Genomic DNA, 144,179 nt, shown 5'->3' on the forward strand with positions numbered 1-144,179 from the left:
TTTCAAGATTTTTGTATTTTAATTTGCAGTGGTGAGGCTGGCAAGACAGCTGAAATTTGATGTAGACAGATTGAGAGATGAAATGATTGAGTTCCAGATAAGACAGCAAAGATACCCCCAAAGAAGGGAAGATAGACAGATTGTGGGGAGTTGTGTGAAAGCAAGCAAGATTTAAGCACTTGTCATCATTAATGAAGGCACTTCTTTGCATCCTTCACAGCAGTGAGAGAAATTTCACCATGGTTAGGAAGATTGTGACTGAGAACAGGATGAACCTGCATAACTCTACTGTCATGCAAAACTAACTACCTTGAACCAGCTCACACATATTGTCCTTCAGCTTCCAAGTCTGAAACCTATGCTTATAACCAGAGCCTCAAGGGCAGAGAAAATGTTTGAATTCGATGGCTATGGATTATACTCGGTAATAAAAGTTTTAATTTTTTTTTTCTGTTTTCACAGTTATCATTTTAAACTTTTTTTTTTTCCATAAAGTAAACATTATTTGAAAATAAAATAAAACTGCTCTTTTAATGGCAGCATAAACCTATTCATTCAAGTTTTTGGACACTGTGCAATATCTCCTTTATTTTGATAACATAATGTTTACATGTATGACCATGTGTATTTTAATTTTTACTGAAATTATAAAAACATGATTACTTTTCTATATATTATATTTTTAAACAACATGTGAATGTTTTATTCTATTTATTTGGATTACCTGTAAAATAATAGGATTTTAAATCAAATGTAAACAAGAAGCTGTGGTGACGTCACCAGTAAATTATGAGAAAGAGTACCATCGAAGGTTCGAACCTTTGAAATAAACAGAAAAACAATCATCGTGTTGGGGTTTAAAGCCATGTGCAAATTTATGTCTGTATGTGCCGCGTAATCATGCCATGCACGATTTAAGCTAAAAACGGTAAGAGATTTAAAAATGAACTAATTTTGACACTCAGCAAACTTGAGGGAAATATATGTATAGTGTCTCAGTCACACACGTAGGGCTGCTTGTTTGAATGAACCTGGAAACAAATTAAAACAAATGTGCAATGTATCGCCTCTTGCGATGCTCCACTACATCTACATGGGAAATTTGCTGGACCTGTATCCTAACCTTAGTATTATTGACTTGCGGCTGCTTTTGACTTGAAGTTGAAGTTGTCACATGGTATGTAGTGGGCAGTATGGCAGTTGAATAAACAAGGAAGTAAAGATTAAAATTGTGTTTTAAAGGGGGCTCCCGAGTGGCGCATCCAGCAAAGGTGCTCTGCGGCATCGACTGAATGTCACCGGTTTAAGTCTGGGCTACCCCACAGTCGACCATGGACAGGAGCTCCCAGGAGGCGGCGCCCAATCGGCTGAGCGTTGCCGGGGGCAGGGGCAAGGATGTCCTCGTGCACCAGCGACCCCTGCAGCCTAGCCGGGCGCCTACGGGCTTGCCTGTGAGCTGCATTGTCCTTCGACGCTGCAGCCCCTGGGTGGCTGGATGGTGAATTCACAGTGTGTAAAGAAGCAGTTGGCTGACGGCACATGCTTCAGAGGACAACATGTGTTCATCTTAGCCCTCCCGAGTCATCACAGAGGCGGTAGCAGTGAGCTGAGTCCAAATAATAATTGGGCATTTCAAACTGGGAGAAAATAACAAAAATAATTGGCAAGGACTAAATTAAAAAAACAAACAAAACAGGGGTATTTAAAGGGGTAATGATGTGTGATATGTCATGTTTCAAATGCCTGCACTGGTATTTCATGTAATTGCTTTTAATGTATGCTTGTTTTTATCTAAATACATTTTGTACCATGTATTGCTTGTTTTTGTTTACTTTCTCTGGTGGATGCTCCTTTGCTCTCTTACCAGAAAGTATTATAGTATACTATAGTACTTTATAGTAAGCCTATAGGACATCATATTTGTACTTTAGTACTGTAGTAATCTCAGTTCCCACAGGCAGGCACATCACACACAGCGTGGCAATCCACACACAGGCAGATGACGGGCACGAACCTGGGACCTCTCGCACTCCAGCATAGCACTGTTACCGCTATACAAAAGACCCGGCTCCTTTGCAAGGAGAGTATATCAGGCTTATGTCTTTGTATGTGATTACGTCACCTACCAGCCCTGCTGCTGCCTTCCCCCGTGCACGCTACGGAACTTTATAGTAATACTGTATTATAATAGGACATCACAGTAGTACTATAGTATATTTTAGTACTTTGTATTAATACTGTAAGTCATAGCATTTTGTAGTAGTATTTTAAGTACCACCTGTACTTTAATGCACTTCTTAAGTGTTTTTGGGTTACCTGCAAACACCTCTGCATATATAAAAATCCTTCACACGCTGTAGCAAGTTCACAATCACCAACTGCAGCACACTTACTGGTCAGAATGTTTACATGTATGAAGAAACATATGCATAATTGCTGCTGGTATTGCATTTAGATTCAAGTTTTACCTTGACCAAGGGCAGTATGTCAACAAGTCTCCCTTTTTCTAACTGACCTGTATGACTGATTCTCCTGGTGGCTCTAGTGTAGTTCACAGAATTACACAAAGTGTGACTAACAACAAAGAGGGCAAAATATTCACTCATTGTATTTACTAAGATTGCATTGGAAGCATGTTCTACAGCTAGTTGATGAATGACAGACATGCCACTGTTAAACCACTTCCCAGGGGCATAACTTTATGACCGGTGATAGTTGGATCCAGTTTAAAATCTGGAAGTATCCTATTGAATGCTCTAAGGATATTCACAGAGGCCTTATACATACACTTTTCTGCTTTCCAAGGTAATAATAAGATATGCACAGCAACAGGGACATACAGTACTAAATAAATGAAGTACTCTGTTGTTACCTTCACAACGAAATGCAGGCTTACACCATGCTGGACCCCAATCTCTGCAACTATCTGATGGGCATGGATTTTCAGATGCTTTCCAAAATGTTCTTTGCTGTAAGGAACGAGGTGTATGAGTTATTTCAGATGGAAGTTTAACGTTTACGAACACATTGTCTAATTTCCGCATATATCTACTTAAAAAATAAGGTTCTGATGAGCTAGAAGGATCAAACCAAAGATTAACTAACTGCTGTACAACCTAGAGCAAAACACAGTGCATGTAATCAAGAATTATTTAAAAGTTTGGAATGAACATGTAAGGATTTTTGCATATGTATTGCCCTGGCCATGTAGGGAGTGCCTGGCTTTTCATAATTCAGAGTGCAGCTGTAACCTCGGGACAGATAACACTTTTGTTTTCTTTTAAATTGTTTATGCTTAATAAGCTGTTTGGAGCCTATATACAAACCATTTACTTTTGTTAAAAGTGACATACTATAGCTTTAGGTAAGTGTCACAGAACTATAATAATATACTATTGGAACACGTAGGCTTTTTCTGATAAACACGCACCTTGTGTGGGGCAGTGTACAGATTGTTCTAGTTAAATTGTATAAGCCCTGATTGTTTCATCAGCCTTTGTTCCTTTTCTATTATACTACGGTTACTTATGCTTCCCATTTAAATGGTAAAAAGTCATTGAAACTGTCTGTAAATACTGTGTGATTCTCCTGTGTTTAATGTAAGCTCTGAATCAGCGCAGGGTTAATGAAGTCTTAAAATTAAGCTGTACATGGCTGGTACACATCAGCAGTCTTGTTGATCGACCTTGTGATGCGTGGGTATAGCATTTTGCTGCCTTCGAGAATTGAGCAAAGCTCATATCATTGTTCTTAAATGCAACTTTTTGTTATCAGAGTTTCTGCCGATGTTGGTAAAGTGAAGAAGAAATGCAAATGTAACTTTTATTGTTCTTTGTTTCATGCTAGGGAAATAAGACCAAATTTAGTAAAGGAAATTGCGTACGCTAGCTGTACATCTGTGCTGTACGAAGTAACTTTTTTGGTCAGGTCGGGTCAGCTCAGCTCAGCAACTAACGTCTACACTGATGCCGGCTCAGAAACTAACATCTCTGTGCCATGCCAGCTCAGGAAAAAAAAAAAAAACATCTGATGCCACGAAAGCTCAGCTTGGCTCAGAAGTAATTAACATCTACACTGATGCCAGCTCAGAACACCATGAACTAAGCCCTGTTTGTGAGATCACTGATGTATCAACTTTGATTTGCTTTGTTCCTGCTTGCATTTTGATTCCTGAATTAATTAAAAAAAAAACAGTTTACTTTACCTGAAGAAGATTAATTATTTTTAAGAAGAAATCAAACCTCTTGCAAACATCAAACCACTAGGCCCCCGTAATTCCAACAAAATAAAAAAGTCAATCTTCAAAATGATGCATGAAAGTATTTGGTAACTCAGGAAGGCAGATTAACATGTGTTACGCACATGTAGTCACCTTATTAGAAAGTAAATCCTTGTTTAGAAAACAAATGTATTGGCAATTTTTTTTTCTTTAAGGCAGCTGCGCACAAGCTTTGTTTTTTTGTTTTTTGGATGCAAGGATAAGGAAGTACATGCAACCATCAGGACAAAACCGATTAAATGAAGATTAACTGCTTGCAAGGAGTGTCACATTATTAATAAATTAATAAACAAAGTTCTGAACACAATTTTTCACGAAAAATCTATTTTTCAGAGTTTTCTTTTATTTGTAATAAACCAGTAGGGCAAGCAATACTTTACTGTGTACTGCACAGTACAATAGTAATTTAATTGTAGCCCAGCACTAGTAATTGCAATACAGTACAATAGTACTTTATTACTATAGTATTCTCATTTTACTTTAATACTATAGTATTTTTTTTATAGTAATACAGTCAGCAAGTTACCCAGACACATGTCAGTCACGTTTTACTGGCTGCTGTGTATTAAGAATAAAATCAATCTCCATATATATATATATATATATATATATATATATATATATATATATATATATATATATATATATATATATATATATATATAATATATATGTATGTCACACATTTGTTCTGATAGGTTTTTAAATTTTAATTAAAAAGACTTTCTGTCAAAAGACTAGTTTCTGATAGGAGAAGTTACATCTGTTAAATTACAATTTATAGGCATTTCCGTAAAAGCGCGCCCTTGGTTTTTTTTTTTTTTGTGTTTTTTTTTTTTTTTTTAATTATTTCTAATGCCAAATCAGTCTGTCTTTAGTGTGCAGCTACACGACGCTTCCTCCAGTTTCACCTGACGAAAATGGAGCCCAAAAAAAAGTGAACGAGACAAGTTAGGGTAACGTAACAGTTAATCATTAAACAGTTTTAGATATTATGATCCATTTTTTTTTTATTTTTATCTGTGATCTTTTGTTGTTTTTGTCCATTTTCATTTACAAGTGAACTGTAACATAAGGACTTATCGAGCACTATACTCTGCAATTTTGAATACTGACTTTGGATACTGTTTTAATTCTGGAAACTTTTTTTTTTTTTAAAATCTTTTGGTTTTGCTAAATTTCATTGTCTTTTACGTTTTATGCAGTGGATAACATTTACATTTCATTTTGCTGTTAGGCCATTAATGGGAAATTTTACATACTGCTACAATACGTACCAGATTTAAAGGTATATACTGTATTACAGTTAACGTGTTGTCTCCAGTTTTGTTAAGTGATATTTTTAGAATCATATCGTTCTGAATTAAAATCCCAGACAGCAATTTTTAGTTTTAGTGTACTATTTCTGTTAAAAAATATAGTACTGTATCAACAAAACAAATACAGTACATTTGAGTGGAAGCCTACTTATTTAAAACAGTTCTTTCAGATATGGATTTTTTACTGTCCGTTTTGCCGGGAACCCTGAAAGATACAAGGGTTGGAACGGTCCAAAATGAAATAATCATATATGCGTCACATGCGTTTAACTGTCACTGAAGTCAAAGTTTTATAGGGTCGGATATGCGAGTGCTGCCTGTAATATAGTACTCTTTGTTTGTGAGGGCTATAATGTTTACCCGATTTAAATTAACCGTTACAACCTCCCCCGCCCCTTTCTCGCATATTCCACAATAATTGCCGCTGTGAAAGCACAAAAGGTTAATTTTTAACCTTCTCTGGGAGTGTGTTTTTTTGCGATTTGGGTGGTAAAATGCAATACATTGTTGTTGTTCCTCTGTTTGAATGATATCATAGTATTACTGGTAAGAATAGGGAATAGGGGCTCTGCAACCAAACTTTGTGTGCGGCCACCACAGGACAGGGCTGTTGCTAGGTAACATCCATTACTTCGGGAATTGAAGTTGGCCATAGAGTTTTAGTCTGCGTAATCGGCACGTGGATTGCAGCAGTTCGGCAACATTCAAAATGACCTTTTCAAATTGGTACAGAAGGAAAGTCGATTTTAAAAATTCTTCAAGCCGTAAATACAGCACAGTGCGCACCAACTTCAATCGAAATGATTTAAACATGTCTTCTGCATTGGAGGACTGCATCTTGTCACTTTCTAAGCAAGCAAAACCCCATCTTAAAATGGAAGTCCCAAAACGCTTCCTATTGTTCTCGACAATAACACAGGCATCCCCCTCATCTTTAATCTTCATTCTCTGACTGACTAGTAAATGTAACTATTGGCATCCATTTGTCACATATAATGCTGACCCGCCATCCAAAAATAAGATACGTTTTATACAGAACACATTTTCACTTGTAGCTGGAATCGTTACACTGCTGTAAAACAATATGTAAAACATTCCTTTCAAATTGTGTTCTGTGCAATTAAAAGTGAACTCAATTGCAAATAACTAAAGTCACTATTTGGGCTTCAAAATAAATATTTATAATGGCTCTTGTACCAAATGTCATTGTGATGGATTGCAATTCAGGCAGCCATTTTGTCAAACTTTCATTGTTACTTAAAAAGCCTATGACTTGGAATTTGACTTTTACCAAAAACATAAAAAAATGATATTAACAGGTCCCACTTGAAAATATAATCACAGTAGTTTTATGTCTAATTACGTTACAATGAATCAAATAATACCTGATCTCCATGACCTGGTTCGGGGCCAGGAGACTGTGATACTGTGACAGAGGGAGATACCCGCAGGCTCCTTGCATCTGCCAGTATGGTTGACAGCGACAGTGAAAGTGAGGGTAGCCTAATTTTATCCGTTTGAGACACCTTATGAATGTGAATCATGGAGTGATGGAACTGGTGTAGAGAGAGAAAACGGGGATTGTCTCCCATATTGATTTGAGCCGTATGCCTCAGAAGGGTCAAACTCAGAGAGAGACTCCAACAACACCAACGCGGACGACCGGAGGGACAGCAGATGTCAATGCTACATTGAAAGGGTATAACACTACGATTTGCAGTAAATAAATAAATGATGGATTCTCCCTGAATGTTTATTAAATATTATTTCAATACCATGTGTTTTTCTTAATTTTTTTAAATGAACTATTGCTTCTTAATGCTGAATTTCACGGACATTGTGGCATTGACATACTAAAATCTCTTGAGCTACGTTGCTAAGTAATCAGTTTAGAAACTGAAACTGAAACTGCCGCACAAATGTATCCTTGCTTTCATTATCAAGCGCACGTTTACTTGGTTGCTTATCAGTTATTAAATAATGGTTGTTCCAACACAGCAACTTCCATTGCTTCATCCTGACACCATTCTGAAGTACCATCTTCCTCTGTTTTAGTCGACAGAATTGAGTCCATAACCTGAATGGAAATGTGTATTGTTTCACTATTTTTGTATCAACTCAAAATTAAAGTGAAGTTTCACTTTCTTAAACCGCATCAGTAACGCCACAGACACGGCAGTTTGCTTCTGTGTAAAGATCCTTTGAATCTCAGGACAGTCCCCAGTGATGTAACTCTACTGCTGATTTCACTAACATGTGAAACTCTACATCATTATATAGCACATTGTGCTTATAAAGACCATGTGCTTGCACTGTATTTTTTTCTGAAAAAACTAAAACTAAAAACAAATTACTAGTAATATACCAGTAGTGTTTAAAGCAAATCTTACCCGAGACTTCTCCTGTTTCTCAAATCCCTTTCTTTGGCGTTTCCCTTGGGGCCCCACATCAATGCCAGCAGCTTGTTGTTTTTTCAGAATGGTTAGAACCGTGTTTGGTTTTAAAATATGCCTTCTTTTTACATCCAGGCCCATCTCTGCCATCATCATCGGTCTTTCTTCAAAACTATCTGGCGTGAAATGCACTCTGCATATGAAGGTGTAAACCAGTTTGACACATACCACTTTGCTGTAGTTTGAACTTTTTGTTCTATATGCTCTGCATTTTTGTGTCTTTTGGAAAACAGTCAATACTAATATTCTTTTGTTCATTTGACTCGAGGAGGGGTGACGACTGAGGATGTCGTAAAATGGACACCATACATATCCCTCAATTAAGCAGTTAAATGCTTAATCTGGGAATACGTTCTTCATTGCTGCAAATTTCTCGCAATTCAACAGCTCAAGGAATTGCAGCTTGTCCAGGCTTGCATATCGATGATGAATCGGAAGTATCAAATTATGTCTTGGAACTCACTGTGCCGTAGGCAACTCTTTCTTCTGAGTGTGTCAGCTGGGTCTTCTGTCAATTTGACTGCTTTTTTGTACAATGCATTACTTAATTTTCTCCTCTAGAATGAAGCAGATTTTCGATTCTGTTTTTGCAGAACACGACATCCATAGCCTTTTGATGAACGATTTGTATCTGTATCAGAAAAAACCTGGTTGAACGTGAAAAGCAGGAACATGAATTTGAAATCTTGGAGAGTTCGAATGAACCCACTTGCACCTCTGATGATGGTATCATCATCCATGCCCTCCCCGTTGACAATGCGTGAGTCTCAACCAGTTTGTCACAATTATTGTGACATTTTTTGGCAGTCGAGGTCAACCATTGTTTTACAACAAAGCTACCCCTTTGGTGGATTTGAAAAAAGATGACGTGGATCCTCCTAGTGTTGAAAGAATACCCTGACCTGTGGAATGCATTTTGCTCCTTGGTTTAACACAAGGTTTAGACGATGTGTGTAGCAGTGTATAACAGCACTTGGAGCCACTTCTCGTACTTTGGCCCTGTAGCCCGTTTAATTCAGAAGCCATCACTGCAGCCACTTCATACGTTTGTGCAAAAAGTTTCTCTACCATTGTTGTGCTAATAAGGTTGAAAACTGACTGCGCATCTCGCCCACTGGTTACGTAAAAAAAAAAAAAAATTCAAAATTCTCTTGCATATTTCCCCATAATTCCACATACCGCACCTATTATAGAAAGCTGAGAATGTCAATTGATTCATCTATCTGCCATGCAAAAAAAGGGCAGTATTCACTTCCTTTTTTTTATCTCTTCAAGCAAGGATAATGAGATAGAAGAAATCAAATCATTTTGAATTGTTTTTGACATTCCTGTACAATACTGCTCAATATGAGTGGCAAGCAATTCATCATAGCAAGCTATTACCCCTGTGAGCTCCAGTTAGTTCCCCTTGTTTAAAGAATCCACCATCTCGCCGTGCCCTCTCAACGATAATTCCTGATGTCCCAAGAAAGTTGTTGCATCTATTAGACGTTTTAAAGCAGCCCTGTTCCTCCGCACGGTTTTGTTGTGTTTTGCTACTTGAATCCGTGCAAAGAAGCATTCATAGATGCAGCTACTTGTCCCCTGTTTCTTTCACCTTATTTACCCTGGGTTCTCGATGTTTTGTGCCATAATATTATTATTATTATTATTATTATTATTATTATATTATTATATGCAAAAATATCTAGTCCTGTGGTGTGACGCGTTTCTTTCCTTGTGTCTAAATTACTAAATTCCACTTTATGCTGTGATCGTGTCTCTTCCATGTTGGCTAGCGCTGCTTATTCGTTTTCTCATCTCGAAATTGCTGAGCATCCTGATGCCAGTGTAAACAACTTCTTAAAGGGAATGCTACCTACTCACAATTGGGCATCAGATTTCACCTTCCACTCAGTGATTGGTGTAGAGCAAAGACATTGAGTTGGATTGTGCTTGCCTCTGTGCAGTTCTGTTAATTAATTTCTGAAGCCCTATTGGTGCAACACATTGGTCCATTTTTATATATAATATTATAAATGTTACAAAGCTGTGAGAAACAACATACATTGCTTCTTGCTTGTTTGTTAACATTATCACTCTTGTCCACTTTTTGTTTTCCTATTGAAATAATGTAGATATTTAGTTTGTAGAGAAGGCAAGTTTTCAAAGAGGCTCTTTTTCTACTTGAGTGAATGGGAATGCTTCCTGAGGGAACTTGGCATGGGCATCTAAGTCAGTAACCCCTCATGTTCTTCAGTAAGTGGCATGGGATCTGTGCCTAATGGAAAGCAGATGGGTGTTTGTTTGTATACCCAATCCTACTGTTGGCACCTCCTGTAGCACAAGTGGCCCAGACACCTTGCTGTTGTCAGATGGCACAATCTCCCAACAGCATCCAAGCCCAACCTTTCTTTGCACAGTGTAAGGATAAAACAGCACAGTATGAAAATGTAGAATGTACCATCCAGAGACTTAATCACTGCCCTGATAACAAACAAATCATCAAGAATGCAGCCGTTCAAGCTTGCTTTGGCACACTCGTTTAAATATTTGAACTGTGCTGCAAAACAAGTTGCAATTGAAATGACAGCCACCTACAACGTGTCACCTAATTTTTGACAATTAATAGAACATTGCTAAATCCTTTTCACCTGTCAAGGGAAGTGAGAATTTTTCTAAACATGTAAAATCTAAACAATGCAAAATGTTTTCTCACACTATACAATTCGCTCCTCACTGTTAACCTTCACATCTTTATGAATAAGGTTAAACTCATTACCAAAAATTGAAGCAAGACCGCCACACCGACCTGTAGGGCGTGCTTTCCGATGAAATGAGAAACCAGCTGGACAAGCCTCTGCAAGTGGTATATTATCATCTTGTTAACAAAGTATCAACTAGCATAGATAATATCTTTTTAAACCAGTTCTAACTGATTTCAGTTTTGAACATAGCTTTGTTATCTTTATGGTGTCAGACACATGCACACACACACCCCACACTCTGTTGAGGCAACTGCCGAGTGACTTGTGTGCACTAATTTCTACTATGAGTGAACACTTAAATGTATACCTATCAGTACCACCTACATTCCCCACTTGTACCTGGCCTGACGAATACCTGAGGACACAACAAGGTATACCTAGGAAAGATTTTCCGGTAGCTTCTTATGACTATCTTAGGTCGACCAGGTGCATAACCAATTCTTACCCATCCATCAAAGACATACATTCTAATGGGCAACCAAATCAAATTCATTGTCAGTCAAGCTGACTGTTATAGCACAGTGTTGCCATCTCCTTCTTCCCTTTACTTCCTAACAGGCGCGCCTTGTGTCCGTACTCATTGACAAGGCCCTGGTAAATGAATACGTATATCCTCACTAGCACATCTGTATTGGTGCCTACCATCCGACAATAATGCCTGACCCAGCTGGCACCTCATCTGAGGGTGAGTTGCTTGTGGTGACTGGCCACCAAACAACGTTAAACCAACAACAATGATTACAATAGACAATTGAATTACAATCATCATTTTGAATGACGCCTCCCATTTGGCTCCTGTATATAACAACTGTTCTTCTGTAGCACTATTGCATAGTTTTGTTTTCGGCTGCTTTTTGCACCATTACCCAGATCTTTTGGTCTGCATGATTACTGTGTAATTTTTGTATCCCCATAACCTGCATGCACATAGATTGATTTCTTATCATTACCCTCCTTGTACCCAATATTTAGTTGCCATGGCGATAAAGCACCACGTTTAACCATAATAATGAATAACTTGTAAAATGTGTACTGTCTTAATGGTCACTAGGGTGCATTTACCAGATTCTGTGTGATTGTCCCCATTTATATTATATTACCAGTTCTATTATGCATCATGCAGATCAGAATCTTTTAAAAACTAGAGCAAAAACTACAAAAATTATCACTGTATGTTGAACAAGTACTACAATTGTATGTGTGTGCCTAACCATCTGTTTGTAACACATTGGGAGGCAGCAGTTCCTTTATACAGTTACACAATACCCACAGATGTAATCATTTTGTATAGCACACTTCTATTGCCAACCCATTGTTACAAATAACATTACCATTAATTTCTCTACATTTATTTTAGACATTCAACACTACATTAATCATTCAAATTTCACATTGTCTGCAAAAATGTCCACAGTAGGTGACAATTTTATCCCATTGTCAGGCAATGGGTCTTCAGCAGAACATCAGTCTTCAATGGCCCTGTTGTCTGAGAGTGAACAGTTCTGTTCAGCTGTTCCTGCTGCCAGCTTGATGCCGTTCAGGTCCTGGTAGTTGAATCACCATCAGAATCAGCAACATCTTCATTTCTCAGAACCAACTGGAAGACCACCAAGTGCAGTATGAATTATTTTGTTAACATCTGATTTCACTTGGACTTCAATAGGTTCCTTTACCGCTTTAAACACCAGAATCTTATCAATGTTGTCTTGGGTTTTTTTTTCAGAGCCTGTCCACCCCATATTGTAAACATAGTATAAAATATCAGTTACAAAATGGACCTGATGTGTGTGGTTAGCAGCATTCCTTTTTCTGCAATGGAGAAAAAGTTAGACAGCTGCTCGTGCAGTGGCTTGTTTCCCCTTTAAAAGTTTATTAAATTCACAAAACCTCTACTGTCAGTGAGTGCTGCGTCCCTTTTATCAGTCACAGATAGGATACATTTATTTCTCTGTTGGTAAAACATCTCCCTCATTGCTGACAATATCAAGCAATCAATCAATATGTATTTTATATAGCGCCTTTCATAGTGGACCACCATCACAAAGCGCTTTACAAGATAATGAGAAACAATGCATAATACATTAAATACAGTTAAATACAGGGCATAGTACATTACATACAAACAGTAAAAAACAATGCATACATTAAATACACGCAAAATACATTAAATACAAGACTAGGATGTGAATTCTAAACATTGTGGATGAGTGTGTAATACAGAATCATACGAATAAGATGGAGTGAAAAAACTGAAATTGCAATTTAGACAGCAGCTAATAACAGATATCAGGCTTGAAGAGCATTGAAAGCAAGAGAGAACAAGTGGGTCTTGAGAGTTGATTTGAAGCAAGCGACTGTGGGAGCTACACGCACTAAAGCTGGGAGAGAGTTCCAGAGAGTCTGGGCCATGAAGCTAAAAGAGCGCTCTCCAATTGTGGTGCACTTTTGCTTGGGTATAACAAGCAATGCAGTCAGAGCTTGTGTGCAGGGACTTAGCTGGTCAGCAGGTTGGAGAAATACTCTGGACCTGTGTGATGGAGGGCCTTGTAGGCAAGCAGGAGAATTTTGAAAGTAATCCTGAACTTTACAGGTAGCCAGTGCAGCTGGGCAAGACAGGGGTAATGTGATCATGTTTTTGACATCTGGTAAGGATCCTAGCAGCGGCATTTTGAATGAGCTGCAATCGGTTTATGGAGCGTGACCAAAGACCACCATAGAGAGTCTTTCAGTAGTCGAGTCCAGAGGAGGAGAGGTTACTTTCCAGAAGTACACCAAGGCTTTTCTTGAGTTGAGTTTTCAATCCTAGTAGAAGAATTACAGATTTGTTTGTGTTGACCTGAAGAAAATTGGCAGACATCCAGGCCTCGATGTGTTGGACACAAGCTGAGAACCGGACCATGGCAGAGACATCTAGGGTCTAGGGTTTAAGTAGAGCTGGGTGTCATCTGCATAGGAGTGAAACGTGAGGCTATGTTGGTGGATGAGGTGACCCAAGGGAAGTATGTAGATGTTGAAGAGAAGAGGCCCAAGAACAGACCCATGAGGGACACCTCAAGTGACCAGGGTTGCGTCAGCACTGCTTCCATCATAGAAAACACACTGCATGCGTCCAGATAGGTAAGAGGACAGCCAGGAGAGACAGGTTCCAGAGATCCCAGCATACTTCTTTTGTGATCAAATTTTTATTTGAGAAATCAAAATATAAAAGAACATTCCCATTCTCCCCCCATGCCCCCATCCCCCTTTCCCCAGGTGGCAAACCCCCAAAACCCCACCCCACATCACAACACATAGGACCCTGAGAGTCTGTATCAGATATTAACAACCAATGGCTAATTGATCAGCAATTTAATGGCATCTGCTGCTGCTCCCCAAGCCTGTACAGTGCCTGTACAAATCCGCCTTTGTTGTAGTGATCCCAGCATAATTCTGAAGGTGGTCAAGAAGAATGCTATGATCTATGATCTCAAAAGCAGCAGTTAGGTCCAGGAGGACAAGGACAGAGGGAGCAGCAGCAGCATCAGCATTAAGCAAGAGTTTACAATCCAGAGCAGAGCAGTTTCAGAACTGTGATGCGGCCGGAGGACAGACTGCAGAGATTTAAACAGATTGTTATCTGTGAGATGTTTCGTTAGCTGGCTAATGAATTCCTTGTGGGAAGACTCCCAAAGTATATCAAAATTAAAAGTAGAAAAGTGTGTTTAAAAAGAAAATGATTCAAAAGTTCATGTTTCTCAGTAGCCCATTCAGAAATAAAAGTACTGCTGCAGTTACTAACAGCATGCAATTTAACAGATCAACTAAAATACTGCAGCCATAATGGCTCATTCATTTGCTCTTTCAATTCGTCACATTTATCAGTCCAAACTTTAATTTCTGCGCATTGTTGGCATGATTTTTCTCAGCATAAAAGTGCATGCATAGGCACTCAACAGCTTGCCTTTCTCATTAATTTTCTTTTCTAAATTGTAATTGGGTGTCAGCATTAAGTGCTGCATCAGAAAGATTCTTTTGTTTTCCCTCTAAGATGTGTAACACTGTCTTGTAACCGGTTATTTTGTTGTTTAGTCTTGCATGCATTCTCTTGACATAAAGTTAACTATTTACTGCACTTTGTGACTTGTCTGCAAGCCCAGCAGTGTGGTAGCTACTTTATAAATATCTTCAAAATATACAAATTGGCAAAATATACTGCTCCTATTTTACTAGGTTCTCTATATCCTAATTCAATGGTTCCAAAACTTTACCCAGCTCGGTAGGTAGCCGACAGATAGGCTCACCTCATAAGGGAATCCTGCCAGAGACCCAAGTTTTTGCATCGATGAGGGTGAGACCCAGCCTCGACAGATGCTCTGTCACAATTTCTGTGTGGGCCACTCCTCCTTCCTGGGACTGGGAACAGATCAAGCAGTCATCCAGGTAATTCATCATCCTGATCCCTTGCAGCCACAAAGGAGCTAGGATGGCATCCATGATTAAATGCAGCTGAGTTTCTGATTTCAGGGACGTGGCAAGCCAGCTTCCAGCAATAAAATTGCAGGGGGACGACAGAGAGAGAGAGAGAGAGAGAGAGAGAGAGAGAGAGACAGACACACACACACATACACTGAGTGTACAAAACATTAGGAACACCTTCCTAATATTGAGTTGCACCCCCTTTTGCCCTCAGAACAGCCTCAATTCTTCGGGGCATGGACTCCACAAGGTGTTGAAACCGTTCCACAGGGATGTTGGCCCATGTTGACTGCAATGCTTCCCACAGTTGTGTCAAGTTGGCTGGTAGTGGATCTCTACTCCGAATAACTTGTTCCATCTCATCCCACAGATACTCAATTGGATTGAGATCTGGTGACTGGGCAGGCCACTGCAGTAAGCTGAATTCACTGTCATCTTCATGGAACCATTCCTGGACAATCCTAGCCTTGTGGCATGGGGCATTATCCTGCTGAAAAAATCCATTAGCAGATGGATACACTGCTGCCATGAAGGGATGCACCTGATTAGCAATGATGTTCTATCCTGTGGCATTCAAACGTTGCTCCACTTTTACCAAGGGGCCCAATGTGTGCCATGAAAACACACCCCACACCATCACACCACCACCAGCCTGCAAGGTTGACACGTGGCATGATGGATGCATGTACTCATGTGGTTTTCTCTATACCCTAGTCCTCCCATCAGCATGAAACAGCAGGAACCGGGATTCATCAGACCAGGCAATGTTTTTCCAATCCTCCAGTGTCCAGTGTTTTTGTTCCTTAGCCCACTGTAACTGCAGTTTCTTGTATTTTGCTGAAAGAAGTGGAACTCCGTTAGGTCATCAGCTGCCATACCCCATTCGTGTCAAGGTATGACGAGTTGTGCATTCTTTTATGGGTCTTTTGGCACCAATGTTGTACTAGACGGTCAGTTGACTAACTGTAGCCTGTCTGTTGCTCTGCACAATTCGTATCAGCCTCCTTTGGCCTCTTTCATCAATGAGCCATTTTCGACCACTTGTCCTTTGGGTGGTGGACCATCCTTGATACACATGGGAAACTGCTGAGCATGAAAAACGCAGCAGCGTTGCAGTTTTTGACACACTCAAACCGGCGCACCTGGCACCTACTACCATACCCCGTTCAAAGGCACTTAAATCTTTTGTCTTGCCCAATTACCCTCTGAATGGCACACATACACAATCCATGTCTCAATTATGTCAAGGCTTAAAAATCCTTGTTTAACCTGTCTCCCATTCATCTACGCTGATTGAAGTGGATTTAACAGGTTACATCAATAAGGAATGATAGCTTTCACCTGGATTCACCTCGTCAGTCTATTTCATGGAAAGAGCAGGTGTTCCTAATGTTTTGTACACTCAGTGTGTGTGTGTGTGTGTGTGTATATATATATATATATATATATATATATATATATATATATATATATATATATATAATATTTTCATGAATGGTCTCCTACTCTTATCAGCGAAGTAACATATATGCAAAACAGCTGTGCGATATTTCCCTCGCTGATTAATAAATACAAACAACAAGATAAAGGTATGGTTGAACAAGAATAACAGCAGCAGACCTTAGTCATCTTCGATGAAATATTCAGTTTGGCCACAAGGTGGAGCTGTAATACCGGACATGTGGTGTAGAACGTTTCGTGCCATCTAGCAAATTTGGTATTTAATAAAAGCAGCAATCAAGTCAGTCTCATTGGCCATGTTAACCAGGATAGTATTTTAGAATGAAAGAGTAAGACAGTACTGTGTATGGATACCTGCCTAAGGGCCCAATATTAATTCATCATTTTGTGACCACTTTATTACGTTGTGTGGTATTTATACTTGCTTTCATTTATTTATTTTTTTGTATTATTGTGAACGTGTATTGTTTTATCCGATGCTAGAATTCTTTGCAGTTGTCGTCAACTTCCCGTGAGTCATAGGTGAATGCCGTCTGCACATAGACAGGTCAGTAGTTTACTGGTAAATTTGCCATACAGATACTATTAGCAAGCCATGAGGCTATTTTCTAAAAGGAATTGTACCACGTGACATGGCAAGTGATTGACATCTGTGTTTACTGTACAAATCACATGATAGCGTTCCTTTTCAGAGAATTGTCTCATGGTGTGTTTTTAGTTCCTGCACTGTAGTTCAAACAACATTTGCAAATGCTGAATAATTCTATACAGTAGTTGTCAGTAACAAAATGTATTTGAAAATGAACAATATACAAATATAGAAAACAAGTAACATTTTTGTATTATTATTTGTTTATTTAGCAGACACCTTTATCCAAGGTGACCTACAGAGACTAGGGTCTGTGAACTACACATCAGCTGCAGAGTCACTTACAACAACATCTCACCTGAAAAATGGAGCACAAGGAGATTAGATGACTTGTTCACGGTCACACACTGAGTCAGGGGCTGGAGGGGTAGTGGATCCTATGTTGTTTGTAGAAAAAAAAGGGAAAGCCTTCAATGAGAAAACCTTGTATCTACAGTTAAACACACTTAGAACTTTAAAGCTTGTCAAACAGGAAACACAGGAAATAAAGTGGTACGGAACAGAAAAGCCAGAGTGCTTGTTATGTTTTTCTTTTTTAATCTCTCTTCCTGCAGTGATTTGGAGGACAGATCTCAAACCCTAGTGCACTAGAGCAGACATTTTGAAAAGAGCTTTGAAAACAAAAAGAAAACTGACAGGTATGTTATTTAAACAGTTGTAGCAACACATGGGGACGTGTAATGCTATCTTTCTCAGAACCCCACCACTTACTCAAAGTGCTTTTGTTTTATTTATAAAGATTGTTGGTTAAACTTTCAGAAATTGTGTATTTTGAGCTATGTCATTATTATTGGTTAATGTTCACTAAATACTTGTATTTAACATGTGTTCTTGAATGATCTTATATTAAACATTGGGTGCCAGCACTTTTGTCTGTGATATTGAAGTCTGTGCTGGAATCGGGGGTTACAGAGATGCTGATACATGCATTCATAACCTCTCATCTTGATCACTGTAATTCTTTGTTTGTTTTGTATACCTGCCACTCAACTTAGAAGCCCTCAGCTTGTCCAGAATGAAACTGCCAGACTGCGCTCTCATACTTCTCTTTCTCAACATATTATTCCGGCCTTAGGTCCTTACATTGGTTACAGAATTGATTGTAAAGTGGCTGTAATAACTTCTAAGGTCCTTCATGGGTTAAGGCCATCCTATCTCCAAGAACTACTAACTCTGTATGTTCCTATTCGCTCCTTGAGATCAGAAAATGCAGTTTTCCAAAAGATTGTGTTAAATCAGTTGGAGGCAGAGGCTTTTGCTGTTGTGCTCCTTGTTTGTGAAACTCTTTTTCGATTGACATGAGGCAGGTTGAAACATTTGATTCTTTTAAGTCTAAATTGAAAAATATTTTTTGTAATGTGCTTTTATTGAAGTGGTTGTAGCTAGACTGTATTGTACACGTGAACGTTCTTGTTTTGTTTTTAATGGTGTCCTGCACTCTGGGATGCCATGGCATGAAGAGCGCTATATTAAAATACATTTGTAATGTATCCACAGTAAAATATTTAATAGAGACATTCCTAAATGATCCCTGGTATCCTTGCTAATATAACTACATGAAAGAACATTCTTAACGAATTCCCAAAGAGGTGCTTTTCTGTCACCACTAGATTATAAATTATGAATACATTACATTTTAACTCTTGACTTTTATGCCTTTTGAAGACAGATCTTTCTTAATTGTCACTTACTTAACAGTATCCAAATATGGGCAAGGCATTAGGCCCCCCCCCCCCCCCCCCCCCCCCCCCCCAAAAAAAAAAAAAAAAAAAAATACAATACATAAACAAGAACTTGTGAACTAAATAAATGCATGCATTGCAAGTGGTAGTGAAGTGAATGTTGTCCTACACAGTAATTCTGAATTGGTAGTAAAGGCAGTATATTTTAAACATGGAATATGTATCTAGTCATGAATATCAAGATACTTTAGGGATGGTTTTCAAAAGGGGAAGAAAAAGAACTAGGTCACTTCATGTTTTTGACAACCTGATTTACAAAATTGACAGTGGAATGTTCTAGGGGGACACACTCAAAACAGTTTTTGTAAAAAATATTTTGTGATCTAGATCAGTTTATTTGCAACAATTTTGCAGATTAAGCTTTTTTGACTCGCCTCTTTTGGTACTACCTTTCAGGCAGTTTAGGTTTACATGCAGTTCTTTTAGGGAGAGAAATTGTCCTTCAAAATTCAAATGACCTAATTAATATTAAAATGTTTCTGTCTGTGTTCCAGTCTGACTTTGTGTGACTACGGATATTGTGCAGCTTTATAATAACTTTTCAGGTTGTGTTGAAGAATGCAAGTGCAGTGTAGTGAACTGGGTATACAATTTACTTAAATATAAATGAATCTCAGTCGCCCTGATTAAGAACATCAAAATGTAAGAAATGAGACATACCATATTTAAGTTCAGGACTATGTAGAACTCAGATTCCCTTGGACAGTAACCGTCATTCACAAAACGTGTCAGAAATATAAAACAATAGTTTATTTAAGAATAAACAGTGGTGCGCAACTAATCTAATATTACAGAAAGGAAAGGCTATTAGTTAGAGATATGCATGAACAGTAGGAGGATACAGTTAATTGATTGCACAGTCAAATGATTACAACGACCATAACATCAATAGCATACATGGTTAATAGCATACAGTTGATTATATATTCAAATTAACTCAGAAATGGGGCAATGATCAAATTCTCTACATCAAACAAAATACATTTCTTACACACTCAAAAACAGGAACTTACATTCTATTCCTAGAACAGTTTATCCACTAATTTGATAGCATTTCCTACTTTCTTGAGTCATAAAGTATTTAATATTAGACATGTTGAATACTTCTCGATTTCCATATGAAGAAGTCAATCTGTGATGATGAACACTGCAGCTCTCTGGATCTGAAGATCCAGCGAAGACGGTACTTTGCTATACGCATTGTATTGCATAGGCTTGCAATAAACAAATACTTATTTTCAAATGGAGATCAGCTTGTTGATCACCAAGTCTTGCAACATTATCTTTGTTGTCAACGGTTTTCCAACTTGTTATAGTTCCGTTGATCAGACGTAACTCAGTTCAGATAATGCGTTGCAATTGAAAAGTTACATAGTTTGTAGAAGTATTCTTGTTGCAATTCTCTCTGGATCTTCCAAAAGCATAACTGATGGCTTCGCTTCAGTTCATTTTGTGCAACTATGTGGAAACAAAGACCTACTTTCCGATTAATGCACTATCCTGTTTACTGATTCAGTCACTTGTAGGACAGACGGCAGGGCCCTTCCTCAGAAGATGATTTTAGCCATTATTCAGAACATTGGTTTTTCCTTGCCTTCTGTGAATTTGAGCAATAATGATCCCATGACTTCAGTAACTTTCTTCAGTTTCCATTTCTCACTCCTTCTGATTGTCAAAGTTCAAAAACTTGTTTCTTGTATGGAGAGTGCTCTCTCTTGTCTTAGTGCTGTTCCCTCTGTGGGACATACTTCTAGTGTGGGGAGCTCATGGCAACACTTATGGGAAGCTGTCAGTGTCGGGAGCGCTCTATTGCTTGGAGCGCTGTTCCTTCTGAGGTGAACTTACTTAGTGTGGAAAAAAAACCTTTGTTTGTGGAGCGCACACTCCGTTTGAAAGTCGTGCGGCTGGTTTTGTGATTCTCACTTCTACCCTGTGATTGGTTAGTTTGGTTATTTTGGGCTGTGCCGATGTCCACATGGGGTGTTTCTCATTGGTTGTTCTCATTCAGAGACAGACCACTGTTCTCAATTGGTCTGTGGTTTCGACCTCTGACGGCTGTATTTATGGGGGGTACTGTTCTCTGTTCGAGGTGTCAAAGCACCCAAAAATGCATTGTGCAAGATGCTGCTGGCACCAAATGAATCATTCAGCAGTGGCGTAAGGTAAGACATTTAGTTTATGACTCTTTTTAAAAGCATTCTTTGTCAGTGGGGAAGTTTGTGAGCAGAAACCAAGTAGACACAGAGAACGGCTTAGGACCCACCCCCCTCTATATAGTACCTATAGTAAGTATTCAACCCCCTTGGATGTTTTCACTGTTTGTTGTGTTACTACCTGAAATTTTGATGCATTTAAATGGGACTTTTTTTACCTTTGACACAACCTACTCAACACTTTGAAGAGGCAATTTTTATTGTGAAACAACAGTTAATGAAAAAAAAACAAAAAAAAAAAAACTGAAATGTCTTGGTTAGATAAGTATTCACCCCCTGAGTCAATACTTGTTAGAACCACCTTTGGCAGCATTTACAGCTGTGAGTCTTTTGGAGTAAGTCTCTACGAGGTTTGCATATCTGGATCGTGCAGTATTCACCCATTCTTCTTGGCAAAATTGTTCAAGCTCTGTCAAGTTGGATGGGGATCACTGGTAGACAGCAATCTTCAAGTCTTGCCACAGATTCCCAATTAGATTCAAGTCCGGGCTTTGACTGGGCCAATCTAGAACATTCACTTTCTTGTTTTTAAGCCACTCCAGTGTTGCTTTGGCTGTGTGCTTGGTGTCATTGTCCTACTGAAAGGTGAATCTCCGACCCAGTCTTAGGTCTTTTGCAGACTGAAGCAGGTTTTCCTGTATTTAGCGCCATCCATTTTTCCTTCCACCTTGACAAGCTTCCCAGTCCCTGCTGATGAAAAGCATCCCCATAGCATGTTGCTGCCACCCCATGCTTCACCATGGTCTTACCTGGGTGGTGCACTGTGTTGGGTTTGCGTGAGACATAACGCTTTGCATTTAGGCCAAATAGTTAAATTTTTGTTTCATCGGACCACAGAATCTTTCACCACATCTTTTCAGAGTTTCCCACCTGCCTTTTTGTGAATTCCAAGCAGGATTTTGCATGGGCTTATTTCAGAAATGGCTTCCTTCTTGCCACTCTTCCATACAGGCCAGATTTGTGGAGTACCTTAGCTATTGTTGGCACATGGACAGTTTCTCCCATATCAGCCATGGAACGCTGTAGGTCTTTCAGAGTTGTCATTGACTTCTTGGTGGCTTCTCTGACTAATGCCCTTCTTACCCGGCTGCTCAGTTTGGGAGGACGGCCTGGTCTAAGCAGATTCTGGGTGGTGCCGTATACCTTCCACTTCTTAATGATTGACTTTACTGTGCTCCAAGGGATATTCAATGTCTTTGAAATCTTTTTATACCCCTCACCTGATCTGTGCCTTTCCACAACTATCCCCAAGTTATTTTGAAAGCTCCTTGGTCTTTCTCAGCCCTTTCTCAGTTTGAGATCGAAGTGAGGCATGTCCCTGACTGGTCATGTGTCAAGGGGCCATGTCTCGATTTAGTGCTGCGATTACTCCCGTTGGGTAGATAAACTCGAGGGAGGGTCACCTCTTCCTCCGTGGGTCGCTAACATAGGGTCCCACCTATTGGCTGCTTGCGAGGCACAGCTTTGCCGGTGTTTCCACAGGATCTGTGCCATTTTTCGAATTTGCTGGCTGCTCGTGTAGTCATAATCTAGAAGTAGCATAATGTTTTCCCTGGCTGCAGAGAACAATTTAGCAACAAACAACCTTTTAAAGAAAATGTCCTCTTCCAGTCCTGGATAATTTTGTCCATAAAAATACGTGCTTCTCAACCTTTTGTAATAATTCCTGGGACACTGTGGCAGGAAACGGCGTTGCAGTGACGTCAGGCAGGAAAGAGGAACTGAAAACACACACAGGCAGGTACTGCAGTTCAAAAAGACTTGGCGTGCGCCGTTTTATTTACAACAAAAAGACACTGCTCACAGAGCAGAAAAATAAAAGGTTTAAACAAAGCAAATCACGAACACAAAATACGATCAGGCTGGGCAATAGCCTTCACTTGTATATCTTTACAAGTATTTTACCTACCTACCTACCTACCTACCTTTCTTTCTTTCTTTCTTTCTTTCTTTCTTTGCTCTCGCTCCTCCTCTGAACTCCCACACAGAGCAGGGATTGCTGCAGGCATAAATACCGTGGCTGAGGGGTTTAGCTAGTTCGTAATTCTATTACCCCGTCGGCCACAATCTGCACGAGTTTATTAATTGTGTGACTGCCGGCTAGTTTAACAAACCACTAACCGGCAGCCACACATTACCACAAGGTTTTAAATTAGCAACTGGCAGAGGACGGGCTGCCAGTTTTGTCTCTACCAGTACAAAAATAAAAACAAACCACACGGCCGCCGTCATATATACACAAAATAAACTCAATACAATTAACAACTAATAAAACAAATACAAAATAACACAGGGGCAGAGGGGAGACCCCGTTCTAAAAATAAACAAAATGAACAAGCCGACTGAGAATTCTGTAATCAGTGCTTGACACAGTTGCGTACATTTATCACGAATTTCTAGCTTCTGTCTAAAAATCCAGCCACGTAGTGTAGGGTCATTTTTGATTCGAAAGAGATACAATTTTTCAAGCTATGTAGCTTTAGGCAAAAACCGCAGTGCAAAATACAAAATCTTGAATGTAAATTGCTACGTTACAATGGAGATTTGAGGGAACACATATTTCAATGTTTCTAGCCAGTTCTGTCACTTGTTGCCAAGATAAGCTCAGATCCCTTTCTTTAGAGAGGTAGTCTGAACAGCGAGGTGAAGAATGCACGGGCTGATTTCGCTGCGGTCTGTTGTGCAGCTGCCAGGAGAGTTCTAACTGTTATGCGAAAAACATCCCCCGGATTGAGAGCGAGAGATCTCCGTTTACTGGGAATGAGGGGGTTTGACTGAGAGATGCTGCAAGGCAGAGATATTGAAAATTATTCCCCCTTTCCTGTATGTCTTTTGACCGCAGCAAGTCAGTCTGTTTAACATAGCTGGTTCTGATTGCTTGCACTCTGTTTAGCGAAGCAAGCTGATCCCGAAAGGGCTGCTTTTCTTCGATCACAGTGCACAGTTCCTTTTACAGACTATCTCTCGGATTTACCAATGCGTCAAATTTATTTTCCAAAGCATTTCTTTCACAGACCATCTCTCTACCGAATTACCACCTCACTGATTCGGGCAGAATTAACTCCTGCTCCTTTTGCAATTGTTTTTTCAACCGAATCATTTTGTTCAGGTTCAATATTTTCAGCTTTCTTTAACTCCTTTAAAGTAAACGCTAACTGCTTCGACCATTTCCATCTCCTATCCGAACCTAGGATCTCCTTTTTACCAATTTGAGACGTCGTTTGTTTAATGCTACACATAAAATCAACATCCAGTATACTTTCAATGCAAACAGGAACTTCATCCTCTATTACTCTTCGGATTAAGCGTTCAAATTCACAAAACAACGGTGGCATTGCTATTCAAAGCAGTATCAGCAAAATAATTATATCTAATTACTTTCAATCAAAAAATTTCCTTGCAGCTTTCACATTACAGCTCAGCTGTACACACACACACACACACACACACACACACCAAATATATTTGGAAAAATAACTTTTAATGCAATATCTGTATCTAAGCACTCATAGAGATATACTTGCTTGCAGATTTATGAACAGTATATTAAAAAGCCAAATGATCTTCAACAACAATATTAGCATTTAAGCATGTTTTTCAAATCCATTTGTGACGAGGTGACAATATAAGAACATAAGAAACTTTACAAACGAGAGGAGGCCATTTGGCCCGTCTTGCTCGATTGTTGTTAGTAGCTTATTGATCCCAGACTCTCATCAAGCAGCTTCTTGAAGGATCCCAGGGTGTCAGCTTCAACAACATTACTAGGGAGTTGGCTCCAGACTCTCACAATTCTCTGTGTAAAAAAGTGCCTCCTATTTTCTGTTCTGAATGCCCCTTTGTCTAATCTCCATTTGTGACCCCTGGTTCTTGTTTCTTTTTTCAGGTTGAAAAAGTTCCTTCGGTCGATATTGTCAATACCTTTTAGAATTTTGAATGCTTGAGTCAGATCGCAACATAGTCTTCTTTGTTCAACACTGAATAGATTCAATTCTTTAAGCCTGTCTGCATATGGCATGCCTTTTAAACCCGGAATAATTCTGGTTGCTCTTCTTTGCACTCTTTCTAGAGTTGAACTGAACACAATATTCTAGACAAGGTCTTACTAATGCATTGTACAGTTTTAACATTACTTTCCTTGATTTAAATTCAACACTTTTCACTATATATCCGAGCATCTTGTTGGTTTTTTATAGCTTCCCCACATTGTCTAGATGAAGACATTTCTGACTCAACATAAACTCCTGGGTCTTTTTGTAGACTTTCATCAATTTCAGTGTCTCCCATATGATATTTATAAAGCACATTTTTATTGCCTGCGTAAATATAAAGGCTGTGCTTGCTGCCAAACAGATTAGGGAGATTCACTTTAATTATTTACTTATTTATTTTTGTGCACTGAAGATGTGTGCCATTTGTTAATATATTTTGCTTCACGATTGTTTTATGATTATTTGAGCACTGTTGTAATTATTTATGTGTGGTATGGGTTTTTCATATTTTTAGTTGGTTGCAAAGCAGCGTTTTAACCCCCTTGTGATTATGTACACCGGTAGGCGATTGATTTAATTAGCAGGTGTTCCACTGGCTTAGGGTTTAAAAGCAGACACAGTGAAGGAGAGGGGGGAAAGCACTAAGAGAACTGAAAGGACAGACAGACAGACAGACAGACAGACAGAGAGAGAGAGAAATGAAGCAGAGCACTAGGAGTACTGGTAGGGAAAAACAGAAGACTGAAGGAACTGAGAGAGAAAGGAAAGCAAGAGGGAGAGGAAGCAAAACAAAGTAAAGAAAGACAGAGAACAACGAGAAATGGAACTGGGGCACGAAACAACGACGCACAGAGAGCAAAAGAGAGAGAGAGAGAGAGAGAGATTAAACAGACAGGACGGACGGAGGGAGAAGCAGAAACAAAATAAACAGAGGAGATAGTGGGGGTTGTGGGGGAGACAGAAGGCGAAGGAGTGAAGAAGGGGAAGAAATCCAGCAGACCTAGCCTGGAGTTGGAACCTTCACGTTCGTTTCATGGATAAAAATTGTTAGCACCCTGTCCTCGTTTGGAATACTACAGTTTAGGCTAACACAGTTTAGGCTACTGGCCCTTTGGTGATCGGGCCCTTCGCTAAGCTGACACTCTAGGTTAGCATAAGTGCTTATATAATGCCTTGGAGGTCGAGAGCTGTGTGCATCAGACAACGGCTTTCAAATTGCTCTAATTGAGTCAGCCGCGCGCTACTGTTACTTGGCAAATTGTTAATTCAGCACAACTTGCTCACGTTGCAGCGTCAAAGCATCAGTAACTCACTTTACAATTAAAACAAAGCTATACTTACTTATGTATTTACAAAAGCGTTCTGGTCCGTCTGCTATCCTGATTGCTGCGTTACCATTTTACTTAAGCAGCTATCTAATTTTAGTACACTCCTGGGTGTATAATTTGTGGCTAATTAGTTTAAGTAGCCATATTGTGTTATATACGTACTGCTTCATTTATATAGTTTATTATTATTAATAATAATAAATCATTAAAGTACATTTACGTTTTGGCATTTCTTTCTTTTATTACTCACTGCGTCAGGTTTAACCTGGTGGATTTGGGTGAACAACTACAAAATTACCATATTACAGACAATTGTGGATTCACATTAACCCTCAGAAGTACACGTTGGAAAACTGGCTTCCTGGTAACCAACCGGACCCCAGCAATAAAATAACATGTAACTAACAACTGGAGTAAATAGATTCATGAAAATGTGTATATGAACACTTTATTGTGCTTGTCCTTTACTCTAGCCATCGTTTGGTATAATGTGTTGTTTATGCTGTGCAAAATGGATGTGATGGCACCACTGTATTCTGGACTCTGTAGTTAAGTCTAGGAACATGTCATCCGGACACATGAGATATCATTGGAAAGCCCCAAGCCTCCTCTTTCATTTGGTGTATTGACTGTGTTCGTTTCCATTTTACCGGCACTTGAACGCCCTTACAGATACACTACATATAAACCAATTTGGAAAATTCAACCAGGCTATCTCGATTAGAATTATCCTTTGCATAGAATGACATGATGGGTGCCTGACAACTACCTAAAAGGAAACAAAGATCATGTCACTAGATCCACATAATAACTGTTACTAAAGCACCGTGGGGTCCAAATGGACTCCAGGTTACCTTATGAGGGTTAAATATAAACTAAATTAAAGTACTTTCACCTGTGTTAATCACTTTATACAAATAATGTTCTTGATTACCTTAGTTACTTTTTTTTTAAAATTTATTTTGTGTTCACTAAAAGCGGTTGTTTACGTTATTTTGACGAAAGGTATTTAGAGTGTGTCATACTACATGTAGTGGCTGAAAAACTGGACTTTTTAAAGATTTTAAGCAAAATGCCGGCTAAACCTGGACGTCTGGTCACCCTAAGTACAAGCAGCCCCTTTTCAAACTAGTCGAAATGTAGCTGGCTCTGACTTTCCCTTCAGCTATTAGAACCCCTTTATAAGAGGTGGAAACTGGCAGGGTGCCCAGATAATTTCCTCTACAGCAACAGAAATCCCAAACACAGCCCGTGACTGGGAATACTAAGACTCCAGAGGAAAAAAAATGATTTCATATTTTAATGTGTTGCTACCCAGCAATATGTTTTAGAAGCATACATATTGTTCTCCATTTAATCCAGAGCACTGTAGATCAGAAGGGATACTTACAGTAACCTCTATATTTTACTGTTACTTCCTACCTGTTTAATTTCCTGTTATGCTTGTTCTGTATATTAATGGTTAATGTTGTATCTGCATTATTTGCCTTGCTTAGTAATTACTCCAGCAATATTTTTAAAAGAGACTCAAGGCTGATTGTGAAGAAGTAAGTTGGGGCCCATCAGTACTGCACAGACTTCAGAGCACAGCATGACACTAATATGTTTCCCCAACTTCCTGTAACACAATTAGTCTTAAAGGAGTCTCTTCAGAAGCATTCTTATTTAAACTTACCTTATCAATTGTGTGAACATGGCAGTTAGTAGTTGTAGCTAACAAAATAATGAATAAATCGTACCAGTTGAGCATGTCCATTCTCTATATTACTGTAGGTTTAAAATGTGCAGAAACACATGTTATAGCAAACATGTATTATCATTTAATAACATGACATGGTACATGAATGAGACTCTTGATGTCTTATCTCAAAACAGAATACTACTGTAGAGGCGGGCTTTTAGTTACCATGATGACCCATCTCCACCATATATAATCAATATACCGTTATATATATATCGTATACTATTATATATATTCATATCGTTATATATCATTGAGTTACTCAATTTCATTATTAGGGGACCCTGTCTTGTTTATACAAGTGACATTTTGAAACAGTGTTGATGAAGATTATTATTTAAATATAGATGACTGTAGTACATGATTGCAATGGGAATTTCAGATTATATAGTAATATGCATATCACTGTGTGCATTATTACATATTATTACAGTTATCCATATCTCACTATATGACCTCAATAATAATGCACCTCAGTAGCTGAGAAATGAAGCATATGAGGCACATTTCTAGGAATAACAATGAGGATTATTTAAATCAATGTGTAGGAGCGCCCCAGGAGCAGATCTTGAAATGCATTTATTTGAAAAAAAAAACAAAAAAAACTCTAATATTATATCTTGATTTGATTAAACCATAATTTAAAACATAATTATTACTGACATTTAGCAGACGAGACGTCTATTACAACCTGCCCACGCATGACTGCGCGGCTGGGGGATCCATGCTGCAGAGATACCCCTCTCACTACACCGAAAGCTCAACGCCCTGAACTAAATGCTAATATGCAGTAATGTTTTAACCTATATTTAACAAATAAATTAATAATTTTAGTATTTTCCTCGCTTTATATTTCTTAAAATTACCTTAATTAGCTTAACGCACAACAATTTCTATTTTTAAGTGTATGAGTTAAGTGCACCGTAACCCAATGAGCATAAAAACAAGTAAATATCTAATTCAGTAATCCGTTTAATAGTAACTTTGGAAATAAAATACGACTGTGCCCGAAGAACTGCTTCTCTTCAGAAGTCCAGGTGCTTCAGATCGTACCTTTGCACGCCCCCCGCCCCGCCCCCCCAAAAAAACAACAAAGCGGGAGGGCCGAGCGGAACTGACGTCACTGCCAGTAATGTAAACTGTTGGAGTGATCCATGGTAACAGCCTTCAGCAGCAACCGGACAAACTGACAGACGTAGAACCGAAACACAGCCACAGGAATCAAAGAAGAGGGCTTCATTATTTCCCACCTGGAAACACAAAACACAAACGAGTGCTTAAAGAAGAGAAGACTACAGAGCCTGGTCTGGAATTTCAATCATGATACAGGAGCTAGACTAGGTGAAATGAAGGCTGCTGCTGGTGGTCTGCATAGGAATTTGAAGAATCTGTCAATGCAGTGTGAAAAATCTGCAAAGACAAATTGTTAATATTGTCAGTTATATATATCTATATCTATATATATATATAATATATATTTCTATGATATATATTCCTTCTATATATACACTAAGACGTTCGTGAAGGAAAAAAAAACTCAGTTTTTTTGAGTCAAAAGTTTGAATTGTTCATTTCATTCATAAAAGTAAAAAACATTTTCATTTTGCCAGTAAAACTTTGCAAACAAACATAATTCTGTTTTTAAGATGAAAAACGCCTACTTGAAGCGGATTTATATTTTTGACTTTGGAAGGCTGAAACTGTTGTTAGACAATACTGTGTATCTTATATTAATTATATGATATTACCCCAGATTTATTAATATAATATATATTATAATAACTGCATTTGAAGGATTGTGAAGATGGCGACTGGAACGGGCTGGCAGCAGTACTACAACAGTGCTGGCAATTCTTCCACTGGAGCAGGGAAATATAATTCTGGTACAACATCAACAATGTCCTACCAGACCGGGTTAAGTCTGGAATACACCCCAGACCTTCATCTTAAGATAAGCAAGAAAATAGCACAACTAACCAAGGTACCGTGTTTTTAGTGTTTTTTTATTATTATTATTTAAGTGTAATAAATTTATGTAGGTTTTTTTTTTTTTTTCTACTATTAAATATTTGTGTGCAGTATATAGTTACATAAAAACTGAACTATGGTTCGTTTCATGCACGAGAAGGAGTCACTGACCCTGTTTGTGACCAGACAGTTCACTTTGACAATGGGGATGATGTAGCCTACTGGCAGTACAGTTAGCTTCTGAGGGAGGCAACAAGACTGGAGAGGAAATGGGTTTCACATACAGGAGTAGGAGCGACATTTTTTTTAATACTTTGTTTTTGAGAGGCTTATATTATTACCTAAAGGTAATTTGACGTTATATGTTATTATAGATCTTTTGTTTTATTTTTCAAGTTCTTAAAGTTTAAGCAGAATGTTAAATTACAGTGTGGTTGTGAAATGTGCTTTTCTGTGAATAACTGTTGCAACGTGGTATAGTATTCAGGAATGCTATAAGCTAAAAACGTGTGTGTGTATATATAGTGTGTGTGTGTTTAATTCCTAAACATTTGGTTTTACAATTTAACCATTACAAAAAGCCGTATTTACTGTAGACCAAAACACACAAGTATAGACTATAGTTTATTCAGCTCTAAAAGATACCCAGTGTAGTACCGTAATTTGCCATCCCCTTTATTCTGGTGCATCGACAGCTGGAGCGACATTCCAAATTAGAGTACTATTATGTAACCGTTCATACGTGTGTTTCTCTGATTTTAGAGTGGTGCCTTTTAAACCCTACTGTGCATTTTACCAGTCAAGTAATGGCTACAGTTTGCAGATTGTTATGCATATTCTTTAAGGCTATTCTTTGTAGCGGACCTTTACATTTTAACTACTTTCCATTTTATTTTTTTCATATAAAATACAATTGCTACTCAGTAAGCAGTGTAAAGACTACTTAAGGTACAGTTAAACTGGAAAAGTGATCAAAGTGAAAATATGCTTGGAATACAATTGTGTAACCAAAGGTCATTAAACAGCACAATCAAGTACAATCAACTTCTTTTCATAAAACAACATTCAGTAGTCTTGACTCTTTAATTAGGCTATACTGTAGTTGCCGCAGATTACGTTCTTATAATACTTCACTTTTGGGAAAATAGCTGAATAACCCATAAATCAACTGTGTTATGCAGTACTTTAATTGTTGCATGTACAGTAGCGTACCCCAGTGTCAGTGTGGGTACAGGATATTTAAATGATTTACACAAAATATCTTGCATTTTATCAGTTGTAATTCTTTATGTTCATCCCTTAGGGACATTGAACGTTCATCCGTAATAGCTTTGTGGGAGCAAGTAAAATTATGCTACTAAAGAAATAAGATTGTACTCCCACTGACTCGTTGTGCAGTGGTGTCATAAGTTCTGGCAAGTTTTATTGCTTACTTGTTAGTGAAACTGCACTTAAAAAAATACAGAGGGCATACAGTAGCATAATTCCATGCGACAGTACACTTGTTTGTACAAAGTTTGTTCACAGTGCTGCATATATTTCACTCAGGAGAAACCTGCAGTGTGTGCTGTTCATCTAAAGCATATAGGATTATTGCTTTATTTGTGTTTGCCCCATGACTGCAATATAATTTAACAGTTGCCAAACACAGAGAAATCTGCAGTGTGGTTTCAAAAGATCAATAGCCTACAGTATTGATCTTCTAATCTACAGCACAGGTTCTGTTGACCTTAAATGTTTTAAAAAAGCACAATTAAAAGTTGTTTATAGTCAAGCTTAAGTATAGCAAGTACTATTTGGTTATTTATTATTTAGTTCATCTTTGAGAAAATGTTGATAATATTACTTATGATCATTAAACTCTCTTGCCATTTATTATAGGATGTACAGTACATTTCCGTTTCCAAGCACTGATCTGCACCACAAATTTGTATCTATAATTGTATGATTTACACATTCTGCCAAGCATGTTGCTACACAATCTACTTTGTTTTTACCATGTTGTTTCTTAAGATCACGGAATAATTATGTTTAGGGACTGAAGCATTGAATATTTGAATAGAAAAACCCCCAGTGTTCTTTTCCATTTCAAAGTATTCATAATAACCCTAAACATAGAGGACATAACATGCCTATTATACTGTAGGTTGGAGGAAAAAAAAACTGAGGGACAAGTGACAGCAAGCCTATATTATCTGTGTTGATAATCCTTTGACTTTTATGGAATGTTGAAATTTTACAGAATCAAGTAAATCAATGTCACTGTGGTAAGACGATACAGCAATGAGTACTGTACTGTGTAAGACAGGCAACTGTATGTTAAAGGTTTATGTAGTTTGTTAAAACAGACTACGCGTTCCCTTTGTATATTTAATAATACAGTATAAAGTAAGACAAGCTATGGATTTCACTCATTCAAAATAATTGCTTGTATGGTTTTCACAAGACCTAAGCCATACATCTTTGTGACATTGTTACAGTAGGTGGCGATAAGATCCCTGTGCCAACAGGGACCTAAGAGGAAAATATAATTGATAACCAGAAAATTGACCAAAAACCGTTGAATTATAGTAGCACGAAACGAAACCAATCATATGTCGTCTAGATAAGAATTAATAACACAGACAGTACCTCTAGGTTTTCCATCCTGGAAGATAATACTGTACAACTATATATTGACTATTCATTTTGTAACATTTTTAGTGGAATTGAGTGTCATACACAGTGCTGTATTTCAGTAGAGCACTGTCATTTTCAAAAGCAATGAAAACTGACCCAATATGTAAATGGCAGCGGTATCTCAGTTGATAGTAAGCTTGCCTTATAACCTCAAACTACTAGGATTGAATCCTGACCAAATTATATATTTTTTTTAAATGAAGTTTAATTTTTATGCTTATTTAAAATATATTAATTATATCATAGTACAGCACTGCCTTATTTTGTGTATTAATTAAATTATATATTACCAATTCAGTATATTGTAGCAGTAACAGTGGAATTATATACATTTCCATAATATTTAAGGATTTACCTGTTCAATAGGGATGAAAATATGTATGCAGCTGTAATTCGTGGCGGCACCAGGCAGTCCCTGGTGGACGGACTAGGCAAAAAATTTGAGGGGGCTACACTCCACTTTGTATGGGCACGTATAGTGCCAATGTTTCGATATGTCTATTAGGATGATGGAATCTGATGCAGATTAACTGCCTAATAATAATAATAATAATAATAATAATAATAATAATAATAATAATAACAGACGCCTTTGTCCAACACAATTGACAAGGGTTACAGTGCAGTACAAAGTAAATGCTGTTTAACAGGGCCGAGGCTGAGCATGAACTGGCAACCCCGTGCACCTCAAGCAAGCATCTAAACCAGTGGTGCGCAAACTTTTTATATGCTGCCCCCTTTTCCTAGCATACATTTTTGTTGCGCCAAATCAGTCTGTAAATCTTTGTTTTACACTTGAAGAGTCAACATTTAGCTGACACATTAAAACTGGGTTTCAAACAAATAAATCTTTTAATTTAAATACAGTATATTGTTTTACACTTGACGAGTCAACATTTAGCTAACATTTCTAACAAATTAATCTGTGAAAAAATACATATAACTTAAACCTTTTTTTTTTTAACACTACAGGTAAACCCTGAAAAACATTATTGCTCAGCAATTAATTTTCCATACTAAAAAAAAAAACATATGATAAGTTTATATATTTTTTAGTTTTTTATATATATGTATACCCAATCATTAAATTCGACTCGAAGGGAATGTGATACTCTCGCCTTGTGGCAGGAGACGTATGTACGGTTTTTTTTTACATTTTGGAAACCTCTCCTCTGCATACAATGCCAAAAAAAAAATGTACACACATTTAAAAACTTTTAAGAATGTGTTTTATTAACATTTATGTTTAGCTAAATCTGGACTTTGTTTTGGTTAAATCTTGGAAAACATAAAGGATTTACATTATGATCCGGGAAAACAATAACTGGAAGCCACCATTTCAGCTCTGTTCACTGCATTTTCACTGACACTCGCCACTTCAAACATCATTTCTCAGATTCTCCAAGTCCTAGCGTGATCATCAGTGGCTCATTTGAAAGGTAAAAACTTGAACTAATTGGCTGTCATTTATTTATTTATTTTAAAATGTCTATCCTTTAAAAAAAAAACGTTTAAATTTTTAGCGAACTGCCCCTTTCATAGTTGCACCCCCCTTGCTGACTCTCTGCACCCCCCGAGAGGGGCACGCCCCACACTGGTCTAAACCACAATACAAAACAGCTGGGCTCATTTGTGGTCGTGGTTTTAAGCTTTTGAAGTCATCTCATCTCATCGACACATGGCAGGATCTGTGACAGCAGTGGATCACGCAGCACTGCCCATTACACTGTAATAAAATAAGTGGACAAACAACTAGAACATGTATAGGCAGGCATGTAGGCAGGAATTTCAACTTACTATGCAAAGCTACTAACATGGTGAAACCCCCCCCCACACACACACACATACACGCACATACACACAATAAAAGCTGTGTATAAAATACAGTAGAAACCATACAATTACAAGTAAACTACAATTCAAAACAATTAACAAGTCAGTTAGAATTTATTTAAACATGTTTTACCACAGTTAGCATCGGTACATAGGTAATTATGTATTCCAGCGAACAAACGCCACATGGGTCAAAATCCTTTAGCACTTGCTCCACATCAACTGGAATAAGTGGAAGTGCATGAGTGCCAAACCCGTAAACTGACTTTCATCCATGCGATTCCGCAGCCAAGTTTTCAGTCTTCATAGTGCACTAAATAATCTTTCAGCCATAGCAATGGTTACTGGCAAGAGTTGTGTTGATTTTAGGGCAGAATGCGGCACTCAAACTAGACGGTGTTGAGACAATGCTGTTCGGCTTGTTTTTCTCTGGGACAGCTATCCACTTTGCCTTCCAGGTTGGACTGGATGGAGAGGTCAGCCTTGTGTGCATCATACACATCCTGCTCAATGTTCTCAGTTTCCATACCATGCAATTTAATTGGTATGAAGTCCTGAACAGGAAAGCGTGGGCGGCATTCAATGAGTTGCTCTGTCAGTTGTGAAATTACATGGTCCAAGAAAGGAATAAAGATATTTTTCATATAGTTATCTGGCGAAAGCACTAACATTGCTCCCCTGAGTCTGTCTTCCATAAATCCGTGGCAGGAATTCTTCAACAAATGCACAATTTGCTAGACATTTCACCTCATCATAGTTTAGAAAAATTGGTGTTGGCACCATGTCTAATGCTTTTTAGTACGTCAACCACTACAACTGCTTCTTCACATGCTTGAACCAAGTCGACATCCTCACGTTGCAGGAACAAATGAAGGGGCTTTTTGAGCTGCAGGATTAACTTTGAAGTAGTTTTGTAACAAGTAGTGAGTAGTTGTTTCTCGATGAAAGAAATGTACAGTCCTTTTCTTCATATATTAGTTTGGTTTATTCAATATGTACAGGCTTAATTCCAGAAACAAAAAGAACGCTCTAAGCAAAACAGTACAGATCACACAGCAAACTGCATGGTGCAAAACTTAAGTTCAAAACAAAACATAACAGAACAAAATAACATAATGCAGTACTGTAGGTCTGATCCTCCAGGATTCCTTGGTTGGCAAGTTTCCAATACTAGTCTGAATGAAAGAGAGAAGTTGGCTGAGCTGAGTCCACCTTGATTAAGTAGCCACTGACCTCAGCCCCCCTCCTTCCTTCTCTTTGTGGGTTCAATCACCCTAGCACCCTGTTCTGGCTCACACTGCCTAAGATGGTATTATCTGGGTGTGTGGCCCTTTGTTCTTTTTTGTTTAACCTATGTTATCTCTTGAGCGTATCGGTCCCTCCAGCAATGTGTTATTGTGTTTATTCCAGCAGTCAGACGGACATCATCAGTGCAATTAAATACAAACTGCAATCTCGCAGAATTTGCCACACAGTTTGCCAATAAAATATTCTGCCCTACAAAGGGTAAAGCTATGTTTTATAATGTTGTCTATTCCCCACAACTTAAAACCATTTTTTACATGGTATTACAATTCGTTACTATACATTCCAGTGGGACTTTTTGGCCAGTAAAAATTTATGCACTGAAAGGGTACAAAATAGGCATCCTGATAAATTGTCGCCTACTGTACATTTCAATGTGAGGTTTTGGCACATACTGTGCCAACTAAAAATGGTAAAGCTTTGCATTATAATGTTGCCTTATAATTTGGGGTCCTTAACTCAACATGAAACTTATTGGCACACAGTCTGTCGATAGGTTACTTTTACATTTTAAACCTCCCAATGAAATGTATAACAACTGATTGAAATACTGTATGATACCAGCGCTGTCTTCATCAGCCTCTGGATAGACTGCTGTTGGATGTTCCACCACTCTTCCTGTGCAGCTGCAGCTGGCTGGTGGAGGTTGGCTGGACGCAGTTGTCTCCTGTGGATGGCACTGGCGATTTGGTCCAACAGCTGTTCTATTGGACTCAGGTCAGGAGAAAAAGCTGGCCATGGCTAGACCTCTACATTGTTTTCTTGAAGTTATACTGCTGGAACTGTCTTTTTTTCAGTATAGAAAAGGTGATATGGAACAGCACTGGCTACAACAATCTAGGATGTTTATCGAAGTCAGCGCAAAAAACATGAGCATTTCCAAAGTGAAACTGTACTGGACAAACTCGGATTGATGTTCAACTGAATGAGCAGAAAGGTAGGGATACAATACATCACAACGAGCAAGTAAGAAAAAGTCATGAAGTTCTTAAACGCTTGATTGATTCTGTTGTTTGGCTTGGTAAGCAAGAACTGGCATTCAGATGGCATGATGAAGGCACCAATTCCTCAAATAGAAGTCATTATGTAGAATTACTTTCTCCGATTTCTGATTACAACAGCATGTTAAGCAATAGCTTGTCCATAGCCACAGTATTCTCAGGTACCTCTAACAAGATTCAGAATGAATAAAAGCAGAATTACAGGAAGCCAAATTCCCATTAGACTTTATTTTTTTTTAGATTCTGTTGATTTTTTAATCAACTAATGGCCGTAAGTTAACCGATCAAAATGGTTGTGAGAGAGAGAGAGAGAGAGAGAGAGCGAGAGAGAGAGAGAGAGAGAGTGACTGCAATGAAAGGTACATTTTGACCTTTGTAGGTTCAGAACACATTATTGAAGGAAGGTTCGAACCTTAAATGGTACTAATTTGCATAATTTACTGGTGACGTCACCATAGCTACTTCTATATATTTGATTGAAAATCCTCTAATTTTACAGGTAATCCAAGTAAATAGAATAAAACAAACATGTACTTTAAAATACATTATATAGAACAGTAATCATGTTTTTAAAGTAAAAATACACGTTTTATACTTACGTGTAATTCATGCTGCGATATATACAGAAAGCTTACACTGCAGCAGCACCAACTGCAACAAAGCTTTATTTAACAGTCACCGTTCCAAGTAGGTTATCAGCCACAGTCACAACATTTCCACAGCATTTCTCCCCTACCCTCCACATCTTTGGGCACCCTGTTCGTGGCACCACCAAGGTGAGAGACCTCCTGGTGAATCTGCTCCTGGCTCTTGCTAGACTGGCCATCTACAAGACCAGGAAGCGTAAGACCCCGGGGAGGGTCTCTGACTGCGAAGCCATGTTCAAGGCCCTGGTCCGGTCCAGGGTTAATTTAGAGCACGCCCACGCGGAGTCTACTGGCGACATGTCGGCCTTTGTCGACCAGTGGGCTCTGGGTGGTGTGCTGTGTGCCACCCCACCTTTTCTTTTGAATATTTAATTTGCAGTCCTTTTTGACCGTTTTTTTTATTTAATTAGTTAAGAGCCCATCCCATTTAGCTAATTTGAATTCTTCTCTCCAGCCGTCACTGGAGTAGTCCTCAATGTTGGACGGTCCCATTAATGGGTTTTTAAATAGGACTACTACTACTACTACTACTATAATAATAATAAATATAATAATAATAATAATAATAATAATAATAATAATATGAATTTATGCTTCTCAAGTGACCCCGGAGATAGTCTCTTGCACATTCTGAATTTAGGTCGTCTGGCTATTTAACAAAAAAAATCCCAAACAGCAGAGAGGTTTCGAGACATACAGTTTATGCTATACAGTTATAAGTTATAGTTTGATGGTGCAATAAAGTTAAAGCACACGTTTCACTGGTTAAACAGGAGAAGTGAGCAAGATGGTGATAATCTATTGTAGCGATCTCGGTAAACGCAGGCAGGCGCATCACCCAGGGCGAGGCAATCCACACACAGGTGGAGGACGGTTGCAAACCCAGGGCCTCTCACACTAAAGCATAGCGCTGATACCACTGTACAAAAGAGCCGGCTCCATTGCAAGAAGAGTATATCGGGCTTATGTCTCCATGTGTGATTACATCACCTACTAGCCCTGCTGCCTCCTTCCCCCGTGCACGCTACACTATTATAAAAAGAAAACAGATAAATGAATGCACCTCAAGATGGTATTTCATCTGTAATTCATACTGATTAAGCAAGGAAGCCGTTACTTGGATCATGGTAACGTTAAAGCTATTTGCTCTTTTTTTTTTTTGTAGTTTGAATTTTGATAAAGTAATAATTATCTACCTATTATATGTTAATTTCTAGCGTGGGTGAAACCAGGGTTAACATTATAACAAAATAATCTCCATCACAGATTAAATTAGCACTTTATAGACACTGAATAGACCTAATACCCTGTTACGTCATTGCCTGTAATCTTAAAAAATCACCATGTTACAGTTATTTAATTTTACTTTGTGTCTATAAAATAAACTTTATACCTTGAAATTGTATCCACGTTGTGATTTGTGACAGTATTTGCACTCCACTGTCCAATAGGACTTGCACTGTGGGCATCCCACGTATCTACATGGGGCGGGACAAACCTCAGTCATCTACAAATCGGGAAGCTCTATTAGCAATGATTTCCTGCTTTATGAAAGATAATGTTCCTGTTTGAAAAACTAACACTGGTAATTATGTACGTGCTTACTCAGGTTTGGTCATAAAAACTGCAGTGTAAGGTTTCAGAAAAATGCTACTGCATAAAATGGAAGCAACTCTTTAGAAAAACTATTTAAAACAGAAACTTCAATAAAAAGAGAACAGCAACATTATACAAAATATGCTTAAAACAACAAATATCAGAGTTCACAAATACAAAATAGTGAAAGAAACACTGCATGAGTAAAATATGTCTCACAATAATGAGCCTCTTCTGTTTCATTTCCATTTTTTCCACATGTTTACTAACTTGAAGACATTTTTCAATGCATCACTGTTTTTAGCACGACTTCTGCTGTTGGACTTCTTTGGAGAGTTCCTCAGTGTTTGACAAATACTCTGTGACTTTCATTATCAGGCACGACTCAAGGCTCACTTCGATGAGCTGGCTCCTCAGTTTGCTTTTGATGTCATTCATATTTGAAAACACTTGTGCACAAAGCTATGTCGGTCCAAAGATTGATAGAAGCCCAAATGCGTATTTCTTCAGTTGAGTGTGGGGTCCAGGTCTGACCACTTATGTAGTAGCGCCAAGGTGGATTTTTGTCTTTCCAGATTTTCAAGCACAAATCCTTATCATGCAAGTCAGGTAATTTAAGTTCAAATTGTGCTCGATCAACTCCAGCAAATGCTGAAAAGTCAAATGCAGAAGTGTCAGCTTCAAGGGGTTTCAACAAAAATGACAACTTTACAGCAGCCCCATCTTACCATAGAAACAGTGTTAATTTATTTTTCTTGCAAGCATTCAGTGACAGGAGATGCTATATCTTCACCACGAGTTTGTTCTTTGAGCAGCAATAATCCGATCAATTCTTCTGAGGTCCTTGTGAATTCACATATCTACCTAGAAGGGCAGAAAATTAGTGCGATAGCATCCACTTCACGTTAATTATCTCAAGCAGTAGAAAAAAACAGTGCTAAATTAATGTGACTACCTTGTTGACTGGTAACATCTGGGGCCATCTTTACAGTTATGTGTCTTACAATCTTAGCAGATAATGTCATTTCTACATTATTTTTTAATGTAAATTTTAAAATCACTGAAGACATACTCTGTTTTAATAAAACCTGCTTTTATATATTCCACATCTGTGAGTGTGTGGCAAAGTGGTTTGTAGTGCACTGGTGTAGAAGTGATGCAGTGCTTAAAAACAACAGTCCAACAACAGTTCAATGGTAAATAACAAAGCTTTATTAATGGCTTTTAAATAATAACACTGACTATACACAACAATGTTGTGTAAACATAAAACCACAGGGTTCAGTCCCGAAATGATAATAATAATAAACACACACTTTAAACACCTGCACAATCACCAGTCCAACAGTGAGTGCTCCGGGTGCAAGTGGTATTGTAAATACCAAACAAGTGCTTAACAGTGGTGCAGTGCAGTCCAGGCTTCATGCTGGCTTAACAGCCACAGCTCCTGGATCTTTTGCTGTCTACAGTGACAAACAAGAACAGTTAATAGACAGACAGTACAATACTAAACACTCACAGTGTCTTTTACTCCTCACAGTCAGTCCGTAACCATAACAGTGGAACAGTCATTCCCTGATATACCTTCAGTCATGCAATCACGTATCCTCCAATCATTGCCCAGTTGAGAAACCTGTTGAGAGGTAAAGTACTGTATTGCGTGAAACAGAAAATTAGATTACCATAGAATGTCAGTGTAGTTACTGTGCTACATTAATGTTTGAATATAAAATACAAACTGTTATTTTGATAATTGCTGCATAATTCATGCGAGTTATTGCCAGTTAAATATGCCCACCTTTTTTTAATTTCAGGAATATATTGTGCTCTAACAGAAACATACTTTGCTGATGCTTCCTGTTGTAAACATTACTCCTTATCTTAGGGAAAGCTTGTAGACTAATGTTATGGAGGAGATTTTTCAAATATTATATTGTGTATTTTTTAAGTTGTATTTCTTAGCAGTTTTCTTGAGGTACAGAAGGCTAGGAACAGTACAGTAGTTTCAAGCATCAGAGGACAGTTTCAGGTGGCCATGGGGAAAACCCAAAAATAGTTTCAGGAGCCCAATCTAATATTTATAATAGTCAATTCTCGTTAAAACAAACTTGAATTCCACCAATTCCCTGATAGTACGAATTTTCACTTACTATAAATGACTTCTTATAATACAGATTCTCTTAACGTGAATTTCCTGTTAGTGCAAAATATTTTGGCTAAATGGATTCAGAAGAAGCGCTTTCAGAAAGTGAAACAAGCCGCTTACATATACATTTTTATACCCCCATCCCCTCCCTCCTCTTGCTCAGCCTTAAAGCCAGCCACCATAAACAGACAGGCAGCAAAGGCATTTCAATCCCTAGTCATTTTAAGTTGTCAGGACTATAAGGACATCCAAGAATCACACAGCCATGTGTATGGACCGATTTGCTCATGGAAAAAAAAAAACCAACATGGGCTGTGACAGATAACATTATGTAACACAATTTTTGTTCCTGGGTAGTAAGTGTTATTTCCTAATTGCTTATGCCTCAAAAGTATAAAAAATGGCTATTGTTCCCTACAAACTTTGCTTTTGTGACCAGGACAGTGATATTTCAAAATATCACTATTTCCAATGGGAAAATGGGCAAATGTGTGTCTTTTCGTTCACATAAAGTCAGAAAAAAACAACATATGAATCCAAATTAACATGTATTTATACTAAAGTAATACAAAGATGACTACAAAAGATTTAGGAGTGAGTTGTTTTTCGAAATTTACAATTATACTGTATTTACATTTCGAAAAACTGTAATAGCCATGTTCTATACTTTTGAGGCATAAGCAATTAGGAAATAACACTTACTACCCAGGAACAAAAAAAAATAAAAAATTTTGTTACACAGTGTAATCAAATACATTTTAACATTGAAGAGATAGGCTTTGTATCAGAAAACTGGTGACGGTGGCGGTGTACAACCCGGCCCTGTGTGTATTTTGTTTTGTATTTGCGTTGTATTATTATTATGATTTAAATGTATGTATTTGTACACTGGTGTTTTAGGTCGACAGGGAAGGGTTAATTGCCTTCCATGCCAAATCACTTCATGTGCAGAATGTGCCTGAGCCCGATTGAATGATTAACAGGCAACCGAGCTCAGGCACAGCTGCATAAAAGAGGCAGGTACCTCTCAGTCTTGGTTGGGTTGTTCAGAGGAGGAACAAAAGTAAAACGATCTAAGCAAATTAAAAGAAATATAAAAAATTGCTACTCATGCTTTATTTGGACCAGCACTATACTTGTTTGTTCACTTTATTTGTCTCTGTTTATTGTCGGTCTGTTTTGGCCACCGTGCCGTTTGCTTTTGGTGTCAGTGTTTTGTTGTTTAAATTTTTTGATTTATTATTAAAACGCGCATCAGCGCTTAAACTTGCACTACTGAGCCTGTGTATTTCTTCTCTGTCTGACATCACCACCAAGCTATCCGTTACATGGAGTCAGAAATCGCGTGTGATGGGTAAGTACATTAATTTATTACATATATAATGGGAATTGATTTTATTCTTAATATAAGGATGGTAAAACAATGACTGACGTGTATCTGGGTATCGTATATCCGAGTGCTGACTGTATGTAATACTGATACCAAGTTGCTCTTTAAACTCTTAATTTTAAAACGAATTTTATGGAAACTCTAAAATTCATTCAGTTTGCTAAGTGTTTTCATGCTTGTTACGAAAGATTCCACTATGTTCTTGTTGATAGGCTTTGTCTTCTAGGGACCCAATTAAAAATCTCTGATTTAGTCCTTTCATTTCTGAAAACCTTACTGAAATGTAAATCAGATAAAAACAGCACACAATATTTGGAGTAAAGACAGTTTGATAAAATAACCTAGCCCTAATCACACAGATTTTAACTTACAAAACAGATTTTGTCACTCAGTAAATAGTTTGGTATCCCTGAACAGGTAATCATCGAAAAGATTTTTATAGGCATGACATTCCACAAATGCAGTAGTATTTCATTTTACCTCTGGTAGGTACTGCTGCTGATTGCTATGGAAACACAGAGGCTAGTAATGTTATTTCAATCTGAAAGTGCTTACATTCCTGATAACCACATCCTGCTATACAATTATAGTTCACCTGACTAAATATATTTGAGAGGATACTGAATGATTGTTCATGGTATACATTTTGGGGTTTTTTTTTGGCGCAGGAGGAAAATGTTTATGTAAGGGCATCCTCCTAAGAGGAATAAAAACTGTATACCATGAACAATCATTCAGTATTCTGTTATACCACAAGTATATATTTTAAAACAAATAGCAATAACATTTGTAATTTTTTTTAATATTAAATCAGTTAATTCAGGGATTATTTTACCTGGGGGATCTGTCTTTTCATTGTCAACAGACAATGCTTCGACAGATTCATTTTGAAATTTGTTTATGGTCTCTTCGCAACCATCTTTTTAGATATAAACTTGAGCTCAGTCTGTCAATTTGCAGCCTCTCTGTCATTTCCTACCGTTACCGGTGTCAATGATGGGGCTGCAGGTTGTTTGGATAAGTCAGACGCTGGCAGATCGGTAACTGGCATTTCTTGACTAAACACGTTCTGGGTCCAAATCAAAACCATAGAAATCTGAAATAATTTCAGGAATTTTAAAGTTATTATAAAACAAGTATCCATGGCATTATTGTTTGAACTATCTAAACACAGCTTAGTCCTGAATTTCAGCAGCACCACTGGATTGGAATGAAAGCAAAAACACATTCGAATAGAAACCAGTCCTGGTAAGCATGTTATTCAACTTATGTTTTTCCACTGAAGTGGGTTAACAAATGCATCCCACGCCATAGATAGACAGATAGATAGACAGACAACAATGTTTATTGCACAGGTAAACCACGGGGTTCAGTCCCAAAATAATAACAGTAAACACTCACACATAGTAAACACATACAATCACAAATCCAATAGTGAGTGCTCCTAGTGTAAGTGGTCAATTAATACAATTGGTGACAACAATGGTGTAGAGTGGTCCTGGGTGGGAGCTAGCTTTTAGTGACAGCTCCCGGATTAGTTAGCTCTCTACAAATGACAAACGTAACAGTTTAGTAGACATACAAAACAACACAAAACACTTGCAGTACTTTTTCACTTGTACGTCCTTTACAGGTCTTTCTGTAACCATAACAAAGGAACAGATTGCTTCGCCAGATCCCCTGATATACCCTCTGTCACGCCCCCTTCAATAGCAGGTGCAATCACGTATCCTCCAATCCATGACTGACACATCGCATACCACATTAAGGCGATGACCTCTGGTATTGTGACTCCGCCCCCTTTCTGGATAGCCGACTTCCAACTGACCCTGGAATGAACTGCCAAACCATCCAGTCTGGGGGCACACTGTTAAACAGCGCCCCCACAGTTCGGGAGGGAGATTGTTGACTAGGATTCATTCACTCTCTGTCACAGGCGTCTATTACAAATCTGATATATATAATCTCGATCAAAATGAATACACAAGAAAGTATATTGCAATTGAAACAATTAACCAGATGGAAAATGTTTTGGGGATAGAAATAACTGGTTAGCCATCCAGGGTGATACAGTACATAAAGCTTCTGTGTTATTCACCATGTTTTGCCAAAGAAATGCAAGTGAAGAAAGAGTACAATATTTTCCTTATGACTGACAATGCTGGTTAATGCTGTATTGATTGGAGCAGGTCTGTCACAAGAAGGGTGTTACATTGCTTTTGAAGTTTGGTATTGAGCAGCGCCTGCTTTGTAGCATGGTTATCTTCTCCGATCAACTCCGTACTGGTAATCCACATCACCTGTAGTCCAGTAATTACCTTCCCTAATACAAGCTCTTCAAAAGAGAGGTGGACAATTAAGATTTAACAGAAGAGAAGATTAAAGAGCTTCACACAGTGGAAGTAGACTTTTGTGGTGTGTGTTAGTGGGCTGATGAGGGAGTCCTACAGTTTTGCTGTCTGAGCCATGTCAGGCTTTAGACACAGAGCATACCATTTGTGCTGTCTCCAGCAAGTTTACATTCTGTAGTGACACTCAGCACAGAAGTAATTAAAAAAAAGGATGAAGGTATAAGTTATGAATGTTGCAATACAAATTATTTGACAAGCAAAGACTTAGTTTGATCTCATGCAGAAATCATTAAGGCGTATGGAAAGGGTAATACATAAACATATTTCCTTTGGTGGAAAACATGATCTTGGATTTTAAGTTTTTTGACAGAAGTGATGTAAAAACAGAATGGCAAACAGAAAGCCTTAATTTACTGTGTCACTTACACTTTTTTGGTGTGGAATTTTATAAACGAGAGTGTCAAAACGCTAAGGAACCACTTCAATGAAACTGTAGCCATTGTTGATTTTTTTTTTTATGTACGTTTCATACTGTAGCAAGTTTTACAGCATTATATTTATTCTCACCTCTTTTTTCAGGAAATATCTGTTAAGGGATTCAAGCTCTAAATGTCTGAACCTTGTCTTTGTGCGTATTCAGTAGCGCTTGAATTGTATTGTCCATATTTCTTACAAATGCCCAAAATACCACAATAAAATTTGGAGAAACATTGGATTTGAGCCATTTCTTCATTGAAACGTCATGAGCCTGTTCATTGTTCATAGGTACTTTTGTAACTGTGATGTATGGTTAATAGATACCTTGGATACAATAATGTATGGATTTATATTGTGTTCCCTAAAACTTCTCCTGAAAAGCCAATTTTAACTTTAAATCGATGAGCAAACATAATTAGTTGTCGGCTAAAGACTTTCATTACAGTGAATAAATAAAGATTTTCTTCATAGATTAGAAACTGCAAACATTTTTAGATACATTTAAAACAAGCTTAACTAAATGCACTTGTGCTTTTGTTGCTAGGCAACTGGAATAATATAACAGAATAGACCAACATCCATGTTAAAACCTGTTCGAGATTTCTTGAGAAACTGAAATAAAGGCTATTCTGGGAGCATATCTTATGCCTCTCTCTTACTATATTTGTTCACATATTAGATATGTGCACATGACTGTGCTTTGATTCCCTGCATTCCTGTTGAGATTTCTTTTAATTTTGAAAACTGATCTAAGTAAAAAAAAAAAAAAAAATAATAATAATAATCAATTTACCTTCTTGTATAATTTATTTTATTATTTTTTAATTACCTTTTTTGGGCAGGGTGGATACATATTTTTCAATACAATACACTACGGTAAAGTCATTTAAATTGTGGTTAATCTTTAAGCAACATCTTCAGGTATGTCTATGCAGTTGTACATTTTACACGTGTGGTCAGGATGACTGAAAAATAACCATTTTGCGATTTGAGCATTTACAGATTATCAAAGAACGAAAAGAAAGGTTATTTCGGTCTTTGAGCAAATTATTTTACTCTAACTGCTTAATGGAAAATATCAAACAAGCAAAGTGTGAAACACAAAAGAAGAGACAGCTTCTTCGGTCTTTGAGTAAAGAGATATAATCAAATTGTGAAATGTACTTTAAGCAAATGCACAGTTCCCTAACAGATTTTAAAGATGCTGCTCAATCTACGATTAGCAATTAATTGCAGGGTGTTAAAAATGGGCATCAAGTGAAATACAAACTTTTTAATACAGTATTTTTTTTAATTGAACCTAACATAAAATCAGTACATTATATTTATAAGATACACATCACTGATTAATTCTTTATGTTTTTATTATTTATGCAGGAAGTTAACCCATTGAGACCATGGCCTCATTTGCAAGGGGGGGTTGTGATCTCAGACATTAAACTCCAAGTTAGTTTAATGTTCTCGCCTTGTTTTTTAGAAAATACAATTTTAAATAAAAAAACGAAGACAATTAAAACCTGCAATCAAATGTCAGTACACGTTTGTCTAATCACTGTTTTTTAAGCAAAAGAAAAAAGAGAGAGAAAGAAAAGTATGCTTCTTAAATGTTTAATATTCTCATAAATCATAGGAAGGGGTGAGCTACACTTTTTAGAAAACAAGTTTTGCAGACCCCGATCAGCACCAGACAGCAAGAAACCCTTAAAGGTTTTTATTTGAGATGACATCATTTTCAAAATAAACTATATCGAGAGCTCCATTGTTTAGATAATAGCAGTCAGGTAAAATTTAAAGTAGTTCAATTAAGTTAGATACATATTGTAACGTTTCTGGGTAAACAAAAGGGAGGCAGACGACCGAAGCAAGATCTCATTCCGACGTTTAAGTTCAGCTTCAGGACACCACAACACAGCTTTATTGGCTTACACACCCACACACAAGGGCACATTTACATACACACTGACCAATAGGGTAAATCTCATTTACTCGTGAGCATTACATAAAACACAGGAAATCCACACCCATTTTCACATGGGAACTCGCATTTCAAGTGAAAACGTGCACTGCTCCCAATCCAGACAGCCCTGGGGGCATACGTGGAAGGTGTCTGGCACAGATGTCTATAATCCTACGTCTTTGAATCTTTGTGTAATCTGAATACCTGTCGCTGGTATCGCTACCAGTTTCTGTGTTGAACTCCATTTTCTTGTCTGTTGGGTACTCAAACTGACATCACTGAAAGCATTCATAAGCATTCGGAGCGTGCTCTGCAATTTCCGGAACTTTTGATAAATTTCAGGCATTTTCATTATGAAAATGTTATATTGAGTGCTTGCAGGGTAAAACTTACCCTTTTAAAGTTTCACTCAAACAAGACGTCACCTGACAACCATGGATTTCCAGGTGAGATTCTCTGGATGTACCTGTTCTCTGTGCATGGAAACCACATTTTCCCAAGCTGTCTGCGAAAACAGCATGAGAACGCCAAGCATAGCTAATTTGCATGTTGACCTCCTCATTTCCCCTTCATTTGCATGACGTCTGGTGAAAAGAGGGTCTTCGAGTAAAATAAACTGAGCCAATGGGAACCCGAAATGCATAGGGTCATTTTTCATTTGGCTCGAGCACAATGTCTCGAGAAAAATTAGAACACATGGAAACTCCCCCAATGAGAGCTCATTTAAAAAAAATCACAATTTAGATTTAGAAACGTACAAATCACTGTGTTTATTTTTGCAAGGCTTGCTGCTGTGGCATTTAAAATTGCACTGAACACCCTTATGCACACAGAAGCATTTCTTTGTTTGACAAAAATATAGCCTTGCACAGCTCCAGAATCAGCTGCTGCTGTTTGTTTTCTTTGTGTACTTTAGGTTAGGAATAAACTAATTGGACAATTGAAATTCAATTTGACTGTAAAGGTGCTGCAGAGATCCTCCAGCAGATCGAAGACCGAAGAAGCTGTCTCTTTGCTTGTTTGATATTTCACATTTCGCAATTTGATTATATAGCTTTACTCAAAGACCGAAGAAGAGGTCTCTGTTCGTATTTCATTATTTGCTTTTTTACATTTCGCAATTTGATAAATAATTTGCTCAAAGACCAAAATAACCTTTCATTTCGTTCTTTGATAATTTGTAAATGCTCAAATCGTGAAATGGTTTTGGTCATTGACTGAATCTTGACTGTGAGTGTAACATCAACTCTTTTAAAATTAATTTGTGTGTGGGTGTACTTTTTATCTGCATTTTGTGTATGAACTGTCAATAATATTACTTGACCACAGTTTTACAGCAACTGATTATGCAGCAAAAGATCTCGCCAGTACATCTTGTAGCTCAGATAGTGATATTTTTCGTTTAATAAAGACTGAATCAGCAAAACAAAGCACATAAAAATAATCAGCAGTCGTATTCCTGAATTACGCAATGAACATAAGAACATAAGAACATAAGAAAGTTTACAAACGAGAGGAGGCCATTCGGCCCATCTTGCTCGTTTGGTTGTTAGTAGCTTATTGATCCCAAAATCTCATCAAGCAGCTTCTTGAAGGATCCCAGGGTGTCAGCTTCAACAACATTACTGGGGAGTTGATTCCAGACCCTCACAATTCTCTGTGTAAAAAAGTGTCTCCTATTTTCTGTTCTGAATGCCCCTTTTTCTAAACTCCATTTGTGACACCTGGTCCTTGTTTCTTTTTTCAGGCTGAAAAAGTCCCTTGGGTCGACACTGTCAATACCTTTTAGAATTTTGAATGCTTGAATTAGGTCGCCACGTAGTCTTCTTTGTTCAAGACTGAACAGATTCAATTCTTTTAGCCTGTCTGCATATGACATGCCTTTTAAGCCCGGAATAATTCTGGTCGCTCTTCTTTACACTCTTTCTAGAGCAGCAATATTTTTTTTATAGCGAGGTGACCAGAACTGAACACAATATTCAAGATGAGGTCTTACTAGTGCATTGTACAGTTTTAACATTACTTCCCTTGATTTAAATTCAACACTTTTCACAATGTATCCGAGCATCTTGTTAGCCTTTTTTATAGTTTCCCCACATTGTCTAGATGAAGACATTTCTGAGTCAACAAAAACTCCTAGGTCTTTTTCATAGATTCCTTCTCCAATTTCAATATCTCCCATATGATATTTATAATGTACATTTTTATTTCCTGCGTGCAGTACCTTACACTTTTCTCTATTAAATGTCATTTGCCATGTGTCTGCCCAGTTCTGAATCTTGTCTAGATCATTTTGAATGACCTTTGCTGCTGCAACAGTGTTTGCCACTCCTCCTACTTTTGTGTCGTCTGCAAATTTAACAAGTTTGCTTACTATACCAGAATCTAAATCATTAATGTAGATTAGGAATAGCAGAGGACCTAATACTGATCCCTGTGGTACACCGCTGGTTACCACACTCCATTCTGAGGTTTTTCCTCTAATCAGTACTTTCTGTTTTCTACATGTTAACCACTCCCTAATCCATGTACATGTGTTTCCTTGAATCCCAACTGCGTTCAGTTTGAGAATTAATCTTTTGTGCGGGACTTTGTCAAAAGCTTTCTGGAAATCTAAATAAACCATGTCATATGCTTTGCAATTATCCATTATCGATGTTGCATCCTCAAAAAAATCAAGCAAGTTAGTTAGGCACGATCTCCCTTTCCTAAAACCATGTTGACTGTCTCCCAGTACCCTGTTACCATATAGGTAATTTTCCATTTTGGATCTTATTATAGTTTCCATAAGTTTGCATATAATAGAAGTCAGGCTTACTGGTCTGTAGTTACCTGGTTCAGTTTTGTTTCCCTTTTTGTGGATCGGTATTACGTTTGCAATTTTCCAGTCTGTCGGTACCACCCCTGTGTCAAGAGACTGCTGCATGATCTTGGTTAGCGGTTTGTAAATTACTTCTTTCATTTCTTTGAGTACTACTGGGAGGATCTCATCCGGCCCAGGGGATTTGTTTATTTTAAGAGCTCCTAGTCCCTTTAACACTTCTGCCTCAGTTATGCTAAAGTTATTTAAAACTGGATAGGAACTGGATGACATGTGGGGCATGTTGTCAGTATCTTCCTTTGTAAAAACTTGTGAAAAGTAATCATTTAATATATTTGCTATTTTTTTTTCTTCATCTACGATTTTGCCATTTGTATCTCTTAAACATTTAATCTCCTCTTTGAATGTTCTCTTGCTGTTGTAATATTGGAAAAACATTTTGGAATTGGTTTTAGCTCCCTTAGCAATGTTTATTTCTATTTCTCTCTTGGCCTTTCTAACTTCCTTTTTGACTTGCGTTTGCAGTTCTGTGTACTCTTTCTGCGTACTTTCTTTTTGGTCCTTTTTTAATGCTCTGTAAAGTGCCTTTTTTCGCTGAATATTTTTTTTAATTGATCTATTAAACCATTTTGGCAATTTAGTTTTACATTTAGATTTGTCTACTTTAGGGATATAATTGTTTTGCGCCTCTAGTACTACATTTTTGAAGAACAACCATCCTTCTTCTGTGGGTGTTTTCTCTATTTTACTCCAATCTACTTCTGTTAGTCTCTGTTTCATACCTTCATAGTTTGCTTTTCTAAAATTGTAAACCTTAGCTTTAGTCTTTACTTTTGGGGATTTAAAAAACACTTCAAATGAGACCATGTTGTGGTCTGAGTTTGCCAATGGTTCTCTGACCTCTGTTTTAGTTATTCTATCTTCGTTATTTGAAAAGACTAAATCAAGGCATGCCTCCCCTCTAGTGGGTGCCTTGACAAATTGTGTTAGGAAGCAGTCATTTGTCATTTCCACCATTTCTATTTCATCCTTCGCGCTACCCACCGGGTTTACCCATTTTATTTGGGGGAAGTTGAAATCCCCCATTAGTATGGCTTCTCCTTTGCTACACACATTTCTAATGTCATTGTATAACAGATTATTGTGCTCACCGTCTGAATCTGGCGGTCTATAGCATGCTCCTATTATTATGCCTTTTGAATTTTTGTCTGTTATTCTGACCCATATTGATTCGGTTTTATTTTCTTTGTCCAGGTTTAACACCTGGGCTTCAAGACTGCTTCTTATGTTTAGCGCTACCCCTCCTCCTCTTCTGTCCTACCTGTCTTTCCTATACAGTGTATACCCACAAATATTATATTCGTCCCCATCACTCTCAGATAACCACGTTTCTGTAACACCTATCACATCATAGTTACCTGTTAGTGCAGTAGCTTCAAGTTCTAGAATTTTGTTTCTGATACTTCTAGCATTTAGATAAATACATTTAATGGTTGTCTTACCTGAGTTGTTGTTCTTGTTTTGATGCGGTCTCCCTTCTGTTTTTTTGTTGATTTCTCCCCCCTTCCTTTCTAGTTTAAATGCTTCTGAACCTGCTCGAGGATCTTTTCTCCGAGTAGACTAGTTCCCTTGTTGTTTAAATGCAGTCCATCCCGTCTATACAGATAGTCCTCGTTGTAGAATGTGGTCCAATGATCAAGATAGGTGAAGCCTTCCCGTGTGCACCACGTCTTCAGCCATTCGTTTTGATTAATTGCTATAACATCTACTCATGGTATTTTGTACACTTCGAGTAAAAAAAACAAAAAAAACAATCTGACATGGAAAATGTAGGTTGTTTGTTTTAAAACAAACGTTATACAATTTTATAACTCTGGTATATGGGTACTGACTCTGCTTGAATCTGATTGGTCCATCGCGATTCATGGTGTCCATCGAAATATAAGCCCGGAAACGAAATGCCCTCAGAGAAGGAATGATTTACTCAATTTACAGATGTGATGAATTGTGGAAATTGCCGCTAGTTTACTGGAAGGAAATAATTCTTTTGAATACAAGACACTGGAACATACTAAGAAAATTATTATTATTATTATTATTATTATTATTATTATTATTATTATTATTATTATTATTATTATTATTATTATTATTATTATTAGTGTTATTATTTTAAATAACTATTTTAGGCAGCTCATCTGGCAAAGTAGAAGGCTGCATGCAGTTTTGTTAGTTAATTTATTACCGTGGTTTAAATGTCAATTTTCAGTATTATAAAATGAGATTTACTTTTTAGAAGTCAAAACAGTATAAAAAACATAAAAACACATCTCAAAATAATGCAAAATGCGGCATAAAACCGTACACAATACTGTTAGAGGTGTCATGAGTCAGCATTTATATGCAGAGCAGCTTAAGGTTTAATTACTTTCAGAATGGCTACAAAATTAACAACCTCAAAGACTGTGTGCAGTGAAGTATGGAAATGTTCATATCGTTGCCCACCACTAATTTAAATATTAACCTTAAATTGTAACCCTGTACTGCCCTGTAACATATGGCAAGCCACATTATCCTTTAGAGAGATCTCAAATTGCATTTTAAGATATCGTGAAATATTTTGAGATATCTTTAAATGAATATGAGATCTGTAAATAAACCCTCTTGAAGCTAGCCACAGTGCTTTGAAACATGTTGATCAGAAAGCTGCAGGCTGCAGCAGCTCAGTCTGGATTGTGTACTGCAACACACACGCAAGATAAATCAAATGTTGCTTTCGTATTAGATTAGAAATTACTTTTGTTTTTACAATTTTGTATGTGAATTAACTGTTTACACACTAGTTTCTTTTGAAATGTTTATTTTATTATAGTTTTGGTAAGTTAGAAAATAAACCTGTTTATGTTTAATTGTTCATTTACAGTGGCTCTCAAAAGTATTCACCCACCATGGACTTTCCACATTTTATTGTGTTACAACATGGAATCAAAATGGATTTAATTAGTTTTTGCCACTGATCAACACAAATGAAGTCCATAATGTCAAGGTGAAAAATAAAATCTACAAATTGTTTTAAATTAATTATAAATTAATTTAGAACAATGTGTAGATTTTATTTTTCACTTTGACATTATGGACTTCATTTGTGTTGATCAGTGGCAAAAACTCCTAATTAAATTTCATTTTGATTCCATGTTCTAACACAATAAAATGTGGAAAAGTCCAAGGGGGAGAATACTTTTGAGAGCCACTGTAGTTTTTTGGAGAAATTACCTCTCTTAATATCATCTCACAAACCCGCTTACTGTCATGTTTTGTGAAGCCTGTCAAATGCTGCGTGACCAGGTTTTACTGAGTAACCACAGGATATAATTAATTTCCAACTCAACTAACAACCAATAATCATCTCGGCTGATAAAATGGCATTTTGTGCAGCTTGTCAAATGCTGTGTGGGTGGTCTTAACTGGATACAGTTCAGTTGCAAAACATTAGCGTCGCCATATTTGAACATAGCCAGTCACACAAATGCACAACAAAAAAAACAAACACCAAGTGCAACACCTAACCGATAGCTCTCGTCAGTTGACAATTCATGCCTTTTTTTAGATAATGAAACAAACCGTTTCGTTCCAGTTAATGATACAAAACATATTTGTCCTGTAGTAAATGTACAGTATTAAAACACTGCTCTTTAATTCACCGTTATTTTTCTTTCTTTTCTTCTCAACCTCGTAATATGCTGTCATAGGCACATGTGAAACTTGGTTTATATCACGACTCACTTTATATCACAAATTATGTCTGCACAGCAATCATGAAATAAAATGGGTTCATCTCTATCTCTAAATGAACAGGAAGTTGTTTTGAGATATCTTACAATGATTTAACAATATATAAATGAACATGAAGTTATTAAAAGATATCTCAGAAACATCAAGATATCTTGAAATGATTTAAAGATATCTGAAAATATATTTTAGATATCTCATTTAAAGCTCCATTTAAATATATCTGGACATCAATTTGAGATATCTATCTGAGATATCTGGAAATGATTTTGAGATATCGTCAAATATTTTGAGATATCTATAAATAAATTTGAGATATCTCAATCATAATTTGACTTGCCATAGTAACACCTGTAACCTTGGATAAATGTGTCTGCCAAATAAATTAATAACAACAATAACATGGCTTTCGGTGCTTCCTGGTTTTGCGGTGCACCAAGGGAAAAGCAAATCCTTTTTAGCATTTAAAAAAAAAGTATGCATTTATAAAATATTTTAACATTCTTAATGAAATTAAAAACTACAGTATTTTATAACAATCAATGTTAGCATGTATGGGATTTATGGAAGTTTGGATACTTTTTTGAATATAACAGGAACAGCTAGATCCAGGAGTCAGCACTGAAAACCATATTAACCCTCTGTCATTTTCTTTTCTTTTTTCAGGTGATCTATGCACTTAACACAAAGAATGACGAGCATGAAGCTGCCATCCAGAGCCTGAAAGAGGCCCATGAGGAGGAGGTCCAGCAGATCCTGTCTGAGACCCGTGAGAAAATCTTGCAGTACAAGAGCAAGGTCAGTGATGAGGTGGACCTCAGGAGGCGCATCCAGTCCCTGGAGGAGTCCATGGAGCTGCATGAACGCATGAAGCGTCAGGCCATGGCTGAGTTTAAGACCTACCGGCAGCGGGTGGAGGACATGCAGTTGTGCACTGAAGCCCAGCACACCCAGCATGTGGTCACCATGTCTCGGGAGGTGGAGGAGATGCGCCGCAGCTTCGAGGAGAAGTTAGGCTCCTTCACACAGATGCAAGCCCAGTTTGAAATGGAGAAGTGCCTGGCCCTGGAGGAACTGCGGTCAGCCCACCGCCAGGAGATCCAGGAGTTGCTGAGGGACCACCAGAGCCAGAATGCCAACTACAGCAAAGACCAGGAGAAGCTTGGGCAACTGCATAAAACTGAGGTGGATTCCCTGACTGAGCATGTCGAAGAGCTGAAAATGGACAAGAAGAAGCTAGTGGAAGAGTACGAGGCCAAGCTGACAAAGGCCCAGGCCTTCTATGAGCGTGAGCTGGAGGCCATGAAGGGGACCCAGCAGTTGACATCCGATAATCTGCTTGCCTGGAAGAAGACTGAGGCCGAGCTCAAAAAGGAGTTCCAGGCCCAGGAGGCGGCCCTGCAGAAGACACTTGGAAAGCTTCGCACTGAGCTGACGGTGGTTCAGGAGGAGGCTTGTGAATCCAGAGAGAAGTCTCAGAAGCTTCAGTCCTCCCTGAAAACTGCAGAGAACAATATCAAGGTACTGTTTTAATTGAATGAAGGCTCCTCAGCATTGTTCCATGTATGCCTTGCTTTTGTTTCACATACAGGGAAAAGAGACCAGAGGGCATGAGATAAGGATAACCATTTAAATGTTAAATTAAAGAATTTTTTAAAACATTTTCTCCCAACTTAGCGTATCAAACAGTTTTTTTAGGCTCAGCTCACTGCTACCTCCCCAATGCTGACTCGGGAGTGGCGAAGATGAGCACACATTGTCCTCCAAAGAGTGTGGTGTCAGCCGACCGCTTTTTTTTTTCACACTGCAGACTCACTGTGCAGCCACCTCAGAGCTACAGCATCGGAGGACAATGCAGCTCTGGGCAGCTTACAAGCAAGCCTGCAGATGCACGGCCATACTGCAGGGGTTGCTGGTGTTTGATGAGTCGAGGACACCTTGGCCGACCTAGGCCCTCCCCAACCCTCCTGGGTGGCACTTGGCCAATTGTGTGCAGCCCCCTGGGATCTCCCATCTATGGTCGGGGATAGAATAGCCTGGACTCAAACCGGTGACCTCCAGGTTATAGGGTGCATCCTGCAGTCTCCTCGGAGTGCCTTTACCAGATGCGCCACTTGGGAGCCCCAGGATTTTTTTTTTCATGGTATAATAAAGTGCCTCTTTCTGGTGAAATATAGCTAGCTATGGATGTAATATGCTAATCTATGGACTGTGTCATGAATTAAATATAAATTCAATTTGGATAAAATATGATTTCTTGGTTTAGTAAATTGTTCTGTAATTTACCCGTCATACACTCTACTTTTGTATTCTCACAACGGCCCACTGTACTAAATTTAGGAAATATATGACACTGCATAATTGAGTATCTTTTAATATCTTTAAACCAATAAATGCTTGTCTACACACTATAACTCAGTTTCGTATAGATACCATACCTATCAAAACACATTAAACATTTATAAACCATAACGATAGTTTTAAGTAGGACTCAACTTCCTATTGCATTATTACTTGCTATAAGTATTTAAAAAAAAATACACATAGAGAGAGAGAGAGAGAGAGAGAGAGAGAGAGAGAGAGAGAGAGAGAGAGAGAGAGAGAGAGAGAGAGAGGTAACATTCTAAACAGAAGCAGTAATGTCTCACTTTATTACTGATTCAGTACTAGGATAGCAACAATTTTCCATTCAAGTCTTAATCTCCATTCAAATTTCAGTGAGTTTCTGTCAAGTTTTGATACTGATGCTGTGCCCATGGTTACCCTGTATTGTCTCACTTTCAAAAGACAAGCAAAGAGATTGTATTCCCAGGTTTGGATAATATTGATTGCCAGATGAAAAGATAACATTGAGCAGAGTGTTGGATTGAGAGGCTGTGTCTTTTTCTAGGGTCTCCAAAAGCAGCTAGATGAAGCAACTCAAAACACTGGGATCTTGATGATCGAACAGAAAGAGATGGAATGTGAACTGGAAGCCACTCGAGACAGAGTACAGCAACAAGCCACAGAAATTCTCCTGAAAGCCAGTATGGATTTATTTATTTATTTATTTATTTTTTAACTAATGTTTATTAAATGTGGTTAAACGTTATGTAGTTTTAGGTCATTTAATTTAGTAGCCTACATATTATCCTTTCACCACTGTTTATTATTAGTTCTGTAGTTTGTTTGTGATGTCCTTTAAGTCTCCCTCCCAACCCAAACTGTAAATTAAAATGAGTTGTAAAAAAAAAAAAAAAAAAAAAAAAAAACATCCAGCTATTTGCATGCAGAATAAAATTCTGAATGTGATGCACAAAAATGTACCTCAATGTAGTGCAGGGTTGGTTGGTTGTAACCTGCATAGCAACAACAACAAAGAACAGAAACTAGTCAAAGAAAATAGTAGAACAAGTTCATTCTTGGTTTGTATTACTCACATACTGTGGTCATGTTTGGCATCACTTTTATTCAGCAACAAAAAAGACTTTAATTCCCTTACCAAATCGTTGAAAAGTACACTGTTCTGTTTTTAACGAGGATCTCAATATGGGCCTGTAGCAGGTGTTTCTGTTACTGTAGGTATCCGCTGAGAGATGAGAGAGACACGGAGGGTTTGTGATTGAAATGCCACTCAGGCATCCAGGTTATATTTAAATCACAGGCAGTTGCAGCAATGGTGTGGAAGGAAAGACACACATGTACATAATTACAAAAGCACACAATAAAAAACACAGTGGCTAAAACAGCGACTCAGGTGACTCAGCACTGCTCCCATTTCATTGCTTCAGGAACGTTCTCTAAATAAATTGGGGTGGGATTAAAATCCCCATAAACGAGTCCCTATGCTCAGCACTCAGATCCCAGTTAACACACACACAGGGATTGTGCTGTTGCTTACCCTGCTTCTTTCACCTTCACCTTCACATCCAGGCTGGTCGAAACCATCAAACAAATGGCTGTCTTGCCTGCCTCTTTGTAAAGGCAGGTGACATTACCAGTTATTCAATTGAGACCTGGCCATCTGCTGCACATGACATTTCAATTAGCCATATCTAATCAAGCAGAAACACATTTTTATTTACAAGTCACCACTAATACACTATTTACAAGGACAGGCCTCAGTCCTGCCACATACTCTTATTCCCAGCACCACGTCATTGAACCATCATATTGTCTGCTGTGGCTGTAAATAAATGGTCTGTTTTTATTACACTGCCACCTTGGTACAGCAAATTCCCCCTACGGCAGACTGGCACATAGCCTCCCTGTACTACACCTAGCTTGTGGATTAATGAAAGGTTTCAATCTCCTGTGCTTGCTGTCATTAGAAATGTGGCACAATCTGCAACAAGCTGTCTATGCAATAAGCATAATGTTGGATACACAGTAGTGCGCCTGGAGACAAATACATGTAGAAAAGTGCAGTGAGAATCAGGTGCAAAAAAACCCTCTGATCCACAGTGCATGGTTGTATTTATCTCTCCTGGATAGCAGCACATTCAGGTACAATGGGACTTACTTATCAAGGGACTTCCTGAAGTTAACAGCATTTTTATGAAAATAAAATACACATTAACAAAATCAACTAACTGTTATATTTACACATCCATAAGTATTATAAATATGTGTCCATTCTTACATAATAAATATGATATCTGTCCCTCCACATGATAGTTCTACTGATAGTTATCGTTTCAATTAATGTGTACCTATAATTCATTTACATAAATTGTGCTGTTGAACAGTCCAACTGTCAGCTTAAGGTATTATTATACTCCGGTAGAAATACCTGAATATAGTAATTTCAGTCAAGCTGTCACTATGATTTGTTGACCGCATGAAGATACATTAAGTTCATGTTCATGGAGTGCTTTCACATGTATAAAGTATTCAAAATGCTTTTGTAATACCAGCTTGTATACCCATCAGGTCATATTGGAAGCCTTCAGGCTATGCAGATGACCCACGAAGCTGCAATAAGGGACCTGGAATCAGAGAAGTCCAGGTTAAAAGATAAATTGGCACATTTGGAAGAGGAGAGAGGTCTGCTGCAGAGCAAGTCACAGAGTATGGATGAGCGCCAAAAGCAACAAATTCTGGCACTGGAGAAGGTACCTTTTGGAAACAGAATATTACTGATTAAGTATATTACAATATTGTTTTGGGGGCTTACCATATTTTCTGACTGGAATAGTTACTTGAAGAGGTAATCTAGTTGGGGGAACTTATGGACAGATTGCAAGGAATGTGTTAGGAACATAACTGACCAAATGCAAACCATATTTAGTAAGACCTAAAAAAAATCATCACAAAGCACAAACCCCAAATCACTGTCAGCCATGGTGCTAGTACAGAAAATCAGGAACAAACTGATTTCACGAAAAGAGTAAAAACCTGTTTCTGTTCCACATCGAACAAGCTGAATGTGTCTGAGTCTGTTGGCCTCATGAAATTCCGCCTTAAGTAACATTATTAGGTAGCCTTGACAGATTTTAATAGAGTTTTTACAATTAATTTGACTTTCTTAATTTTTTTTTTACCATTTAAAGTAGAAATCTCTCCCTGTTTCCACTATAGGCCTTAAAAGATGAAAAGCAAAGCTACGAGAAAGAGATGGTGAACATCCGGGCCAAATATGAAGAGGAAGCTGCTCTCTTCAAAGAGACTCAGGCTAAGGTACTAGAAGAGTTATCTAAAAAACACAGAGCCACTGTAGAGACAACACAGACCACGGGGGAGAGAGAAAAGAAGATGCTACAAATGGTAAGAATAAAAAAATGTCTTTATATCGTCTTCCTCACACTGCCATAATATAAAAGGGAAGCTTGATGGGCTATGAGAAATTGATGCACAGGGTATTATGTCTAGAGTAGTACTATATTTGACAGAACTGCGTGTGAGCTGAAGGTACTGTAGCTTGCTTCTTCAGTTGCTTGCCTGGAAATATTGCTGCTTGCTGGTGCCGTTTGGGTCAGTAGTGAACAGTACTGATTGGAGAGTTCATTAGGACCTCATGTGAGTCTGGTATAATTCAAATGTTAGTATTTACTACAGAACTTTTTAATTCACAACATGAAAAAAACAATGTGCAGACTACAATATCTTTTGAGCTAAATGTAATCTTTTTTTATGATAAGAATACATTGTTCACTTAAGATTACAACATTATACTGAATTTATATTTTGTTTTATTACTATAAGTCAACACAATCAATCTGTTATTTGTATCAACTTTTTTGTGTGGAAATTAGTAAATAATTCTGTTATTTTAAACTTAAAGTGGCACATTGAATGTCCTTGGTTAATTTTTTATCCTGTTTACATAGTCTAAAGATAATTGAATTCTTGTTAATAAAGTAGTAATTTTGATTATGGTGAAGTAGGCCTCCTTATTGTACTGTATTGACTGTCCTGCAATCATATAAGGTACTATAGTAAGCATTCTAAATCCCTTTCTAACAATAACAAAGACTCAAATTACAAACAGATACCTTCTTTTAGACATACCTAGCTTCTTGCATACAAAGAATAATGTTTCATACAAGAATGATAGGCACATTTTTCCAAGGAGATTGACATTTTCACTTAATACAGCAAACCATGGTAGCTGTTAATTTTGGGTCATCTTGTCCACCTAAAGTACTTCCATAAAAGACAGTTGCATTGGGATGGATTCATAGCCTGATCATTGTCTCCTCTTTAGAGATATGCAAACTAATTGAATGAGCACGATACCTTACAAGTGCAGTGGTATCCCCAAAATGTTACAGATTTTCTATGGATGCTGAATTATGGGGACTGGACACTAATGCCCATGCACAGGTGATGTTTTCTGGCCAATTTATATAAAGGGTTTTCGAAGTCCTGAAAAAGATAAGTGCAGTAAGCATTCGGTTTTGAGGATGAGAGGCCATTGTTCCATAGCACAAAAGAAATGTCACACAGGTTATTGCAGTATCATGAACTCAAACCTTTTATAATTTCTTACAACCCAGTCATTTAATATACACAGCTTTTGATTTATTATCTGGTCAGACAACAAATTCAAAAGAAGCTCAGTTTGATGCATCTACGCAATTGTTGCACTGAGCATATTTGCCTTTAAAGCTTTCATTTCCTGTTTTGATACAGTATGTTGGCTCCTAAACCAGGCCTATGTACATTTATATCCTGTGCTGTCCTTATCTGCATGGGCAAAAAGGGGTGCGCAATAATACCGATATACGGGTATATTGCGATATTCATCAGGCAATACAGTAATCGGTATTTTTGGTTAAACTGATTCAGGGAATCATCTACTGGAAAATGTTGGTTGTTACCTCGAGAGGTAATCACTTCCTGCGAAAACTTGTAATGCGAGCAGTGCTACACAAAAGAATATATGGAAGAAGCACACAGAGATTTTGAGCTGCTTAAATTCTGCAAAGCAAAGTCACATGTGTGGAATCATTTCCTAATAAAATAAATCTAAAAAGGATGGCTGTACAGCATCAAACATTGCAGTATGTTGCTTATGCAGGCTGAAGTAAAACATGTTGCCGGTACCACAGCCTTACATACAGTGGTATAGTCCTACATAAAGTACCAGAACTCCAATTACAATATTGATATTTCGAAAACAAATTATACTAATTCACATTTTAGTTGTACATCGAACTTGAAGTAAAATTTAATAGGTAGTGCATGCATCTCACATGTGACTTTTAGGCTACTTCCCCTTGATCAGTGCTGCCAGATTAATGTTTTTCCTGCCACATTTGGCTTGTTTTTAAAGCATTTAGCAGGTAAATGTTGTCTTTGGTGGTTTGGTTATTTATTGGCTATTTTTATCATACATGTTTTTTTTATTCCTTTCGATTATGAGGTCATCTCCAGCACAGAACTTCAATCACATCATTGCCCTGTATGTTATATCACAACCTCCCCCCCGTCTTTTTTCTGGAGCTCTGCATCCAATAAAATTACAAAGTAAACAGACGCACAGTTATTTATTTGTCACCAATTTTAAGAACATTTATTTTCAAAGACTATCTGCTGACAGTTCTAGACAATGTAATTTAACACTATATTCTGAATATCTTTTTGGTCCCCTGGACCTCCTGCAATTGATCTCTAGCGGAAAAAATAAATAAAAAAATAAATAAAATAGTGGTTCCTGTGCTGTAAGTTGTGAGAGAAAAACAAGCAAAGCAGATACATAAATAGATAGTTTATAACATTACTTACCTTTTTATTATTATTATTTTAAATAAATGTGTAGCACCTATTTATGCTTTTATAATGTATATTAAATCTTAAAAGCAAGGTCAATTGTTTATTCCAAACCCAGGTCTTTGCACTGACCGATATATAAAACAGCTTTAAACCAGTGTTTATGGCCACAGTCACAGGATGTAGTTTTGAAAAACATGTTTAATATAAAATGAAAATAAATATGTTATTTTCTAATCAAAATTACATTTAAAATTAAAATTATAGAGAATTTTAAATAGCTTTTAAACCTAGACTGTTTTTCTATTTTTCAAATTGGGAACGTATGCACGTGCTTCAGAGGATCCAACAAAAATGTGTTACTGGGCGCTTTTTATTTCAGTTTAATTTGTTATATTATATTCTAATACTTTAAATTCCATAAAAATGACAAAAAGCACAGTTAATGTGTGTATGTTTATTTTGGTAACAAAAAATCAACATCAGCATAATTCTGCATTGAATTCCAATATGTATCGCAAATACATATCACAGTATTGCAATACAGAGCCTAAGTCCCAATACCTTCACCTAAAGGGGACCCTGGAATGTTAATTGGTAGTTGTTAAGCTGTCTCTGCATCCTAATAATTAGAAAACTAGTCATCACAAACTGGGTTTAAGATTTGTTTTTTTCTTTGCTACAAATCCTGGAGATTTTAAATGCTGGACTTGCTATCAGTGTGCACTACATACTGGGTATTTCATGCTGAAAAGAAAATCTGTCAGGACAACTCTGTTAAATGAGTGAAAATAACAAAAGCACAACGATAAACTAGATGAGTGCAAGAGTGAAATGCAATTGGATCAGGGATGAGCAATTAACGTAATTTGTCACATCTGTTTAAAATAAAAAATAAAGCGAAACAGAATCAGGCTCAGTCAAGATATGAGGGTAAAAACCAAGTGACATTATTTTGTAATTAGTTTAAAGGGACATCATCTGATCAAAAATAAAACCTGAAAACTTCAAGCCCTAATTATAAATAAACAAAATATTGCTCTTTTTGTATTCCTTTGAGATATTATCCAGGTTTGTATTTGCCTCCAATATGTCCCTTTAGCCTTCAGCTCCATATATGTTTGGCACAAGTCCAGAACATTTATTATAAGCTCTGTTAACTTTATTCAAACCCTGTTTAATAATTTAAATCATATAGTCGCACTCACTTCATGCAGCCTGCTGATAACATTAATCTTAGGGATTTTGGCGATTTTTAAATTTTTTTTTTATTTTTATTTTTTTTTCGAATCAAAATAAGCTTTCTGTTTTAGGTATAATTTTAAAAAGGATTGATTTTTGACTCAAAGCTGATTTGATTGCTAAGCCTGGTAAAATGGGAAAGACAAAGAATATTTTGAGTACATCTCTTAGGTCATTCTGTTTATTCCTAAACCCTCCTCAAGTGATGCTGCTATTTCTGCCAATCACTAAGTTATTTTAATGGAATGACTGCAACATTCTTGAATTTCTGATCTGTCTCAGAAGAAAAAGGCCTCCATGGTTTTGTCAACTATTAACATCTTTCATCATGTTAGGATGCCAAATCTACCAAAGGAGGGTGCAACTTATTTAACCCTTTGTGTAAGGATGCTAAAAGTTCATTATTATGAAACCCAAAGTTTACCATCTTTATTTTTCTGTGGAATTTTGACATGCAACATATCTATTTTAAGCTGTTTGCAATGTTGTATATTAAATGTGTTAAACAAGACATCACTGTCTGCAAAATTAAGTGCAGTTGCCACTAAAAGGTTTTAATAGGGATGTGACATATAATTGTACAAATGTATTATTATAATATATACAGTCACTTGGTTTACTATTTAAAATATTTTTAAACAGTAATATATAACAATTAAGAATGCCTTTGTTGCTGTACATTGCTTTCTGTCATCTGCAACATCCAAGGATCTCATTACCTCCATTCAGAATCAACACAGTAGAATATTATAAATGGCTTGAATCAAGAGAGTAATAAAAAAAAAAAAAAGCCAGGGTTTTACAGGACTGCAAACCGTGTGACTTGCAATGAAATCTTTGAAATTATTTTTTATTCTAAATAACTACAATCCATCTATTCTCCTATACACTGTTATTGTTTTATGATAATAAGAATAATACATAATTTGTTATATTATTATTATTAGGCTTTTTTTTTTTTTTTTAAAATAATGTTCAAACACAGCAGTGTCTGTATACTTATTTATTTATACAAAACAAAGTAAACAAACAGAAGACTAACTCCACCAAGGATTACTAACTAAGCTTTGACAAGTTTTAACTATAAACCGGACAGCTAAACTGTTTACCGGTAACCAAAAACACTTGTCCACCAAGACAAGTTACATACAGTACATGGTATCTTTCTTTAAGGTTACAGGAACACAGGTCTATCCACATGTGTACACCTTCACACTGACAACACCTGTACACTTTAGGGCCTGTTTATATACCTGTCTGCATGATCACAGACAGGTGTCTCTCATTTAGATCCAGGTGATTCTCATAACTGGCTCTTAATTCCAACCGAGGTATTCTCGATGTAGTCCTGCTACCCACTTTAAGCTCAATGACTACATTTTTCCTTTTTCCTCCCCCTACTCTGTCAAAATATACGTGTATATAAAACAATTAATAAATAAAACTAATAGATACAACTATACATTTGTTATTATTCTTGAACACCTGGGCACTTGTCTGCTCTGCACACACTTCCTTCTGCAAGACACAGGCTCCAGTCATTAATATTGTTGTTTTGTGGTGTGATTTCAGGAGATGGAGCAGCAGTTCGAGAAGGAGAGACACTCTTTGGAAGAGCAGGAAAACCAACTCCGGCAGCAGTTGGAAAACCTGAGAGAAGAGCTGACAGCCAAACTCAGCACAGCCAACCAGGAGGCAAGTGTCCCATCTCTAAACTCAATTTACTGCCAAGTGTAGCAGACCAGAGTTAATCAATAATGTCTTGTTATTCGATTAATACTCTAACGAGGTTGTTAGTTCATGCTAGGACTCACCTGTCTAAATCCAGTAACCACTTAGGATTAAACAGGGTACAATGTGAAACAGTTATTCTACAGTAGAAGATTATACAGTACAGTTATTTCTGTCTTTGTTTTATTCCTATCTAAATACACAATTTACTGGGGAAGTATATGGATTAAGACCAAAAAGGCTACAGAAGAAGCTTGCTAATTGGCAATTTGTGTGCTCTCGGAAAACTCACAGATTCTCCAGAATTTGTACTCTCCTGGGTGTCTCGTTCATTCTGAAGTGGTTTAATTCAGCTTTTTCAAACGGTTAGATTTAACAGTAGTTCTGTAAACTCTTTACCATTGTCTTCACAGCATAATCAATACTAAGTGCAGACCAATCTCAGATCCCTCAAGCAAGTCTTTGAGATACAAGGCACACCTTATCCTGTGTTTTTCTAAGAGAAAAAGTACAGATGAATAAAAGAGTTTTTAAAAAAAGGTCCTCACTGAAGCTGGATATCTCACAGTATGTTCTGAGCTAATAATAACTGGGAAACCTGTAACAATAGCACTTGCTTCATGCAAGCATCCCAAACCAGTGCTAGTTTCAGTCGTCTTTAATTTCTCAAGTTCTGATAAACTCTACCTACCTCCAGGTAGATGGTATACAAGTGATCCACTTTCCAAACTAAATTAGCAAAATGTAAGTTACATTCTAATCTGTTGGTGGAAGGATAGACTCTGGGGTCTAGCGCATCTCTCAATTCAGCTATTAGGTCTAGGATGACCTGCAGTAAGACGATACCGCTTTAGCACTGCATCCTCCAGCATCCCAAATAAAGTGACCCTGAATATGCAGGGTCTTTTTTGTCTTGCCCTTCTCCTCTGAATGTGTTCCTGCCTCTTCTCAACAAGAGCCAAGTGTTGCCACACCAGAAAGTGTACCACAGCAATCATCCTGAAGCCAGTGACAGGTCTCTGCAGGGGTGTGCTTTTATACAGGTATTAGTTACTTGTTTCTACCATGGTTTGCACCTTGTATAAGAGGTGTAAAGTTTTTGGAGGGTGGGCAGTTGTCTAAGTGCAAGGCAAAATCCTTACATCACATTGTAATGTTTACGCTGCCTTAGTTTCCAGATCCGACCCAATGCTCTTTTCTTCATTTGAATGCTTCAGTATGATTGTAATGGATTAATGATGGCAAAATGCAAATTTGAATACGATGAAGGACGGCAGGTGAACACCAGTCTTTACATTTGCTGCATCATTTCAAATACTAATCCATTTGTATGACTTTAAAATGAATATATGCAATATTGGATGTTAACCCAGGTGTCTCGTCTACAAGAGCTTGTGATAAAGAGTGAGCAGGGGCTTGGCTCAGCTGAAGGACACATATCCAGCCTGAAGGACGCCCAGGAAAAGCTGCATAATGAGCTGGACTCAACCAGAGCGAATCTAAGAGAAACCAGTAACTCCTTAAAAACCCTACAGGTACATAAACCCTTTCTATTCTGTTCTGGGGAGTGGATTTAAGGAGATGACCATGATCATTTTGATTATTGATTAGCTTAACTGATCAATTTATTAGTTTAATGCTTGACTCATTTTAGGTTAAAAATGTGTTAAGGACATTTTGAAATAAAAAAAGTTTGCCCCATGTAGCAAGAAACAAATGCAATGTCCATTATATAATTGTGCATGCAATTTATTACTATTGTAGTATGTGTCATTGTGATTGGAGTTGCATTGTGACAATTTAGATAATGTCAAACTCCTTTTTAAGGGAATAATACAATATAAGAGAAACTGAATTAAAGAATACAATGAAGGTATAATCATTAATAGTTTTTTTTAAACTGATGAAAAAAAAAGAATATGGAATTGCTTCCTGAATTTATCGCTGCGATGTTTATTGAAATATATTATATTAGAAATGTTTTGCAAATCTCCATCTTCTGTGTTGCCTTTCACTGCATTATTTTACATGGAATTAAAAATAAAACAAAATGACATGCATTTATAGGCAGATATACTTATATTGACATATCATGCTAAAGTGCCCATATGGCATTCTATTAAATATCCAAACCAAAACCATTGTTTTATTATCTTTAGCTCTTCTTTTTCCCTAACAGATGTAATAATACTGGTTTATATCATTTGTTAGGCCATTGCTTTTGGTTCATTTCACCTTTTTGTTTCACATAGTAATTTAGTTACTTACAGCTTACTTAGCATTGATCTGAAAGTAATGTCAGCAGCCACAGCATCGAGGAGTGTTAGAATTGATATATGTCTGATATCTAAAAAGACAGTGTACTGTACTTTAATCACGGAATCCCCATGACCCTATTGTACATAATTCCCAAGACCTAGTAAAGTATATAAGAAATGCATACAGTTCATTTTTAAATGTCATTTCTTTTAGCTTGTGTAACTCTCACGTAAAATATTGTTTATGGGTCCACAGGAAGAGATGGATAAACAAAGGCAACAGCATGAAGCAAGGCTGATTTCAATTAAAGAAGAAGAAAAGCTTAAAACAGACAAAGTTGCATTGGAGCTGGAGTTGAAATGGACAGAAACTCTAAGGTATACAGTTCTACAGGACATACTGGGCTCTATTCACAAAACTTTTAAGACTGATTTAATGAATGTTTTTTAAAGGACTGTTTTTTTAAAGGCCATTTTAATTAAATAATTTGTATTTCATTACACTTTAACTGATTGAGAGTGGGTTTTTAGCCTAGTCTAATTTTTCATAGCACTGTTTAACCTATGAGAATTAGAAATATCTATTTAAAAATATCTTAAAATCAACTTAAAATTGTCTTAGAAAGTCCAATTGAACACCAAATTATATAGTAATGTAGATTTAAATTATATCAATATTTACATGTCGTGCATATTTGCTGAAATTACACGTGGACATGAGAATGACTTTAATTGTCCAATCTTATGACCATATGAAGAACAGTACTGGAATGTGAACAGGCAGTCTTGTTGCCTGATTTTGCAGGCTAATTTCAAGGCTGTGACAAGGTAGCTGGTAGCTGTCACTGGCAAGGCTGCGCGCATTTATTAAACAAATAAATAAGCGGGAACAAACAAACGGCACGAGGGCCAAAATAAACAGTTCAAACAAAACACAACTGTCAGGCTGGGCATTCGTCTTCACTGATCAATATACACATAAAACAAACAAGACAGTGTTCACTCACCAACTCCCTTCTGTATACCATGTGGCTGGAGTCTAATTAACCATCAATCATTCAATTACGGCTCTGGCCACATTCTCCACACACACACATTACACCTGCAGGGCTTCCACTCTGCCAGAAAGGCTAGCTGCCAATCCAGTGGTGATTTTGTTCTAAGAGACCACTTTTTGATTCCTAGCTGATTCCTATCTTAGTAAAAGTAATTTGAATATTACCAGAAGAAATTAGTTCCTTCCCTTTTCTCATCAGTGAAGACAAAGCTAGCTGCAGCTGTAATGTATCTTATTCTATTCTATGAGCATCTTTAGCAGTGTTACAAATGAAAATTATTACAGGAGCGACCTTTTCAGAACATCTTGTCGAAGATAAGTTTTATTTTTTTATCAACTGGAACATTAATTGAAGTGATCATTAGTAAATGTAATATATTATCAAAAATCTGTGTTATTGCCTAAATACATAAATAACATGTAAAAAATATCCCAATAGAAAAAATGTAAGTGCAATATACTTATTCTACTTTACAATTTTGGAAAAAAATATATTCCCCAACCTAAAAAATTGTGGTGAGTACATTTCAAATCTGCCGGATTACAAACTAAATGTGCAGCAGTCCACACCACCAAACCACAGCACATTTGCACTGGTCATCTTTGCAGGCAGTGTGAAAAAGATAGAACAAGGATTGGAGCATGAAGACTAAATCTCTCCTTCGCACCCTGAGAGGATGGCAAAGATCACATTGCTATTGCTCTACAGTATAGCAGTTTTACGGCATTCACAAAACAAACAAACAAATATAGTTTTTTTTTTTCCACAAAATGTTCAGTTCAAACCATGGGACGTCTTCACATTTTGATTTCAGACAAGAGTGTAAGAAACTGCGTGAGGAGTTGAGAGAGGAACATGAAGAGAATAAGAAGTCAATCATGACTCGGCTCTCCCAGCAGAAGCAGCAGGAGATGAACGCAGCCAAGGACAGCTGGCAGAAGAAGATGGAGGACCTCCTTGACCAGGTAATCACGTCTGCTAACAGCATATCATTCCCATTCTCAGCTGAAACACAACAATGAGTTAACAAGAGTTTACAATGCAAATATTGTACAGTAATTTGAAGACCTTCAGTAGTTAAAGGAAAGTACCTTTTCCTCATACCTTTTTACAGTGCTCTGGGCGGATCCAAGAGCTTTTTCTCAAATAGTGAGTTATATTTAAATTTCCGTATAGCCTGAATAAAGTGCTTCTGGCTGTTTTGAAAAGGCCAGAATCTTACATATCTCCTGACTTCCCCGTTTCGATAAATGGTTTACTCAGTTAAACTCTCTGACAATGGGAACAATCTTGTACACCACTAACCAGAATAGGGAAGGCTGCAACATGCAGCAATTTAGTTCTATTTGCACTTTAAGGATCTCCAGTGGTTGTAATCAATACTGACATTTGATTGTTTCATGGTATGCAAAGTTATAACTAAGAATTTATTAGTTTTTATCTGTATTATTTTTTTTTCTTTTTCTTAAATCTGGCAATCATCTATAATTCAGTGCTGCACCTAGGAAAGGCTAAATGTAATCAGTTCGTTAAATATATTAATTCTGGTAAACACTGATAATATTTTAAAATATTTGTTCAGTAATTCAGGAACTCTTAAAGAATGTGATAAAGAGCTAAACAAAAAGGGGCAGGCTTCTTGGGCATAAAGACAGTTTCCTTTTCCTAAAAAATGTCATTGTGTTTCGTGTTTGTTTTTTGTTAATAACTCAGACGCTTCGTGTGTTTGGTTGCTGAAAAAAGCAGGCAGTGATTGGCCAATTGCAGATCCGTAGCAGGTTGACGTGTCCTGGTGGATTCCATCTCACGATAAATTGGGCTTGAATTATTTTATCGTGTGTGAAAAAATGACTTTGGGCAGGTACATAATTGTGGGGCTACTTTTGGGCATTTGTACAGGAATTACATTTGGATATGTAGCTTTAAAGTATTAATGATATTTTTAAACACAATACTAAGCTATATCATACACAACCCTTACTGTTTACATCGCTGTTGCTGGACATTGTAAAAATAACACGCATCAATATCTGTGGATATACGTGCATTCCATTATAGCTAGGGTACTACTTTGGGCTACAAACGTAGCACTTCATAAAAGACAACAGGTCTGGTAACAGGTGTTCTGAAGGGTTTTACTTGATTAAAGAAAAGGAATGATTGATCAAAAATATTGCAGCTTTTTGCAGGAGGCAGAAAACAGGAGAAGACACGCTTGTTCTTTGTTCATATCTTTTCTTTTATTCGGATAATAACTTGCACCCGCCAGAGTCCACAGCTCTGTCAGCAACAAATGATTCAAACAGGAACACAGCAACCATGGCAACCAAACAACAACAACACATAAAATGCCAGCGCAACACCTTTTATAACCTTAGCTCCCCTTTATTGTAATAGGGTATCGGAGCTTAGACATCCCATTGGTCCTCAGCCACACACTTTGGGCAATGGAAACACACAGAACACGTGCAGACACAGTGACTCACAAACAGGACTACGGGAGACACAGACCATGCAATACAAGCAGGCAAAGACTACATAGACACAGACAGAGGCACACAAAACCAACTGCAGGAGATACAGAGCGGGAAGGAAACACAATTACCGTGGGAATTACAGCACACAAACAAAGTGGAAATACAGTACAAAGGAACAAACACATGGATTGCTACAATATAAAGAACCATAACATTTTTTTTTAAACATTACAATTACATCTGTGTAGTAATAATAAAAAACAAAAAATAGTATTCATATTAGTTTATCTCGGGTTAGTCTGGATGGCTATTGCCAAACTAATTTTCCTGATATTTAGGGGTGATTTATTTCATTTTCAACATCTTTAAGCAGCTTGTTGAGTAGTAAAAATGCACCGGATACTGAAATAAACTGTCGCTACATTTCAGCATGAATGTGACAGACAGTACGCCTCGTTCAACCTTGACTTCTATACACCAGAAGCAGTTTTATTGATGTATGTATGTTTACTAAATTTAAAGCAAAATTGCTTATGTTGATGATTATATATAAATAAGTGTATTGATTTGGTTATCAAATTGCAGCATTGCATGCATGTTTTTTGCAAGCGTAAAACAAAAGATTCTACGACAGCATAGAAAATCTATGTTTTTACACGTTATTCTGCAGCAAATGGATTCCTAGGATCCCTGGTAATTAAGCACATAAAATACCAAAAAGTTACACTTGCAAACCATGCAGTTGCTATTTGTTACAATTGGGAACAACATCAGAGGTGATTGTAATGTCACAACTTACGCTCCTGATTGGGCGGATTTTCTGGAAGAAGTGGGCGGGTTTTTGTAAATATAGTTGGCAACCCTGACCTTAAAGCTGGTGAAAATCCAAAGAATCAGGACAATCCACGCTACAACAACACCACCAAACCTTTAAGCCCAAATCCTCTGATCTATATGTTTAACATGAATGGGATCTCCATGAGTAAAAGCCAAAAACCTCTGACCACCGCGAGTCTACCCAGGGTCGTTTTTGCTTTAATTTTTGTTAGTCGGAATAGGGATTAGTTCAGGGATTTTAAATCCCTCAAGTGTGTCAGCAGGACTTCTTTGAATAGCGGAGTAGCGCTCATGATATTTGTGGCTCCTTTTGTTTTGTAGTTTATTTTTCACTGTGTTTTTTATTTAGCATTTTGTATTTCTCTTCATTGTTTACACTGCTGTATATTGACGGCCATGGCAACTACCATTGCTGTTACCAGCCCGCACCTACAGTCTTCAATGTTTCTGTCTAAGTAAATCCTGCGACCCCAACTGTCAGCGGATAACCCACATCCCCTATCACAACACGCTAAATGTTTTGAGGATGTTCAGGGTTTTTTTGCAGTTTTTTTTTTCATTTAGAAAAAAATCTTAAATATCCAGTGTTGCCCTCTTTTGAAGTCTCCATGAATATGGACTACCTTCCCTCTTGGATGTCACAGAAAGAGGGTTTCATTCTGGCCAATTTACTTCACTCTGGCTTCTAGCTAGCTTGACAGCAGTACAATGTCCATAATGCCTCTCAAAAAACACATTGTAAAAGACATTAACAATGATTTATTTATAATTTATTTTTAATGATTTATTTTTAATTATAGTGTTTCAGTTCTGTCCAGTAAATTTTAGTTATTTCAGTGAACATGCATTTTTTGTTTATGTTTTCCTGCTTTGAATCCTTAATGTATGTCCTTGGATTATTTCTTCATTAGAGTCCTTAGTTTATCGGCACATTTATCTCCCTCTTATTTGTTTTGCTCAGTTGATTTCTGAATATTTCCCCTTATTCCTATGATCTTTCTTCATAGCGGCAAAATCTTGGTGAAGCTTTACATAAATCAATCAGTAATGTAAGTGAAATGCACTTACAAACTTGCTGCTTCGCATTTACTGGTCTTTTTGTGTATTTTGCATGTTGGCAATGCAAGACTCTGCTGAAGCTTGAGTATAAAAGCAGGGTTATTTTGTATTTAATGATATGCCTTTCAGCTTTTGCAATGTTTGTTCTATTTCACTGTATCTAGTACTCAAGTTCAGGTTCTTCTGTTTTGAATGTGCCAATTCATGTTAGACTTGTAGTGACTGATATGCAAAATAAACCTGAGGGCCTTATTCAATTGATCTTAGTAGCAACAGGTATTTACATTGCCTCTTTGAAGGAAAGTGCCAAAGGACTAAATGCGTGTTTGCTATAGATAATGGAGTTGTAAGGGGATGATGTTAAATAAAATGTTCATAAGATCAGTTGAATGGGGTCCTAAATGTTAATTGAATGAACTAACAAGCAAAGATTACCAGACAGTGTGCATGAACAGCAATTATGTTAATAATTTTTTACATTTATGCTATTTATTTACCTTCAGACACCAATGCATGAGCGCAAAGAAGCCTGCATTTTTTACACATTGTTATATATCTCAATCACTAATGACATTAATATCAATGTCCCAATTTATATATCAGCTACTTCAGATGCATGTACTTGAAGTAAAACAAAATCCAGAGAGGAATAATGTACAACAGTAAAGTTAAATGAGTCATTTCAGTGGTAGTTGTTACCAGTTTAATCGACTGAAACATCTCCCTATAGGGTGAAATAAAAACCTTCTATTAAAACAACTGCAGAATTTGTAAACGTGTCTTAGGTCAATACAGTGAACAGTGGTGACATTGCAATTTCAAAACTGAAAAGAGTAGAACAAAGTATATATATATATATATATATATATATATATATATATATATATATATATATATATATATATATATATATGCCCCTGATATGTGTTTATCATTGGGACAGGGTTTGGTGTTTAGATATGGCTGACATATCATCTTTTTTTTTGTTCAATTTGACCCAGATCTCCTTACTGAAGCAGAGTCTGGAAATGCAGCTTTCGCAGTCCCAGAATTCCCTTCAACAGCTGCAGGCTCAGTTCAACCAGGAGCGAGACCACCTCAAGCAGCAGCTCCAGGAGATGGAGGAGGAGCATCAGCGTCAGGAGAGATCCCTGGAAGAAGCCCACTGCATTGACTTGCACAATATGGAGGAGGCCAAAGCACAAGAACTGAAGGTACTGGCCATTACTAATTTGCATCATGTCTCCCAATGATTTAGATATGACAGATAAGGGTTTATTTTAATGAACTGGACAATTGCGGATCTAAGTACAGCTGCCCTTTAAGTGTCTGTTAATCCAGTGATTGGTATGTGATTTTAGTTCATATAAAATTGCTTTCTTTCTATGAAATGCAGTATATTGTTTATTTCTAACGTATGGATGATATTGTTCTTCATTGCTGTGCTATTAGGTCAGTGCAGCTTCTTACTGTATTGTCACTCTGAACAAGATTGATTCTCAGTAATCAATTATGTGGATACTGTAACTGTAAGCTTAGTAGTATAATTTACTTTCACAGCTACACATGTTTCAGTGAGCCAATTAGAGAAAAGATTTTGGCTTTAAGCACTAATTAAAATGAGAAAACTGTCTTGTGAAGTTTGTGAATATTTAAACGCTGAAAGATGAAGACCAAAATACGAAGTGCAGTTGCAGTAGAAATCCTCTCGTGCTGGGCTAACAAATGAACCCTGAAAATGAAGCAACTAGACACCACGAAAAACTGTTTTTAGGGTTACTTGCTTCAGCAGGTACACCACACTGTCACAAACTATTACTGTCTGTGAAGTAGCAAACATGGCAATTGAAAAAAGTGCAGTTCGTCTTCCCTGACCAACACCAGGAGTTTTGCTTATTAATTGTTTAACATAATAATGTCTTTATAAACTAAATAAAATGTATCTTTTGAATTACTGTACTAAACTCTTTAAGCAATGATTTGTTAAATCAACTGGCTTATTTTGGATGTGCTATTATAAAATTGAGGAAGAATATTTTGTTTTTTATAGCTTAGAATGGTGTATGTGCGTGTTGCCTCCCAAATATTCTTTGAAACTTTGACAAAATATTGTTCCCCGATTTTATAATTGTACGTCCGAAATAATTCAGTTGATTGAAGAAATCATTGCTAACTTTCCTAAAATATTGCAATAATGTGGTTTGTAATATTATTATTGAACTCCGCGTCGGTCTCTAACTGGCAGATAATGAATGACCTGCAGGTTGTTGGGAGCCAGACCACCCCATCAAGTCTCTGCCAGTTAGTGACCTCCATGTCAGTCATTAACGCTACAAATACAAATCTGGTTTATTTGCTGCATGTGATAAAACTATGGCATGAGTCCAAAACCCAACTACATTTTCTGTAAGTCATTTTCAATAATGTTGAGTGCATAGTCAGCTGGATAAAACCAGAATTACTAATGTATTGCAGGACAACATAGGCTAGGTATACATGCACTTGAAAATGAACTCTACAGTCATGACTGTGTGACGCTTTCACGCGAATACATTGTGAAACAGCAAATGATGTCCTTTTGGCAGCGTCAATCGCTTTCTCACGACAAAAACCCATGTAAACTGGAGCAGGAATCGTGCTTGTGACTCGTGAGATTTCAGCAGTCAAGATCCAGTTCTTCTGATTTAATCTCACGTAATCTCCAGCAGAAAAATCATACAAAACGCACACACACGCTGTACATTTATGGACTACTTCAACACTAGAACTGCAGCATTTATACTCATACCTACAACTGCCAGTACATTTTAAATACCATCAATATGAAAATGAAAGAGAAACTATCAGATACAACTCAAAAGTTTTATTCAAGCACATCATATCAAACATCTGCACAGCTGAAACAATGTATTTAAATGAACAATTAAACATAAAAGGGTTTATTTTCATAACTTACCAAAACTATAATGAAATAAACATTTCAAAAGAAACTAGTGTGTAAACAGTTATAATCACATACAAAATTGTAAAAACAAAAGTTGTTTTTAATCTAAAATGAAAGTAACATTTGATTTAACTTGCGTGTGTGTCGCAGCACATCATCCAGATTGAGCTGCTGCAGCCTGCAGCTTTCTGATCAAAATGTTTCAAAGCACTGTGGCTAGCTTCAAGATGAAATCTCTCCTACCTTGTACAAAACGAAAGAACTGATGGCTGCCTGGTCCAGTAGAGATAACGATAGGCTTGTATATACTAAATACACACACACACACACACACACACACACACACACACACATATATATATATATATATATATATATATATATATATAGTAGGTTATATTCAAAAGAAAAACATGTATTGTAAAAGGCGGTTCTAGTGTTAATGAAATGTAACTTGGATGTTCCACAAACACACACACACACACAAATATAAATTCTCAGTAGTAAATCTTGTAGAAATTATATATAATTGTGTGTGTGTTGGAAAGGTAACCAGACAAACAAGTAGGTAATGCGTGGCGTAATTCAGAATGTGCGCGACAACACGTGAATTAATTTCTCTTGTTAAATGTTTTTATCTCCATGGCAACGCATGACCCTCTCCTCACGATATACGATATTCAGAGTCGTTCTTTTCCTATTTACTAAGCAGACATGGACATTTAACTATCCCCTCCCCTAAATTACTATGGATTGATTAATCTGCATTGGTCTGGCCGATTTTTTTTTTCCTAAATCAGAACTCCATAGAAACGCATTTCCTGAAAAGTACAGCAAACGGGTCGTGAGGAAAACTGTCATGACTCGTGCATGTAAATGCCGCCATAAGATTAAAATAATTCAAATATATTCTTGTGTAAAAACTTTTAAGAAATCCTGATCCTGTCTTTTGTTTTGCAGGAGCTGGATGAGAGATTGAGACTGCAGCACTATGGAGAACTGCACTGCCTGAAAGAGGCCCACAGGCAGAGTATTGACACCCTGAAACAGCAATCGGAGCAAGAGCTCCAGACGCTCCGCTTTGAGCTGGAAGATGAAGGCAAAGCAATGCTTGGTACGCATAGTTTGCAGAGACTTAATTTTTAAGCAATTAACCACAGGATTTTTCACAGTGTTTGTCTTAAGAAAGAAATTGTAAGCTAATTGTTTTAGTTTAGTAAATCCAATGGTTCTATGTTTTTAATGCCAATGGCTCAATGTCTTTAACTATCCAGTTTTATTAAAATTATTACCTATGGTAATTGGGGGCGGGGGTGGGACACACCAGGGACATGCTAAATATATCAACTATTGCTTGGTCCTGTTCAATAAACTTGCCAATATTTATATAGTCAGTGGCTTAGCAGAGATTTAACCCCAGACTGCTTTAAAGAGTAAGTAGTGAGGTTCCGAAAAAATAAAACGTTACATCCCCACCTGTTGCTACAACTGTGTAAATAATGTATCTGTCATTTTTCTTTTCATTGTTTTTACACTTATAACTTTAAACTCTGTTTCAAAGCTCATTTCAAAATGGCCGGTCTAGTGCACTGACAGTGTAAGGATTACAGTGTTTCCCATGTTGTCAAACGGGTAACACAGCGATAATGATCCATGATGTACGGAACAGAAAAGCCAGAGCACTATTAATTTTTTTGGAGGACAGATCTCAAACCCCAGTGCACTAGAGCGGTCATTTTGAAAAGAGCTTTGAAACATAGTTTAATGTTCTAAATGTAAAAAGTTGTCAGGATGTTAACAATGAAAGAAAAATGACAGGTATGTTTTTAAACAGTTGTAGCAACACGTGGAGGTGTATAGCAACTTACTCTTTTAATGTTATATCATCTTTACATTTACCACATGTTACTCTTTTCACATAACTAGTCATGTTTTCTGGTAATTGTTTCAAGATCTTTCTAATGTACTTTGTCAATTTTACTAGCCTCTTTACGCTCAGAGTTGAACCATCTGCATGCATCTGCAATAGACCACCTCAGACAGACCCATCAACAGGAAACAGCAGCTGCTAAGTTGGAACTAGAGAACGCATTGGAACAGAGCAGGCGGCAGGTATGCAGAACTACTTAGACCTACTTGGAGATATCAAAGAGCAGATTTCACAATGATAAATGCTGGCATGCATGCTTATTGTGTTTTAGGTTACATGTTTTTCCTTATAGCTGACTGAGCAAAATGTACAGGCCATATAAAATGTTAGCTCCTTGCCCATTGTCTTTGATTTCCTGTTTCCAAAAAATAATGTTAGATTTTGAACTGTTGGATAGATGTTATGCCTTTCTGGAATGAGGAGGCCAAAGACATTGCTTGATCATCTTACAATTGAAGCTATAAAGTAAAAACAATTGAAATTTAATCTCCTGCTACTTTTACATTTAAATAACTGTTGTTTTATGGTTAGATACAATTCAAGTCAGAAGCTGGTTTACAATACATGCCTGAATGAATTTGTGCTGTGGAAAACTAAGTGACAGATTTCAGGACACTTTTTGACAATACAGCACCTGTGAATTAAAAAAAGAAGCCACAGTGACCCAAGGCAAGGACCTGAGAGTTACAGAGGAAAGAAAAACACTGTACAATATAAATTCAAAAAAGCATATATGGCAGATTTCATTAAATCATTGACAGAAGATGGACACCTGAAAATTCTCATGAGTGATCAATTAGGATGGGGCCATTTTGTTATCCTCAAGGGGAAATGCTGCATATCAAAATTAAAAGATTGTGACAAGATGATGTATGTGCTATATAAAGATATGGGAATGAGTGGAGATATTCCTTGAATCAGAAACAGCACTTCAGTTTTTTTTAGTTTTTTTATTTGCCTGGTTTATTAGGAGGGCTTACAATAAAGTTGTCTATGTCCTAAGGTAGGCATCATTGTAGTTTAATTGAATTGGGGGCTAGCCTGAATATTTCTGAAGTCAGGCATTGCAATGAAAAGGTAATTATTTTGAATTTTTTGCATGCATTTCCTGTGCTAATAATATTTATTGAAAAAATATATATAATAAAAATAAGAAAGAGATGCGGACGCCGAACCCTGAACTACTGGTTATTTTACCACTGTATCGAAACTGTAGTCTTTGTTGAATGCATAAAATCCGACCTCCAGTATTATAAAATCTGTCATCATACAGAGTAAGTTTGCTTCTGTTATATTAGTCTGTATGCTTTATTTACAGCTATATTTAGAGGCAGATAAATATGTTAAGAATGCAATCCAGTCTGGGCACTTAAACATCTAATAAACTGGTTGAATCCTGTTTAAAAAAATATATAATCTGACAACATCTTACTGGTATATTTGTATGCATTCTCAAATTATGGACAATAACTGGTCGTACAAACGTCATAAAAATATTAAATGTGTGCATTATGGGAAGACATTCTGGCTTGCTAAAAGTCATTGTAAACATAGCCAAACAGCCAATGTTACTAATTGTCTACAGATCATACTGTAGATGGCCTGGTTTTAAAGCAGCAGTTGTTTTATGTTTTATTTAATTGTTCAGAGCAGACTAATTAAAATATGTAAGAAGTACACATCTGAAGATGAAACCAGATTAGTTTAGTTCAGTCATTTTCCTGTGCATCTAGATATATAGTTTAAAATTGATCCAGTCTTTGTCTACTAAAAATTGGTATAGCATCTTTTTTAGTTTATGTTTTTCTATTTTTATGGACATGTATTCATTCTTAATGTAACAATGGTGTGTATTAGGGAAAATGTAAAACAAACAAAAACATATTTACAGTTTACTGGGATAATGTGGTCACAGTCTGTCCATATAGTGCCATAATACAATACATAATGAGAAGACTATGTGGTCAGACCCTGTCATAGTAACATGTTTTAAAGAGCACTGTAACCATTCTGCTTTTGACTACAACTTGATTTTCACTGGCAGAGCAGGCAGTAGTGTTGGCTTATGGACCTCACACAGTATTTCCTTCTGCAGCCCTTTATCTGAGACGTTTCATCAGGGGCAATGAAGCTTTTTGATTACTTGCACACCGTAGACAATTGCCTTAGACAGCTCAGTCAGCCTTGAATTCTACCATTAGACTTGCCAGATTAGTCCCTTGGATATAAATGACAACGAAGTTATTCGGGATGACAAACTGGGTTTTCTATAATACCTTAAATTAACATTGCATTTTGACACTTCCGTTAGGGGAATACAATTCCATTAGAGCATGGAACCTTTTGTAAGGCAGCCCTCATCATTCTCAGATGTTATCTGCCCACATTGGATGCATGTTACTCCAGCTTCTTGGTGTTCTTTTTATCAGTACAGGGTCTGGCAAATATCTGTTTTTGCTTGGTCATCTTACTCTGTTTTATTGAATTATTGCATACAGTATATTTTCCATTCCTACCCTCCCTGACAGCCTTTGGCAATGTTGCCCCGCCTCTGTGTGTATTTTAGTGTTGAATGTTGCATGTTGTGTGTTAATGCTGGTGTGTAGTCATTGGTACATGGGATATAAATGGGTCTGTGGAACACGAGTTGTTTAAAATGTATGTTTGTATTTAGGCACAAGGATTGCACAGCACTTCACGTGCAGGTAAAATGCAGTAATATGTGAGCACGAGGAATTGCACTTATTAATTCACGTGTAGTTGTACTGAGACTCCAATTGAATGATTGATTAGCAATCAAGTCTCGGTACAGCTGCATAAAAGCAGCATGTTTTCACACACTTGGGGTTGTGTGTTTGGTGAGTGGAGAACGGGACTGGAGACGGAGGTAATAGTAGTTATAATAGCAGCTCACCGTGTTTGTCTGTGTAGTCCGTTTTGTTGGTATATTTATTCTGGCTGCCAGTGCCGTGTCCTGTGTTTTGTTTGTCTTGCAACCTTTTATTTTCTGCTCTGTTTACCTATTAAGTGCTGAGTGCAACCAAGTGCTCAACTTCACCAAACTCCACCTCTCTCCGTTTATTTTGTGTTGGTTCCTGTTTCTGGTCTGACGTCACCCAGAACAGCCGTCTTTGTGACACACCCTCATTTTAAATGAATGTTCATAATACTAGTACACATTCTTGCCATTAATGACACATGTGTCAGTTCTGTTCTTTTGTACTAAAGTCTTTGCTTAAACTTATAATATCAAACTTTTTAATTATTTCTTGGGGCCTCAATTTAACAATTCATCTCATTTTGAAATTTCTGAAATGCTTTGACTAGAAGGCAAGACTTGACTAACATGCCGTCTCAGCTCTTTCTTTCCTCTCTTTATTGTGTGCTTATCTATGTGAGGAAGGAAGAAAGGGGGTGAAGATGATTTAACAAAAATAACTAATGACTATTTTGCCTTTTAAACTCACCAGTCCAGAATCTTTTTTTTGTTTGTTTTGTTTTTACTCTTCAAAGGCATTCTTTTTTCTGGTCTAATTTAAGGTTAGACATCTTTGTTATTAGTCTTGAAAACAATCATTTTCTGTAGGCCTTAATTTTCTGTCATTTTCAGAAGATCAAAAGCAGGTGTTTCTTTTTGCAAAACAGAGTTCCCAGATAAATCGCATTTTGATAATGAGCAAGGATAGAACATAAGGTTACAGTGTACACTTTATGAGACGTGTATTTTCTCAGAAAAAAACATGTTCAGACTTCTGTTAAATGTGTATTGTAAACAAAGTGTATCTCTTTGGATTTAGTTGAGTACTGTCCCAAATTTGACTAATAACAATGTAGAACTACACTATCATGGACAGCTTTTTAACAAATGGTCAATTTGTACATCTAGTTCAGGTGTTACATCAGGGCAGGCTTCAAAAGGACTTAAAGATTGTATCTGCTTGGTTACTGTAAAAACGGGAAGCTGGTTGTAAAACTAGTTATTTCCACTAGCAATACTCAATTGGTATATTCTCAAAGTTTCTAACAAGCAACTAAGCAGCTAACCAGCATTGCTGTGTCACTGCTAAATGCTTTCATACACTCTCCTGCCTCATAAACATATCACTTTGCTGTTAGCTACTCGGTTTGTTATGGTTATATTACAGAAAAAAAAATATCTAAAAACAGAAGTCTGGAGAGAACTGTGTGATGTTGTTTCCATTACAGGCAGGAGAGCTTTGGCTTATGCTTTCAACTTGGTAATGACATGAAAGTTTTTTTTGATTATTTTTTAGTTGTCAACAGGATAAAAAGCTTCACAATCAATTTGTCCTATAGTTCATGAAATCCGCCTCATAGCCAGTGAACCATAAGTAAATAAACTGAAAAGAAAAATAGTAAAAAACTTAAATCATTACTGTTATGTATGTATATATAAATAAATTAAGACCTAGAAGTTTACCAGGTTGCTACGAGCATACTAAGCATCAAAAGAGTTTTTCAATTTCAGTGCTTCCTGCCAAGCTTAGAAATAAATTCTAGGGCTGTGCCGAGGTCCAGAATGGCTTTTAGAGGATGCTTTATTCAAGGCATGGAAAACAAAAACTTGCCTCCCTCCTCAAAGTGGTTGCAGGATTAGTTGTGATCTTTCACATAGCAGACCACAGCTATTCCATCACCATCCGTAGCTGAAGAGGAATAATTACACAGGTTTTTGTAAATAGGTGATTTGCAGCCTATTCAGGACTATATTTAAAACCTCAGATCACATGGAAAGAGCAAATTAATTAATTAGTCTTCATAAATTAATAATGTTATTTTTTTAATTAACAGTATAATCTATTTAATGGCTTGCCTCATTGATTTATGATGGCTTTCAGTAATTTCTATTAATGGTTATTTATTGCCTGTACACTGCTGAGGGCCACGTACAGAGACCAGGTGTAAGAAGAACTGAGGCATCCAAACTTATTGCTGGGGCTACAAAAATAAACTGCCTCTATATTTTTTAATTTAAGACTAAAAACATTAGGTTATTATAATAACCCTGGTTCCCTGAAATAGAAATAGAATTATTGCCTAATGGGTGTTTACCTCCTACAGACCCGAAACCTGAATATTGTATACCAAAGCTGCTTGGCCGAGTGTGTGATGCAGTCTTGGCCCCGCCCCCGAGGGTATAAAAGCACTGCGCGCACAGATCTCGGCATCATTTTTTCCATTAAGCCAGCTGCAGTCATGGACGCAGCAACCTTAAAAGTTAATGGTTACATTTCTATTTCAGGGAATGATAATTACCTATGATAATAACCTAACATTCCCTTTCAAGTACGAAATGTAACCATTACCTAATGGGTAAGTATACCCAAGCTGTCGCAAGGGCCAAATTGTCGAATGACTGGAATGCCACAAGGCTAAGCTGAGAGGTTGCCTTGTGCATTACCATTAGGAACCCCAGTAACAAGTAGCTAGGGCTAAAATAAATTGAGTGAAAAACTCACTTCTATGCCCGTGTTGTAAGGGTCGACTTGGAAGCAGCCCTTAACACTGTAGTTCTAAAGCAAGGGTTTTGAGGATCCACGACAGCCTGTAGAACCTGGTGAAGGTATGGGGAGTAGCCCATACCGCTGCAGCATATGTCTTTGACAGATGCACCCTGGAATAATGCCCACGAAATTGCCATGCTCCTGGTGGAATGGGCAGTGAGCTTTACTGGAGGGGGCAATTTGGCTCATTCATAGGCAGTCCTGACTGTATCTACTATCCATTTGGACAGCCTCTGTTTAGACAAGGCTTGGCCATGGGACTTGGTCCCATAGGAGACAAAAAATAGTTCAGACTGCCTCCCAGCTTTTTGTCAACATAATACGCTAGGGCCCACACTAGACAGAGTGTATGGAGCTGACTGGAAAGGAAGCAGAAGCCTCCAATTCCACAGACTGGTTGACATGAAATGCTGAAATAGTCTTTAGCAAAAAAGCAGGATTGGTACGGAGTGTAACTTTTGTCCTGGCTTCTGTAAAAATTAAGCAAGCTTTAGCAATTGATAATGCCTGCATCTCACTCACCCGCTTTGTGGAGGTGATTACAAGCAAGAAAGCCATTCTGAGCGATACAGATTTCAGCTCAGCTGAATGCAAGGGCACAAATGGTAGCTTCATGAGTGCATCAAGCACCACGTTAAGCCAGCAAGGAACAATATCCTTCATAGGTGTCCAAAGCCGCCAAGTTCCTTTCAAAAATTGCCCCACCAGGGGCTCCCGAATGACGTATCCGGTAAAGGCGCTTCACGTGGAGTGCAGGGTACGCCCTATAGTCTGGATGTCGCTTGTTTGAGTCCAGGCTATTCTACTGCCGATCGTGAACGGGAGTTCCCAGGGAGCAGCGAACAATTGGCTGAGCGCCGCCCTGGGGAGGGAGGGTTAGGTCGGCCAGGGTGTCCTCGGTTCACTGTGCACCAGCAACCCCTTTCATACTTGAAAGATAACAGTATTTAGTGAATTGGATCACCTGTACCAAAATGAATGATACATGTAATCCAAAATTAAACATTTTATAAATTATAGAATTCATATGCAGACAGAAGAAATTAATCAACCAACATGTATTTTTTGTGTGTGTGTGTGTGTGTGTGTGTGTGTGTTTGTGTGTGTTTGGCAATTTACCAAATAATCAAATGTGTAATCTGTTTCACCTGAGCATCTAAACACTTTTCAAAATGGCAAGAATTGTGTAGCACCTGATACCAAGCTGTAATATTTAAATACTCTATGTAATCTCTCAGTCCTGGTTTACATCTTGTATTCTGTGTTTGGCTGACAGGAGAAGGAGCTACTGGGTCGCATCTCTGAACTGCAGGAGGAAGTGAGACACAGGGAGAGCCAAATCACAGAGCTGGATGAAGATATCCATTCTCTGCATGAGAACATCAGCACTCTCACCAAGGAACTGGAGTACAAGGGCAAGGAGGTTCTGAAAATACGGAGCGAAGCCAACCAGCAGATCAGGTGCTTGTCTCAAATTTTTGTTTAAGAAACATCCATACTAAGGATCCAACCAGTGCTGATAAACATACAGCTAGATATGATTTGCCACCTAGCTGTGCCCAATTGATGATCTTGGAAGGGGATCCCATAGCATTGATCTGGCCTTTGCAGTTTGGGTAGGCAAAATCATCAAGAATTGTTTCATGTCACCAAATACATCGGCCCCCAATTATCAGGCACCTGGTTTACTGGATTAGACACCTGCAGGGCTGTTTTTTTTCATCCAAATCATCCAGTCCAAATCCTGGTTGTAAAGAGAAACTTTGCCCTGTGAAAATCGCTGAAATTTTCTTAAAATTCACGGCAGTGTCACAGGTAGAGTATCGTATTTCACGGACTGTGCACAGAAATATGTTATAAATTACGTATGAGTGGCTTGCGGCCAAGACAGACAAAGGAGGAAAATAGCACAAATACAGGAACTATAGTGAAGCTACAAACTACAAGCACTCACATTCTTTTTTGTTGTACACTGTACTGCCCTTTGTTACCACCTCCCTGGTAGTTTCTGTCCATTGTGGACAAAGACTAGCTTTTGAATACCTCCTTAACTAGCTTCACATGTTTTCTATAATTTTAGCTGATTAGGTCAGCCATTTTGCCTATCCCAGGTGTGTTCTGGGGGACTACATTTGCCATTCTTATGATCATTTATATTTTACATGTATTTATTTAGTGTTTTATACACATTTCTTAGTGTGCAGGGCACATGTCCTGCCCACATCCTCCCCCTACTTTGCCACTATGTATGTATACTGCTGTGCCAAAGTCTTAGACATGTTGCATTTTTCTACTCTGATGCATTATGAACTCACATGTTTACAGTATTACAGTATTTACAAGTTTATTTTTAGTTAAATGTCCTTATGAAAACAGTTGAAAGAACTGCAGTGAATGAATCAATTACACTATACAGTACTGTACAAACGCGGAACAACTTGTATCGTTCGATTGAAATAAAGATTAATAAAAAAACTACAGTGTTATTTTTACGAAAACAATCTAACCACTAACTATACTTTTAGGAATTGGCATGCACTGTCTACTTTGACGGCTTAAATAGCAAAAGTTAATAAATGTACATTGCATGTATTTTCTATGGAGAAAATTCAGGACCAAGACAGTCTGACGCATTATGCGCATCAACAATTTATTTAAAGCCTCCACTAGTGTTTTCTACTATTGTAACAACCTTGACTTGCATAAAAAAGGACAAACATTGAGTGAAATAGTTTGCTTCACTTGATTTTTAAGCTGTGGTATCCGAAGCATAATCAACAAGTACAGAGAAACATAATCTGTAATTGGCAAACACAGGACTGGAAGACTCAAAAAGCTGTCTAACAATAATATCCTTAAGGAATAGAAAGAAGACAAGCATTGAATTGACAACAGAAGTGGCAGAAGGCACAGGTGTCATTGTCCATCAAATCACACCTGTGCCTTCTGCCAGTTCTGTTGTCAGTTCATTGCTTGTCTTTCTATTCCTTAAGGATATTATCTTCAAGTATTGCTCATCCTTGTTAGACAGCTTTTTAGATCTTCCAGTCCTGGGTTTGTCAATTACAGATGATGCTTCTCTGTGCTTTATGCTTCAGATACCACACCATGAGAAATGAGTGAAGCAAACTATTTCACTCAATGTTTTTCCTTTTTATGCAAGTCAAGGTTGTTACAATAGTAGAAAAGACTAGTGGAGTCTTTAAATAAATTGTTATTGCGCATAATGCATCAGAGTGTCTTGGTCCTGAATTTTCTCCATATAAAATACATGCATCCTGCCTCTTAATTTTTTAATTTGCCACCACGATTTACACTAGAAGACTAGTGAATAACTCAACACTGTCGTTTCACATGACTGATCTACTTGACACTCTTGTTTCACGTAACTGGAAACAGATCATTCATTCATTCGTTCATTCATTTGCAACTACCAAGTGCAGCTGGTTAAAGTATCAGTTTGCAATGAGTGAGAAGTGAAAAATGTATTCTCTTTCAATTGGCTCAGGTTATTCGGGATAAAGCTTGTCAGCAGAACTTTCAAAGCGTGTGTTTTTGCAAGTGAAACAATCGACAATGTTTGATTTTTGTGTGAAACTCTTAAGTTGTTTATTAGTTGTTTTTGTTCACTGAGTTAATTCTGGATAATGTACATTTATTAACTTTTGCTATTTAAGCCGTCAAAGTAGACAGTGCATGCCAATTCCTAAAAGTATAGTTAGTGGTTGGATTGTTTTCGTAAAAATAACACTGTAGTTTTTTTATTAATCTTTATTTCAGTCGAACGATACAAGTTGTTCCGCGTTTGTACAGTACTGTATAGTGTAATTGATTCATTCACTGCAGTTCTTTCAACTGTTTTCATAAGGACATTTAACTAAAAATAAACTTGTAAATACTGTAATACAACAGTATAACAAAGTAAATCAACACAACAGTACAGTACAGCTGTCTAATGGCACAGTCTGTTATTTCTTTGACTACAGGGTTCACGAGCAAGAACTGAACAAGAAACACGAGAAGGAGCTGAATGAGATGACCATGGTCCATGTTAGGGAGACTCAGAATATGCTGTTGGATTTCAACAAGGCTCAAGAGCTTCTGAAGGATAAGATCACAGCATTACAGATCTTGTAAGTTGAATTCCATATCTCATGCATGTGCACGTGTCTCTGTCTGTCTGTCTGTCTGTTTGCGTCAGCGTATGTGCATGGAGGCTATTCTGGCCCCATTGAGACTCGGAGGCATCAGAGTGCTCAATTAGCTGAACGACTGGCTCATTTGTGCAGGGAGTGGCTCACACAGACCACCTTCATAGGTTTGCTCTGTCAGTGAACCACACAAAGAGCCAGCTCACACCCTTACAGACAGCCTCCTATTTAGGAGGACAGTGCAGAGAATAGCCGGTTGTCTGGAGCTTTTTTCACCTCAACAAAAAGCGCACAGTAATGACGTTTCAGAGGCTTCTGGGCTTGATGGCAGCAGCTTCCCAGATCATTCATTTTGGTCTTCTGCACATGTGATCTCTCCAAGCCTGGTTCAACAGCATGGGTTTTCATCCCAGGCCACCTGTTGACAGTGTCTCAGCACTGTTTGCAGGCGCTATGCTGGTGGACACAGCCTGCTCACCTGTGCATAGGGAGGTGATCACCATGGATGTGTCCAGCCTCGGCTGGGGCGACGTGTGGAACGACAGAGGAGTGCAAGGAGTATGGAAACCCCTGTGGCAGGGTAAATATTTTGGAGCTGCAGGCAGTGTTTCTAGCCTTGCAGATTTTTTCACAGGATGTTCAAGGGAGACCCGTGTTTGTCCAGATGGACAACACTACCATGCTGACTTATATAAACCACCAGGGCAGCCTCAGGTCCCCCAGTCTCCACCATGTAGCCTGCAAGCTGTTGCTTTAAGTGCACCGTCACCTCCTCTCACTGCAAGCAGTACATCTGCCAGGAGTGACAAATTGGGCAGCGGACATACTTTCAAGGGGAGTCCCCAGTGCCTCAGAATAGAGGCTTCATCCTGAAGTTGTGAACCTCATTTGGCACCGATTCGGGAGAGCATAGGTGGACCTTTTTGCCTCCCAAGAATCAACACAATTGTGCCCTCTGGTTCTCCGTAACAGGAGCTGGAGACCCACTGGCAATAGATGCCTTGGCACACCAGTGGCCGAGGCGGCTTCTGTATGTATTTCTGCCACTCGCCATGCTTTCGCTGTGCCTGGAGATCAGGCAGGACTGGGCCAGGGTGCTATTAGTAGCTCCTTATTGACCTAGGGGACTGTGGTTTTCAACCCTGAATCAGTTCCTGAGCGGCCAGCCGTGGAGTTTGCCTAAACGGCGCGACCTGCTCAGTCAAACGTGGGGGACATTGTGGGATTCCGATCCATCGAGCCTGCAGCTCTGGGTCTGGCCCCTGAAGGGCAACATTTCAATCGTCTGGGCCTATCTAATAGGGTCATTGACATCTTACAGAATGCCAGAGCGGTGTCCACGCATTCCCAGCAATGTTCCCTGTAAGCTACGCAATCTGGCAAGTGTCGCGCACCGAAAACTTCAGGCCACGCAGCACCGCACACGCTTACTTCATAAAATCTCACGCACAGCACTCCTCTAGCTTTAGGACCCTAAAAATATGTATTTTTTTCTGGATATAAATGCTGCACCGCCACAGAGGTATCAGTCACCTGCTTTGCATATATCAGTTTGGACCAGCGTTGTCAACTCCACAAAGCAGGAAGTTGCTAGAGAAATCACACACAGTTGCTAGATGTCGCTATTTAGACATTCTAAATTTGCCAGAAATGTCGCTAGACAATTTACCACTCCTCTTGGAATCACTTAACCAGAGTAAACACCAATATAAACGATATTAAATGTGTTAATGATGGTTGATCATTTTTAAACATCCTATATGTATGTCTGGATTATCTACCTATACAGAGTTAGTCTGATGTAACTGATTTATTGTAACATTATACATCCCTTATCACGGATTTAGTACATTATGTTTGTTTAAGTAATTGATGTCGTTCGCTTCCGCTAACAAGGGGGCAGCAGTTGTAGTAGTTATTTGCATTATGATTAGCAGGTCACTCGTGATCTCTTTGGTTCATAGCCGCAACCAACTCTGCAGCAAATTTTCAAAGTTACGCTGGGCTGTGCTGGATCTGCACAGATTTCTGCGTATGGAGTTGAGTGACGTCACGCAGCAGCCCTCGAAGAATGTGCATCTCTGCGATTCTGTCCAGAACTGTGCGGATCTGTGCATAACTGTGAAAATCTGCACTACGTGAAGAACGCCACCACTGTACTACTTCAGGACGAGAGAAGCGTGGTGTATTGAGCTGCGTGTGACTTATGTTGTGATGATACAATTTGGCGACTTCTTTCTCTGAAAATCCCTGTTGTCGGCAGTGAAAGTCTCTAGATTTGTCACTAGTCGCCTTGACAATGTTTTTGTTGTTAGGGAAACCCAAAAGTCAATGGATCTAGTGACAAAATCGCTAAGTTGGCAACACAGGTTTGGACATTGAGGAAATCCTGTTGGTTAAGAGAAACAAAGAGCTACCTAGCAATAGCCAATCGAATGTATTTTAAGACGTGCAGTGCCCACCCACTTATCTCTCAACATAGTGTAAAACTTAACACTGATGAGAAGACGGTGTTTGCAAATCATATTTATTATTATTATTATTATTATTATTATTATTATTATTATTATTATTATTATTATTAATTTGGACGGCATATTAAGTTACAGCAACGATCACAAATGAAAGAAGAAAAGGTAGGCGAGTATGACATTGTTGCAAAGTTAATCAGTATTTTTTTATTTAAAAAAAGAAAAAAAAAGAATAAATAGCATCTTTTTTTTAGTACATAGAAACATAAATCCCTACAACAGATTTCTTAAGATAGTGACCTCATTATCTTAAAACTCAAAGAGATGGCAACATCTTTACAACACTATTAAAAATAAAAAATAATGCAAATGCAGAAAAGTTATGTTACAGTAGTACGTGGACTTTTTGATAAGTGCATTGGTGTGTGCCTCCTGCGTTTCTCTTTGATCGTAGATAATATTGTGCGTGAGTGTCATATGTCATTTCTTTGGTTTGGTAATTAATATGAAGGCGCTGAAAGGATGGAAAGTGTGGTCGGACGTCACTTATTTAATATTCTACTGAGCTGTCCATTGACAGAAAGTTAGTGCTCAGAGAAGTTTGAAGTCTGCTCAATACAAAAACAAATTAGAGGAAACATTGATTCCCAGTATGGGTACAAGTGGGGCGTGTTTCAAACGTTGTGTCTGCCTAAGGGTTTTGACCCCACGACCTGTTCCATGGCAGTTGTACTCATGTTAAGATTGATTCAGTCTCCCCAGGAGCTCACTTCCTGGCAGTGCAATTTTTAAAGGGAGCTCAGCGACTTTGGCCGCCTATGAAGGACATTGTCCCTCGCTAGAGGCTTAATGTGGTGCTAGAAGCACTCACAAAGCTCCCCTTTGAGCCCTTGCATTCAGCGGAGCTGAAGTACTTATCTATGAAAGCGGCTTTCTTGCTTGCAATCACGTCCGCTAAGCGGGTGGGTGAGATGCAAGCTTTTTCAATTGCTAAAGCCTGCTTAACTTTTAAATCCAAGGTGAAAGTTACACTTAGCACCAGTCCTGTTTTTTTGCTGAAAACCATCTCTGGAACTTGAGGCTTTTCATCCTTCTCCTTTCCAGTCTGATAAAGAGCAGTTGCTCCATGCGTTTTGTCCAGTGCGGGCACTAGCATATTATATAGTCCCATGGAAAAGCTCTGTCTAAATGGGCGTCGAGGTGGATTACAGACACAGTTAAGACTGCATATGAGTGAGCCAACTTGCCCCTTCCAGAAAAGCTCACTGCCCATTCGGCCAGGGGCATGGCAACTTCATGGGCTTTATGCCAGGATGCATCTGTCAGGGACATATGCATGCAACAGTGTGGGCTTCTCCCCATACTTTTATGCGGTTCTATCAGCTGAATGTCATGGATTCACGAAATTCTGGATTTGGAACAAGAGTGTTAAGGGCAGCCTCAAGCTCGACCCTTACAACGCCTTTGCCGATCGTTGAGGTATTCCAGTTGGTCTGCAATATTGCCTTGCGGCAGCTTTGGTATTCATACCCATGAAGTAATGGTTACATTTCGTACTTGATAGGGAACGTTAGGTTATTATCATAACCCTGGTTCCCTGAAATAGGAATGTAACAGTTAACAATCAAGATCGCTGCATTCATTATTGCAGCAAGTCTTGAAGGAAAAATTATGACAATATCAATGTCGGCAGTCTTTTTATGCCCTCTGGGGCGGGCGTGACTGCGTCGCTGCCACTATGTGCAGCTTTGATATTTCTATTCAGGTTAGATGGTATTAAATGATTAATACCTATGAGGTAATGGTTACATTTCTATTTCAGGGTTCTTATAATAACCTAATGTGTTGTGTAGAATGTGGAAATTTTGATTCCAAAGTGGAAATTTCACATTTTAGTTTTTATTTTTTTTTTGCATGGCCCTAGGGCTCTTCCATAGTAAACAGACAATGTTATGTCAGACTATTTTAGTGAAATCTTTCCAAGCATCCTATTATTCTTTTAATAACTGATTAGTACACATTGTTCATGCTTTTGCTGTCATTGTACTTAGCGCACTTGTCAACAGCTGAACAACATCTGACCTCCACTTTACTCCAGGTTGTTTCTGTTGACTCAATTGTAGATTTAGAAACAGGCAGTTGAGCACCATGTGGTGAGTTTGACAGTGTGTTTGCAATTTGTGTCATTGGCATTGGAGCGGTGTTAGATAAGAACAGCAAGGGGCAGTGCCCTCAATATTGCCACCAGGGGACTTGGCTTATTCTTTGCTATGTCTCAGCCCATTCTGACAGGCTGTTCACAACAAGATACTTTTAGCTGTGACAGCATCCCAGTGATGGTGACCTGTGGAGATATTTCTGATTTAACTGGAGATAAAAAGCCAGGGTAGTGTTCTGTATACATTTCACAATTTAGGAATACTGCTAAAGGCTATCAACCTGGTTGGCTGTGGAATGTATTTTTATCATGTATTTTTTATCATTTTATCATGATTCTGAAGTAATAGTTTTGACGTGTGTGTGTGTGTGTGTGTGTGTGTGTGTGTGTGTGTGTGTTAGGGCTAGGGCTGGGTATTGGCAATGTCTTAATGATATGGTAAGTATTGCGATACGAGGGTCACGATACAATACATATTACGATACAGTAAATTTAGCATGAAACATAAAAATCACACAATTGTCTCATTTGTTTGTGCAAGTGTTTGCTATAACACTGTAAAGCACTTTTGATCCAATAAGCTTCCTTGCCTGTTTTGCTTTAGTTTCCTGTTTATTTTTGAAAATACATTACTTTAAAACAAAACTACAAATCAGGGCTCCAGGCAAAGTCTTTGCCTTAGGAGCCAATGTTTCCTAGGCCAAAACAAATTGGTCGTCAAATCCAATTGCTGGGTGCCACTTCAGGAGCAAGTTGGTTGCTATCATATTCAACTGCTTAAAATAGAACAACTTGTTAAGACACTAAAGTGATACTAAAACAGTAACTTCATGTATGTAATCACTTGTCTCATTCTGCTGAATGGTTAATCGGTGCAGTTGATGACTGCAATGACCTCAGCAAGTTTATATTTAAAATATTTTGCAAGTGTTGTGTCTGGAATTGTTGATGGCACCTTTTTAAGTGTGTACAGTTGTAACATGGGAAATAGTGTGCTGCAGCTCCCATGCTGAGTGTTAGTGAAGTCAGCATGTAACACAGACAGCTCTTATAATTACATGTTAGTTTATTTTTCAGTAAAAACAAGTTTTAAATTGGAGTGAGTTGGTTCTGCTATTTACTCTTACAGTTTTTTTTTTGTTGGTGTTTATACAGCACTGTGACAGGATGGCGTGTGTGGGGTAATGTCAGGCCAGAAAGGAGTACACAGAGAAGCAGTATTGGGGTTGAAAACTGAGACGCTGTAGCGCCCAGTGTGTTTAATAAACAAACAAATAAAAGGTTGAACAAAAACAGCACACAGCACTTTTGACCAAAATAAATAGATAAACAAAACATACTAACACAATACAAAACAGACACTAACAAATGGGACGAACGCTAAACAAACAAGTATTGTGCTGCTCTAATTCAGCACGTATGGCAATTGTTATTTTAATGCTTACTCCCGACTTTCTCTCCCATTCTCTCGCCCTGAATACCCAACCCCGAGTGAGTGAAACATGCATCTATATATACTGTTGTGCCAGGATTCAATTACTAATTAATTATTCACTTGAATCACAGCATGTGAACTAATTTGTGCAACCCCCTGCTCACATATTATTAATTACTTTAAATGCACGTGAGTTTATGCAATCCCAGTGCCTAAATACAACTATATATTGGAAATCACTTATGCTACACAGACCCATTTATATCCCTGCACCAATATCTATACACCAGCATTAACAGACAAATACACACAGGGGCGGGATACACTGCCACAAGCAACTATCTGTGCTTACAAGCATTTGTATTCAGTTAAGTTGTTACTAATCGTTTATTTGTTACCGTCTTTTTTTTGTCGCATCTGCAACCATTTCAGTCAGTCAAGCCCTGCAAACACTGTATATAATAAAAAAATAAGTAATTGTTCTTTTTAAAACAAATATAATTATTTTACATTTTGAGTTTTTTCTTGAGGAACACTAAGGGATCTACATGTTCTGGTTTGAGTGCACTTCTCTGTGCTGTTACCACATCTGTAGCAGTGGAGGACACTCAGTCAGCAGAGACTGGTCCCTGGGGTGCACAGGTAACGCTTTGCTAACGCGCACAGATTTCGTGTTTCTAGTGTAGCTTGCGCACATCGAGTTATCATTCCTTCACGATCAGATGCGTCTAATTGATGGCTATTATGTGCTGTCGATCTGATGGTGTCGTGGACATTCAGATTTATTGTATTCCCTGAATACTTAATTTGAGCCTTACACATTTTACACACAGCGTGACTCTTATCAAGAAAATGATGCAAGTCCACACTTGATTTTAAACCGGGCTGAGCAGGTCGAATTTCGCCGTGGTCCTGATGAGATTAAGATTATCAACATTAGTAACTCGCCCCCGATCAACTTCCATTTCCAAAAACACCCTAACACAGTGATTGGTAGGTGAGGCTGCTAGAGTACATGCTAATAAATAATATTCTCTAATTATCCGTGTATACACGATTTAATGCATCCTTATGTTTATGTTAGAGATTATATATATATATATATATATATATATATATATATATATATATATATATATATATATATATATATATATATATATATATTGATAATCGTATCGTCAAGAAAAATATCACGGTTCAACATGTGAGTCGATGAATCAGTACACGGCAAGTGTGTCTGCATCACCTTGACATCATAGTTCCACTGGGAAACAGCTGCAGATAATTCCCAGCCCGTTATAAAACCAGAATACCACACAGCACGTGCCATTGCAGGAGCAGGGGTTTTAATCCTGTGGGCATTATTACAGAGCTCCCATTTCAGAAACTGTATTTTTAACTCCAGCAAGGGGGAGTATTTGTAAATTTATTGGTAACCTTAAAAAGCTACTCAGAAGATATATTTTTGAATAACATACATTTTCATCTGGAAGGATGTATTACAATCAGATGGGATGACCTTATTTTTCTCCACTTGAATGAGAGCACCATCTAGACACTGCTGAACTACTGCACTGCTCTGTGATAAAAATAGCACTGGTCTGACGCAAGTGTTTCATGAAATCCACTCAAATCAAAATTACATTTTGAGAATTCCACAGGGATCTTTTTGTCAGTTTCTCAACCCTTGTTATAGTAGTTATTGTTCATAATGAGCACCTTTTATCCTACAAGTGTGGCTGTTTAAAAGAGTATTTTCGATATTTCAAAGGCCAGCTGCTTTGGACGAGGGGACATACACTTCTCATTTCTCAATTACTAGACAGCCTAACAGCCTTTCACCTACTATATTTCAATGGGCCAGTTTGTTTCCTGCTTAAATGCCCATAACACTGTTTATGCACATTATCTACAGTGCAGTATTTGCAGCAATTGCAGCCAGTTTAAAGAGAGAAATAAAGGTTCTTAGTGGGTAAAGCAAAAGCAGTGAATTAGTGAGTAAGACACTTGGAAGTTCAATTTAATTATGGTACATACAGATAAAGGGTGATATATATATATATATATATATATATATAAGGGTGATATATATATATATATATATATATATATATACTTAGTGGAAAACACTAGTGGAGGCTTTGAGTAAATTGCTGATGCTTAAAACATTGAGATATATTGTAACTGAATGTGTATAAGACTTTTGCACAGCAGTGTGTATATATAAAAAGTGACAGTGGTTGTTTTGTCACTTGAAATAAACAAGCTGTGTGCAGTTTCACCTTCAGCCACTAGGCGTGTTTATTAATTACAAGAAAATGTTGTACAAAAATCCTATCGCCCCACACACAGTTCCAGGCTTCTCCTAAAGCTCTGTAATTGGATTGAAATTGGATATGTTCCAGTGTTTTGTAGAGATGATTATGGTGTACTGATTCCTGAAACCATTTAATTGGCAGACTTGTTAAGAGGACCCACTATGTCCATTGCGATGCATTCAATGGGCACTTCAACAATGGGCATTGGAATTAATGGAGCTCTTAAGTGTGGCCGAGCACTAGCTTTTTGGCAATCTGGACAGGAACTACAAAACTGTTCTCCTAAAGATGTAGCCCTTGGTTATGTGCTAGCTGTTGTACTTGATTCCAATACTTGAGTGGGACCAAAAGCTGTTCTGTTTGATCCCCATGTTTCTTTAACACTCAATATAATAAATCATTTTTGGTCTCGCCCTCCGTTGGGTTCCCATCTATTTGAACTACAGCTTCCCAACCATGAATTTGGGTGGGGTCGTAACCCTGTTCTCTACTGAAGTCTGATACGGTCTGAAAGACTGAGTCGAACATAGGCGGAGTATTAAGCGACTTATTAACCCTTAGCGGTCCATTTATTTAGCGCCTGTCAGGTACGTCAGGTCCAATTTATTTTCACACGCGCTGTTTAAAAGTTTTGTTTTTTTTTCACAGTAAAACAGGTTTAAAAGGCACTACATATCAACAGGACACTCAGTACTGCATCTCCAGCCAAGTCACACGCCTTATTCGCTGTATTTATCACATACCTCTTCATAGTCGTGATAAATCATCTCCTGATCATCGTTTTATCACCAAACTCCTCAATAATGCGATCCAAGTCATTATTTTATTACTATAACATCTCAAGAAGCTCTGCAAATGTTTGTGATATTCTTTGAGCGCTGGATGCGGAAGCAGCTATCTTTGTTTATGTCCGTGTTATCTATGTGGTGCAGGGGCTAAGTGTATTGCTTAGATCCAGCCGTTTTTTTTTCGGCTTCTTTTGGCTCCTATCGGTCTCACTTGGCCATTGAATGTTTTTTTTCATCTTTTTCCATCTTTGACTTTTTGATGAAAGGAAAAATTGTAGGACCGCAAAGGGTTAAGGGAGCTCTCTCCAGTTTCCTCTCTGATGTTGTGTGCATTGCATTGGACTCCCACCCCTTTCAGAATTCTTCCCTCCCCTGACTAAAACACAGATAGCTAGGGGACCTCTTTTCTTGTCTCTATGCCTTTCCTGGCATGACTTTTAGCCTCACTTTTAGAAACTTTCTTCACAAACAGCTGTTTATATTAGTAAAGGGAAAGATTTCCGACAGTTTTGCTTTTGGGTAACCCACACCTTGAGGACACGAACTGTCTTCCAGAGTAGCCAGGGTACGATCTGTCAGCAGCAGAGAGTCTTCCAGAGGAATCAATAGTGGAACCATCTTTAGTGAGGAACCCCTAGGAGTCAGCAGGGAGGATCAGTTTGTTAGTCTGCCCCTGGTTCTCCACATGTCACCCCGGTGCTCCAGACAGGTGCAGGGAACTTTCATGACTCAACGAGGACCTCTCAGGAGGACCTCCCAGGTTCATCAAGACACTGGCAAGTCTCTTCTAAACCGTCTCTGGTTTTAGCTTCACGATCCCCTAACAAGGTACTCTTGTTACGCAATAACCCCGGGAATCCTGGGAAATCTTGTACACAAGTATAACTGGATGTGGAAAATTAACTACTACTCCCACTCTCATTAAGGTCTCCACCTCTACTAGGTTTACATTTACAAGTGCAGTGTGTCACCATGAATACAGGTCACCCCGGTCTGTAAGTTATAATCCCATTGACTTTCTGGAACCACCCCTGTGACCACTAAAGCACACTACCTGAGTCTACTAATGCCAGCATCTTTTGACCACTTACCATTGCACCTGTCAGATAGACATTACTTCAAATGGTCACCCCGGAGACACTTATGACCCCACAATGATAATTCCCCATATTGCATTGCATAGGGTTAACCGTCTGTGGGTAGTCTTGCTAGTCTTTTCGCAACAGAAAACAGTGCCAGGTAACTAAATGGAATAAAAATAAAACGAATGATATCTGTGCCCAGTGAGAAAGAGTAGTATGTGGTACATGCACACGACAAGTTGATAAGTGTTACATCTGTGAGGATTGTGCTAATATGGGGGCTACTTTGAAGTATGTTTCCCTAAATGCGCATTCATGGTACACAATAGGAATTGAGTTATTTTCTTTTTTATGTTATTTTTTAATAAATAATTACTTTATTTTTACAATTTTGTATGTACATATACCAGTTTACAGCAGTTTACACAATGTATTCTTTTCAAATGTTTATTTTATTATAGTTTTTAATTTTTTGAAGTCAAAATGACTGCTGCCGGTGGTTCTAGGTAGTAGCATAAACCAGGCAGTTCTAGTGTTAATAAGGTTGAAAGTTTTTTACTAATAATTTTTTAAAAACGTTTATTATATATATAATATAAATATCTATAGATATATATATATATATATATATATATATATATATATATATATATTCTCACCTATATATATATAGGTTTATTCCAAGGTCACTTCTCCCCCCACCTTTTAAAACCCAACCACCCTCCCTCAGGTCCGATATTGTTTATTTTCAACCTGTGTGGACGGGCTTGAGGGCGGGTTGATCCATCCTCCAACGCCTTCCAGAAGGGTCCGCGAACTGGCGACCTGGGAACCAAACGGGGTGACCAGGGCGACTGGCACGTAGGCCGGTGACCTGGCAGGTGCAGCAGTAGGCAGAGGTGAGAGCCTTGGAACCAGCTTATCGACCTCTGATCCACCAGGGGGAGCACAGCAGGAGGCAAGGGGAACACTTGTAACTTCAACCGACTGCACAGTGACATCTGTGGTTTCCGGGGGAGTGGAGTAGGGGATCAGGTGAGAAACTGTGCCTGGTAGTGCACCAACCTGGTCTCTAGGCCCAGCAACAAGAGGTCTGGACACTCCGGCAGGGACATATATAATCAACCTCGGTTAACTCAACTGGTGGATAACTCGACACCTTCGCTTAATTCGACAGACAGTCTTGGTCCTGGATTTTGTCCATATAAAATCTATGTATCCTGCCTCTTTTCATTTTTTTTAATTCAACACTGCTTTACTCGTAACTTGACTCTCTTGTTTCACGTGACTGACCTCTGACTGGAAACGGGTCGTTCATTCATTCATTCATTCGCAACTACCAAGTGCAGATGGTTACTTTATCAGTTCACAATGAGTGAGAAGTGAAAAATGAGTTCTCGTTCAATTGGCTTTAAAGCTCAGGTTATTGGGGATAACAAGCTTGTAGCAAAACTTTCAAAGCACTTGTTTTTGCCTGTGAAACAATCGACAATGCTTTATTTCTGTGTGAAACTGTAAGTTGTTTATTATTTTTGTTCACAGTTAATTCTGTAATGTACATTTGTTAACTTTTACTATTTTTAAGCTGTCAAATTAGACAGTACAAGCCAGTAGCTAAAAGTATAGTCAGCAGATTGTGCAGTTTGTGGTTAGATTGTTTTCGTAAAAATAACGCTGTAGTTATTTTATTCTTATTTAAATCAAACTATACAAGTTGTTGTACCGAATTTGTACAGTACTGTGTACTGTAATTAATTAATTGATTCATTCTCTGCAGTTCTTTCAACTGTTTTCATAAGGACATTTAACAAAAAATAAACATGTAAATACTGTAAACATGTGATTTCTAATAATTGTATGCATGTTAAATGCCATGGCTCATGTGCACCCGTGGTTTACTCGCCACCTTGGATAAGTCAACACTAAATGACATGGGAAGTCAAGTTAACTGAGGTAGTTTGTTTATATATATATATATATAATGAAAGGAAATTCTTTTTCTTAGGAGTTTTGAAAATAATTTATACAGTATGCCTTAACTGTCTTTCTTTTTAGAGATGTTTATTTACATAATTAAGTATTGAAAACTGATGAATGACAAAAACATATTCTTTGCAGAATAATTACATATTTAATTATTTAAAGAATACATTACTTTAATGCTGTAATTAACTTAATTTTTTACTGTATCAAACACACTAATCTGATAAATGTTTTTATTAATAACTAAATTAATAACTTAACATTCCAGCAACTGACACGCATTAATCCCAAGCCTGGGACAAGATCTGAGCTTAGGTCTTTATTGGAATACAGTAAGAGTCAAGCCCACATTGTCTTGAAAATGAGATTACTCAGAACACTGTAGCACAGTTTCTGTTCTGCCATTTGTCAAGCAATCTTACCTCTTTTGTCTTTTGCAAATAGATGGCTCTGTAGTTTTGTTTTGATTTATCTCTGTCATAGAGACGAGATGCCATTTCACTCTTCTGAAGAAGCTCACGATCTGACTATTAAGATGTCTTGGAATGTGACCCTTTATGGTGGCAGAACGTCTGAATGGAGACCTGCTTCTGTTTATGTATTTAAATTTGCTTGTGCATGGTGCAGGAGTGTATAAAGCATCACATCACACATCACTGCCTGACTTGGCGTTAAGCAGGTGTAAAACAGGCTGTTTTTAAGTGCATCAGAAAAACAATGATATTCATTCTTAAGCTCTAAAATTCTAAAACTGTGGGAAATTTAAAAGGCAAACAATTAGATCTTAAAAGGATAACTGAGAGAGGAAGTCTTAAGGCAGTAATTGATCCACCCATTTTTCCCCCGAAATCTGTTCCCATTAAATTGAGTGTTGCTTTTTTTCCCCCCGAAAGCTTATTGAATGCATGATTCTGATTGTGTATTACCTCTGCAGGTTAGAGGGTGCAGAAGAAAAGTTCAGAAACAGAGAGAGCCGACCTGAGGATCTGCAGTTTATTGCAGAGTTGAAGGACATGGTGACTGAGAGGGAGTCACTTGTTAAGAAGCTTATCGTGAGTGTTTTCCTCTGGTGCTATTCTGAAATAATGCATGAGTACTGGAGATGGTTTTGCTTATGTTTATGTTTTTAAGCCCCTTAAAGCCACATTGTTACATGGTCATGTTCAGTTTAAATAAAATGAATGAATTCATATAAAATAGAATTCCAGACATTTTGGTAACCAATAATTGGGTAACCAGGAAGAACCTATTGAGCATCAAAGCATGTATTCAATAGCGTTCTAGATTTTACCATTCTGTGCACTACTAATTCATTAGAAACCGTAAGCTGTCGACAATCCAACTTGTCTACATTACACTCAGGGTATTTTCAGCTGTACTGTAGGTGCAGAAGTCTTCTTGTCACTCTTTAATTTAAACACTCGGGGGGATTTGCAAACATCAGTGTTATTGTATCATACTCGTGGTATAGTAACGACAGCGTTAGTAGAAAGTGATTTTCAAACAGAAAAATCAATCTGATAATGCTTTGAAATTGAGTCAATGAGGTCGTTAATGAACACATTTCTCAGAAAAAGCTTAATTGTCGCGTACATCACTTCCTTCATAAGGGGAGCTCGTTAATCAAAATACGTGCTAATGAGATCAAGAAAAATAATTAGCTGTTCTCACTTGCTGGAAGTGTACGGGGATGTCAGACACCTCCCCTATAAATAAATATGTTTCAAGTGCCATTGGTGTTTGTCATTGTTAGTTATTATACATGTATACCATTTATATAACACTTAATTATATATTTAAGCTTTTAATAGAACTCCCAAACCTGTTTATTACCCTTATAAGGATGTGTACACACAAACCACAAGCAGCCTGACGGCTGACCCTTTCTCACAAAGGTGAACTCCAGCTCTACTGAACAGAGCTCTTGCATTTCCCCTTCACGCTACTTGTTTATCAGGCTGTTTTCATTCCATCTCTTCAGTTTAGTAACTGACTGAATTTCAACATTTTGTTGTGAACAGGATGATAAGAAGTTTTATCAACTGGAGCTGGTGAACAGGGAGACTAACTTTAACAAAGTGTTTAATGCAAGCCCTAATGTCGGTGTTATTAACCCACTGGTAAAGGTAAGTAAAACAGTATTCAACAAAAGGACCCTAGGTAAAGCAATAAGGAGCCTAAAAGCCACTGAATAAGATATGAGGCATGGTTACCATAATTTGGAATATTTGGACAACTACAATTTAAACTGTTTGGTGTGCATTTGTCAACTCGATCTGATGCTTTATATTCTCTATTTAATATGGGATTTTCAGAATTTCAAAAAGAGCATACAGATTCCACATGCATCAACATGATTTCAAATAGAGCATTACAAGCATTAATTACCTCCACATCCCAAGTACAGAGTTTAGAGCAAGCATTAAAGCTAATTAGCTTAATAGTGATCTGGGAAAACACCATTAACCTGAGTACCTGTAAACAATTAGTGCATCAGGGAATTTTAAGGATCCCTAATGTATCAAGAGGAAAATGTGTGTCCCATTCCAATGTAAATGCAGCAACTGTGAAAAAGTGGAATGGATCACTTTGCATGCACATGATGTTACTGTTTACCTCAAGTTTTGTAATCTGAGCTTTTTGAACATTTGTTCAATGTTATCTCTGTATTGTGTTTTTGTTTTGTTTTACCCATTCAAGTGTTTAAATCTACTTTGATTTCCAAGCCATCAGTAGTGTTTATTTTAAGAAGGATTATTTGGTAATGCAATGCAATATTTATTTATTTATCATATAGTAGAAGTAGTTAAGGGCAATTAAGGATTTAGTGATATTAGTTGTCCAAATCCTTTTTTTTTCTTTTATGTAGCAAAAGAAAAAGAATGACAAATCAGCAAACAGATTCATCAGTGCTCCAAATCTCAGTGCCCTGGAACCAGCGGGAACGGGGCATGGGCCCCCTCAGCCTACCCGCCTAGAACCTATTCCCAACTCCCCTATTCACGACCTTGAGTTCAACAGTAGCAAACCTCTACCCCAACCAACACCACCGAAAGAGCCCAAGAAATTTCTGAGGTGAGCCACACCTCGTCATTAACTTTAAAAAATGATGAAAATAATTTGTCATGTTCTTTCCCTGAAATCAATTTTATCTGGCACTGAAATATAGCTAATAAATCACTGATATATGCACCTCATACAGTAGTTTACTAGTAAAGTTGCACTAGCCCTTTCCTGAGGTCTAAGCAGAAGTCTGTATTGACAGAATGTATACCTTGCTCGTCAGTTTTATGTGTTGATTTTGTTTATTTTTTTTCCCATTGCTCTTTGTTATAGTGCTGTCTGTAATGACCCTGTCTGTGATGTACAACATAAGTAATAACTTTATAAGCTTTGATATGTGTCACTTCTTTGCATCCCATAGGGTAGTGGCATAAAGCTTACAGATTTATGAAAGTAATTTTAGGTTTAGCAGTCTTTGTCTTGCATTTCACAGCATGATGCAAACCTTTTTAATTACACATTCTTTAAAACCATTGGTATGACATAAGCTTTTGTTTCAGATTCATGCATTACTCATTCCTATTATTATTATTATTATTATTATTATTATTATTAGTAGTAGTAGTAGTAGTAGTAGTAGTAGTAGTAGTAGTAGTAGTAGTATTGTAACTACCCCATCTACATTATTACACAGTTACTATAGGTAAGTGCACTGTTAATAAAGTTAATTTGAATTGTAGCTATTTATCACACATGTTGTTAAAACAGAAAACTTTATGTATCAGGGTTGAATGTTATGAAGTTTCAGATTAGAAAAAGGGATAATGATTTTTTTGTTTTGCCTTTTTTTTTTAGACATGTATATTTTTTCTGTTTGTCTAAACATACATGTTACATACATGAGGCATGTTTTGAAAAGGTCAAACTAACATGTATGTAAAACACTACGTGTTGTCATTGTTTTATTCCATGTAGGCAAATAGAATCTTACAAAAACACCAGCAAAGACATTGACTTTTTCTTTTAAATGCAACAAATAAACATTTGATAAATTTGTGTCAAAGTGTATTCAATTATTAAAGAAAAAAACTCTATCTAAGAACTAATTTGCTGGAGGAGCTGTGATATTGGGTAACATTTTAAAACTATTTTAAAAATACATATAGTACACTGCACTTGACGTTGAAAGAGCAGTTTTCTCTGATGTTTATATATATATATATATATATATATATATATATATATATATATATATATATATATATATATATATATATATTTAAATTTTTTAAATATTTTTTGTTGTATTCCCGTTACATTGGTGTTTTGTTATTCTTTAAATGTCTTATTTCATTTAAAGAATGTCATGCATTATCGTACTGTAAATAAAATTTTGTACAGTGAGGTTTTGTTTTTTGTCTTAACCAATAAACCCCAAAACTTTATAAGGCTTTATGTTTTACAAGGCTATGTTTTATAAGGTTTTATGTTTTATAAGACTTTATTTTTTTGTTTGTTTGTTTTACTTATTTTTTTTTTATTATTTTTTTTATGCAATGCATGTGCATTTTGGATTATTCCTGACTTATTCTGGAATATGATACTAACAATATATGCATTAATACTCACAGTCTCAAAACAGGACATCACTCCCTGCTGTTCTACATACTATGTTGCACAATTTCTTGTCTTAATGAATCAATGAAATAGATTACTTTGGTGCTGCCTCCTCATTGTCATGGGACTCTTATCAATCCATCACAAACTGCATTACTCTGAAAGCCCAGTGCAAGGTGACCTAGCATCTTTGTTTCTATAACAGATTCACTATTACCATAGCATCAAAGTTATGCTGTTACAGTGTAAGTTTAACGTTCATTTGGGAATGATTAAATTGAAGAGCACTGAATTGGTTTATTTTTGGGATATCTATCATAATTTAGAGAACATAATTACAGTAATAGAAACTATGCAATGCTACTCAAAGGGATTATGTTAACCCACCAATAACCACAAAACTTTAACATTTACATTTTTAAGAACACTGAAGTCCTAAGTGAGAATAAATGTGTACATTATATGCACATCCATTAAAAAAAAAAACACTCAACAGTAGAATAGATTGTAATTCTAAATTAAACATGATTCTATGACACATTTTTTTTACTAGAGGTTTTTCTCATTGTTTCTAGTTGAAATGTCTAGTCTTTTCAGAGACTGTTTAATTCAGATGAGAAACAGGAACTGAATGTAAATAAAGTTACAGCCAGAACAAATAAAAAAAAAAAAAAAAAAAAATATATCATAGATATCTGCAAAACAACCAAAGGATCTGCTGGTTCACTGATAAAGAATGCAAAGATACCTCAGCAGATTTGAAGTTGAACCTACCAGTGGACAGGTTCTCTTTAAACCATCAATCATAACAAAGTACCATCATCAAAATAAAGAACCTTACTGTACATGATGGTTTCACAATGAAAACTAAAGTACCTATAATAATGTTCAAAATCTAATTCACTTTAGTGTTTTAAAGGGGTCTAAAGTGGCAACCAAGAGCTTTTTCATATGACCCTTTCAATATTAGAAATATGGTCTAAATCAGGTTTTATAAAACATAGCAACCCACAGTTCTTTGCCTTTTTTAAAAATCACACCATTAGTAAAATAACCAAATCTTTCCACAAGGTGTATTGGACATGCTTATTTCAGTTTTAATCAGTGGACAGGATAGCTCGAACTGACAGATTTAGGCCTAAACTTTGATAAACCCATCACTTTGCATGTGAAAATCCAATAATACTACCAAAGATGATATTTGCATTTACTTCAGGATCATATTTGTTTTCAAGACAGTCTATAAAAAGTTTGAACATGTCTTTTTAAATTGCAGGGATGATCCTCCCAAGGCCTGGTGTTTAGAAGTGAAATGAGTCTCAGATCTGGATAAAGATAGAGAGGATGAAAACGAAAGTGCTGTACTAATAGTGATACATTAAGAAAATCTATCAGAAACTTACTAGTTATAACTATGATCACTCCTGTGTTTACTATGATTCAAAGCTAATTGGTTGCATTTGCTGTGACAGAACATACAGTACATACATTTACATTTCTAATGAGGCGGGTTGGTGAACAGCAGCATAGCTTGAAAGGTTAATGTCCTGGAGCCAACTTCTAGAAACTTTCCTTAGCAATAGATTTGTTCTGAACTGGAAGATGTATTTGTTTTGGTTCAGCAAACAAACACACATAAAATACTGCAACAGACAAGATGAAGGGAAAGGTCTGAGCTGCCTGTACATGCTTAATTGTACCGTTTAATTTAAAATAAAAATTCTGCGCCTGTCATGATCACAACACTTTAACGGATCCGTAACCTCAACAAAGTGTGGATGTCATGAATGCCTGTATTTTGTTTCCAAAAAAAAATGATGAAAATAAAGTCTGAATGTTTCCATGACATGAACTATAAAGCTAGCATACTAAATTACAAAAAAATGCCATTTTGGCCGATTTGATCCAAATAAAACTTTTTTCTTTATGCAAAACAATAGAATACATGTTTGGATTGTAGCTCTTTTTGTTTGGATTGTATTGGGGCACAGTTCTCCAAAAAGTACTTTTGCCCTTCTAACAGTTAAATGGTCAAACTTTGCTTACTAAAATAATGGCATCTTTTCGGGGGTGCTGGGAAAAATACAGGCATTTACACCCATCCTTTTTACCCAAGTCATTTCAAGAAATTTGATCACATTATTAAAAAAAAAACGTTCAACCTTGTTATAACCCCTTCTCCAATTTGACTCTAATTAAATGTAAGGCTCCCAGAGCACTGACACGTGTTTAACCAGTGTACTGTTAAAATTAAACTGCAGTTTAACCTACATATAACTTCTATATATTACCTCTGCATTTCTATAATGGCTTAGGGCACAAGTCAGTTTATTTTAAGCCATGAGAAAGCACCTGGAATAAAAATTTAGTAAGTGCACATGCATCAATATTTATTTAATTTATTTGATTAACTTGTCAATAACATGATAACTTTATCAAAATAAATATTGTACCACTTCTTAAATGGGTATTGTACTAAATATAGCCACAAGTGAATATGGTCTTTTATTCTTGAAAAAGATTATCCAATATAAAGGCTGACTAATGATATGGTTTTAAATTCTACACCCTACTGGGATTTAAAATCTAATGAACCAAGGTTTATATTTTTGTGTGTTTGAGGGAATGGGGGAGGGGAGAGAATTGTGATGAAATAATTATTTTTGACAACAGTAGTTAACCTTATATCTTAAAAATGTAAGAGAATGTAATTTGAAGTGAAGGCAACCTAGAATTAGAAAACATAATTGTGTACATTCAAGCACTGGGTAGCAGAGCAAAATGACACAACAAGGACATAATAAACCACAGTATTAATTAAAATGACACATTTTATAAAGACATATCATTACACTAGAGGTACCATATTCTATTGCACTGGTTCTTGACTGTAGTACAGCTGGCGCCACTTTGATGCCATTCTTTGCAACAGCAGCCTAAAGAACCACAGGGAACACAGTACCTTCACAAGTCACAATGTAATTACATACCCACTGCCCTGCATTACACAAACCTATCTTGCTCTGAAAAGCGATCTCCGTTCATCATTTGAAAATACTGTATCCCAATTAAACAAAGTGACATCCTAATTAAACGACATATCATTGAGAAGAACCCTATCCTAGCGTTGCATCACTTTTATGCAGAAATCCTGATTATCTGTATCCTGATTAGGCAGCACCAACTTGTAATTCATTTGAGGTGCTGAAACTTCAAGAAAGATAAAACTTAAGCAATACAGTGTTGTTATTTATTTGTGTATGTATTACATGTAGTGAGGCTCAACATGTAAAAGGCTGGTTTAACAAGCACTGCATGACCAGCAGAGGTGGGAATTTCAAATAAAAAACAGATTTGAATTCTCGAGCATTACTAATTAGTCCAATGACAGGCAAAAGATGTAGGTTATTGATTTTCCTTGTGTAATTGTACTAGGAGGAATAACAGGCCATTATGAATTCAACTGCTCAGAACTCATACCAAGGGCAAGAAAGATAAACAAAGAAAGATTAAACAAAGTGGGTTGTTACCTGCTGCAGCCAGTAGGGTAGGGAGGGGGGAGATTGACATTCTGAACTGCCAACTGTTTTCAGGTTGTAGCTGGCACATTCTGCCAATTGCCTCACAAATGAACTGCAGTACAATAACTGTAATGAATATTTGTTAAAATACTTGAATAATGATAAAGGTCACCACCAAAAACCACTGAAATCAGTTTGTTCACAAAACCATTACATTATGATCACAGTTTAGCATGTCTTTGTGCAGAACATAAAGAATACTGGTGGTGTGGAGAAAGCTTATCAGAAATAAAATGCTCAGCTGAACAATTTTAAGGGTAGAGAAAATGGTCCTTAATACAATTTAGGATTTTCTAACCATTTATTATAAGACATTAAACTGTCTTGCTATTCCTACTCTCCTTGTGGATTTGACTGCTGTACTTTTCATTTGTCTAGCCCTCCTGAGGCAGAAGACCCGCCAGTTGACTCACCAGACCCACAGCGTCAAGAATGGTTTGCCAGATACTTCACTTTCTGATACTCCGCATGGGCTTTTGGACTCTGATGTGTAGGACTTTGGAAGAGCATGTCAAGATAAACATCTGTACTGATATATACACTGTATTATGTTTATTAATTCACTGTGAATGGATTACTTGTTTGTACAGTGACAATAAATCTGTTTGACTTTTATGCAATTTCTGAAGTTGTGCATATGCTGCTATATATTGTCTAATGATATTGTGTTTTATCTGTACCTTATTTTAGAATGGCACAGTACTGAAAGTTTGTTACAGCTGCATAATACATTTTGGTAGAACTCAGTTGTTTGTATGGTTGTCTGAACACGGTTATAACAGTGTCTCATTAATTTTAAAATATTTATATAATATTATATTTATATAATACTTGTGTATGCAAATAAATTATAATTGTGAGATTTGTCCAATCATGTTGAGTTAATTGCTGTTTAATAGGTGCGCTTGAGGATCACCTCAGAGACCCGGCACTGCTTGTTGGGGCAGGTAGTGTCTTTGGACAGGAGCACTAAATAAGGCGCCTGGACCAAGGCAATCGGGCCAGGCCCAGCTTCTCAGCATCATGTACCATATATAGGGCGTCCATTGACCAGGAAACAGCAGGAGCTGTTGCCGGGTGATCCCAGGAAGACTGGATTTCAAAAAGAAAATCTGGAGAGAAATGGTAGGCTCATCATCGAAGGTGAACTGCCTTGTTTGACCTTCTGTAAGCCAGGACACTTATAAAATTTTACAGAGCACTCCGTAGACCTGTGGGATAACAACTTCTCATGTGTGCGCTTGGGGAAAGGTGCACAAAATTTGCAGAAGCTACAATTAGCTAGTACCTCCTTGTGTGCTCTGGCCGCAGGCAGAAAGAGTATCTGCCGTGCTTGTCCTCAATAGTTAGACTGGCCTTGCGTGTCTCACAGGGATAAAACCCAGGCATGATGGAAGAAGCAAGCAATACAGTGTACAGTATACAGTTGTTCAGTTACTGTCTCAATCTGCTTATAGATATTGACCGGGCAGGTCAAGACCTAAGCAGGATAGGTTTGGCACCGGACCAGTGATTGAGCACCAGTCGGTAGCAGACTTGAACCGGATCGGTACCTGAAAGGTATCAAATTGTTTCAGTACTGGTTTGATGTATTTAACCGGGTCAGTACTAGTTTGGAACATGGTTGGCACCCAGCCGGTTTGGTATCGGTTCGGTGATTTTAGCACTGTGTAGGACCAGGTTAGTACTGGTTCGATGACTTTAGCACCGGGTCGGTACAGTATGGTACTAGGTCGGAACCAGGACAGTACAGGGTCACTGGCTTTAGCAGCGGGTCGGTACGAGTATGGTACTGGGTCAGTTTGAGACTTTAGCAGCGGGTCGCTATGGGTAAAGTACTGGGTTGGAACCGGGTCGGTACCTGCTGTTGCTGCGTGTGTGCTGTAGCCTGCGTGTAGTCTCTGTAAAAAAAAAAAAACAGAAAACACGATAAAAAAATTTCTCAACAAATACAGTAATTTAAACAAGTACATCAATAATATTAAACGTCTCGTATTTTTAGCCAAAGTCAAAACAAGAAATAAATAACTCCAGCCGGAGCTATTGCAGCCAGGGGGAGAGTACAAGGTCAGCCAACTTATGTTGCTGGATCCCTAGGAAGGAGCAACTCTAGCCACTGGCTTCACGCGGGGCACAAGGCCACAGTGGGAAATAACAAGTAACAGGCTGTAGTGCACAATTAGTATGCGTAATTAGTCAAAACTGTTACAGCAGTTATAGTAATATCACATATATTTTGTGTAATAACATACATATATAGCCTTAGTCTGGGGTGTGGTTGTAGACACTGCTAAAGGAAAACCAGGGAATAGAGGTACTTAAACTGGATATACAAAGGTAAAACTAAAAATATGCTTTTTGGTTTAAGAAAGAGGGGAGCAGGAATTAGCCCTACTCCTTTTATAGTAAGGGACTAAACGGGTGAAATCACCCAAGTTAAGGTAGAGTTCACAGAGAGCTAGGTTTTTGTTTGAATTTTGTACAGTGTTTTGTTTGCATTTAAAGGGCCTGTCTCCCTATTTCTTTGTTTTGGACTTTGAATACAAGCACATTTCAGTAGTCTGTCTACAACCTGGAAACCCCGGAAATTAAGTGACTGCATGAGGATAGCAGACTAGCCACACTACCAAAAGAGGTGCTATCTCACACTGTATAACAGAAATACTAGCACTAACTGGAAAATGTAGACTGTTCCCGACACTCTCTCCCTGTATAGATAAGCAGTGTTTCTTCGCTCATTATGTTAAATAAAATTAGTTTTATACAACAGTGATGGTACTGCGAACTGGGACGCTAAAGAAAAACATATTGTGTTTTACTTTTGCAAGTTATAACAGTCTAAATAAAGATTTACTGTGAAATAATCATTAACACATGTTATATAATTAACTACAATGCTCCTTCACTCTGTAAAAATTCATTTTATTACAATAATTAAATTACTAAAAGAGAGAGTGCCTAAAACATAACTTACCCTCAGTGGAAGTAACAACGCACTGAGGGATTACTAGGTAATGTGCAATATGTGCTCTTAAGGTCGTATTTATGGCTTTTTACAGCAGACACTTAACGAGAATTTTGGTGAAACTCAAACATTCTTAGTGGCAGGTATGTACTGGATACTGAAATTATACATTTTATTTCAGTTTTAATTTTGCAACCCACCTTTGCTCACAAGTATCTAGTTTTGGTTTGGTTAGAATGTAAGTAAGGGGGGTATTATCTGCCCATACTGTGAAGCTGTGGCCACTTAATGGACAGAAACACCAGTCGGTGTGCCGGGTATTTACTCTGGGCATGAGTCAAGGCCTTACTTGCAAATGCTATGGGCCAAGCTTTTCTCTCACCCTCAGTGACATGTGACAGTACAGCTCCTAAGCCATCTAGTGATGCATCTGTGGACAGTATAAATGGACGTTGGAAATCTAGATGAGCAGGTTTGAGCCTCTGAAACAAATCCTGGTGTTCATGTGCCCAATCTTTTGGGGTTCAGTTTCCAAAACACATTTGCACCTCTCGTGTTATTTTTCTTTCGTCTTGGAGTGACAGTCAGAGAGAAAAGAGACTTGGGGATCTTGGAACAATTCTCAGTGAAGTGCTGCTAGCACATTATCATATCAAGGAAAGATTTGATCTTTCGCTCAGATGGTGTGACACTGTCGGGATCCATCAGGTCAGCTTCTGTCATGCCAGTAATAGCCTCTACTTTGTCTTTGTCAGTTGACATTCCCCTCTGGTTAATGACATGCCCACAGGAACCTCTTGGGTGCCAATTTCAATCCATGAGTACTCAGCCTGTCAAAAACCATCTTAAGCCTCTTCGGCCGCCTCCTCTGTGGATGCACAGACAAGCAGATCATTTTGATAACACAGTAAGGTCAGATCATTTTGATCCCCGAAAATGTTGGTCATGAGACGCGTAAAGCAATGGAGTTGTGAACGCAGTGTATCTCCTATCCTCTTCACTCATAGGTATGTTGTAGAACCCAGAAGTTAAATCCATTGTACTAAAAAGTGCATTATCCCTTAAGGCAGCTAAACAATCTGCTTGGTTTGGCAGTGGGTTCGCGTCCTTAATAATCCTCACATTCAGAAAACGGAAATCAACACAGCACAAGGGGGGATGCCCACTTAGCAGTAGACTTTTGAATAATTTCTTTTTAATCCATTTCTGTAATAACATTTCTCAACTTCTGATAATACCTTGGAGGAAAATGGCGATATGGAAGCCTAAATGGAGGATTATCTGTTAAGTGGATCTGATGGACAAAGCCCTTCGCTTCCCCGCAGTCTAGTTTTTGTCTTGAAAACACCCCTTCATATTCCTGTATAAATCCAACTAGCTGTCTCTTCCAGTTCTGAGACACTTCACACGAGTTAACATCAATGTCACTTAATCCTAATTTCTGAAGACTGTCACATGATTCTGTGCTAGATGACGCTAGCTAGTGCAATGCTACTAACAGTCACATTCTTGTATACTTGTTGACTTTGCATTGCCAAGACCTCACTGGCTGTATTGACAGAGTTTGCCTCCAGGTTCTCCACTTCTACACAGGAAAACACATTAGTTATTTTTTAGTTACTTTTCAGCGTCACTGGCTTATCATAGGGATTTATGACCTTAACAGGGACCCATCTATCTCCCCACATGGAGTTGACCAACCTGGCCACCATGACATCTTTCTTGTTAGGCCTCAACTTAGGGGGTTCTGCTAATATAGTACTGCCCTCAGAAACTGGTGCACTCGCTCGGTAACCTGCTACACACAAAATGCTCATGCTTAGGCTGCTTGAGTTCACTTAACAGGTAACCTCTCTGCTCAGGCACATTGTCATCCTTCCACAGATTTAACCCATATACTTCCATTTCTAAATGATGAATACACTTTCGCATCACCGCACCCTACAAGGACGATATCTGTATGTGCCTGACAACTTTCTGAAAAACTATATCTAGCCTCAGATAACTCATGTAATTTTGAAATGTATTTTGAGACTGAAATGTAGATGCATTTTAAAATCATCTAAATGTATAAATCATTTGCCTTTTCCATACACTGCATGCGTAATTATAGTATTATGAGTACAATCAGGGGCGTAGTGTATACACAGTGTATACAATTGTGTACAAAACTTTCAATGCGGGGGGGGGGGGGGGGGGGGGGCAACATTTTTAAAGTTTTCCCATTAGCCTGTTTATTTTGTATGCTGATATTTTGCTTCAACTTCAACCCATAAAATGCCTACGTATTTGCCAGATGACTTTGAAAGACTCCCACATACTTTGCTTTAAATAAAAAAATTGCAGCCACTCGAGTTTATGAAGAGATGAAACAGCGTTGGTGTCAAGAAGGTACTGCGTGAAATCCTCTGCTCATTCTGCTTTGAGTCGTTTTTGTTTGTCGGCATCTCGTTGCTCTTAAAAAATTTATCTTTGACAAGATGGAGCCAGAAAGTAAAAAGAAACAATTGTCAGGTGCCCAGCATAGGAAGGAAAAACACACTCAACAAGGAGGAGAAAGTACGGATGTCTAAGGTTATGCACTCTTTTCTGATACGGTAAGGGCAAGTAAACTACATGCTGCCTGGCTTCTGTTAACTCATTTAAAGATTATTAGATTAAGTTTCATTTCTAGTAGTTTCAATTTGTTATTTTTGTACACATGTGATTTTGTTGTGCAAAATATATTGTGATTAGCCGTGCTTTGGAGAAAATTGCTGAGTTCGACAACGATACAGTATGATTTCTGTATTCCATTTCTAAGTTTTACTTCCTTGTCAGTCTGGTATGTGCAGAGTCAATCCTGCAACTCACAAAATCTTCTCGACTTGATTCAAGCATGTGAAGAAACAAATGTTGTGGCTGTCGTATTAAAAAGCATGAGACAGGATGCCCCCACCATTTTTTAACTCTATTAGGTGAAATGTCTAGCAAATTGTGAATTTGTTGAAGAATTCGTGCCATGGATTTGTGGAAGACAAATTCAGGGGAACAATGTTAGTGCTTTCACTAGATATATCTTTATTCCTTTCTGGACCATATAATTTCAGAACTGACAGAGCAACTCTTTGAATGCCGCCCACGCTTTCTTGCTCAGGAATTCATACCAATTAAATTGCATGCTATTGCAAAATAAAAGGAGGCTCACACACAGGCAGTTTTCTGGCCTCGAATTGACAGTTTATTAACACAGATCAAAACTGAGAACCACTGTCATCCATGGTCCATTGTAAAATAATTAAATAAACTAATTATGTAAATCTACCATTACCCTGTTGCTCTATTCAATCTCTCTAATCTGTTTTTCGCTCCACTCTTGTCTCTGCTCCCTCACCCTACATGCCCCCCAACCCCCACCCCCCCGAACTTATATATATACTGAGATTCGGTGCTGTCATCATGGTCTTGAGAACGATGGTGGCCCTGGGCTCCATGCAGCCACGGCCAGTAGGTCTCTGTGAAGGACCATCCATCTTCCTCTGGGAGGTATTGGGCCCTGTAGACTACCTCGCCGATCCTCTCCAGGACCTGGCAGTATGGCACTAGTACAGTTGAAATGCTCCACAAGACTGTCACTCTGTGGGTGGAGGGGAGTGGTGTGTGTCTTGTGGATATTCAACTGCTTGCACATCTCTGTGAACACCTGAGACTCGAAATAGCAACCCTGGTCGCTGTGGAGCCCTGGGGATTGCAAACTGGCTGAAATCCAACAGGGCATTGACCACCGTCTCAATTTTCATAATCAGGCAGGGTGTATACTTCAGGCTACTTTGTGAAGTAGTACATGGCCACTAGAACGAAACTGTTCCCCTTGTCTGATAATGGGAATGGCCCCAGGATATCGAACCCGGTCTTCTACATGGCCTGCTGACAGGAAACTGCTGGAGGGGGGCGTGCGACCAGGAGCTTCATGGTGTGCCCTCAGGACCGCTTCCTTCAGAGCTCAGGGGACCACCACCTGCCACCTTGTTTCGCCAGTAGCCGGCTCCTTCAACTGGCACTGCAGGACCGTTTGAGGCTAAGTCCCTCCCATTGGGCCCACAGGGCTCTCATGGCAGTGGAATGGGGCGCCTCTTCCTCCCAGGGGGGGTTGTTGCTGGTCCTCCAGCTGCAGAAGAAGGGGCTGGAGGTCCGGATATTGGTCCTGCTGGTGCCGCCACTCTGCAGCATCGCTCACATGTTCCAGAACTCTCATGAGAGTGTCCAAGGCAGATTGGAAGGAGGCTCCATGTACCAGATCATCCAGGTAGATCAGACACTCATGGTGCAGAACATCGACCAGGACTTTCTCCATCCACTGCTCAAAGGTGGCAGGAGCATGGCATGACCCGGAACTGCTAGAGCCCCTGGCTAGATGAAAACACATTTTTTGGCTGTGCATTGAGTTCCAGGTCTACCTGCCAGTAACCACTTTTGAGATCCAGTGAGGAGAACCACATGGATCCGGCTACCACGTCCAACAACTCATCAGTGCGGGGAGGGGGTATGAGTCTTTATTGGTTACCTCGTTCAGCCATCTGTAGTCAGCACAGAACCGTCATTTGTCATTTTCCTTGGGCACCATCACCACTGACAACGTCCAGGGGCTGTCCCTTCTGCAGCGCCAATCCCGCACTCAGATTGCGCTAATTAAAATACATGACAGTGTGCTTGCTGTGGTGTATTTAATATAGAAATTCAAACTTTTTTTTACTGAAAAACAAACAGTAACATGTAATCATAAGAGCAGTCTGTGTTACAATACATGCTGTCAGATCAGGACTTGACTAATGCTGAAGCATCAGAGCTGCAGCATGCTATTTCCCAACTGTACACAACTGTATACAATTAAAGGTGTGGTCACCAATTCCACACACATTTTCAGCCAGTCTTGTATTGCAGGGGCCTCGATGCTCCAAAAGCACATTTTTCTTCTTGTTGATCTTGCCTTGCTTAAGCAGTGCTGAAATAAAGCTCCTTCAATGGACTAATGGAGTACTACAAGCAGACCACTACCAGCATTGGCCCTGCGCGCCACGATAAGATCGGTGCCCTCAACTACCTTGTAAGTGCCACACACCTTAAAACTAATTGAAAACCCTGCATACAGGGTGGTGGACTGTCCGGTCCGCCACTTGGATCGCCGTGGTTCCTCTCCCCTTCATGGGTGCAAGCTCCTCTATGACCATGTGCAGCATTTTCTGTGATTATTTCTTATATTTTTTTATAAATAATACGATAACAAAATTGCGAACACAGGGCCAACAGGCAGCTTTTAAAGCTAAGCAATCTGTACCTGGGGCATGCAGACCCAGTACCAAATAAAGCCTTTATTTTTAAGTTTATATATAAGATCACACAGGAGATAATAGAGTAAGCTATTACTGATCCCTCAGCCTTGATGTATCAATCTTGGAGTCTCAGCACAGATATCCCTCACACAGTTTGATACATTGTGCACTATTCTTAGTAGAGATAAATCATTTTGTTTTATAAAGTACATTCTACTTACCCTGCAATGACTGTTTTTGTAAACTTTTTAACGTATTTTATATATATATATATATATATATATATATATATATATATATATATATATATATATATATATATATATATATATATTATAGCATAGTAGTAAAAGTAAGCAATTACTATATTAGTTTTGTTGATATGGTCTTGTAAGGCTTGTTTTGATCTGCAGTAACAGGGCAGTGGGGTCGCAAAGTCAGTTTTATTGGTGGAAGGGGATCGCAGTATATCGCAGTTATATTAGATGTACAAATAATTCTCTCAAATTGAAGTTTTGGAAATTATTTTTCTAAAATATTTTTGTTTTTGTTTTTGTTTTTAGTTCTATGTTTTTTCTTTACAAAAACGAACAAAACATGGGAAGTTTTAGTTAATACTGAATGGATTGTCTACAATCAATCTGAATTTCTAAATAGAAACGCTCTTTCACTGTTTATGTGAGTTGTAGTCTTTCCTGCTGAATACTTTGCAGTGTGTGAATCTCGGAACATGTCTGCTACAGATTTGCTGAACCTCGTTACAACATGTAAAAGCTTCTAACTTTACTGATCTCCGTTATTCCTTTGGCAAAGAAATATGTTATTGAAGCTATGGTTAAGCGTCACTGGCTTTTTTGGCGTATTATTCGTGCTTATCCTGTCAAACTTCAATTTAACAATTTAACGTAGTATTTACAATACTACCCTCAGACAAGGCGCGTATTGGAGACAGGCGATTTAAAAATAAATTAAAGTTGTACGGTGTGTGTATGTGTGTGTCATATATGATTATTACGGACGAGTAGGGCTTCACCTGCAGCCGTCGTAGATGGTCAACTTATGTGAGCCTGCCTCACGCACTACCTGGTACAGACAGCGGTTGCAGTAACCAGAGACTTTTTCCAAAATTAAACGTTTGCTAACATAATGGGCTTTAACTGTAGTTTTGAGCAAAATACGGGAGAAAGCCTGTCTCGGGAGTTGTCTGGGAGAAGTGCCCAAAAAACGGGAAAATTCTGGCAAGTAATGGAGAGTTGACAGGTCTGCATTGATGTGTATTGTTCCTAAAATTAACAACCGTCATAAAACACTCGGTTCGACCCCCTTCCAAATGGCGCCCCTGCCCTGCGCACATCTGGAAAGTGCAAAATTCAGCAAGAAGTGAGCAGAATTCGGCATGACAGCAATGCAACCCAGACCACGTGAGGGGTCTGAGGCTGATAAATGTGCACACGTTGAAGATTATAGTCTTGTGCTGTGCACTGAGACCGATAACCTACAGTCTTTATGCATGTATTCACAATAAGCGACCAGAAACTGAAAAAAAATCCCCAAATGTGTGCTAAAAGAGCCGAATGAAAATTGTAAGCGACTGCCTGCAGTGGCAAGCCCAATTCCGCTTGTTTTAAGCGGAACTGACAACCCTACTTTGCTTACGTCCTCCGGAAATGTACGTGAAGAGACTGGCGGCAGATGCAATTTGTGGTGAAGGTTTTCATAGGGACTGAATTTTATAACATTAAACAAATAATAATAGTCAGGTCCTGGCGAATGTGTCTGACCTAGAAAAAATCTGGTAAGTTATTATTTAGCGTTTCAGAATTTGTTTGTTGTGATAAGTTATACACTAACGTACACTAAACTTACACAAAACGTGTTGTTTTTATTTGCAATATCGCAGTAAAGCAGACCACCTTAGCTAGTTAAATGAGAATTTGCCAACAATGTAGTCAAACCAAACACGATGCTGTATTTGTGTTCTATTTTACATAAATGTTACTACCACTTGGAGAATTGTGTTTTTGTGCTATGCTGTTAATTACGCATTGGAAACTGTCATTACCCTAACTTTTCAAAAGAAGGAAAGAATGTTAATAAAATTTGGAGAACCTAGTAGTGTTCTGTTCAACTGAACGTGCTTATATATGAGCCTATGTAGTGTTACTAAACATTCACAGCTAAAAAAGGGAAGCACTGGGACTGGGGAAAAGTTCTAATATTTTTTTAAATAATTATGGACTGGACATTAGCATATAAACAACAGCCTAGAGATATTTATAGTAAAAACCTGAATTAATTTTGCTGTCTGTGTATGTACTGTATGACAATATCTGTGTATCTCTCCAGGTTCAAGATGCTTTTAAATTCAGACCAGGTTGCCTTCATAGGGCAGGTGTTTGAATCCTATGTGATTGAACATCACAAAAGCAATGTCCTCCAGATTCTACAGGAACCTGATGACGATGCGCACTATGCAGTTGTGGTGAATGCTATGACCCTTTTTGAGACCAACATGGAGGTTGGGGAATACTTCAATGCTTATCCTAATGAGGTGCTCCCTGTTTTTGATAATGGTTTACGTAGAGCTGCCATGACTGTTTTGCAGTCAGTTTCCCAGCAAAGTGGCCACACAATGAAACAAAATCTCCATGCTAGAATATCAGGTGAGTAGCTTTTGTTGTGACAATGTACATGTTTACATTAAAATGAAAGAGTATATAGCGGGCTTCCGAAAAAGATAGCATTACACGTCCCCACTTGTAGCTACAACTGTTTAAATAATGCACCTGTCATTTCATTTCATTGTAAACATCCTGACAACTTTTTACACTTATACCTTTTAAAGTCTGTTTCAAAGCTGTTTTCAAAATGGCTGCTCTAGTGCACTGATAGTGTAAGGATTATTGCCCAGAATGTCAAACAGGTAACACAGCAATAACGACCCATGATGCAGTATGGAAAAGAAAAGCCAGAGCACTTGTTTGTAATGTGTTTATTTTTTTTTTTATTTTTTAATCTTTCTTCCTGCAATGATTTAGAGGACAGATCTCAAACCCCAGTGCACTAGAGCGGCCATTTTGAAAATGGCTTTGAAACAGACTTTAAAGTTGTAAGTGTAAAACATTGTCAGGATGTTAACACTGACAAGAAAAATTGCAGGTACATTATTTAAACACGTGGGGACGTATAACACTGTATTTTTTGGAATCCCTCTGTTTACTTTTTGAAGGGGCATTACATTTGGAGAGACTGCTCACATAGCATTAATGATACCCAAGTGCTTTACCATTTAAATCAATAAAATAGGAATCCTCATTACATACCTTTTCAAGCAAAATGACACAAAAATGCACTGGTAGTTGTACACAAAGAGGTTTATTTTTTGTAACTATACAAGCCTGAAGTATTTGGATCCGCAGCTACTGTATTTAGACCCATTAAAATAGAATCCTGTGTCAATGAGATGGAAGCCGTGGCCTGGATTCCAGTGGAGTCCTGGGGTAGAGGTTGGCACTTGTAGTTTAAAATCTTTGTAGGTGCATTTGAGATAATAATGCATACAAAAAACATATTCACATGCATTTAACATGCAAGGCTGGAAATATTGAAATTTCACCGAAAATGTAGACGTCAAAGATTGCCTTCGGTGAAACTGGGAGCATACTATACCAGGAATGGAAAGCAAAAAATGACTTTTTGACATTGCCAGCCTAGCGCTAAGCCTTTGGAATGAAATGAGTGATCCTGAGGCTAAAGCAAGGTGGCACAGAGCTGATTATATTCTAATCAGGTCAGGTTTGTAGTGTTCCTTAATGTGCTGCTTAAGTAACAGAACCCTGATTAGAAAGTTGTTATGTATACAGTGGAGGTGGTCACACATTCTGTATGTCACACTTAACATTTTTTCCATATATCTAGAGAACCACTTATCCAATTTTCATGAAATGTTATTTATTTGGCATAAGTTATTAAGAGTATCATATTCTGGAGATAAATGGAGGTGTCTGTGTCGGTTTTATTCATCAATTTTTAATCACTTGATAGATTGAGATTAAACATTTAATTGTTAATACTTATTCTTGTTCTCTACGTAATGTTGATCATCAACATTTTCATTGTACCGATGGCTCTGATTTTGAATTAACAGCTGTGGTGGCAGCATTATGACCTTTTTTGTGAAAGGTCTGTTGGTATTTTATTTTTAAGTAGAAATACAAGCAAAGAACCTGAAACTCTTTAACAGAAGAAAAGGGAAACCCATCATAGCTTAAATCCTCACATCCACAAACTTGACCACTTGTTTCACTCCCAGCATTAAGGGTTAGCATTCTGCATGGAGAACTTTACGCAATATATAAATAACTACTGGTGAATGCCTTTTCCTTAGGCTTCTTGTGATACTGAGAATCAAAAGAAACTTGTCACTCATATTTGAGCATCAAAAGAAACGTATCACTTATATTTGCATAAAATTCACTAGATGTCATTGAAAAATGACAAACTCTGTTTTAGAGCAGGTGCAGTGACTTTTTATTGTGCTGATTAACAACTGAGATCACAGAGATTCTGTAAAACGATCTGTCGATCTTGGGCAGGTGTTGTGACTCTTGGTCTCCCAGTTTGTGGCCTATGCTTCAGTCCTAGTAATTCAAAGGTGTCATGTCAAGGATAAATGATCAAGTGATTAAAAAGAAACCAAAATATTTTGTCATTGTCCATTTGTATACCTTATACCTTCGAAAAATAAATAATAGTGATAAGTTTCTTTTGATGCTCGTATATATTTTTTCCAAGCTAATGTGAATTTACCATTTTTGTTTCTGAAAGTTTTAAAGTGAAAAACAAATTCAATGGGGCTATACTACTGTGCTACTATGAGCCATTGAGAAGTGTATTGTCAGAATGTTTGAGAAGTAGTTTTAGGTTTTTTTGTGCTGCAGTAAGTAAATAGCGGTAACATGTGTTTTCAAAATGCCATCTTTGTAGGCTTTCTTCCTTTCCTTAAGGACAGTCTTGTGGGTTTTTGAATAATTATGATTTCTGGCTTGTGCCGCTGCAAATAGATAGATATGGCATTTCATTTATTTTATTTTTAACATTTCTCCCCTCAGGGAATTTTTCTGCCTGCTCTTCAGTTTTTAGTTTTTTTTTAATTTAAATATTTTTTTACTGATTTTTTTTTTGCATCTTGCAAATTAAAGAAACTTACAGCTCCACCTAGTGGTGAAAAGCTAGTCACTGCTACCTTAAAACTCATTTTAGTAACACCAGAAGCAAGGTACATGACTAGATGATCATGCCCTTCTTTATACAGTGTATATGTATGTGTGTGTGTATGACCGTGTTTAATTTTGTTAATACACCCACCCCTCGTTATATCGCCCCGTGCTATACTGCGGAATCGGATATATCACGGTCCTGGAGTTGGCTCCCCATTTTAAGTCTAACTGTGCATGCCTTAGCTGCAATATACATAGGCAATTTCACTTAGAATTACTGTTTGTTTTATTTCGTACTGCACACCACAAAACAAAAAATATACAAAACAATTAAAAACAAAGCATTAATATTGTACTATTTTCATATACACATGCATTGCAAAATACCACAAAGCAAATTAAATATCTACTTGCTGAAGCGGTTTTTATTTTAGCCAAAGAGGTGTTCACAGCAGCAATGCACTAGCAGAAGCCACAGTGCAGTGATGTGATTCTTTCAATGCAGCGGCTTGTGCAAAGAAGAGGAAGACTCATGAAATTAATTGGAGACTTCAGTTGATGAGAAGCAGTTACTCTCCGCAGTACGAATTAAGTGTGCTGCTTTTTATACGAAAAATGAGAAAAAGCAGGTCGCGTAGAGCATTTATACTGGACCCTGACACCCCCTGATTAAAATGAGGGAGTGGTTGTACAGTATTTGTTAGCCTGTTTGTTTTTCGCACTGTCGCGGCCCTTGATAGCGGCTTTATATTGGACCCCGACACCCGTGATATATCGAGTGGGGGGGGGGCTTACTTTCACTGGCGTCTATTGCTCTCTGTGTATAAAGTGACTTGGGTTTCTGGAGATGTTCAGTGTCCCTAAAGGTGCCCATAAAGATGTTTCTGATGTACAGTTAACTATGAAATAATTTGTTTTCTTTAACAAACCCCTTATTTACTGGAAGTCTGCCAAAATATTTACCTTTGTTCATATCTGTATTATTGACTTACACGTAGAGTTTGACAAAGTTCAGTAAGTGTTTGTCTCCCAAAAGCTTTCCTCGCTTTTTAGATTCCACATAGCGGCATATATGCCAATCCACCACCTCTACTTTGTATGTTGCTAAAAGTAAGACCGATTTTATTCCTGTCTTTCCTTCTTTTTTGCAGCTTTGCCGGTTTGCCCTGAACTGACGAGGGAGCAAATACCTAAATCCAGAGACGTAGGGCACTTCCTGTCCGTCACTGGAACAGTCATACGCACTGGCATGACGAAGGTGCTGGAGTTTGAGCGGGACTACATGTGTAACAAGTGCAAGCATGTCTTCTGCGTGAAAGCAGACTTCGAACAGTATTACACTTTCAGCCGGCCTGTGTACTGCCCCAATGAGGAAGGCTGCAACTCCTTTAAGTTCACCTGCCTGTCGGCAAGCTCTTCCACACCTGCTACCTGCAGGGATTACCAGGAAATCAAGATTCAAGAGCAGGTGAATGTAGATAAACTAACATTCACAAAAAAAAAAAATAACCAGATTGGAGGGCTGAAAATCTGCAGAAAATTATTTGATACACCCAAGCTATAGACCAAAAGGGCATTTGCATTTTTAAGTTAAATCATTCAGGCTTGTATGTTCTGTTATGCTAAACTGTTGTCATTAAAAATGTGAATGCTTACATTGTATCTGTTCTGATGTGTTATTCCTGTGCAAAGGTTCAGAGGCTGTCTGTGGGAAGTATTCCACGGTCTATGATAGTAGTACTGGAAGATGATTTAGTGGACAGTTGCAAATCTGGTAAGCGATCAATTTTTAATTCGGTTGTAAAAAATATTTTGTTAAAGCTTTGTGATTATTTTCTAAAACATTAATAATCTGTCACAAGCGGAATCTCTTTGCCATTGACTGTCCTTATGATTCCAAATCTGTATACCCTGTGAAATACAGGCAGTCAATCAAAGTAACCTGTCGCTGAATGACCGATGCTGTTGAAGTCAAACTTGGGGAGGAAGTTAACTGCCTTTTTTTATTAAAAACCTGGACCTTGACCCCCAAAGCGCTTGTCATACAATAGCTGTAACTAGCAGACACCTGTAGTGTACACGGAGACCGTTGTCTCCCATTCTAATATGCTCCGTCAGATTAATTCACTTTGGATCCTGTAGTTATTGTATATTCTCTCAAAAAGATGTATACATTGTAGTGCAAAAGTCCTCTGGTCTCAAGCAATGACAACATTAAATGATCCCAGCATTTTACTGTATATACTATAGTTGCATAATTGTCATTTGAAACTACATGTGTAATCTAATCTATAATCTAATTCTGGGTGTTTTGGCTACTACAGTACATTGCTTCATTTGTCTGTTTATACTGTCATCTTTTCAATGAGGTGTTTCATAATATTGTAGTATATTAATTTTATGCAGACTTCTGAATTCTTAAACATGACATGAATTTTAAGACATTTTTACATGTAGTCCTATTTTGTTGTCAATAGCAGGCATTAATTTGAGGTGTGAGACCACACAACATGTTTTCACCCTGTAGAACGACAGTGTTGAGCAGAGGCCAACTTCATTATTGACCTGACTCTAGATCTGATGCCTTGTTAAACCCATGTGTCCACAGGAGATGATGTTACAGTGTATGGCGTTGTGATGCAGAGATGGAAGCCCCTCTATCAAGATGCCCGCTGTAACCTGGAGATAGTTTTAAAAGCCAACTTTATTGAAGTTAATAATGAACAGCCTACGGGTGTGGTGATTAATGAGGAAGTTCAGAAAGAATACGAAGATTTCTGGGATAAATACAAAAATAATCCTTTAGCAGGTATTTTTTATGCTTTTTTTTAATTAGTGTTAATACTACTTCTGTGCTTCTGCTTTAGGTCCATTTGTTATGTCTGTATGTCTATACTTGCACTGAACAACCAACAGCACCATTCTCCAAGTGATATTTGCATGGTCCTTGGGAGAGAAATTGCTCAAAATGGGTAAATAAGAAATTCACTCCTAACATTTAATAACACAAGAGATTAGCATCTTGCCCATGCATTTATTTTTGTGTGAAAGTACAACTATGGCCAAAAGTTTTACATCGCATATAATTTTAGGACTGAGACATAAAAAAAAAACTATATGAACATAATTTTGATCTTTTTATTTAACATCATATAATCAAAGAAACTGCAAAATGTTATCTACCAAGTCTATTAGAAGCCATAATGGTCATACAGTAATTTGTTAGATTTTGAAATGTCACATTTTTCAATTTGTCAGTTTTTTTTAAGTAAATGGGAATGTTACAAAGCAGCATGTAGTTTAATATGTTGATGTAACATTATTCAGCACGTTTCATTCGACTTTATGAAGCACAATTTGTTAATTCTGTAGGGTGATGCAAAACTTTTTGCCATAGCTGTAGATAAACTGGAGAAGCAAAATGAAAAACACTTCAGTACGACCAGTAAATGGGACATAAATGGGATTTAAAATTAATAAGAAATGCAAATACGTGATGCAGTTATCTCTTTGAGATTACTATAGGAAAATGTATGTTGCAAAATGACGGTACCATTGGGCGCAGTTTCAGGAGCGGAAATGCTTTTCATATTTATTGCTTTAATTAAAAACAAAGTGAGCTTCTCACTTTGTTTGGTGCTGTTCTATTTATAATATAAATATTAATTGATCTTATTTTTTATTCCTGTTTTAAAGGTAGGAATAAAATTCTGATGAGCCTATGTCCCCAGGTTTTTGGCATGTATGTTGTGAAGCTTGCTGTCGCCATGGTGTTGGCAGGAGGTGTACAAAGAATTGATGCATCTGGAAGTAAGGTCAGAGGTCAGTATCTGAGTGCTCTCTTTTTTATGAGAATCCATAACTAACTAATTCTACCCAAGATGAATTTGCTGCCTTGTACCTAGCCAAAGTGACTGGGGGCAGACTTTTTCACTAAGATTGAAGTGAGACTCCCATGTCATTTAGTGGCAATGATTTTTGTTTAAAAAAAAACAATCAAAAAAAAAGAAAAAACATTTTTCACTGTTTCCATACCTATTGCTAATGCTTGCAACAGATGTGATTTAGTCAAGCTGCTATGCAATGTTTTCCTTTTATGCTTTCAGTATTCCAGTGAGATGCATTACTCTCTTTGGATTGAAGACCTGTTAAGTCCAGACAAAGCTAGTTACAAGAACATTCACATTTCTTTCTTTTTCAGGTGAGTCCCACCTTTTACTAGTGGGAGACCCCGGAACTGGAAAATCTCAGTTTTTGAAATATGCTGCAAAAATTACTCCTCGGTCAGTCCTTACTGCAGGAATTGGATCCACTAGTGCAGGTGCTTCTTTTAGCCCTCCCATGTCTTGCAGCTGTGCGTTTTTCATTGGATGTTTCCCATCCAAGCACTGACTGGATCCAACTGAACTAACAGCATTTTGCAAGCCATTGTTTCATTGTGCATTCAGAACCTCCTCTCGGTTAATCAGGTGTGCAGTACCCTGGTTACAGACCATGTGATGCTCTGCCAAGCTATTCTGTTTACACCTGATAATGCAAGCGTAAGCACTGAAAGATCTGATAGCTACAACCATATATATCATGTTTATGTAAATCAAGTAGAAATCAGATTAATTTGCTCCAGCATCTGCACAGAGAAATGAAAGTCTCATATAATATGCAGGCTTAGACTTTAAAATGACTTTATTTGTGGCAAAGTTCTGTTTTATTCAGTTCAGAAGTAGTGCTCCTTGTATTATCATACCCTTGTCATTTCAGGGTTGACTGTTACTGCAGTAAAGGAATCTGGAGAGTGGAGTTTGGAGGCTGGTGCTTTGGTGCTGTCTGATGGAGGGCTGTGTTGTATAGATGAGTTCAACAGCATCAAGGAACACGATAGGACCAGCATTCATGAAGCCATGGAGCAGCAGACAATCAGTGTAGCCAAGGCTGGGTAAGGTCTCGTTTCTGTGATTTAAACTGTTATGAACTGGCAGCTTAATGTTTCTGTAAAATCCCAAACATTTTACAGCAATATTTATTTACATAGCTAAATCAAACAAGTAGTTCTTGAAGCGTGATATAGAAGCTATCAGTTTCGGAATGTGTAATATACTGCAGGAGGTTTTGGAGCAGAGCAGCTACAAGGCTCATCACTCTGCAGATGCTCTGTAGCTCTTGGTTCGCAAAGCAAAGCAAAGTTTGATAACCAGAGACTATTTGACTAATAGTGAGTAGATCAAAATGTATAATTGGAGGGGGCTTTCCCATAGAAAAGCAGAAACTTAAAATTAATTGCTGTATTCTGTACCACAAGAAGCCTTAAATTGAAAGTACCAGTTTTTTGCATCCAACAAAAGGGAATACTGATCCTGCCGTATTGTGGAGATGAAAGATTACTTTATTACATTTTTGATATGTGATATAAATGCCACATTTCTTGCCATTTGCCCTTGCAACTTTACTTTTATCAAAGTGCTTTGTCATGCATTTAACACTCAAGTCCTACTATGTTTACATTACTTTATCATTGGTCCTGTAGGCTGCATTTAGGGTTACCAGATTTCCAGCTTGAAAAACTTGGAAATATTTTTGGTTGAATTCACTACGGCATTTTCTAAACTGGTGAAAGCACACAAGTATGACACTGTAATATTATTTGTCATGGTACATACACAGAAGCCTATTTCATTACATGTCGATAACTGTACCTTTAAGTGTCTAGGCATCCTATTGTTAAGAGAGCGTCTGTAGAATAAACTTGCATATTTCTTTCCCCGTACAAACTACAACACTTACAATTGTTAATTCAGTCTCTGTTCTAGGATAAAAAGTATACCTATATAAGTAGACTCCGTACTGTTTGTTTATTTCTGTCCTCTGTACTAGTGGTGCGCAGTGGGGAGCATGGAGAGTCAGTAATGACCTTGTTACTTTATAAGACTTATTTTTTTTTCTTTTCTTTTCTCTTTAGTATAGTGTGCAAGCTAAACACAAGGACCACCATCTTGGCAGCAACTAACCCCAAAGGCCAGTATGACTCCAATGTGTCTGTATCTGTAAATGTAGCCCTTGGCAGCCCACTGCTCAGCCGCTTTGACTTGGTCCTGGTGTTGCTGGACACTAAGAATGAGGAGTGGGACCATATCATCTCCTCCTTTATACTGGAAAACAAAGGTATGCATCATAGTCTTCCAACACTTACCTGTAGTTGTATATCATTTTTCCCTCATGACTAATACAAAAAAAATGTTGGGGGTCCCCGAGTGGCTCGCCTGGTAGAAGCACAGCCGTGTGGTGCTCATGGTAAGTTGTACAGCGCAGGTTCAAGTCCTGGATGTGCGAAGTAGGCTGGTCTTCGCTAGGGACTCTGAAGGGAGTGCTGCATTGGCTTTGGCGCTCCATGGGTTAGGGAGGTAAAACTGGCAGGGACTGTTTCTACTCATCGCTCTACAGTGAACCTTGCTGACAGGTGCCCAGTGAGCTCAGAGCAGACATCTGCAGGGCTGGCCTTTGTCGTCCAGAGGTCGGTGGCTAGCTGACATCTGCTCTCGAGTTCCTGAGTGAAAAAGGAGCTGGCTTGGTCGTTGGATCAGAGGACGCCCACTAAATCATCTTGTCTCCTGAGCCATGTGGGGAATTGCTGCGGTGAGGAGAAAAGCAATTGGGCATTCCTAACCGGGTGAAAATCGGGGGGGGGGACATTAAAATAAAAAAAGAAGTACATATAAAAAAACTTGACAGTTGGATCTTCCCTATAATAATATGAAACTGTATGACTGCAGAGGGAGTTTCAGACAACCTTGGAAATCAAAAAGTTGCATACAGTCAGCAATCTGATATACGACACTCAGATACACGTCGTCGCGTTTTACCATCCTTGTATCAAGAAACAAATCAATCCCCATTTTATATATTATATACAGTACCGTAAAAAAGTATTTGCCCCTGTCTGATTTTCTGCATTTTTGCACATTCTTCACGTTGAATTTGATCAGATCTTTTTGTGGGTTGTAGTAGTATATGGAGGGAGCATGAGAGAAAAAATGACACCAAAGTTTGGTGCTTCTTTCATTTGTTTAGTGTGCAAGGTAATCAAACATGCAATCTTCAGATGTGAAAAAGGTATTGCCCTCCTAGTTAACTCAGCCCAATTAAAGGGATAATTAGGGTCAGCTGTCCGAATACTTTGGTTAACAATTGGGCCTGATTTGGGCCAGCCCTGCCCAATATAAATCTGACTAACTTTGGCCCTTACCATCAGAGTGAAGTTGTCAGCACACAGATTCTAGAGGCACATCATGCCACGATCAAAAGAAATTATTGAAGACTTCTGGAAAAAAGTTGTTGATGCCTGTTAGTCTGGAAAGGGTTACAAAGCCATTTCTAAGGCTCATATTGAACACATGGAGAAAGTTTGGGACAATAGTGAATCTTCCCAGGAGTGGCCGTCCTGCTAAAGTCTTTCCAAGAGCAAGGCATAAAATCGTCCAGGAAGTCACAAAAAACCCAAGAACAACATCCAGGATCTGCAGGCCTCTCTCACCTCGGCTAAGGTCAGTGTTCATGACTCCACCATCAGAAAGACACTGGGCAAAAATTGGATTCATGGCAGAGTAGCACAGCGAAAACCACTGCTCACTAAGAAGAATATGAATGCTTGTCTCAAGTTTGCCAAAAAGCACCTGGATGATCCTCAAGAGTTCTGGAACAATGTTCTATGGACAGATGAGTCAAAAGTGGAACTTTTTGGTCAACATGGGCCGTGTTATGTCTGGCGAAAACCAAACACTGCATTCCACAGTAAGAACCTCATACCAACAGTCAAGCATGGTGGTGGTAGTATCATGATTTGGGGATGCTTTGCTGCATCAGGACCTGGACGACTTTCCATCATTGAAGGAACCATGAATTCTGCTCTGTATCAGAGAATACTACAGGAGAATGTCAGGCCATCCGTCCGTGAGCTGAAGTGTAGCTGGGTCATGCAGCAAGGCAATGATCCGAAACATACAAGCAAGTCTACATCAGAATGGTTGAAGAACAAGAAATTTAAAGTTTTGGAATGGCCTAGTCAAAGTCCAGACCTAAACTCCATTGAGATGTTGTGGCAGGACCTGAAATGAGCAGTTTATGCTCGAAAACCCACAAATGTCACTAGTTGAAGCAGTTCTGCATGTAGGAGTGGGTCAAAATTCCTCCACGGTGCTGTGAGAGACTGATCAATAACTACAGGAAGCGTTTGGTTACAGTTATTGCTGCTAAAGGTGGCGTAACCAGTTATTGAGTCTAAGGGGGCGATTACTTTTTCACACAGGGACATTCGGTGTTGCATGACTTTAATAAATAAACAAAATAAGTATCAATTTTGTGTTATTTGTTCCCTCAGGGTTCCTTTTTATCTAATATTAGATTTTGGTTGAAGATCTGATAACATTGTGTCAAATATGCAAAAATGCAGAAAATCAGACAGGGGGCAAATACTTTTTCATGGTACTGTATAGTGTTTCCGCGTTTTAGGTTTTTATCTTAAAAAAATTACCAGGAATTTTTTCGAGTTTATTTTACATATATTAAAACAGGAATAAAATATGTACAAAATAGTTTTTAATTGAAACATCTGTAAAAATTGGGGGGGGAGAGAAATCTCAGAAAAAAACACTTTACGTGTGGAATATGATGAGTAGCAGTTCTGGTTTCTGATTAATAATGTCCCTGGCATGCCTAACGTAGCAGGTCGAAGCCACGTTTTCTCAAGTTAGCTGGTACTTTACATATGTTTGGGCAATCGCTGTGCTGACGGAAATAGTATCTACAGAAGGTATGAACTTGACATCAGCACAAAACAAGCCAGCTTTATTCTCCTTGAAATCATAAAAGAAAATTGACAACTAAAGCATCACCATTTTCTGTCGAATATTTTCGATTAAGATTGACGGCATTAGACAGTGTTTTACTACAGGCAGTGCTGTCGCACAAAGTCACCAATAGACCTCTGTGCAATAAACAGAGGCTGTCCAGCAAAGCACAGCGCTCTGACAAACTCATTAAGTCATTCTGTGCTTTCTTTTTATTAAAGCGTGTGTAAAAGCCTCATAAATGGATTGCTTGTCTGTCAGTTCACTTTTTTGTTTTAATGTGTCGCTTATCAGTATGTTCTGTTATTGTCAGTGCGAACATGTGCCTCAGTGCAGCAGTATTTGCAGCGCTATGCATCCTCTGTCTCATTTGACCCACTTCTGCTATTTAGGCATTCTTTCAAACATTTGTTTTCTTTTAAATATTCATAAACTGATTTACGTTCTCTCCATTCCTCATCCACTAAAAATATTATATTTTCATGTATTTCAATTTAGATTTTGATCAAGCCAGTTACTACACCCAGCAATTGCCACAATAATCAGACTTTCATCCTAGGATATACAGTGTAGAGCTGCCTGTTACAATGTTGGAGTAAAAATAAAACAGCATTTTAATCCAAATATTTTGTATTTCCTAGTAAAATCGGTAAAAACAGATGTCCAGTTAAAAAGAATCCTGTCATTTTTTGGTAAAATTCAGAATAAACCGGAAACGCGGAACACTAATATATTATATATATATATATATATATATATATATATATATATATATATATATATATATAGTATTTGCTTATATGTTACAAGAAATAGATGTCTACAATTATTTATTTCAGCATTTTTTTTTTTTTTTTTTTTTTTTTTTTTTTTTTGCAAAACTCCAAAAATGCTAATTCAAAAGTATTCATACCCTGACAAGGAACATTCAATTAATAGCTAGTTGAGGCACGTTTAGCAATAATAACCTCTTTTAAATGATTAGGATATTTGTCAAATAGCTTTTGGCATGATTCTTTAGTGAGTTATTAAAAATATTTATTTATTTTTTTAATAACCATTCTGCAATGCAGTTCCAGTTCATTCAAATTATTAGGACTTACCTTGTGCACAGCCTTCTTCAACTCATCCCAAAGATTCTCAATCGGATTTAGATCGAGACTATGACTAGGCCATTCCAGAACCTTGATTTTATTCTCTTTAACCGAAGTCTGAAGTAGATTTTGAAGTGTGCGTTGGATCGCTGTGTGTTGGAACACCCAGTTGTGCTTTAAAACCAAGTTTTGTAGTGGAGGGATTCAGATGATTGGCCAATATCATTTTATATGCTATGGATTTCAATACCATGTATTGAAACAAAATTTCCTGTGCCATTAGAGGTGTGACCAAATAGCTTGGCTATTGTTTCATCACTCCACAAAACCTTTGAGCAGAACTCCTATCCATCATTCAAATGTTGTTTTGCAACCTTTAAGCGATTGTCCTTGTGATGTTTTCCTAAGAGTGGCTTTTTCCTTTGCCTGTGACCATTGAGTCCTTCACCATGCAATACTCGACCTGTGATTGAAATGGAAACCCCAGTCACACCTGCAGCCAATTCACTTTGAATATCTTTGGCAGTCAATCTCAGATTGACTTGGAGGGAGTGTACGACGATGCACAAGAACACTTCACGGAAGTTCAGAAGGTTGGTACTCCCCTTATCTTAGTATAACACTTCCCTTTAACCTTCCTCACAATTCTTCTACTTGTTCTTGGTGAAAGTGCCTTCTTTCTTCCAGACCGAGGGAATAGAATCAATAGTTGAAATGGGATACTCAAATGCTTGGAAATCTTCTTGTATCCATCTCCAGCTTTATGACAATAAGTACATTTCTGCCTTCAGATAGCTCTTTTATTTTTTTCTCCATATTAACTTATTGGTAATGGCCGCAATCATCCTATGCCTAACCCTTTTATATTCTCTAAGAATGTTCACCTATAATCCAGAACTTTCTAGAATTAGGCTCTGCATTCCCATATTGAAATGTCTAGCACCTTGTAGACAATACTGTCATAGCATCAAAGGGTAAGAATTCTTTTGAATTAGCATTTTTTGAGTTTTGCAAAAAAAAATTTTCCTCATCTGCAAAACTAAAATACTACTTCTGTTAATCATATTACTGTACAAACAAAACCAACTACAGTACATCTAAATGGAAGCTTACTTTATTTTAAAACAGTCAATTTAGCTATGTATTTTTTTTACTTTTGTATCTTTTTTGTGTTCCCTGAAATTCGGATAAGGGTTGGAATGGGCCAAAATGAAATAATCAGATATGCATTAAACTCTTTTAACCGTCACTGAAGTCAGTTTTATAGGGTCGGATGTGTGAGTGCTGAATGTAGCTTAATTATTTTAATAACGTTTTTTTTATTCCTATTTAACCAACAGGTGCTCCCAGTGTATCTGCGAAATTGTGGAGCATGGAGAAGATGAAAACATATTTCTGTCTTATTAAGGCCTTGAAGCCCAGAATGTCTGAAGAAGCCAATGCTATCCTAATTCGATATTATCAGCTGCAGCGGCAGAGTGATCTCAGAAATGCTGCCAGAACCACTATTCGCTTGCTAGAAAGCTTGAGTCGCTTAGCAGAAGGTGAGATTTATTTTATATTCCACCCGATGTCGGTCACAGTGCACAGTTTCAGAAGGTTATATAGTGTTCAATTCCCGACCCCTGCATGAATGTAAATAGTGGGGCAGATGCACTTCATAGTCAGATCAGTTCTAAAATTGAGTCTTTCTGAAGTGAAGTTGCTTCCAGATTAGGGAGCTATGACCCAGTAATATTAACAGCACGGCTAAGTCGTTTCACAAGAGTTCAACCAAAGGATACATCAAGGATAGAAGCTTCCAGGATCTTCAAGAATTAACAGCATTGGTAGTGAGAGCAAAGTTAATTAGAGTTATTGTAATGATGAAAACCTACCAGTGTGTGTATAATATATACAAAAAATCTTAAGCAGGTTTTGTTTTGATTCTAGCTCATTCAAGGCTGATGTTCAGGGACATTGTGACAGTGGAAGATGCAATCGTTGTTGTTTCAGTCATGGAGTGTTCAATGCAGGTATGTTTCTGGCCTTGTGTATGATAGAGCAGTCCTAACTAATGTCGTTGTCTTCTTGCTACTTCGGTGACTTGCATTTATTTATTTAAGTTGGGGCATGTTTTCACTTTGAGTTGCACACACCACAAGGAGAAAGCACACCTCAAATTTGTTTGTTCTACTTGAGCTGGGATGACCCTACTTGTTTCATGTCCCTGGAGCAGTGTGGAGAATAGGGGTTGTACTGTACATTGATTTACATTTTACCTCAATTATTAATTTTATATAAAATCTCTTCGTTTTTTTTTTCTCTAAATGATTAACGTTACAAATGGAAAATTTGGGGTTCCCGAGTGGCGCATCTAGTAAAGGCGCTCTGTGTGAGTGCAGGATGCACCCAATATCCTGGATGCCGCTTATTAGAGTCTGGGCTATTGCACAGCCGACCATGGACGAGAGTTCCCAGGAGGCATCACTCAATTGGCTGAGCGTCGCTAGGGGGCGGGGGCAGGGTGTCCTCGGCTCGCGGCGCACCAGCGACCCCTGTAGTCTGGCCGGGCGCCTGCGGGCTTGCCCGTTAGCTGCCTGGGAGCTGCGTTGTCCTCCGACGCTGTAGCTCCTGGGTGGCTGTATAGTGAATTTGCAGTTTGTATAGAAGCGGGCGGCTGACGGCACACGCTTCGGAGGACAGCATGTGTTCATCTTCGCGCTCCCGAGTCAGCGCAGGGGTGGTAGTGGTGAGCTGAGGCTAAATAATAACTTATTTTTTAATTTAGGGAGGTGCTCTTCTCGGTGGTGGGAATGCATTGCATACTTCTTTTCCAGAGGACCCATGTGAGCAGTATAAAATGCAATGTGAGCTGCTTCTTGAAGGACTGGGGCTGCAACATCTTCTCAGTAATGAACTGGAACGCCTTAATAAGTAAGAAGCAAAAATGCTCTATAATGTTATAGGCTGCTTATCTAATTTTTTCGGCAGACAAAATAATTGTAATATGATTTAAAAATATTTGAAGTTGCCTTTACCATTATTATCTGAAATGCACTTTTTATTTACAAATAAATTGAGTTGCCCTCAAATTGCAGAAAGAGGCTCAGGCTCAACACTATTGTGTTGTGTTTTGTTTTTTTATTGTTTTTTTATGGTTTATTCTGGCAGATCAGACCGATGGCATCAGATCTAGAATACATTTCACTCTTTCATACTGAATTGATTGCTATTTGCAGTAAGGTTAAAACCAGATGTAGAATCAAAATATATTTAAAATACGTAATTATTTGACATTTAATCTTGAGTGTTTGTCTATTTGTGTTAAACTTTCAACTTTCTGGTTAATAAATATCATAAAAATATATATTTTAAATACAGTTTTAACGGTGGTGTATTTGTGTTTCTGTATTCCTCAGGTTACAGAGTAATTGTGCTGGTCCTTCTAAACAAACAGAGGCTTCCGTGCATGAAGGTGGATTACATGATAATTCAACTATTCAAACAGTAAAACCATCTGCAAAAGAATCGGAGACAAACAGCAGCTGTGAACATGGTCTGGAATGGTTCATCTCTTTGAAAAATAGAACTGAGACAGAACCAAATATGCATGTGTCACCAATACAAAAGGTGCCAGAGGAGGGTTACAATGAGAAAACTTCAACTGAATTAGGTGATTCACTTCATAATAACAAAAGCATTCAGGATCTGTCAAGTAGCAACTTGGCAGTAAGTGCAGCTGTAACTGATACGTTGGCTGCACAAGATAAACTGGCCAGCTCTGTTGTCAAAGAAACTATTGCTTCAGAAAAGGACAGCAGTACAACAGCCAAAGAGTCTGTTGTAACAGTAAAGGGTTCTAAACATCTACACAGTAAGAGAAAGAAAAAGATCAAACATCTTTGTCAGGATACAGAAAGCTATGAAAAGAACACTGATTTAAAATCAGACCATTCTGGTTTATTAGACCAAAGTCACAATGGATCAGACTATCCCTCTTCTGCTGACAACAGGCTTTCACACAGCACACCTCTAAAATGCATGACTTTGGTGAGAAAAAATAAGAAAGCCCAGGTTGACCACACTGCAGATCCTCCTGCACCAGATACTGACTTTCTACAGTCAAAACTGAGTTGTTTTGTGTTTAAACCAAGGGAGAGATTATCTTATTCTGATGATTGTCATAGTGTATGTAATAAGCGGGATCAGTTATTACAGAAACTAAATGGTAATGATATGGGTCATGCTGACACCACTGAATCAAGGGGAGACCAAGTGAAAAGCCACGCACCAAGCGACACCAGCAGAGGTGTAGTGTCCTCCACTGCATTAGCAAAACTTGCTAAATTTTCCTTCACGTCCCCCTCAGAGGAGAAGTCTGTTGACCAAACCGTTGTTAAAGCACAAGGGCAAGCACAGGTTCACATGGGACAGAATACAGACAGTACTGGTGGTTCTAGAAAAAGAAAATCCTTTCAACTGGGTTTTACTGATCCAAGAAATACCACATCAAGCAAAGCTCTGTTTTGCTCTTCACTGCTGGATGATGAAGCCTTAGATGTTGATTGGGAAGAAGAATTCAGGAAAAAATGATAATTTCATCAGTGTGTGTTTGGAGTTTTATGGCTGGAAGACTTTTTATTTCTACTTCAGACCAAGAGGTACATACCAAAAAAGTTAATAAAAATATAATTGCAGGAGCGGTGCTCTTGTAGTTACCTTTTTATAATTTTGGTTACCGATGTTCATAATACACTCCTTGTGTTGAAGCTTGGGTTTTAAAATCTTCAATATAGTATGTACACTGAATATACTGTATATACTGAATTGAATTATTCTTTATCAATTATAGAAAATCTATTATCTGTTGCTCTTATGCCATTTGTATAGTGTTTTTTTTTTTTTTTCTAAGAAAATTATTAAAATTATTTTGGATTAACAATACTATAAGTTCACAAGTAATGAAGTGAATGATGTTGTAATGCCAATTTTACTTTTCTTTTTGGGTTCTTGACAAGCGTTATAATCAATACATTTAGTAAGCCTGTAAAGGAAATATCATTTTGTATACAAGCATTTGAAGTAACTGAATTTTTGTTGTATTTTTTCCATTTAAAAAAGATTCTACAAACTGCTCATAAATCACAGTACTGTATTTGTCAAGGTAGCCAAATTCCCCCAAGAGACTAGGCTGTGTTTCTGCTTAATGAGCTGAGCATGGAGGTGCTGTCAAGGTCACAGAAAAGTCCCAAGGAGTTGTTCGCTGAGGCTTATGGCAAGAATGTAATGTGTGTAGAACAGGGATTTTCATTATAGGGTCATTGGCTGCACTTTTTTAGCACAGGTAAGAATGGCTTTTGCTTTTACTGACTAATTCATTTTGAGTAGTGACAGTTGAAGTATGTTTAAATAACTGATTTAAAGTGTCAGAGAACTGCAATAAAAGCTGAAAATGCTACTTGGAATTGTCAAACCATGAGTTCTTACTTGCTGTTTTACCTTTCACAAATGAAGTGTGGCATTGAATTCATAAAAATGAGCATGATTTGTATATCAGACTCTTTAAGCCTTCTATTGACTAATAAGATTGTGATCCTTCGTGACATATTTTCCTTTTTTTTTTTTAAACCTTTTTTAATAGAGCATACACTTTTACACAGTTAAGTATTGAATATTCAAGGAACAATATTGTTACATAGAGAGAAGAATTACCCCCTGCCCTGAGTTATTAATACAGGAGACATGGGTAATAAAAATGTTGTGATCCACTTCTGTGCATGAAGCAAGGGCCTTATCAATTATGGATGCAAAATATCAATGTTATTTGCTCCTAGCTCAATCATATCTGGAAAAAGTCATATTTGCTGTACATCCGAATATAACACTGCTGCCACTTTATATATTGCATCTTGTTTTCTGTAACTACTTATGACCACTGGGATGATAATGCCAAAAAAAGTACAAGGATCTACCGTGGTTAGAAAATGTTAGATTTTTTTAATTTTATTTTTTATATGATTTACACCTTTTTAAGTAGACCCTTGTTTTACAAAGGGTTTTGTTAATTTTCATTATATAGACCTCAGCTACGGTATTCTGTCAGCTATATATGTATTTTTTGTTTTGCATTAAACTCCAGCTTACAACTGAGACTACTGTTTGCCCAACGCTTTGTTTGAAAAACAATCTTAAGATCTCCAACTATATATAAGGAGCAGTTTTCTGTTAAGACCATTTCACTGCCTTTTTAATGGTCTTAACTCCATGGCACAAAAAGGTGATTAGAGACAGGATCAGTCAAGAATTTTACATCAGCACAGTAAACAAAGAAGAGACTAAATAACAGTCTGAGGCAGTGCATTTTTAGGAGTGAAAGATACATGTTCGAGTTCTGAAATTATACTGCAGGGACCAACAGAATGCCTGGTGGAACATATGTGAGTCATTCTAGAACTGTTAGGCAATGGTCCCAAGTGAGTACTTAAAACACAGGGAGGATTACATTTCTGCAGCTTCTGGACTAAAATAGTATTTTAGACTCGAGGAAGAAAGGATATGGAGTACATTTTAAAGAAACAAATGTTAGTGAGCTAAGCAGGTCGTTTTATGATAACACTATGTAACACAATTTTTGTTCCTGGGTAGTAAGTGTTATTTCCTAATTGCTTATGCCTCAAAAGTATAGAAAATGGCTATTATTCCCCACAGACTTTGCTTATGTGACCAGGACAGTGATATTTTGAAATTTACCTATTTCCAATGAGAAAACTGGCAAATTTGTGTCTTTCCGTTCACATAGTCAGAAAAAAACAACATATGAATCCAAATTAACATGTATTTATACTAAAGTAATAATAAAATGACTACAAAAGATTTTTTTTCGAGATTTACGATTATACTGTAAATCACTTTCACAAATCAGCCCCCAAATGTAGTCTCCCATCATGTTCTCATACTGTCCTTGGTAGCGGCGTTCAAAGTCCAGTATATCCTGGTGGAAGCGCTCGCCTTGCTCCTCTGAGTACGTTCCCATGTTCTCCTTGAATTTATCAAGATGAGCATCAAGGATATGGACTTTGAGGGACATCCTACAGCCCATTGTGCCGTAGTTCTTCACCAGAGTCTCAACCAGCTCCACATAGTTTTCAGCCTTGTGATTGCCCAGGAAGCCCCGAACCACTGCGACAAAGCTGTTCCAAGCCGCTTTCTCCTTACTAGTGAGCTTCTTGGGGAATTCGTTGCACTCCAGGATCTTCTTTATCTGTGGTCCGACGAAGACACCGGCTTTGACCTTTGCCTCAGACAGCTTAGGGAAGAAGTCTTGAAGGTACCTGAAGGCTGCCGACTCCTTATCTAGAGCTCTGACAAATTGTTTCATAAGGCCCAATTTGATGTGCAGTGGTGGCATCAGCACCTTCTGGAGGTCCACCAGTGGCTCCCACTTGACGTTGTTCCTCCCCACAGAGAACTCGGTCCGCTGTGGATCTATCTATCTGGAATGTTCTGGAAAATAGGTAAATTTCAAAATATCACTGTCCTGGTCACAAAAGCAAAGTTTGTGGGGAATAATAGCAATTTTCTGTACTTTTGAGGCATAAGCAATTAGGAAATAACACTTACTACCCAGGAACCAAAAAGGTTGTTTATAACAAGGTTCAGGGAAATCCATTGGTAGTTTTGACAGGGTATTCCAAATATGTTATGAAAGCTTATCAAGGCAATCATCCACAGCGCACCCTCAGTATCTCTTCACCTTTTAAAACTGTTACTGTCCTACTGAATTCACTACCTCTGCACCATGTATTAGGACCCCACTTAATCTTACATAGACTCATACTGATCTAAGAACGTCACTTAAAACTGTATTATACTATTAATGATGAAAGATGACTCGCTTTGACTGAATGCTTGATCCTGAAGTTGTTTGTAGGAAACTGTCATGTATTAAAGGGTACATAATGACCTGTTTATTTTATTCTGTTACATGTTGTTTACGTATGGTGTGAATTATTTTAATTTATTTTATTTTTACATTTTGACCACTTTTTTTAAATGTTTAAATTGCATTCCCTGCCTCAAAATGGCTTCCCATCTACCTACATGGACCTCTCAGAACTACATTTCCCATCATCCTCCTGCTCATATGTAACTGAGATGGATTTACGAGTGAAAATAAAACTGTCCTTATGTACCTTTTTAAGGCACACTTTAAACGGGAATTCAGTCTGTTCAAAAACAGCTTGCTTGAATTTAACCATGTCATAATTGTATTTATCCAGGGTGAAATCACTGCCAAAAACTAAAAAAGCAGCAGATTATATACTGTGTCATCAGCAGTCTGATAGTCTGTCAGACTAATTACATAAATGCATTTAAAAAATGGTCCTTTATAATTTTGTGGTGGTCTTTTGACTACCTCACTACAACCTTTAAGAAAACGATACTCAGAAAAACACTAGAATTGCCAATGTATGCATCTTGAAATAAAAATTGAATATTTCTGAAAGGTTATGGATGCAGTTGCAAAACATAAGTATTGCCAGCAGGGGGCAGTGGAACCTTTAGTGAATCTTTAACTCAGCTGCTTGTCTTGCAACCATATAAACAGGTAACTAGAACCTTACTAGAATACCTTACAACTGAGGTATCTGGTAAACTGAACAATATTTCTGTTTGTGTAATAATGGGTAGTTTTTTTAATTACAAAACATGTTTCTTTATTTTGTAAAAATTGGTTTAGGAGGATGACAGGCATGATCATGCTTTTGATTAATCATTTTTTATGGTCAGCTATGTAATTAACTGCTCTAGGCTTTACTGACTACAGTGTTCAACAAGTTGATTACGTGGCATGTTACATGGATCTGCTCCTTGAGCAGCAGCGTCATGATTTGCATTTTTTTTGTAATAAAAATTGTATTAAATAGGGCTGTAGTTCGAATGCTGTTTTAATTGCTGGACTTGAAGTACTTTTATTGGTATATGTGTAAAATACTACATTAGTAATATAATTGGTATATCTTTCTGTTATCACAGGATTCTCTTGTAAACATGTTTTTTCCCCACAATAGACTGAAAAGACAGGAATGGCTCAAACCCCTTAGGCGATGGATTTTATACATTGTTAGTTTTGTGTCTAAAATATTTCTGCACAGTGATGTTTTGATTAACAGTATAACACTATATGCATTGTCTAAGCTATTTAAATAACTAATGAGCTGGTACCTTATCAATAAAGGGTAATGTGTGGACAGTACCTTATCGCTGTGTTCCCTTCAACCTACATATTTCACAACATGGAACATATATTTATTGAGGTTTTTGTGCTAGAACACTGCCCAGGGCTCCATATGATCAAAATCAATGTCAAGAGTCAAAGAAAGCAAGGAAATTCTGAAAGAGAAACAAATTAGTTGACACAAAAGGCTAATGAAAAAATATGCATGTTATTGAACAGTGACCTAGATTCCTGTCTTGCTGAGGTACTCTAGTTGCCAGGTATTATTCTGTACTTACCAGAAGTAGAACAAGGACATATCAGATGGTAATACATATTGCAAGCTTTGCAAGAGCCTTACAATAATATGGCAAATAAGTTATTTGCTTATATGTGAAAGTCAATTTTGTATGTAGGTCAAGCAGTAGCCCTCAGTAAGGAAATAATAATTATGGCTTTATATCTTCAATTTATATTATGAAATTTCAGCTGTGCAACAATCGTAACTTCTACAGAAATAAAAACATAATTGACTGGTTGGTTTGGTTCCTTTGCCTAGCACGTTTCAATGCCAAAATAGACATTCTTTAATAACTATTCCCCCAGTGGTAAGAGTGCAATCTGAAGTATGAACCAGACTTTTGAGTCCAGAACATTTTAGATTAACGTATCCCTTGACAAGATCTGTCCATTTTCAATGGAAATCTATGACTGCATTGATATAGTGGTGACACCTGTAGAAATGTCACGCTTTCTGTTTTATCTATATATCTTAAATCTTTTAAAATGATACCACGTGCTGTATGAGTCGGTACAGAAATCTTTTTCATGGTACTCACTTTGTAATGTTTATTTCTTCCATTTGCTTTTTTGCTATTGGACACATGTAGAAACTCATTACAAAACGGTATTGCCATGAACTAAAATCATGAATTATTTATCCCTTTTTTTTAAATCTCAGTAAACAAATGAAGCTAGGCATTTACTGAACACATGATGTGAATATATTGCAATGTTTTGTTGTTGTTCTAATTCTTGTTGATAAAGCCATTTCATTCAAAACAGTTTGCAGTCACATTATAATCTGCTCTCAAGCACACGCTACAGTGTAGCTCTCCATTTAGAAATAATTCAAACCTCTGAGTGGGGCATGTGGACTAATATCAGAGCTTCAGGCAAGAGAAGAGATGCAATTTCATTTAAATAAAACAAGCCATCAATAAAACAGGCAACATCTGTAGTAACACCAGCCCGTTCATTGCTGCGGGTTAGATGCTGCACTTGCTAGGCTCATAATGATTGCTTGAACTCCTTGTTCTGAAATTGCAATGGTTCTATGTATGGAAAAGTACTAGTGAAGGTAATTGTTGTGGGCATTTGATTATGCAACTAATATTTTCCAACATTTATGGGAGTGTATAGTGTTATTTGTACTGTAAATGCAGATGTGTGAAAAATGTATTTATTCCCACTGGAGTTGAGATATCTAATTGTAGATCTTCTACACATGTGTACACTAATTCACTGAAGTTGACCAGTTTTCTCTTGTTAATTTAGCCAAATGTATTCAGTGAGCATACGTGTAGAGAGAGGAAAGCTCCTCTGGACTAACGCCTGACTATTGAAATGGAAAACTGCCCAGATTAATAGCTCTATGTTAATAGCTGACAAATTAAATTAGGCATTCAGTCTGGTTTTCCATCAACAGGCAACTGATTTAGATGTTCCTCCAGATAAATGTATGCGTCGTAGGGGGCGCTGTGACTCAGGTGGTCCTTCTGTTAAATAGACCAAATTATTTTTAAAAACCTAACCAAGTGACAAATGTTTTATATTCAAAACGAGACTTTTGACCAATTGGAATAGAATATAACCAGACAGACACATACAGTACACACACACACACATACCTTTTTACTGTTAAGACATGTGGTTCTGAAGCCTTTTCCTACATGTACAATCATTACTATATTCAGATGGCCTCTAGCAACATAGCTGAAAAGGAATACCTGCTCACCTCTATTCTAAACTCGTATGAATTGCTTGAGTCTGAAGTGTCTCGCTATTGTGTTACAAAAAGTTTTGTTTTGTTGAACAGGTAGATGCGGTAACAGTGCTTGATGGAACAACATTATTCACAAAACATGTTTCCTAATAAACTGGTTGCCATAAAAAGGTTTGTCTCTTTTTATGATTTGCCCCTTTTTAAGGAGACCCTTGTACAGAATCAAAGTCTTGAAACAGCATTGTTATTGCCTTTTTAATATATTGCACTGTCCTGTAAAACACTTTGTCTATATGGTGTTTTTTATGCAGAACTGAATAACAAAACCCCTCATTTAGAAAGCAGTTTAATGTAGAAACTAAGGTTTGAGGTCTGTTTTACTGTATATTTCACCTGACAGCTGTAACTGTCTTTACATAAAGATGTGTGGTTGGCTCTGGGGGTCTGATATTGATGCAAAAAAGTAAAGTTACATTTCACATGTAATGTTATAGGTTGTGATAGTCATGCTTAGATATTGTTCCCTCAGTAAGGCCTCTTTCATTGGAATCCAGGATTGGGCTGGTCAGTGTTATTCAACCATAGCAGATGCAGATGCGCAAAATTGAGTTTTGAGATTGTAACTACAAAGACTATGTTGAAGAACATAGCTCCATTGTGAAATATTGGTCCAATTTGAATAAACTTGACCAAGAATCTCTAGCCTAGAAGACCACTACCAGGTCTATCTTTACCATGGAGTTTTGCTGTTTGCCTATAAGTATGCATCATTTGTTAAGTATCATTCTTTTCAAACTGTTTTGTTTATTTATTTTAAGGTGCTGTTTCAAATGTTGTGTTGTATCAGTTCTATGAAGCCAGTGTTGAAGGACTAAATAACTTCTCAATCTGATCAAACACAAGATCCCAGGTAGTAACCTATTTCTACCACATGGGTTTCATTCAGATTTCTTAAAAACATTTTGTTGTATTATGTGTTATTCATAAGTGACTGTTTATGTTGTCTAGTAAAACACATTTAGAATGTTTCAAATCTTACAACCAGGCAATAGGACCAGAATGCATCATGGTACTGAAATCCTACCCTACCTAGTATTGGTAGTGTACAAAGTATTAACATTATGATGCTTTGTATTACAGTACTTTATTTAAAAGTGTTAATAATTAAAAAAAATAATAATATTACACACTTTAATTCTGTGAAAGTCTTGTCATTGAAGGAGTTTGTGGGTCCAAATCTATCACAACAAATATGTTGTATATCAAAAAAAAAAAAAAGAAAATTAAATGCTGCCTTTTGCATTAGATTAGAAAGATTATATAAAGCTACTTGTTTTAACACACCATTGTTTCTGAAATTGCATGTGT

The 144,179-nt window shown here is 37.7% G+C and overlaps 2 protein-coding genes across 3 annotated transcripts; both read left to right on the forward strand.

Moving 5' to 3' along the window:
- The first annotated feature begins 30,160 nt into the window (after positions 1–30,160).
- fam184ab (family with sequence similarity 184 member Ab) lies at positions 30,161–108,950 on the forward strand. 2 transcript variants are annotated; one of them, XM_041253101.1, is made up of 18 exons: positions 30,161–30,360; positions 55,006–55,860; positions 57,230–57,365; positions 59,251–59,432; positions 59,899–60,084; positions 65,347–65,469; positions 66,879–67,040; positions 68,020–68,141; positions 69,636–69,786; positions 74,196–74,408; positions 77,099–77,252; positions 78,123–78,250; positions 84,870–85,054; positions 87,580–87,726; positions 100,917–101,034; positions 102,004–102,108; positions 102,852–103,057; positions 108,562–108,950. In XM_041253101.1, exons 1-18 carry the CDS (start codon positions 30,184–30,186, stop codon positions 108,641–108,643), a joined length of 3,432 nt encoding a protein of 1,143 aa, XP_041109035.1. In that variant the 5' UTR covers positions 30,161–30,183; the 3' UTR covers positions 108,644–108,950. The 2 variants fall into 2 exon arrangements, with proteins under 2 accessions (XP_041109035.1, XP_041109036.1); XM_041253102.1 differs by lacking the exon at positions 102,852–103,057 and having other exon boundaries at positions 108,562–108,650.
- Positions 108,951–118,150: 9,200 nt separating this feature from the next.
- On the forward strand, positions 118,151–137,772 carry mcm9 (minichromosome maintenance 9 homologous recombination repair factor). Its single transcript, XM_041253104.1, has 13 exons — positions 118,151–118,252; positions 118,804–119,120; positions 122,828–123,144; positions 123,369–123,450; positions 124,285–124,485; positions 125,373–125,498; positions 125,878–125,997; positions 126,435–126,609; positions 127,630–127,832; positions 132,948–133,151; positions 133,540–133,622; positions 134,378–134,523; positions 135,009–137,772. The coding sequence occupies exons 2-13, from the start codon at positions 118,811–118,813 to the stop codon at positions 136,180–136,182; spliced, it is 3,141 nt and encodes a 1,046-aa protein (XP_041109038.1). The 5' UTR covers positions 118,151–118,252; positions 118,804–118,810; the 3' UTR covers positions 136,183–137,772.
- Positions 137,773–144,179: the final 6,407 nt, after the last annotated feature.

Source organism: Polyodon spathula, chromosome 6 (assembly GCF_017654505.1).
Source record: "Polyodon spathula isolate WHYD16114869_AA chromosome 6, ASM1765450v1, whole genome shotgun sequence".
Taxonomy (NCBI): Eukaryota; Metazoa; Chordata; class Actinopteri; order Acipenseriformes; family Polyodontidae; genus Polyodon; species Polyodon spathula.

Bases quoted from the DNA above. Each gene is read 5' to 3' on its own strand.
- fam184ab (XM_041253101.1), top strand. From the start codon at position 30,184: ATGGCGACTGGAACGGGCTGGCAGCAGTACTACAACAGTGCTGGCAAT. The intron at 65,470-66,878 runs GCAAGTGTCCCA...ATGTTAACCCAG, and splicing joins TCAGCACAGCCAACCAGGAG to GTGTCTCGTCTACAAGAGCT. The intron at 77,253-78,122 runs GTACGCATAGTT...CAATTTTACTAG, and splicing joins TGAAGGCAAAGCAATGCTTG to CCTCTTTACGCTCAGAGTTG.
- mcm9 (XM_041253104.1), top strand. From the start codon at position 118,811: ATGCTTTTAAATTCAGACCAGGTTGCCTTCATAGGGCAGGTGTTTGAA. The intron at 119,121-122,827 runs GTGAGTAGCTTT...TCTTTTTTGCAG, and splicing joins TCTCCATGCTAGAATATCAG to CTTTGCCGGTTTGCCCTGAA. The intron at 133,152-133,539 runs GTGAGATTTATT...TTTTGATTCTAG, and splicing joins CTTGAGTCGCTTAGCAGAAG to CTCATTCAAGGCTGATGTTC.